The 144,179-nt window shown below is 33.1% G+C and overlaps 2 protein-coding genes, 3 long non-coding RNA genes and 3 other non-coding genes across 8 annotated transcripts; all 8 read right to left on the reverse strand.

The window, feature by feature from the left end:
- Positions 1 to 716: 716 nt before the first annotated feature.
- LOC144837951 (uncharacterized) lies at positions 717 to 27,456 on the reverse strand. Its single transcript, XR_013611584.1, has 4 exons — positions 27,358 to 27,456; positions 17,830 to 17,911; positions 17,372 to 17,465; positions 717 to 750 (listed from the first exon to the last, which is right to left on the reverse strand). It is a non-coding gene; the product is annotated as an uncharacterized LOC144837951 (long non-coding RNA).
- A 7,704-nt stretch (positions 27,457 to 35,160) lies between these two features.
- Positions 35,161 to 38,444, reverse strand: LOC144838017 (uncharacterized). The gene is made up of 4 exons (XM_078693351.1): positions 38,371 to 38,444; positions 37,661 to 38,179; positions 37,429 to 37,486; positions 35,161 to 36,787 (listed from the first exon to the last, which is right to left on the reverse strand). The coding sequence occupies exons 1-3, from the start codon at positions 38,432 to 38,434 to the stop codon at positions 37,467 to 37,469; spliced, it is 603 nt and encodes a 200-aa protein (XP_078549477.1). The 5' UTR covers positions 38,435 to 38,444; the 3' UTR covers positions 35,161 to 36,787; positions 37,429 to 37,466.
- Positions 38,445 to 38,975: 531 nt separating this feature from the next.
- LOC144838173 (uncharacterized) lies at positions 38,976 to 45,565 on the reverse strand. The gene is made up of 10 exons (XM_078693533.1): positions 45,512 to 45,565; positions 44,439 to 44,528; positions 44,125 to 44,304; positions 43,649 to 43,900; positions 42,192 to 42,386; positions 41,781 to 41,975; positions 41,293 to 41,595; positions 41,129 to 41,200; positions 39,455 to 39,671; positions 38,976 to 39,040 (listed from the first exon to the last, which is right to left on the reverse strand). The coding sequence occupies exons 1-10, from the start codon at positions 45,563 to 45,565 to the stop codon at positions 38,976 to 38,978; spliced, it is 1,623 nt and encodes a 540-aa protein (XP_078549659.1).
- Positions 45,566 to 70,117: 24,552 nt separating this feature from the next.
- On the reverse strand, positions 70,118 to 70,932 carry LOC144837455 (uncharacterized). Its single transcript, XR_013611497.1, has 3 exons — positions 70,878 to 70,932; positions 70,512 to 70,699; positions 70,118 to 70,220 (listed from the first exon to the last, which is right to left on the reverse strand). It is a non-coding gene; the product is annotated as an uncharacterized LOC144837455 (long non-coding RNA).
- Positions 70,933 to 75,371: 4,439 nt separating this feature from the next.
- Positions 75,372 to 75,443, reverse strand: Trnad-auc (transfer RNA aspartic acid (anticodon AUC)). The gene has a single exon. It is a non-coding gene; the product is annotated as a tRNA-Asp (tRNA).
- Positions 75,444 to 75,735: 292 nt separating this feature from the next.
- On the reverse strand, positions 75,736 to 75,807 carry Trnad-auc (transfer RNA aspartic acid (anticodon AUC)). The gene has a single exon. It is a non-coding gene; the product is annotated as a tRNA-Asp (tRNA).
- A 292-nt stretch (positions 75,808 to 76,099) lies between these two features.
- On the reverse strand, positions 76,100 to 76,171 carry Trnad-auc (transfer RNA aspartic acid (anticodon AUC)). Its single transcript has one exon. It is a non-coding gene; the product is annotated as a tRNA-Asp (tRNA).
- Positions 76,172 to 112,995: 36,824 nt separating this feature from the next.
- On the reverse strand, positions 112,996 to 122,948 carry LOC144837962 (uncharacterized). The gene is made up of 2 exons (XR_013611592.1): positions 122,868 to 122,948; positions 112,996 to 113,046 (listed from the first exon to the last, which is right to left on the reverse strand). It is a non-coding gene; the product is annotated as an uncharacterized LOC144837962 (long non-coding RNA).
- Between the last annotated feature and the right edge of the window lie 21,231 nt (positions 122,949 to 144,179).

The following is a 144,179-nucleotide window of genomic DNA, read 5'->3' on the forward strand; positions in this document are numbered from 1 at the left end:
TACAGTAAAAATTACTGCTAAATAATGTGGTAAACCAGAACAAAATAGAATGGTTTACCACATCAGATCTATAGAATATTAGCCTATTACACTAGCAAATCCCTGTACATTACCTTATTTTGCAATGCTACTGGTGCCCCATGCTGAATGAGACACATCACTATTTCTAAGGTAGGTGCAGAATATATACTCCTCAGATATGAATGTAATAGAGTGTCACCATCCTGGAAACAAATAGTTTTACTATAAACTTTCAAAGCAAATAATATTTGGATACTATCCTGATACAAATGAAATATTAAAACAACAACAACACATTACAGTTATAGTTGACTTATAAATGAATATCTAAATCAAAACAAACTTGTTAGAATGTGCTATGTGTAAAAAGAGAAAAAGGTGAAAACATTCAAACATTTTTTACTTGAGAATACTATATCTGTACGTAGGGTAAGAGAGGGAGCAGTTTATAAACAATTAATAATTATTTTTTATTGAAATCAGATTCTAATAATTTTTTTTATTTGGTTTGTTTTAATCAAATTTGATTTTTGTTAATGTGCTTACTTTTTTCTCTCATTAAATGGTTTACCACAGCATACTATATAATGTTAGCCGACACACTAGCAAATCCCTGTACATTACCTTATTTTGCAATGCTACTGGTGCCCCATGCTGAATGAGACACGTCACTAATTCTAAGGTAGGGTCTCTACGCCACAGATATTCATGTAATGGCGTGTTCCCATTCTGGAAAGGAATCGTAAGTTTATAAATACTGACAACAGACATTATGTGAAATTGTTTTTTTTTTGTTAATACAAACAACAACAATTACTGCTAAATAATGTGATAAAATCCTAATTATCATTATCGATAAATGAAAACAAAATATAATATATTACCATGGATCAGATCTAGTGATTGTTAGCCTATTACTTTATGTAAGTAATCATTAAAATCTACTTACTGTACAATATCAATCACAAAATTTGAACATTAATAAAATACATATTTCATAAAATTGTACAAACAAATGTTTAGATGTTAACAATATGAGGCCAATAAGCAGTTTAATGAATTTACATATAAATTTAGGTAATGGGAAATTTCAGTAAATTAAGTGCAACTTCTAGAATTTTTACTCAATGGTAGAGAAAGTTGGTACATACTTTCAGTACTGATTTTTAACACCCAATAACCAATATCATAATTAAGTTGAGATAAATATTAAATAATAACGATTAGAAAAATTTAGGTTAAACAATTTGCCTTGGTGAAGATCATATCATATCATGAAGCCTTATACCATCCCATCATCAAATGTACCAAGACAGGAATTTGGTGAACAATACCATGCAATAAATAAAATTAAGGTAATTCTCAGGATGACAATTAATTATAATTGACTACATAAATTCCATAATTTATTTATTTATTTGTTTTGTGTACTTAGACAATTTAAATAAAAAAGATAAGAGACGGAACTTTTCTTAAAAACATTCAGTTTGAAAAGAATAATTTCATATTACCTTTCTTTTTGAAATTGCATTGCTAAAACAGTTTTAGATTTGGAAACTAAACATTATTTACATTTCTCTTCAAAAGTTTTGCACAAAAAGATCCTAGGTTGGAAAAGTACGTTTTTAAGGCCATGTTGATAATTAGCTGGATAGACTGACAGAAGAATTTTTTTATAAGGTGAGGGAAGGAGCAGATTATTAACAATTAATAATTCTTTTTAACTGAAATCCAATTCTATTAATTTTTTAAACATAAACATTTTTTTATTTGTTATTTTATTATTATTACAAATAAATGTTGAGATATTAAAAATATGAGGCCAATATAATAGGCAGTTTAATGAATTCATATATAAATTTAGGTAATGGGAAATTTCACTAAATAAAGTGCAACTTCTAGACTTTTTACCCAATGATAGAAAAATTGGTACATACTTTTGGTACTGATCTTGACCACCTAATGAAAACCAGTATACTAAGTTGAGTTAGATATTATATATTGATGATTAAAACAAATTTATTTATTTGCCACAATGAAGATCATATCATATCATGAACCCTGATACCATCCCATCATCAAATGTACCAAGACAGGAATTTGGCAAACAATACCATGTAGTAAACAAAATTAAGGTAATTCTTTGGGTGTCATTTATAGTTGACTACATAAATTCAATCATATCTGTATTTATTTGCTTACAGTGCGAGTTTTAGTTATTTAGGTGTAAGTTGTGTTCATAATTAGCTGGATAGACGGACAGATGCGTTTCTTTGTAGGGTAAGAGAGGGAGCAGTTTATAAACAATTAATAATTATTTTTTATTGAAATCAGATTCTAATAATTTTTGCAACATAACATTTTTTATTTTATTATTGGTCAATGTAGATGTCTGAATTTATTTCATATTTACAATTAATTAGACCATTGTCAATCATTATCTTTACAGTACATATGACCAAATTTATAGTTGTTTTACGGTCAAAAATACGTAAAAAAAATTATACTGATTCACCTGAACATATAAAAAAAGTATATTTTTTTGTTCATTAAGAAAATTAAAGATGTATGTTATGTGATAGGTAACTGTACACTTTAAATCAGTTATCAAAAATCATATATAACTATTTAGTTACTATTTTTATTTGGTTTGTTACTTCAAATTTGATTTTTGTTAATGTGCTTACTTTTTTCTCTCATTGAATGGTTTACTTCAGCAGATCAATATAATGTTAGCCTATTACACTAGCAAATCCCTGTACATTTACCTTATTTTGCAATGCTACTGGTGCCCCATGCTGAATGAGACACGTCACTATTTCTAAGGTAGGTGTACCTACACTCCCCAGTAGATATGAATGTAATAGAGTGTCACCATACTGGAAAGGAATCATAATGAAGTTTATAAATACTGACAACAGACATTATGTGAAATTGGTTTTTTTGTTAATACAAACAACAACAATTACTGCTAAATAATGTGATATATATCCAAATTATCATTATCGATAAATGAAAACAAAATATAATATATTACCATGGATCAGATCTAGTGATTGTTAGCCTATTACTTAATGTAAGTAATCATCAAAATCTAATTACTGTACAATATCAATCACAAAATTTGAACGTTATAAAATACATATTTCATAAAATTGTACAAACAAATGTTCAGATATTAAAAATATAAGGCCAATAAGCAGTTTAATGAATTTATATATAAATTTACGTAATGGGAAATTTCAGTAAATTAAGTGCACCTTCTAGAATTTTTACCCAATGGTAGAGAAAGTTGGTACATACTTTCGGTACTGATTTTTAACACCTAATGAAAACCAGTGTACTATATTGACGATCAAAACAAATTTATCATTTGCCTCGATGAAGATCATATCATATCATGAAGCCTTATACCATCCCATCATCAAATGTACCAAGACAGGAATTTGGTGAACAATACCATATTTAATTGGATCTACCAATTAGGTCAGCTGCTGTTGATTCCTTGTTTTTAAAATGTACGCAGCTCTCACAACATACAGAAATTAAAAGAGTAAAAATTGATGTTTAAAGTACTTCCTTTAATATGCACCATCCACAATAATATCCACTTTTGCAAAGTAATTCCAAAACAAAGTAAAATCCCAGAAATATACAATAGAAATAAAGTGTAAATAATAAAACTGTAGAGCTAGAGCTGGTAAAAGAAAAATAATGGCTGCTTATGCACTTGCACAGACCTGTACCCTTGCACAGGCAAACAACAACTGAGCAGAACAAAAGAAATCAGGACAAAAGGAAACAAAGGAGAAACAGCACACTGTGCACACTTGGCAAATAATATGTAAATGAGAATGCAAATAAGAAAGTAACAGAATAAATGAATATTCATAGGGCAGAAACTTCTAGAATAATAGGAACTAAAGTAATATAAAAATAAATACATGCACTCTGCAGTAACATGGCTCCCTCAAGGACGTAAAGTAATTAAATTAACATTGAAGTCCTTGTAAATTATACATAAAAGTTCTTGTTGAAACATTATAACATAAGTTCTTCTCAACAAACAAAGTTCATTGTTTACAAAATACTCAAAAGTTCTAATGCATATCCAAGTAAAACGTTCATAAAAAAAATAAACAAAGTTCTTGATTCCATTTTCTCAGTACGCATCAAACGGTTGGCTCCCTGACTGGGATTGGACCACTTCAAGAATCACTAGCCACTAACAATATCAACTTGTGAATAGGTCGTTCGTAATGACCACTCTGATGACGAAGTTTGACCTTCCTTACGAGATCATCCTTGCTCTTCATCACTTCCACAATTCGACCAAGCTTCCAATCATTGCGTGGTGCATTTTCATCCTTGATGATAACTATGTCACCTACACAAAAATTTCTTCTAGTGACGTTCCATGTTTGTCTGGTTTGAAGAGTGGTGAGATACTCGTTACGCCACCGATGCCAAAACTGATTGGCCATAAACTGGACCCGCCGCCATCTCCTTCGGCAATATATATCACTTGCCTGGAATTCGCCTGGTGGTGGTAACAGAATATTTGACTTCATTGTCAATAAGTGATTCGGTGTGAGTGCTTCTGGAGCTGTAGGATCTGAAAGATTGTTTACAGTTAATGGACGTGAATTTACAATATTCTGTACCTCACACAAAAATGTGCGAAAAGTTTCATCACACAGATGATCTCCACAGCTATTCAATAACGGTGTCAACGCACTGCGCACAGTCCTTATTTGACGCTCCCATACGCCTCCCATGTGACTTGCTGAGGGAACATTAAGTATCCATCTGCATTGCCGGTCACGTAGAAAGTTTTGCACTTTAGAGAACTCGTTGATCGCCCCAACAAAATTTGTTCCCTGGTCCGATCGCATCTGGTAAACTGGACCTCTTATGCTTAAGAAACGGGAATTCTTGAGTGCAAATTTCTTGCTTTTAGCCACATCTCGGTCCGGTAAGTCATCTTTAAAGTTTTGCAAAACATTAAATTCAGGTAAGTAATGTTCACATTGTACAGAACGAATGATTATTGTCTCTGCTACCTGCAAATCGTCAACAGTCGGTATGAAGTCTCCTGATAACTTGTTCATGATGCCATTGGTTTTAAGTTTGATTTTTGCTGCAGTCATTAATCTTGTCTTAAGGTTTAAAAGTCGAGCAATCACTATCTTTACCATTTTCCATTTGGAGAACTTCTTAATTACTCTACCAATCACATCATTCTGACTTGTAATTACAGCTGTGACAGCAAACGAGCGTTTAAATTCTGTGGAAACAAGTTTTGTTGCTTCCTCATCGACGGCATTTTGTCCCAAACATTTTAATTCACCATCCTGCTTCAGAAAATCCGGTCCACTGATCCACTTTGAAGTTGTGAGTAATTTGAGAGTTGTCAGCCCTCGGCTTGCCTCATCACTTGGGTTATCTAAAGAATTGATGTAGTGCCAATCATCAACATTAGTTTGGTCATGAATTTGTTGCACTCGATTACCAACAAACATTTGATACCGTGTAGCTACATTCTGTATGTACCCTAGTACAACTTTACTATCGGTCCAAAAGTAATCCTTTATTGGTACTTTAACATCCATCTCATTCTTCAGGATATGACTGACTCGAGCTGATACCACTGCTGCATTCAGCTCAAGGCGAGGTATCGTAATCTTCTTATTAGCAGGAGTTACCCTGGCCTTGCCAAGCAAAAAGGAGACAACTGCCTTCCCATCTCTATCAATTAATCGCAAGTACGAGCATTGACCGTACGCAGCTTCACTTGCATCTGAAAAATGATGACATTCTGCGGTCATTGCTTTAAAATTGGTTGGTTTATAACAACGTGGTATGCTTAGTGTATTTAAGTTCTTTATGTCTTCGCACCATCTCTCCCATTTGCTCTGCTCTTCGGGACCCAAAGGATCGTCCCAATCGAGATTCTGTGCACAGACACTTTGCAGAACCATCTTCGCAACAATGAGGACAGGAGCGATAAATCCTAACGGATCGTAAATGGAGCATACGGTCTTGAGAACATTTCGTCTGGTAGGGAGATAATCATTTAGTTGCACCCTAAATTGGAACTCATCACTTTCGATGCACCACGATACGCCTAACACTCTTTCAATAGGTAGAGTGTCAGACTTCACATTGATGTTATATAATGACTTGCCTCGTTGTCCTTCTGGAATACAGCTGAGAACTTTCCTATCATTTGAGATCCATTTATGCAGTCTCAAACCGGCTTTAGCACATATACCTGTACTATTTTGTATTAAGCTTATTGCTTCATCAGCTGTAGACAGGGACTTTAAACCATCATCTACGTAGAAGTCATTCTTTATGAAGTTTGCTGCTTCTTTTCCATAGAATTTTTCGCCATCTTCAGCTGCTCTCTTCAAACCAAAATTAGAGCAACCTGGTGAGCTAGTTGCTCCGAACAGATGAACCATCATTCTATATTCAATTACTTCATTGTTTGGATTATTGTCTTTAAACCACAGGAACCGCAGCAGATCTCTATCCGCATTAGCAACAAAGAATTGATGAAACATCCCCTTAATGTCAGCCATTATTGCGACGTTCTCCTGTCTAAACCTCAGCAAAATTCCAAGTAGACTGTTAATTTGGTTCGGACCGGGCAACAAACGTTCATTCAATGATGTACCTTGATACATGGCAGAACAATCAAATACCACTCTAATTTGACCAGGTTTTTTTGGGTGATATATTCCCGTGTGTGGTACATAGTTTATTCTTCCGATAACAGGCTTTGTGTCTTTAGGAACTTCTTCAGCTACATCCGTCAGTACATCCTTCATGAAACCAAAATAATCTCTCATGAATTCTGGTTGCTTTGTAAATCGTTTCCTCAGACCGTTGAAGCGTTTAACAGCCAATGGTTTATTATCAGGAAGATTTACATTTGGTGAACGGAGTGGTAATGGCATCTCGTAATGTCCGTCTCTTCTCTGACGAATATTATCACTCAGGATGTTCAGAAACCGTCTTTCGTCAACTGACATGGAAACGCCAACACCTCTATCTGAAAAATCAACTTCCATCATTTCTTTAATGTGAATTGGTGATATTATTTCTTTATGTTTAACAGTGTTAGTAATGTAGGAAACCAAACGATGAGACGTAACATCCTCCGGTTTACAAATGGTGCCAATTATTCCCCAGCCAAGTATAGATTGTTGAGCATATGGATGGTTTTCTTCACCAGCAATTATGTTCCGAGGTCGTAGTACACAGGGCACATTATTTCCTATTAACAAGGCAACTGGAACATCTTGCATATGAGGCACAATTTTATCAGCAATTTGTTTTAGGTGATCCCACTTGCTCGCTACTTCCGGTGTCGGTATCTGCGACCTTTTAGCTGGTATGCTGTCTCTCGTGTAGACGGCTGGTAGAGGTATTACTTCTTTCCTGTCAAAGCTTACTATTTCGAGATCAGCTACCCTCATACAATCTATTAAGGAACATGAAGCATGCATGGTAGAAAGTTTAAGTTGTGCAGGATGAGATTTTACACCCAGTTTACCAACCATATCTTCTTTAATAAAGCAGGTATTGCTTTGTGAGTCTAAGATACAGTAAACCAGTCTTTCGGATATACTACCTCTACCTCTAACCCATACCGGTAAAATCATAGAGTTGTCATTGCATACGGTTTCATCTCCGCATACCACAGTGCATTTGCCATCCACACTTGCTAGCTTGTCGAAGTGAAGACAGGATATATGTCCTTTGCTATTACAGTGATGGCATTTCACCTCAGTCTTGCAGTGCGCTGCAAAATGACCACCAGTACCACACCTAAAGCATAATTTTGATGCAAAGATAAATTTCTTCTTTGTATGCACTGGCTGAACTTTAAAGGAATCACATTTGTCTAATGAATGCGAGGACTTACAAAAGGGACATGTAGTACTAGTAGGTGCCTCACTCTTCTTTTGGTCTGTTTTGATGTTCTCAGTTTCCGTCGATACATCTGTCTTCAAAGTCAAATGGCTGGATTTTCTTGGTTTGTGGTCCTCCTTTGCATAACGAGAAGAATCCTTCATCTGTCTCGTAGCTTCCAGCATAGGAAGATTAGCTTCTTCTGCCTTATTTGTCAAAAAGACAGCAAATTGCGCAAAGGATGGACTTATTTGATTTTTTTGACATGAAGCTACTATCCCTCTCCATTTGGTCTCAATGTAAACTGGCAACTTATTAAGAATCTTACAATTCTCCGCAGAATAGTTAAGTATGCCTAAATCTGGGATTGTGGCCTGAGCAGTTACAATTTCATTTATGTAGTCAGAAAAGTCGCGTAATCCTATGTGATCTCTTCCATTAATCTTGGGCCAGGAATCCAACTTCTTCAGGAACGCCTGTGCTAAAACGGAGCTGTGACCATACCTATTGCGCAACTCTTGCCTAGCCTTCAAGTACGCATTTTCCGTTCCAAGTAACAAGTAGTTCTCCACCAAACTCTTTGGTTTACCATCCAGATGTTGTCTCAGCAGATACAATTTTTCATTAACTGAGACCGCCTTACATTCTATCAAGGAAGAGAATGCTGCTTCCCACGTAGGAAACTTCAGTGGGTTTCCATCAAATTTCTCCACTACAACAGGCGGTAGCTTAAATGAATCGGTAAGTTGACGTAAAATGTTAGTGTCATAAATGGATACTAGATCTGGTCGCACATCAGCTGCAGGCACACCTGCAGTAGACGACTGAATAGATACTACAGGTACACTCTTAGATGATGATATAGAAGTTGTGTTAATTGATGAAGTATATAGATGCGTCGAAGGTGTACTGCCAGATGACACACACACCGGAACAGGTAGGTAAGTCATTGGTACATTCACTGGTGCTGCACTAAATGGCACGTAAGTACTAGGTACTCCTGACGACGCACAGATTGGAACGTAATTTGATGTGGGCTGTATACTCACTGATTCTGTACAAACTGGTAAGTAATTCACAGGTACACCAACTGACGACGCACTAGTAACGTAAGTTGATGTCGCACACACAGGCACGTAGGTAGAGGTGTAAACTGGAACGTACAGTGATGGTACATTAGTATAAATTGAAGTTGCAGGAACTGTGTACGTCTGAGAAGCTGTACAATTAATATTAAAGTTAGTTGCAGGCATTGCATTAGAAGCACTAATATTTGGGACCCTGGTAACAGTAGTGTTGCGTACATCTGCAAATGATAATGGTTGATTAATGTTAGTGGAAATAATATGGGTGGAAGTGTCTATTGCCGACTTTGCAATATAAGTAGAAGTGGCAGAGGTACGTACAGTCACACTCGTGGTTGTAGATACATTTGAGGAAGGAATAGTAAATTGAGCTGATTCTGCAACAGATTTAGATCTTGCCACAACTGCCGTTGGTTCACCAACCGCCTTTGGTAGATCATCAAGGAATTTCTGCAACCCAAGAGGAATGTAATCATCGTCATCGCCACTTAGCAATGCCTGTGAGTCATCACTCACTACATCATCCTCACGCAAGACATCTATTCTAGCTTCCATCTTTGCTAACTCCTTCTGTTGCTCAATCAAAGTAGTCTCAAACTCAATTTCTAACATCTTCTCCTCCATCTTAAATTTATGTTCTGCCGCTTCACGTTCAACCTTAAGTTTATGTTCCTTAAGTTTGTGTTCCATTCCACTAAATTCTAATTCAGCTTTCAATTCTGCCCTTTTGGCTTCTTCGAGAACTCTTAAGTGTTCCCTTTTTGCACTAGACGAAGACCTCCGGGAAGTAGAAGAAGAATTAGATGAATGTTTCGACTTCCGAGACGAATGTCTTGATGAATTAGAGTGATGTGAAGAATGTTGTGTTGAGTGCCTAGAGGAATTACTTTTCACTGAACGACATGGTTTCACACTAGCTTGTACATTACCAGATGTATCTACACCTAGATTCTCAGCTTCGGCAACTTGACCTCGTCGATGCAGATCTTTTGTCACTTCATTATGCGACAACTGCAACATCTTAGTGTATTCTTCTCTTTCAACAACATTCAAAAGTGGACAAAGCTCTGAGTATACTTCACGCAGTATTATCTCCTGGTCTACCATGTCACTTAGGACACCCTCATTTGGTTCCACGGCATCACTCACGGCGTCTATGAGTCTGTGCAGCCGCTTTCTTTCTCTAGTAAATGCCTTAATTTTCACCTCACGGTTATATTCTAGACCTTTCTCGGTCAATGTTCTTCCTCTTTTCTCCATAATTATTACTATATAATTATTTTTCTTTTACTTTAATTGGATCTACCAATTAGGTCAGCTGCTGTTGATTCCTTGTTTTTAAAATGTACGCAGCTCTCACAACATACAGAAATTAAAAGAGTAAAAATTGATGTTTAAAGTACTTCCTTTAATATGCACCATCCACAATAATATCCACTTTTGCAAAGTAATTCCAAAACAAAGTAAAATCCCAGAAATATACAATAGAAATAAAGTGTAAATAATAAAACTGTAGAGCTAGAGCTGGTAAAAGAAAAATAATGGCTGCTTATGCACTTGCACAGACCTGTACCCTTGCACAGGCAAACAACAACTGAGCAGAACAAAAGAAATCAGGACAAAAGGAAACAAAGGAGAAACAGCACACTGTGCACACTTGGCAAATAATATGTAAATGAGAATGCAAATAAGAAAGTAACAGAATAAATGAATATTCATAGGGCAGAAACTTCTAGAATAATAGGAACTAAAGTAATATAAAAATAAATACATGCACTCTGCAGTAACACCATATAATAAACAAAATTAAGGTAATTCTCAGGATGACAATTATATTTGACTACATAAATTCCATCATATCTGTATTTATTTGCCTTGTGTACAGTGCAATTTTCAGTTATTTACCAAAGTTCATGTATTCGAGAAGCATCTGTGAGCACTTACTAGTATATTATATTTTAACGAGAAATCATTTTTCCAAAAAAGTCATAAGATAAGAGACGGAACTTTTCTTAAAAGCATTCAGTTTGAAAAGAATAATTTCATATTACCTTTCTTTTTTAAATTGCCTTACTCAAACAATTTAGATTTTGAAAACTAACAAAACATTGTTTACATTTCTCTTCCTTTTGTGGCAAAATGTTTGCACAAAAAGATCCTAGGTTGGAAAAGGATTTCTTTAAGGCCATGTTCATAATTAGCTGGATAGACTGACAGAAGCATTTTGTGTAAGGTTAAGGGAGGGAGAAGGTTTTTAATTAACAAGGCCAACAGCCATTAAGTCGCGTGCTACAATGCATAGTGACACCGGACCGACAGACAGACCGACAGACAGACCGACAGACCGACATAGTGAACTATAGAGTCGCGTCCACGCGACCAATAATTATTTTTTATTAAAATCAGATTCTATTAATTTTTTTAACATAAACATTTTTTAGTTGTTTAGTAGTTTTCGCATTTTATTTCATATTTACAATTAATTAGACCATGGTCAATAATTGTTAATTAATAACTGAATATATAAAAAAATAGATTTTTTTGTTCATTAAGAAAATTAAAGATTTATGTTATATGATAGGTAACTGTACACTTTAAATCAGTTATCATAAATCATATATAACTATTTAGTTATTTTTTTATTTGGTTTGTTTTAATCAAATTTGATTTGTGTTAATGTGCTTACTTTTTTCTCTCATTAAATGGTTTACTTCAGCAGATCTATATAATGTTAGCTTATTACACTAGCAAATCCCTGTACATTTACCTTATTTTGCAATGCTACTGGTGCCCCATGCTGAATGAGACACGTCACTATTTCTAAGCTATGTGCATATCCACTCCCCAGATATGAATGTAATAGAGTGTCACTGTCACAATGTTCAATACAAGTTGGGTAACAATGGGTAGAATATTGTGTATGCTTTCATTTGATACCATACAGTTTGTCCATTGGCATTTTAAAGAATAATTTTACCCGAAAATTTGTTTTTTGGTCATTTTTGGGTCAATTTCAATGTGAAATTGGGTTTTTTTGTTAATACAAACAACAACAATTACTGCTAAATAATGTGATAAAATCCAAATTATCATTATCGATAAATGAAAACAAAATATAATATATTACCATGGTTCAGATCTAGTGACTGTTAGTCTATTACTTAATGTAAGTAATCATTAAAATCTACTTACTGTACAATATCAATCACAACATTTGAACATTAATAAAATACATATTTTAAAAAATTGTACAAACAAATGTTGATGTGGTAAAAATATGAGGCCAATAAGCAGTTTAATGAATTTACATATCAATTTAGGTAATGGGAAATTTCAGTAAATTAAGTGCAACTTCTAGAATTTTTACTCAATGGTAAAGAAAGTTGGTACATCCTTTTAGTACTGATTTTTAACAACCAATGAAACCAATGTCATAATTAAGCTAATTTAGATATTAACGATAACAAATTTAGTTTAAACCATATTGCCTCAATGAAAATCATATCATATAATGAAGCCTAATACCATCCCATCATCAAATGTACCAGGACAGAAATTTGGTGAACAATACCATGCAATAAACAAAATTAAGGTAATTCTCAGGATGACAATTATATTTGACTACATAAATTCCATCATATCTGTATTTATTTGCCTTGTGTACAGTGCAATTTTCAGTTATTTACCAAAGTTCATGTATTCGAGAAGCATCTGTGAGCACTTACTAGTATATTATATTTTAACAAGAAATCATTTTTCCAAAAAAGTCATAAGATAAGAGACGGAACTTTTCTTAAAAGCATTCAGTTTGAAAAGAATAATTTCATATTACCTTTCTTTTTTAAATTGCATTACTCAAACAATTTAGATTTTACATTTCTCTTCCTTTTGTGACAAAATGTTTGCACAAAAAGATCCTAGGTTGGAAAAGGATTTCTTTAAGGCCATGTTCATAATTAGCTGGATAGACTGACAGAAGCATTTTGTGTAAGGTAAGGGAGGGAGAAGGTTTTTAATTAACAAGGCCAAGAGCCATTAAGTCGCGTACTACAATGCATAGTGATACCGGACCGACAGACAGACCGACAGACAGACCGACATAGTGAACTATAGAGTCGCGTCCACGCGACCAATAATTATTTTTTATTAAAATCAGATTCTATTAATTTTTTTAACATAAACATTTTTTAGTTGTTTAGTAGTTGTACTGAATATATAAAAAAAATAGATTTTTTTGTTCATTAAGAAAATTAAAGATTTATGTTATATGATTAAAATCTACTTACTGTACAATATCAATCACAACATTTGAACATTAATAAAATACATATTTTAAAAAATTGTACAAACAAATGTTGATGTGGTAAAAATATGAGGCCAATAAGCAGTTTAATGAATTTACATAAATTTAGGTAATAGGAAAATTTCAGTAAATTAAGTGCAACTTCTAGAATTTTTACTCAATGGCAAAGAAAGTTGGTACATCCTTTTAGTACTGATTTTTAACACCCAATGAAACCAATGTCATAATTAAGCTAATTTAGATATTAACGATAACAAATTTAGTTTAAACCATTTGCCTTGATGAAAATCATATCATATCATGAAGCCTAATACCATCCCATCATCAAATGTACCAGGACAATGCATAGTGATACCGGACCGACAGACAGACCGACAGACCGACAAACCGACCGACCGACATAGTGAACTATAGAGTCGCGTCCACGCGACCAATAATTATTTTTTATTAAAATCAGATTCTATTAATTTTTTTAACATAAACATTTTTTAGTTGTTTAGCAGTTTAATGAATTTACATATAAATTTAGGTAATGGGAAATTTCAGTAAATTAAGTGCAACTTCTAGAATTTTTACTCAATGGTAGAGAAAGTTGGTACATCCTTTTAGTACTGATTTTTAACACCCAATGAAACCAATATCATAATTAAGCTAATTTAGATATTAACGATAACAAATTTAGTTTAAACCATTTGCCTCAATGAAAATCATATCATATCATGAAGACTAATACCATCCCATCATCAAATGTACCAGGACAGAAATTTGGTGAACAATACCATGCAATAAACAAAATTAAGGTAATTCTCAGGATGACAATTATATTTGACTACATAAATTCCATCATATCTGTATTTATTTGCCTTGTGTACAGTGCAATTTTCAGTTATTTACCAAAGTTCATGTATTCGAGAAGCATCTGTGAGCACTTACTAGTATATTATATTTTAACAAGAAATCATTTTTCCAAAAAAGTCATAAGATAAGAGACGGAACTTTTCTTAAAAGCATTCAGTTTGAAAAGAATAATTTCATATAACCTTTCTATTTTAAATTGCATTACTCAAACAACTTAGATTTTGAAAACTAACAAAACATTAATTAATAACTGAATATATAAAAAAAATTGATTTTTTTGTTCATTCAGAAAATTAAAGATTTATGTTATATGATAGGTAACTGTACACTTTAAATCACTTATCATAAATCATATATAACTATTTAGTTATTTTTTTATTTGGTTTGTTTTAATCAAATTTGATTTTTGTTAATGTGCTTACTTTTTTCTCTCATTAAATGGTTTACCACAGCATATCTATATAATGTTAGCCGACACACTAGCAAATCCCTGTACATTACCTTATTTTGCAATGCTACTGGTGCCCCATGCTGAATGAGACACGTCACTATTTCTAAGGTAGGTGTACGTACACTCCTCAGATATGAATGTAATGGAGTGTTCCCATTCTGGAAAGGAATCGTAATGAAGTTTATAAATACAGACATTATGTGAAATTAGTTTATTTTTGTTAATACAAACAACAACAATTACTGCTAAATAATGTGATAAAATCCTAATTATCATTATCGATAAATGAAAACGAAATATAATATATTACCATGGATCAGATCTAGTGATTGTTAGCCTATTACTTAATGTAAGTAATCATCAAAATCTAATTACTGTACAATATCAATCACAAAATTGATAATAAATAATAATAAATTAAAGGCAACTTCTAGAATTTATACTCAATGGTAGAGAAAGTTGGTACATATTTACTGTATTTACTTTACGGTACTGATTTTTAACACCCAATGAAACCAATATCATAATTAAGTTAAGTTAGATATTAACGATAACAAATTTAGTTTAAACCATTTGCCTTGATGAAAATCATATCATATCATGAAGCCTGATACCATCCTATCATCAAATGTACCAAGACAGGAATTTGGTGAACAATACCATTACCATACAATAAACAAAATAAAGGTAATTCTCAGGATGACAATTATATTTGACTACATAAATTCCATCATATCTGTATTTATTTGCTTTGTGTACAGTGCGACTTAGACAATTTTCAGTTATTTACCAAAGTTTGTGTATTCGAGAACCATCTGTGGCCACTTAATTACCAGTATATCAAATTTTAACTGGCAACTTTAATAGTCATAAGATAAGATACGGCACTGTTTGAAAAGAATAATTTCATATTAAATTTCTTTTTGAAATTGCATTGCTCAAACATTTTTACTAAACTAAACATTATTTACATTTCTCTTCCTTTTGTGCAAAATGATTGTTTGGAAAAGGATCTCTTTAAGGCCATATTCATACTGTATGTGATAAGACTGACAGAAGTATTTTATTGTAAAGTAAGTAAAGGGCGGGAGCAGGTTATTAACAATTAATAATTCTTTTTTATTAAAATCAGATTCTATTGTTTTAACATAAACATTTTTTTATTTGTTATTTTATTATTAGTCAATGTAGTTGTCCCATTTTATTTCATATTTACAATTAATTAGACCATTGTCAATCGTTATCTTTAAAGTACATACAGTAATAATGAGCAATTTATATTTGTTTTACGGTCATAAAAGTGTAAACAACATTGTAGGTTACTATTAGGAAGATTTTTCATTGAGAAAAATAAAGATTTATGTTATTTGATAGGTAACTGTACACTTTAAATCAGTTCATAAATCAAATGAACTATTTAGTTTTTTATTTGGTTTGTTGTAATCAAGTCTTTACTTTTTCTCTCATTTTAACATTTTTCACAAAATCATGTCTTTTATGCTTCATTTAGATTCTGCTAAGCTTTGATTTATTTATATTATTATTTTTAGCCTAATGTGGTTAATCAGTACATGCAGGTTATACCCCCATCATCAGTGTGTATTTATATTATTATTTTTAGCCTAATGTGGTTAATCAGTACATGCAGGTTATACCCCTATCATCAGTGTGTATTTATATTATTATTTTTAGCCTAATGTGGTTAATCAGTACATGCAGGTTATACCTCCATCATCAGTGTGTATTTATATGATTATTTTTAGCCTAATGTGGTTAATTAGTTCATGCAGGTTATACCTCCATCATCAATGTGTATTTATATTATTATTTTTAGCCTAATCTGGTTAATCAGTACATGCAGGTTATACCTCCATCATCAGTGTGTATTTATATTATTATTTTTAGCCTAATCTGGTTAATCAGTACATGCAGGTTATACCTCCATCATCAGTGTGTATTTATATTATTATTTTTAGCCTAATCTGGTTAATCAGTACATGCAGGTTATACCTCCATCATCAGTGTGTATTTATATTATTATTTTTAGCCTAATGTGGTTAATCAGTGCATGCAGGTTATACCCCCATCATCAGTGTGTATTTATATTATTATTTTTAGCCTAATGTGGTTAATCAGTGCATGCAGGTTATACCTCCATCATTAGTGTGTATTTATATTATTATTTTTAGCCTAATCTGGTTAATCAGTACATGCAGGTTATACCCCCATCATTAGTGTGTATTTATATTATTGTTTTTAGCCTAATCTGGTTAATCAGTGCATGCAGGTTATACCCCCATCATCAGTGTGTATTTATATTATTATTTTTAGCCTAATCTGGTTAATCAGTACATGCAGGTTATACCCCCATCATTAGTGTGTATTTATATTATTATTTTTAGCCTAATGTGGTTAATCAGTGCATGCAGGTTATACCCCATCATTAGTGTGTATTTATATTATTATTTTTAGCCTAATGTGGTTAATCAGTGCATGCAGGTTATACCTTCATCATCAGTGTGTATTTATATTATTATTTTTAGCCTAAAGTGGTTAATCAGTGCATGCAGGTTATACCCCCATCATCAGTGTGATAATGCAAAAGAATTGTAATTCAGTATGTAAAAAAGCCTTAAACTATTAAAGAAAATTACATCCTCTATAATTTTAAACTTTAATGAAAAGAATTTCTTCTTTGATAATATTATAAAAATATATCTGTTTTTATACCTCAATGATAGATTTCAGAAGACCTGGTTGGTTCTTACAAATTTGTTTAATTGTTTTCAAATCATTCTTGTACAAAGCAAGTACCAAACGGTGCCTGTCAAAATGTAAGAAATAATGCATTATTACCTGTGTATTTAATAAGAATGATGACTGATGGAAACAATATTATTATTAATATTATTATTATTATATTTGATGAGAATAAGCCCTTTAATTGTAATATTTATTATTTCATAATTTTTAAAGAAAGTTTGAAGTATTTTTGTCAAAAGAATATCTTAATCAAAGTGTTTTCTTTTTGTTTGAACTATAAATTATGATTATAAAGTACAGTATGTTTATTTATTCAATATAACTATTGAAACATTTTAATTTGTTTTTAATAGTTACATATTTCAATAATATCAAAACATATTGGATCTGGTTATTTTTGTTTGAAATAATTGTTAAAAATGTACCTTTCCATTGCAAAAATACAGTGTCTTCATTTAACAATTATTAATGCCAATATCTTCTAGTGTAAAAGTAAGCCTACACATTCTTTTCTGAAAATAGGAAAGGTAAAACATAATTCCATCAGACAGAAACCTTTGCATTAAAAAAGGCTAATGACAATTAAATTGCACCTGTATGCTGGCATTACTGAATGAAGATTATTTATTTTATTTAATAAACTTGATCACTGCGCACAACAAAAAGGCAGCAATGAACAGGTGACAAGCACCTCTATCTACATCTCCCTTAAAATACACATTAACACAACACAACAGTAACAATAGTAACTAGAAAGCCACTCCGAGAGTGCATACCTCCGCCTACTGTAAAATTCTCCTACATAAGATTTCTCCAGGAAAAAAATATATATATATATATTTGTCTGTGTCTTAATGCTGTTTGTGATTTAGGCTAATTTCACTACAAGCATGTGTATGCGAGTTTGGTGTATGGTTATGTAACAAGCCTTTCAATTAAGAATAGCTTCAGTTAACTAACAATAGAACAGCAACGCGAAAATCACGAGTGAATTTGAAAAGAAATAGGTTTTTTAAACTACTCGCATCAAAAAACGTGCACATTAAATAAAGTTATGTTTTAAAATTACAAATCACAAATTATAACTCTTGCCTCCTGTACGAAAATGAGAAAATGCAATTTTAGTTTACTTGTTACTTTAAGACTGCTCGCCGGCTTTTGAAAAATTCTGTCCTATCTTTTAATACTAGCAGGTCTGAAAAGTATACTAACAAGGCCAACAGCCATTAAGTCGCGTGCTACAATGCATAGTGATACCGGACCGACAGACAGACCGACCGACAGACAGACCGACCAACCGACCGACATAGTGAACTATAGAGTCGCGTCCACGCGACTACTAAGTGGTCCAGATTTGGGACCATGGTCCCAAAATTTAATGGAATGGTCCTTGACCACATATCTATCTGTATATTCATTTTGGTAAAGATCTTGTAATTACTTTTTGAGTAATCCTGCTAACAAACAAACAAACACACACGATCGATTACATATTCCTCCTTGGCGGAGGTCCCAAAATTTAATGGAATGGTCCTTGACCACATATCTATCTGTATATTCATTTTGGTAAAGATCTTGTAATTACTTTTTGAGTAATCCTGCTAACAAACAAACAAACACACACGATCGATTACATATTCCTCCTTGGCGGAGGTCCCAAAATTTAATGGAATGGTCCTTGACCACATATCTATCTGTATATTCATTTTGGTAAAGATCTTGTAATTACTTTTTGAGTAATCCTGCTAACAAACAAACAAACACACACGATCGATTACATATACCTCCTTGGCGGAGGTAAAATATAAATGCACAAAAGGGTAAATATAAAAATAGCTAAACATATGACTTACTTTTAAATATTTACCATACTGAAAAAAATTTAAGAAATAAATAAATAAAATACAGTATGACGTTAAAACTTATGAACGGTATGACGTTAAAACTTATACGGTATGACATTAAAACTTTACGGATGACCTGTATGCTGGCGTTACTGAATGAAGAAGACCTGTATGCTGGTGTTACTGAATGAAGATGACCTGTATGCTGGTGTTACTGAATGAAGATGACCTGTATGCTGGTGTTACTGAATGAAGATGACCTGTATGCTGGTGTTACTGAATGAAGATGACCTGTATGCTGGTGTTACTGAATGAAGATGACCTGTATGCTGGTGTTACTGAATGAAGATGACCTGTATGCTGGCATTACTGAATGAAGATGATCTGTATGCTGGTGTTACTGAATGAAGAAGACCTGTATGCTGGTGTTACTGAATGAAGATGACCTGTATGCTGGTGTTACTGAATGAAGATGACCTGTATGCTGGTGTTACTGAATGAAGATGACCTGTATGCTGGCGTTACTGCATGAAGATGACCTGTATGTTGGCATTACTGAATGAAGAAGACCTGTATGCTGGTGTTACTGAATGAAGATGACCTGTATGCTGGTGTTACTGCATGAAGATGACCTGTATGCTGGCATGGTGTTACTGCATGAAGAAGACCTGTATGCTGGTGTTACTGAATGAAGATGACCTGTATGCTGGTGTTACTGAATGAAGATGACCTGTATGCTGGTGTTACTGCATGAAGATGACCTGTATGATGGTGTTACTGAATGAAGATGACCTGTATGCTGGTGTTACTGAATGAAGAGACCTGTATGCTGGTGTTACTGAATGAAGATGACCTGTATGCTGGTGTTACTGAATGAAGATGACCTGTATGCTGGTGTTACTGAATGAAGATGACCTGTATGCTGGTGTTACTGCATGAAGATGACCTGTATGATGGTGTTACTGAATGAAGATGACCTGTATGCTGGTGTTACTGAATGAAGATGACCTGTATGCTGGTGTTACTGAATGAAGATGACCTGTATGCTGGTGTTACTGAATGAAGATGACCTGTATGCTGGTGTTACTGAATGAAGATGACCTGTATGCTGGTGTTACTGAATGAAGATGACCTGTATGCTGGTGTTACTGCATGAAGATGACCTGTATGCTGATGTTACTGAATGAAGATGACTCCTGTGCTAGCATTACAACATATTGTACTTTAGATTTTTAAACAAATAAAGCCTATTGTGTACATTGTGCGATTGTAAAATCTAAGTTTATCACCAAGTTAATATTAAACTGGCCATGGCCTCATCTTTAAATATTAAAAAAATTATTTTGTTCATAATAATTGATTGACATATCTTATTTTGTGGATTCATTTTCCCAAATGGCAATTATGACTTTTCTTTAATTAATACACAACAAATGGCTGCCATTCAGTTTGGCCGCTATACTTTACACCCCAAAAAAACCCAGCAAAAACATCCCTCTAGGCAATTGTGAGTATCAGAAAAACGTATCAGTTATTTGGTCAACAATTTTGTTAATATTCTACATACTACATAATCTATGAACCATCTGTTGATAACACATTTTGAAATGAGCTTTGCCTGAATATCTTGTTGCTAGGGGTAACAGACCCACATAAACACAGCAAATCATTATTATTAATCAATACCCTGGATTTTTCAAATTACAAATTTAGGTTTACCAGTCATCTGTCTTATAATTATAAAGTACAATGGCTATAATATTTATGGGTAAATTTGTGGAGTAACCGTTCAACTTAAAGGCCAGATGCGGGCAAAAAAATTCTATTGATCATACATTCCAATAATTATCGATCTATAGTTTCCCCTATGTTTCATAATTTTTGGGATTTTATTTGTGTTACACGAGCTTGTTGAAAATAAGCACTTTCGTATCAGTGGGGGGATAGTTCAAATTACACAGTAAAATCTCTATTCTTTTGTACACAAATTGTGTAAATAGAGAGGCATTTTAAAAAGCTATGAAAAATAAATGGTGTGGTAAAAAATGTTACCAGATGACTAAATATAGGTAATATAACTTGAATATTACATTTCTGGTATTTTTATTCAACTTCAGATTTTTATTTTCATGCTATAGCAAAAATTATCCACTGTATATCCACCATCTTTTTTCACCTTCTAGGGAGTCACCAGACATGTTATTACATTAGGTTAACTACCTAACTACTGAAAAAAAGTCTTCCTGGTTTTTATGGAAGAATTTTGCCAAATTTTGTATTTGACCATATTAAGGGAAATTCATGTTTTTTCATCTTGATTTCTGTTCCAACTATTTGATTTTGTACAATTAACCAAATATTATATTTAAAATTCATGCCTGTACCTGAGCTTTAAATAAGGTTTATCACAAATAGCTTGATATCACGGCATCGCACAATGCATGGTGGGAAGGAATCTGGTGTTCAATTATTTGCATTAACCTTACTACACAAAATATCTATCCTAATATTGCAGCAAACTTAAAAAATAGAGCTGTTAAGTCCCGGAAAATGCACTTATTGTACTTCGAAATATGAAATGAAATTACCTATGACTAGCTTTATGGTTGGGGCTGAGCTAAGAAAATTTTGAAAACTAGAGCTGCAAGTCTTCAACAATTGCATCTTATAATTTGATAACATCAGGCCTAGAGGCTTAAAAAAGTAGTCCGTTTTGGCCTAATTTGGGGGGGGGGGGGGGGGGATGGAAGGCGTGCGTCCACAAGCATAGACCATTTTCAGTCGAGAAAATCAGTATACCTTGCAAGGACTTCCGAGTACGGTGAGAAGTTCATGACATACAGGACATTCTATAGCTATAATAAGATGTTGTTGGCTAAGCGAAAATGGCATGTTTTTTGCTTAGTAATGTATGAAATATTTATTTTAGGTGCCCCACGGTACAGAGGGTTAATCGTAAATTAAAAAATTGGTGAACATACGAACAATTAACATAATTTGTTTTTGCTGTAGTGTACGTCGATACACAGTACACAAAGTAACGTGTCGGTAAACTTCACCTGGAAAGTAACTACACTACACATTTTGGTCCCTGGATGGAACATGATATCACGCGAAAACCACAATGGGCCCAATGTTGAACGATTCGTACAAAGGGACACCGGCAGAGCGTACCTATTGTAGTAGTTAGATCGCTGGCAATAATGAATGCATATAAAGTGCATAATAACCCTCTGACATACTAACGGTTAATAGAATGTCGCGGTTTTCTAGGTGCTGAAGCTACGAAGTGAACGTGAACGATTTGTACTGTATATTATATTTCCCGACGACCGGGGAGGGGGGCTAGCCTCCCCGGCAAGGGGGCTAGAGCCCCGTAGCTCGAATTAGCATTTTTTTAAGTCGAAGTTCGAACTACAACTAAAGTCAGGTTTAAGAATACAGACGTATCACTGTACTATCAGGCTAATACACCTTTTTTTATTTTCACGTCAGACATGTTTTGTTCAATATATACTTAGTACAAGATATTCAGCAGCCTAACTTCTGTGACCTTTGTACTCTCCAACAACAGACATTTAGTGTAGGCTGGTATGTCGTTTATATGAATGTCGTGTATATTTTTTGTTAAAAGCAAACTTTGACTTTATTTCATATCTTGATAATATAAGGAATGAAAAAAAATATGTTGCCATTTTTTCAAAAGACATTTAAAGGACCAAATTCAAGATGGCCGCCAACATTCAAATAACCCTATTAAAAATCAGAATATCACCAATAATACAAATTATGAATGTGGAACAAGTCCGTTTTGATGGTATTACTGTACCCATTATACAATCTTAACTATGTAAAGCGATAATCTGTCGGCCATCTTGGATTTCAAAATGGCCGCCACTAAAAATGTAATTCTTTAAATAATTTTTTTTAAATATGTGTGCATAAATTGTTGTTTGTACACAATGTTCAAAAATTGTCACTTCTCATAGGATTGTCTAAATATAAGGCTGTCTAAAGTTGTCAATGTTCTCTATATAACAGATATATAATACCCCACTATGAATTAACTAATCGTTCAAAGTTGGAGTTGCAAAAGTATGGAACAACTTACCAATTTATATCAAATATTCAACAACAATTACGTCTAATAATTCGCTCGCTCCCCTCTAGGAAGTGTAAACGATGGTTCTCGGAATGATAATGACTCGGGTAAAAAGGTTTTAGAAGGACGTTCTCCTTACGTTTTCTGTCGGTTACCATTATTGAAAATGCTTGACATTCGAAAAACTAAACCTACTCTGTTTCACAGTGTCTTAGATGATTAATAACATTTTAAAATATAGTGTTTATTGTTTGGTAGGGCCCTTATAGGGCGGAGGTGGGGAGGCAGAGTTCATTTGAGGGAGATGCTTATTCGAGGGATTTTTTAGGTTTAATAATATCGTAACATTTATAATCAAATAAAATCCTCTAATAGATATGAAAAGTGGTAAGAAAATAATAACAAATGCTTGGTAAATTGTAGTTAACAGTGTGATAAATTCTATTACAAATAGTATAATTGTGTTATTATAAATATAATACAATATTGTGTGTATAAATGTGGATGGGCGTTTATTAGATAGGTGGGTGTAATCGATTATTATTCAAAGTGATGTTTTATTGGGGAGGCGTTTATTCAAATAAATACAATCATAATACATTATTTAATTTAAACATCTTTTGAAACTAACTTCCGCGACAGTGTAGGCCGTTTCGGCCCAAGAAGGAAGATGTTTTAGATGGCTTGCAATATAGGCCCTAATGGGACACAGATAGCCTACAGTTATTCCTGCCAGCTTACTCAATAAAACTCGGCTATCAGGATTTTATTTTTTAACTACTGTACCTTCACAGGTCCGAAAATAAACAAAAAACTAAAATGGCTATAGCCACTAACGACCAACTTAACTGAAACCAGGTAGTTGCAAGGTGAACCTGTGAACTCATCGTGAACCCGGAAATTACTTTGACCGCGTACAATTGAAATTGAGTTGAAATTTTGTTTTAAAACTCTTTATAATATATTCCTAAGATAGAAATATGGAACAATATCGTAATAGTGAAAACTGTTATCAAATTTACATTTCGCGGTAAATCTGAGATAGTTCAGGTAGGTATCCAAGGCAGAGATTTGTTCCAAAGTTTTTCCATTGTGCTCGCCTATGTCAGAATTAACCATAATTTATATATAGATTCTAAATTACAGATCTCATTTCTTTTCATGAAACTGAAACTTGACAAGAGGCAGGACGACAATATAAAACAAGTGCATTTATACCTTATTGTGAAATCCTGTATAAATATGATGTTAAAAAATAAATGCGTTATTGCTATGTAATTCAATGTCTGAACCTTAAGGACCATAGTCACCAGTATGGTTGGTAAGTTTTCAACCTGTCAACTTTTGGCAGAAGCTTGAAGGAAATAAAGATACAGCTTATTCACAAGATTATTCATAGGCAGCATTAACTCCTACTTCTCATCTTCTACAATCTCAACCGATTTCATTAGATATGTACCCCCTACAGATAGACCACCAATATACACTGGTTTGATGAGTGCACATGGTTATGGTATAAAAACTCATGTACTAGGGAAAGACAAGAATGCCTGGTGATGACTCTTGTCCGAGATGAGTGGAGGTGGACAGAGATGGACGACAATATAAAACAAGTGCATTTATACCTTATTGTGAAATCCTGTATAAATATGATGTTAAAAAATAAATGCGTTATTGCTATGTAATTCAATGTCTGAACCTTAAGGGCCATAGTCACCAGTATGGTTGGTAAGTTTTCAACCTGTCAACTTTTGGCAGAAGCTTGAAGGAAATAAAGATACAGCTCATTCACAAGATTATTCATAGGCAGCATTAACTCCTACTTCTCATCTTCTACAATCTCAACCGATTTCATTAGATATGTACACCCTACAGATAGACCACCATTATACACTGGTTTGATGAGTGCACATGGTTATGGTATAAAAACTCATGTACTAGGGAAAGACAAGAATGCCTGGTGATGACTCTTGCCCAAGATGAGTGGAGGTGGACAGAGATGACATCAAGAAGCGATTATTATGTCGACCTGGTGAACTATATGGCTTTTGGACATGTAGCATTGTGAAAATAGTGTTGAGGCCAGTGCTTTTGTTGAAACTGAACTTGTATTACCTATACAACCAGTGACACAAATATCTTAAATGGAAAACATCTCTAAAGGACACAAGCACACTAATTCTGCTTTCTCTCTACAACTTGCTTCTACAAATGCAGATAGAGAAAGAGATTCTAAGTGAAGTATCATTTTGTTTGAAAGAGGCTGATCATAAAGATATTAACTTGAATACAGAGAGTCGACGAAATCTAAATGATGTGGTTAAACTTATATCCCTATATATGTCCGAGACACAAGAAAACGATATCTGCACACATGGAAAGTACACATGCACACATATTTCTTCGCTCATGACCACCTGAACTACGACTGGTTACTTCCGCTGTATCAATTTCAACAGATTACTGAAACAAATTACAGATATTGGAGTTTATGAGAGGACATGTATGTGTGGGACTTGCTGGATTTAAATCAATTGATCAAGATCATTGAGCGTGGTATCATTGGAATAACACAAATTAATGATTTCATCAGAGCTTGCAAATCTAGTTGATGAGTTTGAAAGCCAACATTTAAAGAGAGATGATATCCCGATTAATGAAGAATGCTGCAATTCGCACAAAGGTGTTTGTTGGTCATGGCATGATGAAATTGGACAGAAAATGTTTGAGGCATTGGTAAAAGTCTTGTAGAAGGCAAACAGTCTATATGGGATCCTAAGAAAAATACGAATATTGGCAAAAAATATATATGACGGTGAATACAGGTGACAAACTTATCAAAGTAAAAGAGGACTCCTATAGAGATTATTTGGCGGTGAAATGAGGTATTGCAGTACTTTTGCCAATTTGTTTTTGAACAAGCTTGTTGGGATCGCAGATCAGTCTGTGGAAGTTTGATGGATACACTAGTAAAAAACGAAGGAAGGCTAACTCACTGTATCGCATTCAAGATTAGAAATATTTCATTGAAGGACTTTGGCAGAGTTAGTTGTTTATGAGATGTTTTAATATGAAGAAGTGTACTGTCAGTACTATAGACCTCCTGATGGTCAACATTTTGTGTTAATCACCATGTTGTTGTCATAAGCATATCATTTTGTGTATTTCAATCTAATTTTATTTAACTTACATACGTTTTAATAAGAAATTTAACACATTTTTAAAAAATGGCGGCCATTTTGAAATTCAAAATGGCCACCATTTTGTGTTAATCACCAATGTTGTTGTCATAGGCATATCATGTTATGTGATTTCAATCAACGTCATAACTTGCACATGTTTTAATAAGAAAATTTAATCCATTTTTAAAAAATGGCGACCATTTTGAAATTCAAAATGGCAGAAGACTAATGAATATAGGTTTATAATAATTCTTATATAGCAGAGAACCCATATGGACTTAAAATATTATTCATAATGGGTGTTACTTTGTCCAATATGGTACATTTATTGGATATTTTACGTATTGGCGGCCATCTTGGATTTGACACCTTTAAGCTTTTTTAAAAAAATGGCAACATATTTTTTTCATTACTTTGCATCCTAAAGACACTAAATCAGCTGGAATTTTGCTTTTAACAAAAAAATGACACGAAATTACATAGTGGCCTACATTATATATTAGTAAGTTTGATAGTAACATTTTAACACAAGTTTATTGAACAATTCATGTGCTATTAAACGAAAGGCCTGAAAGGTAAGTGATAACATAGGCAGAATTTGAGCAAAAGATAGTGTCACCCTTGTTTTGTAGGGTTCACCAAGATTACCTTTTAAGCCTTTGAATTTCGAATTAAAATCTGTAATTTTATTTTATTGCTGTAAAAATAAAATACTTGAGAAACACACAATGGATGCGACTGGTTGCCATAAACCAACATTTTCAAACAAAGTATTGCTATTCGTGTAAGTCAAATGAAATATTAAATAAATAATAATATAAAAACTCACACTACAACTGAATCTGAACAACAGAATTGTTGGTACCCTACATTGGAAACAATCCTCCATCCACTGGTAAATCAGTCCGACTGAACAGCTCTACATCAACAGACGCTACTTGACTATAAGGTGTTTATAATTGTCACTGCTTCTGTGCGTCACATGACTTCCTAATCAGTCTTGCAAACTTCATTTAAACAAGGATAGTGTTAATAGGAAGATATCATAATTCCTATTTGACCAATGTAAACGAACGAATTATGAGCGGAGCCAGAGCCATATATATAAAGAGTTACAATATTGGGTTAAACTTAAAAGTCATGTGATATACAGATCAAATTTTTTCAAAATTATCTCCATTAACCCATGTAAAGTATAGATTAGGAGCAACAAAATAATGTTTTCTTATATTTTTAAAAATGTAATTGCATATTTGACGGTGAATTATTGATGTGCAAAGTGTACAGAAGTACTTGCTTGCGCTAGTACACTATAAGATTTATTTATTTTGGAACAAAACATCACATAACTATGTATATTTTTAATTCATAATGGATGCTTTGCTGATTAAATAAAATAATAAAGTGTCGTGGATATATTTGTTAATAATATTTTGTGCTTTAGGATAATATATGTGTATTTTGATTACCAGGAATTGTTTAGGTATAAAAAAAAATTTTCACTAAAGGCTAATTAGGAGGCTCTGGTTGTTTAGTAGGGGCCTACTATGTCATTTTATGTTGTGATAATAGTATTTATTGGCCTATATAGTGGTTAATTATTGATAAGGTATATCAAGAAGGAAAAAAGATATCCATGGGAAGGCCAATCCTACTTCACATCACATTAATTTTATTTATTTTTGTATCATAAATTGGTATGGAGAATGCACTAGAAGCTATATTAAATGTATCACCTAATTATAAATTGTTAATTTAAAAAAAATCATATTTTGCATAATGAAACAAAAACTACTGTCTGTATTTTATTGTGAGCAGTCTACTAGCTTTATACAAAATATTTTAAAATAACAATTATGGATTAAAAAAAATGGATATTACAATAGAAACAGAACTTTATTTTAAATTAAATATATTTATTATGAGATAGACAATTCTTTATTTAATAATTATATCATTTATTGTTCATTTATTATTAAAAACCAAAAGTGTTATTTCGCACTGCCATTTTAGTATGTGGAGGTCCAAAATCGGAAAAATTAAATGGTGGGAGACTTTATAAAAGCCTGGGCGAAAAAGGACATTTTAAAATTTTGATTAGAACCATGGGGCCTAGGCTTCTTTCCCCAGTCTATTATTAGCCCTCGTCCCCTCTAAATCCTGGATCTACTCCTGGTGTATTTCTACCAAAATGAGTGTGACATTATGTTTATGCAGTTATTAGACAAACTTACTGATTCAACAGATTTTTACAATCTTCTGTCATGTGAAATATAAAGCATTATAACTACAGAACTAAACTACCGTATTATACTCCACACAATACCCTGACTAACACTCAACAGCCCTGGGGAAGCAGTGCATTTTAGTCTATTAATAAATGGATCATAAAGTAAGGTAGTACAATACCCCACACAAATACCCTGACTAACAGCCCTGGGGAAGCAGTGTATTTTAGTCTATTAATAAATGGATCATAAAGTAAGGTAGGCCTAGTACAATACCCCACACAAATACCCTGACTAACAGCCCTAGGGAAGCAGTGCATTTTAGTCTATTAATAAATGGATCATAAAGTAAGGTAGTACAATACCCCACACAAATACCCTGTCTAACAGCCCTGGGGAAGCAGTGCATTTTAGTCTATTAATAAATGGATCATAAAGTAAGGTAGTACAATACCCCACACAAATACCCTGACTAACAGCCCTGGGGAAGCAGTGCATTTTAGTCTATTAATAAATGGATCATAAAGTAAGGTAGTACAATACCCCACACAAATACCCTGACTAACAGCCCTGAGGAAGCAGTGCATTTTAGTCTATTAATAAATGGATCATAAAGTAAGGTAGTACAATACCCCACACAAATACCCTGACTAACAGCCCTGGGGAAGCAGTGCATTTTAGTCTATTAATAAATGGATCATAAAGTAAGGTAGTACAATACCCCACACAAATACCCTGACTAACAGCCCTGGGGAAGCAGTGCATTTTAGTCTATTAATAAATGGATCATAAAGTAATAACCAAACATTTCTATAACCTTTGTACATGTTTCAAACAATCAGATGATTTTTACTTTATCTTTTGTTTAAATACAAAGTTAATATTAAACTGACGATAATGATTTTGATAGGATTTGTTTGGCTGTATCTAGGGGCAACAGGCAAACAGTAAAACACAAACACATTAACGGTCATTAACAATAATCAGGCCCCTTTTTTTCCTCAAAGTACAAAAACAATCCTGGCTAAAAAGATTCTGAGATAAAACACAATTCCTGATCAACTCCTACTGAACAATTACAGTACTTTTTTTCATAAGAAAAATCTCTGACAAAAATTGTTTTAGCTATGAAATTGTCAAAAATTGAGTATGTTATATACAGAAAAATTATTAAAACATAATTTATCCTCTTTTAGTTCTCTAGTTTCACATTTTTCTATTTTCTATTTCTTACTCAAAATGGGTTTGTTTCTACAATGAAGAAATTAAATTTCTTTAAAGAAAATGTCATGAGGATTTTTTTCGACGTAGCCTCAGTGGCAAAGCCTTTGCACTTTATTTTCTTCTAAACTTGTGTAGTTTGCTTGGTTTACTTTCTAATTCCCCAAAAGTATTTAGGCTATAAAGATTTCCTATACAAATTTTGTTTTTTTTTTAGTGTCCAAACATAGTACTACACACTGTATTCTAAAACAGACCTAATCTTTTACTTTGCTGTTGACTAGCTAGTTCTAATTTGAAAGTCATGTCATTAATTAATTGGTTTTAATGACATTTTATGCATTTGCTGCAATTGTGTCATCCATTCTGATACAAGTCCTCACACGCTAAGTGGGCGTTAAAACAGGTATTCCCAATACCTTAATTTAGTCTTATGTGGTATCCCATGTTAGATCTGGTTGATTGAGCTCTCTTCTTTCGGTTTCATGGGTCACTATATTTGTCAAAATTGGTCTTATTTGAAATTTTATTTTTGGTTAATCTTCTTTTGGGCTACAGGGACCTCTAATAAGTAATTTGTTATCTCACATTTGATCTGGTCTGGTTTAGGGGCTATATACAGTCATAAGACTTCAGCAAGCATTTATTATCTTTTTTATTTTTTGTACATATTGCTCTGGTCGAACAGTTTATATGATAAAAAGTTAATTATAACATTTATACAGAAAACCAGGGTAGAAATTGTTATTATTAATGATTTGTTTGTTTTGTTTATTGAGTTCCTGTTATACAATTTGTTCTTATGATAAAAAGTTCATTATAACACATATACAGAACAGGGGCGGTCGCAGGACTATTTTAAGGGGGTTGCCCAAGAGTCCAGGGCCATAATAGAAACCAAGTATTTGCGCCATGGGGCCTGTGACGAAGCGAATTTTGTTAAATGACACCTCTAGGTGGCCGGAAATGGTACACTCGCACATAAAATTCACGAGAAAATGGCACCTCTAGTTTTCGCCGGAAATGACACTCTAATATCTATCAGCAGTATTTATCCCGCCTATTTTTTCCGCCGGTAAAACACATGCGACTAAGGATAACATTTTTTTTGCGTTCAATACGAACGTCAGAGGAAGTCCCCTCCGGTAAGGTAATATTATTCTAGCAATTATGATCAATTAATACAAATTAATTACTAGGCCTATAAATTAATAATTTAAACAAGTTAGATAAAAAATGTGAAGCTGCTACTATAAATATATTGAGCAAAACGTTGAATTGTATTATTTTGAAATAAATGCTAAGTAAGTCAGTAAAACCACAATTTCCAAATTCATTTTCATTTATCCACTATACTGTACAAATGTTATTTCAAAGTTCGGAACGTTCATAATTACTACAGAAATGCGGCCTAATTTTACGGACGTAGAGAAACGAAAAAAAAAAATCCACTGACCGCCGTTAAATTGTGCGCGCACGGTTAATTTTACTCTGCAGTCAATCAATTTACATATAGACTCTTCCAAACCTGGACTTCTATAACAACATTAATGGTTAATATATGCATCATTGAAATGGGATCTAAATTTTAATTTAGTGGCAGAAAAAAACATTTAGTATGAAATTAAGTGTGTTGCCCGGGCAACTGGGGCAACACCCCTGCGTCCGCCCCTGCAGAAAACCAGGGTAGAAATGTATTTATGATTTGTTTGTTTTGGTTATTGAGTTCCTGTTATACAATTTGTTATAGATAATCTTAAACCATAGATTTAATATTAACATTGTATTCTAATGTTCAACAAAGATAATAAATAAACACACAGCTGTTTACTTGGTACTACTGTATTACCATTTTGGTTATTTACACAGAGTGATAATAAAATGAAATATGTCAATACTCTGTCATTGTACACTACTATTACTAGTGATAATCAATAGGATGAACTACAGTGAGTGGGTTAACAATGGCACTGCCTAGCCCTAGTTCAAAATTATCAAAAGCATGGCATAGCAGATAGATTGTGGAGCGCCATACGAATACCAAAATTAAAGGTGACTGATATCCACTTAAACCAATATAAGTGAATGTACACTAGTTTGTTATTAAATATGTTTTATTAAATGTTTTATTTATTTATTTTTATTTCAAAAATATTTTATGAGGGTGGTCCATCCAGCTCAAGCTGATCACTAGGGACCCTCACAAAAATACAATATGACGATGTAGCAATATAAATTAAATTAAAAGAAATCAAATTTATATATATTAATATTATCATAATTCTATTTAATATGACAAATCAAGTCTTCTTTAGTCTGTATACATCCGCGGGCATCCATGCTCTGTTACAAATTTCTAATGCAAAAATCGCAGATTACTCATTCTTGTGATATATATATTCACCGTTTTTACGCTCAGCTGGTCACGACTGTTTGTCTGCAAGATGGCTTCGGTAGCACAAAAATTGTTTATTGATTTGAGTTGTAAGAGTCATTTAGACCATACATTTTTATTTTGTGCCCGATCGTCTCTTGTCCCAATCGTCTTACAACATTATTGGGCTCTCCGATCGCCTGGGCCTGATCGTCTGTGGTCCCGATCAACCGTCTATTGCACCCCTAACTAGTCTAGCCTAGTACAAGAGACTAGAGAGATTAGTAGGCCTAGATAGAAGGTTAGGCCTGACCCTAGCTGGCCTCTAGGGCCTAGGCCGGCGTTAGTTCCGTTTCGCACCTGTTTTATTTCGACTAAAAATTTATTAAGTAACTTATTGTGAATACCACACCTTAGAATTGGGCCTCATAAGTACTTTTATGAAGAAGAATCACATAAAAAGTGACAAATAAATCTTTTGTTTTTTTCTTTTTTTTTAATGATTTTACGTGTTTCTCGCACACCGTTCACGAATTTCGCACACAAAGAACGGTTTTCAAAGAACATTAACCGACCCTACATCTAATTAGTCCATGCCCGGGACTATGACTAAGAGGGATATTATTTAGATCATTGAGGTATATAAACCTACGCCGTGGCTAAAGATACGGTACCGTATCCTAACTTCTCTTTACTAAAGGTGCGGTAAAATTGCATTACGTCATAATCAGCCAATGGGGTGCTGGTACTTGTGTGACGTCATTGTATAAGGACTTTTTTTCATATAGCGTCTGTAGAGAATGTCTATCGGCGGCGCCAGGCTGCATGGATGTGTGCACCGATTATGTGACTCAGCCCCGGGGCTAGACCTAGTAATGTTGAATCCAGACGTTTAATAACGGGCGACAACGTCAATGATGTAGTAATAGAGCAAGTTCATGTGGTTGGTGGACGTTTCATAAAGCGTTTAAAACATGCACTCAATCTCAAATATTATTTCATTATACAACATACAGTAGTAGTATTATAATCCGATATGTTGATTAGAAGTAAAGGAATTATAATTCAATGTTGGAAATTGTGTTGCGTCTAGTTCATTCGTCCTTAGTTACTATGAGAGTTTTATTTTTATTCCAAATGGCCTACAGTATTTAGGCCTATATTTTTTATTAACCTTTGTTTACAGATGATGACCATAAACAACAAGCAAATGCGGACAATAAAGGGGCTCTCAAATAATATGATTTAGACAGTAGCCCAGGGCTGAGTCACAGAAATCAGCGCACACATGCAGCTTCCATGGCACCGCTTTCCTTACACAAACTCACATAATGAGGTTATAGTAAATAGGCCTAGGCCTCTTTTGAAACAGTTTTCTGTATCCTAGAATTAAAATCAACATGTTTTGGCTTTTCAATAATAATAACAGACGTAGGCTACATTTAGTTTTTGTCATCACACGACGGCGATAATAGCAGGAAAATGCGGTTGATCACTGTTTTCGCGATATGAACAAAAATTCAAAGTCCTTATACAATGACGTCACACACCAGCACCCCATTGGCTGATTATGACGTAATGTAATTTTACCGTACCTTTAGCAAACGGAAGTTAGGATACGGTACCATATTTTTAGCCACGGCGATAAACCTACAGTACATCTTATGATGATGAAATTGTCGATTTTTATTCTTAAAAGTCAACGAAAACCATGTACAGTTTCAACAGTAACAATAACATTTTAGTTGTATTGACATTGACAAAATATATTGAAATTGAACGTAATTTTCACCAATAAATGCATTAAATATGCGCATTCCACTGCCTTTTTAGCCCTCTATTATAGTTGCTCTTTTGGCGCTCCATAGAAACGTCAATATTGAACATGGAGTAGGCCTAGGCCCTATGATGTGAAATTCACAAACCGCCCATGTGCAAGAAACACATCTAAATTAAAAGGATTTATTTGTTACTTTTTCTGTGATTCTCCATTGTAAAACTAAAAGTACGTAAGTAAGTCTAATTCTAAGGTGTGATATTGAGGATAAAGTTCCTTAACACACTTGGAGTCGAAATAAAAGACAGGTGCGAAACGGAACTAGCGCCCCTAGCTAGGCTAGTAGTAGGCCCCTAGTAGTAGTGTAGTCAGTACGTAGATGGCTAAGCCTAGGCCTAGCTAGAATAGTTTGTTAGCTAGCTAGGCTAGGTAGGGCCTATATCCTAGGATACGAATATAAGATCCAAATAAAGACCTGCTATTAAAACAATACAGTATAAAGAATTCCGTATATGATATGGTATGATAATAATGAAACAAAACTTACTTCTTGTTTTTGTCATTCTTCTGTATATATATAAAAACGTGTGGTGGGCATGGGGTGGTGATAAACTTTATTTTTTATAGAGGGCGCAATCACAATTTGTCTACATTTTATCGCTGCAACAATATTATCGAAGAACTTTATTACTCGATCTCCGGCGGCGGGTTGGTGAAATGAATAATATTATTCCTATAATAAACAATACATTTTTAACAATAGCTAGCACGTACAATTTGATATAATGATCTCCTCGATGTTAAAATCTCCCTCTTCAAAAAACACTATCCTTACAAATAAACAAATATGTTTTTCATTCATAATTTAGTATTTATTAAAAAATATGAATAACAATAAAACATAGCAGCATAAATACTGAATTGAGTTTAATTTACAAAATTGAATTGAAAGTAAAAAAATATCAAAATATAAAACATTTCATTTACCAAAGAGACATTATAAAATGTATTCATAAAAAATATAATTACTGTACAAAAAAATTGAACACTATAAACAATTCATTTATCAAACATTAATTTAGATTTAAGCATTGTTTGTTTAATAATCGGATCAAATATGGAACAGGGTTAGAGAAGTGGCGTTTAGTAGCAACGTGGGATTCAACAAAGTTGTGTCTATGTCTAGTATGGTAAGGGAAGGATTAGAGGGCGCAAGGATTTAATTCTGTTCAGAGCCATATATATAGTTATGACTTTATATATATGGCTCTGATTCTGTTCTTCCGTTTACCTGGTCTCATTTGCATATATTTTTGTCCTGTTTTGTTTTTGCAGTTCTGCATATAAAAAAAATAAATTAACAAACTATATAATTAACTGGTTCTCTGAAGTTAAACAAAAAATTGGAAGACATTTCAACTACTTCCAGTTCCTAGGTGTTTTTTCCTCTTTATTTTTAATATTTAAACTCTGTCCATTTACTGTACTGTACTATAATGTTGTCGTTTCATTTGACAAGCAAGGTTGAATTTCTTTAGGGGAACATTTTTGTTTTTAATAAAAAGGGGAATCAAGAGTGGACTTTGACCTTTGGATTATTTTTTAAAACAGAAGAAACATTTCAAACAAAATTGGATCTCTTAATTGGATAGAATGTAATCAATGAAGTAGATAAAGGCTTGTTTGATAAATTTCTTTCATGGAAAAATAATATTCATATTTATTAAAATGTAAGAAAAAAAATAGGCATATTATTTAATTTGAGATATTTTGTTCCTCAAGACATCCTAATTATAATCTACAACTCATTTATTAATCCATTATTCTTTTATGGCATTGAGGTCTGAGGTAGCACATATTCTTCTTACCTAACTCAATTCTTATTCAAAAAATGTATGTTTGCCGTTTGATTTGCCTGTAATCTCAACCTAGAGACTCTAATATAAATGCACAACAAAATATAAAAACAGTTAAAATGGTCTTATCTCTAAATATAGCAATATGTAATGCCTGCAGGAACAGTAGCAATGTTCTATACCCACATGCTTGTAGGCCTACTGTTATTTTTTGTAATATTCCAGTATTGTTATTTTGTTTTGTCATCTTATTTTTGTTACTAACATTCATGTACCGTTTAGTACACTGAAATCTTATAATAAATCTTTCAACAGTAGAACGCCTCCTCTTTACTACTGGAGTAAACCCCTTCTTTAGGACACCCCTATTCAGGGGACACTTTCTCATAAAACGAGGGGAAATATATGTTTCAACACTACAGCCAACTCCTAATCAGGGGACAACCCTATTAAAGGGACACGTTTGAGAGTGCCAAATGGTTGATTTAATCCTATTATAAGGGGACAGCAATTTGTTTTTGGAAAGAAAACACCACAGACAATAACTAGTGTGTTTGAAGTCTGGGATACCAGGGAATCTACAGTATGCTTTTGTACATTGAGGTATGACACGCTAACATTACATTGCAACCAAATCACTACTCAATTGGCAGATAAAAGAGTTCACAGGTAGATTGTACTGGTACCAGTTTTCAACACTTTAACGCCATCTAACATTTGTATGAATAGAATGTCCATGTTTATTGCATCATTGGGCTAAGTCTGTGACTTAAGTCTTCATCATCATCCTCTGAGAGATCTATACGAATGAAAAACAGTATCAATAAATTTAGTATAACAGTTATCATAATTATTGTGGAAATTGTAATTGTTTTTTTAAGAATATGAATAATAAATATAAATTCATAAAACACCACAATATTTTCCAATGTAATAAATTCAATAGATTAGCATCATAATCATTGTTGAAATCATAATCATTATTTGAATATGATTGCAGTATAATTCATGAAACACCACAAAATCATTTCCAATTTCAGGAAATAAATTAAGTAGATAAGATTTATGAATAAAAATTCACGAAAAAACACAAAATCATTTCCAATTTTAAGTAACAAATTCAGCATTTTAATAATTATTGTTTAATAATCATAATCATTGTTTGAATATGATGATATAACATAATAATTATAATTCAATAATTTTCTATCTATAATCAGCTTTTAGAAACAACTACAGTATAAAACAAAACTACTCACTCTTATTTTTTTATTCCTATATTAATATTCTACATAATATATTCTTTGTGTTTTAAATCATAAATTTCATAGTAAATCCTCATTACTACTTGGTCATTATCATCTTGTCAATAATCATACTAAAATCATGTAATTTTTATGTTTATCTCCCAATCTTGCATAATATTTATGAATAATTTACCTTCACTTGGTTCACATTGGTGACTTGATGATGCTGTCTTATTTCTTCTCATTATTGCCTGTAAATAATCAGTTAATGACATTACTAATTTTAATGATTAAAATTTAACCAAATTTAATTTTGGTTAAATTATAATGTAAACTGGTTAAAGAATGAACGAGTCAATAACAATATATTTTATTACAGTTCTTAAAGAAGAGTAAAGTTAGTAATGTTATTAACATAGCATTACCAAGTAGTATGTCTCTTGCTTTTTGGTTTAGATGACGAGCAAAACTTTTTATTTTGTCTGGATCATCTGCTAATTCTGCCTCAATCTCCAGATGGAGAACTGCATCCCAAACATTGGAGAAGTTATGTTTTCTCAATCCATAGTTTGAAATAATTCTTTTGAATGCATCTAAGTGAATATCTAACATAGCTGTAAACAGTCGCTTTCTGTAAGATGACAACTTTGTTTCAGGCCTGTCCTGAACATTGTTGTCTTTCATGTACTGTTTCACAATATCTTCAGCAGGTTTGATTTCTGATAGCTTTGTAATCTCCAACAGCAAATTAACATTGGTTGGTGAGATTAAACCTTTGTGTTCAAGTGCATTGAGTAAGTCGTTCCCAATAAAATGTGGATTTGTAAGGTCACCAACATTTAAAACATCAAATAGTAGGAATCTTAGCCAACAGTATCTTTCACCGTCAAAGCATCTACTGACATCAGCTTTTAGATCTTGAAAATGGTTACAAGATTTAGAATCTGCAAATAAAATTACAGGAAATTAATTTCATGAAGATAATCATTGTTTCAGTTTCACTTTTATGCTGGTTTGTGAAATAAACAAGTTAAATGAAATTAAAGACCCATTCCCTACAATTGTTGACGTTTTGTGAAAATAATGCATTTATATTACTTTTAATTATGATAAAGAGAGAGAAACAATGCACTACCTAAGTAGCTCGCGGTGAATATCCTCTCATGGACGGTCTTTAGGCCTAGCCTAAAGATATCCATCTTTAAAATATTGTGAGTATACCAGGCTGCAGCCAGAGTTAAAACAACACCAATAATAATGGTAATTCCTGCTGGTAGTATATCACAACCTATCAAGATTGCAAAAACTGCAACTAAAACTGCTGCCACCGGTGCTGCAACTTTCTGCCAGTGATTTGATTCTGAAATAACAAAGAAAACTCTTTACTTATTCAATAGAAATACAACTTTACTTTTAAAAATCTGATTCAACTTTGTTAAAACTCAAGAAAAATAAAAAAATTTAACCTTTTAACAATTTCTGTATCATTTCTTCCAGATGTGTATACATCAATGATTTTGTTTTGGATTTTTTTAGCTTTGAGTCAAAATCGTAGAAAAAAACCATTTTCCAAAACAAATCATAAATAATGATTATTCGGAAATTTTTGTGCATGTTACGATAAACATGATATTGCCCTATTAGCTAAAATACAACTTTCCAAGGTCGAAATGACTAAACATGTGATAGAGGGTGCAAGTTACAACAAATTTCAAGACGATATTAACAAATATAGAGGACTTATCTTGTAAATAGTTTTAATGAATTGCAAATATCTTCAAAATTATCGAAAACTACAGAGGGTGCTACAAATTATAGGCAAATACGATTAAATAATTGTTTTTCCTATATACATGGTAACGACGGGTATACACAGTCTAAGTTCAACAACATTTGTTTATAGGCCTACCTGGTACACGCAGTAAAAGGGTCAACATATCAAATAGCTACTGTTGCTGATTTAGATGGTGTCTCCCAGATCTTATATTTTCTACTGACTTCCACATGTATTTTATACTTAATTTTATTTATTTAATATTTAGGTTTTTCTCCACATTTTATCTGTTAATTCTTTACATACATTTAATTATTTATACTTATTTTTCTGCTGACTCATATAATTACAGATTAACAGTCTGTACCTTTGACTTTATCTTTGTTTATTGGTCAAACAATTAATAAAATAAAATCAAACTTGCTGTCTCTGTTATTACTCTTACCTCCAAATAGCCGCTTGTAACGTGCAACATCCATCCTCAAATACTTTCCAGTTTTGGTGCATGGTAACTTCTCGTCCTGGAAATCACCAAGATTTTGAATGTGCTTCTTTTCTGATCCATCACTACATACATCACAAAGTATGCATCTCTCATATTGAATCCCTCTTCTACCACCATCTTTAGAAGGTTCAAATGACTTCTGGATCGTTAACAAAACCTAAAGATACAAATTGAAGGTTAATTTCCAAAAAACATGCAATAAACACATAAACAATGTAGCACACGTTTTTAAAATGTTTACTAAACATTTACAATACAAAAGGAAAAAGTAAAACAATAATATTAAATAAATCAATGTTAACTTTTTGGTTAAACCACAAATTTTAGATTGTGAGTGGCGAGCGCTCCTGGTTCTTGTCCCTACCGTATTTTTTTCCACGTCTGTTTTGTGTTCTATTATTCTTGTTTTTAATGCTCTGCCTGTTTCCCCTATGTATACCTTCTTGCAGTTGTGGCAACCTACTTGGTAGACTATACCACACTGTTGATCTTTGTCAATCTTGTCTTTAGGATGTAAATAAATATATCACTCCCAAAAACAAATTAAGAGAAAGTCTCGTTCATCCTAAAAACAAGATTGAGCGCTCGCCACTCACAATCTAAAATTCTACACAAATCAGCAATCACAGATCACGCCACCATAGAAAATCACATACCGGATTTTGAAAATACAAAAATATTAGACAAAGAACAACACTACTTATCAAGAAAAATAAAAGAAGCCATTTGGATAAGAAAAACAAATATGAACATCAACAGAGACCAGGGAGGACATGAACTGAGCCACATCTACGATGACTTAATAAAAAGGGACACCCGAGCATCCAAAGGGGGACACCAGCAGAAAGCTGAACATCAGACGAAAGATGGCGCAATTCACCGAACTATGACGAATGACAGAACATCATGTCAACGTCATTTGCGTGATCAAGGCTACTGAAAGTAGCTGAAACGTAGCAAGTAAGTACTTGTCAACTGGTTTAACCAAAAAGTTAACATTGATTTATTTAATATATATTTGAAACCAGATGAAATTTTTTGAGAAGAAAACAATAATAATTAAAATAAATCTTAAAGTTAAGGTAAATTATCACTACTATCCACATTTTACATAGTTTGTCACAAATGTAACAAAATCTTTACCATAAGATCTGTCACCATTAACAATAAACCTCATTATTGTTTATAAAGTTTTAATTTCAGGCATTGAGGTCAAGATTCATGACCATATAAAAATTAAAAATAATAAAAATTCAGAGTGTGTAGGCATGCTACTGAATTGCATCTACATTTCAGTGAAAATCACTTATAAACTAGTTTTGATAACTGTACTTTAAGTTTTTATTTTAAATTTATATAATATTAAGATTATATCATTAATTTGTTAAAGATGTAATGTTTTTATAAATCAATTGTCAATAATCAATTTCATATTCAATTAAAAATGTATATCAATAAAAATTACAAATTATATTACACATCAAGTAAACTACACAAACATGATTTTAAATATTTAAGTTATTTTAAACTATGTCATAATTATAAAAAACCAAATAAACAAAATAAATAACAAATAAATAAAAAATTTAAAAACTGATATATGAAATAACATACTTCTTTACATGCTTCAGAAGAAGGTTCTTCATTACTTGCTTCATTAGCATCATTTGTTCTTTTAATAGTCACCTGAAAAAAAGAAGAAAAGTAATGTTCTGATATCTGAATTTGAGTTTATGCTTAGATTAAATTATGACACAAGAAATTATATGATACAGTACCTTTAACAAGAACTTTCTTTCATTCTCCGTAGTCACAAATTTGACAAGAGATAAGGTCAGATGATGATCTTGGTCGAAGTAAAGTTCAGCATGATTATACAAGAGTATTGGGTCAACGCCTATCTTTTGAAATTTGTTGAGGAAATCAATAATCATGTATGGAAACAATACATCTGGCAGATATCCCTTAAAGTCGTAATAGATACTGATAGCTGGAAATTCATCAGGCGCTGCTTTCACTTCAGTTGATGTCTTAAAAGCAAGGCGTAGTGGCACAAAATATGATTGTTTTACAACAGATCTCTGAAATTGTAAAATACCATTTAGATATCTTTTAATAAGAAAATTAAGATAATTTCCTGTGCATGTTAAAAACATCTTTCAGCACCAAAATATTTGAAATTTTGAAATGTATCATACCAAAAATCATTTTTTATACATAATTTGACTACTTGCAAAACATGTAGAAAAGATTTAACAAAACCTACTGTAGATGTACTTTGCATATCTCGGCTACATGTTGTCTTCCTCTTACAAATGAAACCCAATTGGATCATCAGTGCTACAAGAAAGTCAAAATTCTTTCCTTCGTCAACTTTACGCTCTTTCCATAATTCTCGCAACAAGTCTTCCTCCAGTATGCCATTTTCAAGCTTACCAAAGGCATCAATATACATGGCCGGCTAAAAAAACACACACACACACACATTTATTATAATTTTGTTATCGAATAGCAGATGCAATTACATATGTATATACAATATACCACTCAAATTTAAACTACTGTATAAGGTGGCTGTCAGATATTGCTTTTGATACTACAGTGCCTATAGGAATTCACATGTGCCTATTATTTCCCCAAGGAACACTGAATTAAAATTTTTTATGAACCTACTTACTGGATTTTCTGGTGGAATGACTGTTACAAAAGAAGTGACAATTTCAACCAGCTTCATTGGATCTAATACTGCTTTATCTTTCAATAATTTGTTGTCAGGCATGTAAACAATTTCACCAAGATCATACAGGAAGTTAAGAAGGGTTGATTGTTGGTTTTCATCTGCAATACCATTCTCATATGCCAGCTCTTTGAGCTAAAGAAAAAAAATGAAATCAAAGGTACTGTAGGTATATGTCATTTATAACATTATTTCTGTCATTTACAGCAGTGTTCCGCAAACTTTTTATTTAGTGGCCTAAATCCTGTTCCCAATACCAAGCTGCGGCCTAACTACCCAGCTTAAATTTTAGAAACGTAATATAAAAGAATTTGCCACCTTTAGCCTCACCATGGTTGGGGATGAGGTAAGAACATTTTTGGAATATGGACCTCTAGGTCCCTTGAATTGTTTTGTAATTTTGTTTTTGGAGGATAGAAATTGCACCGATGATGATCCACCAAAAAATTATAAATTCAGCGCAGCCCGGTTGGATTTCTCCTTTATAGCAGACACTAGACATGTCAATGTGTTGCGTTACATTACATCGTGGTCGAAACTTCAACCACACATATAAATAAAAGAGCCCGCCACCTCAGTCCCACATGGTTGGGGGTGAGATAAGAAAATTAGGAATATGGACCTCTAGCTCCTTGGAAATTGCGCTGACATTTTTTTTAGGGTAAAAACTGTGCTGACGACACGGAAAAAAATCAGAGCAGCATCAGGGTTTTCCCTTTATAATGCACACGGCACATATCACTGTGTCATGTCACAGTTCACACAAGATTCCCGATTGAAACTTTAGTCGCACATATCAATTGCATTTGTTGGTATGTTACACATTTTTGGAATATCAAACCACACTCTCATAACCTGCGTAACATCAAATTTACACTGTTTGTTGTAAACTGCGCATTGTTAAAATAAAGGCTCTTACAACACAGCCCATAGTTTGTGAAACATTGCTTTATAACATGAAATGTTTTGAGGTACAATTACCAATATAAAAAAGTTGTGCGCAAAATACTGTCACTTTTTGTCATTTACTTGATACAATTTACTGCATAATGTTGAATCTGAAGGAAAACGTCACTCTCACAGTGTCATGGGGGATATATACAGAAATTGTTCTCACTGAATGGCAACATAGCAATGAATATTTCATGTAATATTACTAGGTCGTTAAATGGTCTGGCTCAAATCTACTAATATTAATTGTTTTTTAATAGTGGGAAAAATATTTTGTTTATGCTTTTTTAGATACTATTAATTACTACTGAAAAGTATATGTTTGTCTTGTGAACAGGATTGCCACCTTTAAGAATAATAGTGAATGAATTCGCTTATGGTTATCTTTGGCAATTTGCCTAAATATATAAAAAAAATAAAAAAACAAAACATTAAATTAAATTTACCTCTTCAACAGGACACAAAGAAAAGTGTTTTTCTCCCCTTAGATTATGTATGCCACATCGAAAACGCATCCACTTCAAAGGAACAAGCCTTTCTAAATCTGTCATAAACTCATCAATAACCTCTTTGAGATCACTAAAGCTCTTATCTGTTGTTTTTTTACTGTTTTCGATGGCAAAATAATGGTTATTATACACATGTACTTTCAGTTTTTCTCCAAGTGCACCTCGAAGTTCTTTAAATACCTTTTTTGCCTAATAATAAAAAATTTATATTCATATCATAACATGGGTCAATTACTGTAATTTATTCTAATAAATATTCAAAAACTTTGTTATGATAGACTCGGTACTACTACTTACTACTATAGTAATCGCAGGTTAGACTTAAGTAATAAAATTACTTGATACACTACTCCAGGACTAAGTTTCTTTACATTTGCTTATAGACTTTGTATTTTTAGTAGTTGAGTATTTACCTCAGTATTTTGTTCTTTTTCAGTCTTACCAAGCTTCCCCTTGTGTGTACCCACAATAAGGATAGTTGGTTTGTGAACTCCCTTTGCTTTGTTTGTCCCCACAACACGACTATGAGAATAAACTGACAGGATGTAAGATAATATGAACTGGAGGTTGGTCCAATGATGTTGACGCCTTTTCTAAAAAAAAAAAAAAAAAATAGAACAAAATTACCTTTTTGATTTAAAAAAAAGTAAATGCTTTTTTTTTTTTATCAAGAAGACTTGTTCCAGCACAACAACTACAATACCTTAATTAGTCTTACAATACTTACGCCATTAGAATCAATAACGATAGCACGATCTTTAAGGTTCACACTGAGATCAAACACTACGATGTAAAGTGCTTCTGATGTTACGAAGATCTGGAAAAAATAATGTGCTTGTTATTATTCAAATATTTTATTAATATTCTTAAAGGCCTATGAACAAGTACCATTATTCTGTAGTGGTCCCTAATATAAATAAAGACTATTATATACACTGACTATTTATACTCTTTTTATCAAAGCATTTCTCTAGTACAAATTCATATAACACTGTGGCTAAAATCAGGTATGATTGAAAACAGAAGGAAAGTGTTAATAAAAATACTCATAGAAAATTTGTAATACCAACATTTCATAATAAGCACTAACCATTGGATTACAATTACTGAATGGGGAAAAAGGCAAACTATACCTTGGCCATACAATTATGTTATTATTACATTATATTAGAAATTTGATATAGCGCTCTTAGAATGAAACCAATTATGTTATCTGTTTAACTGGCTGACATGGAGTTTATTAAAGAAATGTGTAGAAAGTATTTAAACAATAAAATATCAACGTTCAAGGCAAATCCATTTTGTGTAACTTACCCGATATATACCATGGTATATCAATTGTCCACCATGATCCCAGATGTAACCGTGTCTTACATATATATCAAAACTTATCCGATGTATACCATGGTATATCAATTGTCCACCATGATCCTAGATGCTAACTGTGTCTTACATATATATATATCAAAACTTATCCGATGTATACCATGGCATATCAATTGTCCCCCATGATCATAGATGTTATCTGTGTCTTACATATATATATATCAAACATTATCCGATGTATACCATGGCATATCAATTGTCCCCATGATCATAGATGTTAACTGTGTCTTACATATATATATATCAAAACTTATCCAATGTATACCATGGTATATCAATTGTCCCCCATGGTCCCAGATGTTGAATGTGTCTTACATACATATCAAAACTTACCCGAAGTATACCATGGAATATCAATTGTCCCCCATGATCCCAGATGTTGAATGTGTCTTACATATACATATCAAAACTTACCCGAAGTATACCATGGAATATCAATTGTCCACCATGATCCCAGATGTTAACCATGTCTTACATATATATATCAAAACTTATCCGATGTATACCATGGTATATCAATTGTCCACCATGATCCCAGATGCTAACTGTGTCTTGCATATATATATATCAAAACTTATCCGATGTATACCATGGCATATTAATTGTCCCCCATGATCATAGATGTTACCTGTGTCTTACATATATATATATCAAAACTTATCCGATGTATACCATGGCATATCAATTGTCCCCATGATCATAGATGTTAACTGTGTCTTACATATATATATATATCAAAACTTATCCAATGTATACCATGGTATATCAATTGTCCCCCATGATCCCAGATGTTGAATGTGTCTTACATATATATATCAAAACTTTACCCGATGTATACCATGGAATATCAGTTGTCCCCCATGGTCCCAGATGTTGAATGTGTCTTACATATATATATCAAAACTTACCCGATGTATACCATGGTATATCAATTGTCCCCCATGGTCCCAGATGTTGAATGTTTCTTCCAAAACCTCCCCCTTATTTTCCTCAACTTTCTTGATTATGTCTTTATCTAATTGCTGCTCTGTATCAAATGGGATAGTTTCAGTAGCTGTATACGTACCTGTAGTAGAAACAAGTTTTTTGACCAACAGAATAACAAGCATCATTACTTTAGCAGTTTAATTATCACAGTTAATCATCAGTCATTATCATCATTGTTGTAATTTTCATCCTTGTTTAGTTGTATCATTGTTGGTGTCATCATTATAGTTTTAGTTGTCATTGTCAAGATAAATTGCAAACTGATAATTGTAATACTTATAAAATAAAATAGATTAGAAATTAAGGAAAGTTTCATACCATCATTGTTGTAATCATCATTGCTGTCATCATCGTTGCTCTCAAAATTATCATTATCATCATCAAGTGGTTCCATGTCAACCTGACACAAATAAAAACATAAAATCGATATAAAAGATATAATGTTTATCAAATACTGACATTATTATTTTTTGAATAATTTTTATTATAGAAGGATTTCAAAAGAAAAAGATACATTAGAAATAAATAAAATAGCTGCTCATAATGCCTCATTGATTTATAGAAAAGAAGCATTCTGTAAGTGACTGGTTTGCAATAGTATAGATGTCCTGTAGATACTACTTTATTTATTTTATGTTTTTATTATTATTGACATACATTTATGGTTTTCTTTTCTCTCAATTTGTCAGTGACCATTTTTGTAAACTGTTTTGAAGGATTACCTGTAGAAAAAAAAAGACAGTTTGTACATATTATTTCAGGTCATACATTGATATGTGACTATACTTTGGAAATTTTACAACTGTCAAACTTATTGATTTATATATATGTAGTTGTTTTTTCGTTATCAGGACTACTCAAAAAGTTATTGCAACATATTTACCAAAATGAAAGTAAAGATAGATATGTGGTCAATAAATTTTGGAGGCATTTCAAACCAGGGTTCCAATTCTGGACAACTTTGTAATACTATTTTCAGACCTCCCAATGTTAAAACATAGGAGACAATTATCAAAAGCCGGCGAGCAGTCCTAAAGTAACAAGTAAACTGAAATTGCATTTTCTCGAGAACTACTTGTCCAAAAAACTTCAGGCAAGAGTTATAATTTGTGCTTTGCAATTTAAAAACATAATTTGATTTAATTTACAGGTTTTTTGATACGAGTAGTTTTAAAAAACCTAATTCTTTTCAAATTCACGCGTTTGTCTTTGGCATTGCTGTTCTATTGTTAGTCAACTGTGTCATGTAAGACCCTTTTAGAGTAATGAATATTTACATTGTTGATTTACAGACTAAACAAATCAAAATTTGATCAATAAAATCAATAAAACAAAAAAAAAAACAGAATAGTAATATAAATAATAAAAGTTATATTCATGAACACTTTAATACAATGATAGATAATATCTTTTTAATTTATTTCGAAAGGTAAAAGGAGAAGGTAAACTTTTAATAGTGACATCCAACTCGTTCCAGATTCTGGGACTTGAAACGGAAATAAAAAATTGCTAAATTCTAAGTCTTCTAAAAGGAATATTTAACTGGAAGTTACAATGTATGCTACGAAGTTTATAATCATGACAATGTACGACGTTATTAAATAAATTAATTATAGAAGTAGGAAGATTATTGTGAATATATTGAGAAATAAAAGAGGCCACTTAGTCCAGTCAATCTAATGATATACCCACCACAAATTGCAATAGTAACAAAGCAAGTATTTTTGAATTCCATATAAAGTGTAGAGCAACATACTAAAAGTCACCGAAAATCCAAGCATTGGGTCAAGGGGTCAGAGGTCAATAAAGGTCATTTTAAGTCAAAATTAATATGCCCCATTAATTACATATATTTAACCATTTGAAATACATGATATACAAGTTTGATTTATGTCATCCAAAAGCTTATTAAATTTCCTATTCAGTGATATCAAACTTATAGTTTTTCATAGTCGGAAAAACACAACATAATGTGTCAATTTTGGCAAAAAATGTTGTTTTAGCTGTAATCAACAATGGTATACACACAGGGATACCCTGGGGTGAACATTTCAGTCCAAAGCGATACACTAATGACCAGCTCAAGATGCAGATGAGTGACATCTCCGTTCCTGTTGCTTCTGGATGATCTACATTCCATTTTTTCCAGATGGCATTTGTGTTGCCATGGTTACAGTATTTATATTGGGATGTATAAGTATTTTAACAATTTTTTAACCAGTAGAAATACAAAGATGTTCAACAGCAGTTTGACAATGACCTCCATGTTGTATGACGTTCGGACCATCTGGACTGGATTGAAAGGGTTTCTATGAGAAGCCTCAAAGAAAACCAGAGGTTTGGCAAGAGATATAGGAATGAGTACATCCAGACCAAATCTGCGCTGAAATGTATGTAATGCCTTGCAATAGTATCAGGGCGTTACTCCAGCAGCGGCCAACATAAGACCTTATGGCCACACGTCAGGGACACAATGGCAATTGAAAAATACATTTGGTTACGACTCAGAGACTTCATACCATTGATACGGGAGTTACTGCAGGTGATTCGGAATATAAGCAATGTGGTATTAAGCATTGAATATTTTGGCCAGAAAGTCTTGCAATGTATTCAAGATCCTGGCAATAAAGTTATATGTACATACAGGCAAATATGTGTGCATTGATCCTACAGTTCCAGAGGAGACTCGAGGTGACAACATGAACATGAAGTTTGTTATCCACCAGCACTTTTTGAAACTACCAACTTACAATACTTTCAGCTAATAAACCAACATGATGCTATGTGGAAACAACTTCTTCTGAATAGTCTAACACATCCAAATCACTGAATGATGTCCAGTAGGCCTACATTCTAGATGGTAGTGCTCTACTGCACAGCATTCCATGGAATAGTGTAGAGATCTGTAAAAAATATTGCTCTGCCATCATAGTCTTTGATGATTATGAAAGCGGTTCATATACACCAAAGACGGCGCACATGGTAAGGCGTGTCAGGTGGTAGTGTCCCTGTACATTTTACCAGTGACATGTTCCACAAAATTAGATCACTTTCTGTAACAAACAACAATTTATAAATCTTCGTAACTAGTATTTGAACAACATGGCAATGAGTGAATGCAACTGCTGATGCAGATGTTCTTTCGGATAGTACAAAAAACCATTGAATCAGCAAACAGGAAAACATCTGTCATTATCCGATGACACGGATCTACTAGTGCTCCTCTGCAGTCAAGCATTTAAAACATATTGTGATATTCTTTAGACTGGAACTGAGATGCTGGACTATCAAACTGGTTCAAACAGTACTTTTGAGAGACATCTGTGATAACCTTCTGTTTGCTCATGCGATACTGGTGACACAACATCCAGAGTTTTCAGAATTGGCTCTAAAAAAAGCTTGTCATTGCACTTATTTCTTACATTATGCTGTAGTCTTCAGATGCAAACAAGCTACAAAGGATGACATTGTGATTGCTAGAGAAAATGATTTAGTGTGTCTGTACAATGGACGACCTGGAAAACGTGGAATGCCTTTGACTCCATCCCATCTACAAGTACAACCTCGCATATCGCCAACTTCATAATCGTACCACAACCAAGGTACTTAACATCATGTTCAAGTTCAAGTTATCTTTTAGCAATGGAGTGGGGTTGATATGTGTACCGAGGATTGGGGATGGAAGATCAGATGATGGAAACATGGTTCCTCTACACACAGACTTAAAGCCAGCACCTGAGTATCTCCTTGAAGCATTCAGGGGTAACTAGAACTACATGTGGTGAATGCAATGGCATTTCACTGTACTAATACCCGAACAAGAAAGTGATACTGATGACATATAAGTTGTGAGTCCTTTTCTATTTGAAGGGTTTAACAATATCATCCCACACGGAGCAATTCAAATAAAAAGGTCTGGATTAAAATGATCCTACAAAATATACAAAAATATCACAATACACAGTACAATATAACAAGAGTCAAAGTTGAAGAAGAGTCGGATGGCAACTGGCAAAAACGAATTTCTTTTCCGGTTTGTTCTACATGCATCGAAAGCGACACCCATGAGGCATGAGCTCGAAATCACTGAACAAGGCATGGTTAACATTTTTTAGAATAGCTCTACTTTTTTCTAGAGTTTGCATGTCACAGAAGGAAGATAAGCTACAAAGTTGACAACCTATTAATTTAGAACTTAAGTTAACAATTCTTTGTAGTGAGTTTCTCTCTTTGACCCTAAGACTAAAAAACCAGCATATAAAGGAAAAAAGTTAAAACGTTCTTAATAAAGGAATTATAAAAAAAAACCTGAGAATTACTTTATCTATCGACATTAAAATGGTTCAGCTTCCTTAACAGATAAAGTCTCTGGTGTCCTTTCTTTACTATTCATGCCTCTGTATTTAATTCCCAGCTGAGATTGTCCTCAAATATAGTACCTAGGTATTTAAAGGAATGGACAATATCGCTGGTTCGTCATTTATGATGGATACCAGAGGGCTGCGTCCTTTCTCCTTCCTAAAATCTACAATCATGTCCTTGGTTTTGGTCACATTGGGTTCCAAGTAGAAGTTTCCACAAAATTGGATAAAACAATCTAATGCGGAACCATGACCGTCCTGTGAATTTTGAAGGAGAGACAGCAAGACAGTGTCGTCAGCAAATTTGACAAGATGACTATTGTCCTGTTCTCTGCGACAGTCATCATTCTTCTAGCTAGCATTATTTTTCCTATTTCATGATGATACAATAGGTACAGGAAAAACATTATTTGCACCAAATACTACCAAAATATAAATAAAATATATATAACCATAATTTAGTTTTACGTAAAAGGTCAATGATCTCTATAGTTACATAAAACTGTTGTATCAATTAGTTTTTAGAGTAAGCAATACATATTATACACATTTGTAGTTATTTAGATGTTATTGGCAGGCATAAAATAATGTTACCTACTACTACACTACCTGTTGTTGATAACAATTTATCATTATTATAGGATTATTTTTATTATTGTTATTATTATTTATTTATTTATTATAAGTGCATAATTAATTCAAAATACTTAACATCATTTTTCCTAATTCATATGACGATAGGTACAGAAAAAACACAAGTTACATCAAATGCATCGACAATTATGGAATAAGACATTGCATGTTAATAATTTTGTTAGGAAAAATTTGAGTTTTTGTAAAAGGTCAATAACCTTTTGACCTCTAGTTACGTATAACTGTTGTATTAATTGTTTTTTTAATGTATATTAGTAGGATATATATACTCTACACATTGGTACTAAAGCTATTTAGATATGATTATAAAATAATAGATTATAGGCATAAACGCTACCCCCTACCCCAAAATTGTATTACATTTGATCAAGAATCAATTTCAATAAGAATAGTACATCATTACTTTTAAAATTCTTCTAGTTAACATCATGTTTCCTATTTTATATATCGATAGGTACAGAAAAAAACACAATTTTGATTAAAATGCATCCACAATTATGGCATACGATATTGCAGTTAATCATTTTTTTAAGGAAAAAATGATTTTTTGTAAAAGGTCAATAACCTTTTGACCTCTAGTTATATAAATAAGTGTTGTATTTTGTTTTTTTAAATTGCATTTTAGAAAGAAATATATATTCTACACATTGATATCAAGATTATTGAGATTGGATTATAAACCCACAAGTTATGGGCATAAATGTTACCCCTACCCCAAAAATATTTACGGAATAAAATCACTATATAGTTGTTGAGATTACGTAAAAAATAATGTGTTCCAATGCTTCAATTTTCGGTGACTTTTAATATGTCATTCTAAACTACATTTGGAATGAAAAAATCAATGTTTCGTTACTATTGCAATTTGTGGTGGGTTTACCTCTAAATATCACTAGATTGACTGGACTAACTTGGCATTTATGTATGTCAAATAAATTTAGCAACTTAAGTTCTTTGAATAAAGGTTTAGATGGGGTTTCATAAGGGGAAAGTTAAGGCTGGTTACATAACTATTACACCAAATTCGCATACGCATGGTTGTAGTGAAATTAGCCTAAATCACACACAGCATTAAGACACAAAAATAAAAAAAACATTTTTTTTTCGTTGAAATTTCATGTAGGAGAATTTTACAGTAGGTGGAGGTACTGTATGTGTTTAATCCATTTCTAGATACTCGGAAGCAAATAAGGCTAGGAAATGACTTGCTTAAAGGGTCTTTCACACATGTTCCGGCGCGAAAAAGAAACATTGACGTTCGATTGGATTTTTCGGCGTCAGACCGGAACCGTGCCGGAACAGGTGTGAAGGGTTTTTAAACATGCAGTAATATCTTTATTGAGTCGAAATACAGTAGAGTTGTTCACTAAAGTGTATCAGGATAACAAGTGAAATTCACACCCGTTAAAATACATAGTTGTATGATGATGTTGTAACATTATATGTATTAATATAATTAAAATTAATTACTGTAATTAAATACTGTAATATAGTTTGCATGTTAAGAGATTATAGGGTAAAAATTGTATATCGTAATCAATGTGAAAATAAGACTGTTGACACCATGTTACATTTATTGAATTCCATTCCATGTCTCTACCTGTAATTCCATTTCATTGTGCGACTGTTTTTGTCTGTGATGATGAGATTAATGATAATAATGTTACATGATAATTGGAAGAGTAACAACATTTATTTATGTTTACCACTATCAGCTTTAGCCTCATTCCATGTTGTACTTGCTGTTCTAATCACTGCTATGCCATCTGTAATGTTATGGCCTTTCTCAAATCTGAAATAAGTAAGTACAATAATTATTAACTTAGGTCATTTTTAAGTCCATGTAAAATGCAATTTCCTCCTTTTAATTTAAAACCATACTAATAATGCAACAATTCTGAGGATCGTTTTTAAAAGTACAATGTTAAATTAAATTTAAAATCTATAAACAATTTGATGGTGTTATGATTATTGTAGTAACAGATTTATATATTTATAAAAGGTTTTATTCAACTATTGTTAGATCTATTAGTGCAATATTTAGAAAGTAGTAGTTTATCAAAAACAAATCAATAAAAGTTGGCTGGTTTGTAATTCTTAGTTGGCTCACAATTATTTTGTAATGTCAATTTCACTGTCCAACTACTTACTCTTTTCCAAGACAGGCATTGATGAGGCAAGTTTTACCCACTCCTTCCTGTCCAATAACCTTAAGCATTCCAAGATTGACTTTGACAGAGCCTCCTTTCAAAGCTTCATTGTAGGCATCCTGAAAATCTAATTCACGAGAAGCAGTAGCAGTTGGAATATCTGAAATTGAATAACCATTATTATTATTAACAAGTTTGTGAGTTCCCTAAATAAATTACACTATATGAGTTTTAAAAAAATACTTAAACTCCATACAACAAGAAAAAAGCATTTTCTTGAAAAATTTCATCTGGTTTCAAATTTATATTTTTTAAATAAATTGTTAACTTTTCGGTAAACCAATTGTCAAGTACTTACTTGATACGTTTCGGCTGGTTTATCGGAAAGTTAAAAATGTATTTATAAAAAAAAAGTTAAGAAAAAAGTATTAATTAAAATTCTATTGTAATGAATACTGTAATATTAAGATGTATTGTCCCCCAAAAACATGAAAAATGAAGATTAATTAAATCAGACTTTGAATATGTTATTTTGTAGTTTTAATCAAGTTAATCACTTCCATAGAAAAAAAAACGAAAAAAAAAAAAATGTTTTCACTTATAAAATGGCAAAATAAATGGTAAATTCAGCCAAAAATCCATTGGCTGGCAGCCAATTTGACCATTTTTTGCTTTAAATTACATTTTTCTCAGGTAAATACATTTTTTTTCGATCCAATTTTTGGTCAAATTGGATAGCTATTATGTTACATTAAAATGGAATATTAAAAAAAAATTGTTTTAAGAATTATTTTTTCAGGGGGACAATACATCTTTAACAAAAAACAGGATAAAAAATGAGAGCAACACTAAGCAATTAAGACCAATTCAATAATTAAAAAAATGGAGAAAAAAAGTGGTAATATTTAGCAAGTATACTATGATATAGGTCCATGAGAATACTGTTTCATTCATAAATATTGAGTGCTGTTTAATATTTAACAAGTAGAAAATAAACCATTCCATTATCTATACATGTACATACCGTATCCGGATATTCACCCCCTGGACATTTACCCCCCGGAAAACTACCCCCCGGACAACCACCACCTGGACAACTACCCCCTTAGGACAACTACCCCCTTAGGACAACTACCCCCTTAGGACAACTACCCCTTTAGGACAACTACCCCCCGGACAAATAGCCCCCGGACAACTACCCCCTTAGGACAACAACCCCCTTAGGACAACTACCCCCTGGACAACTACCCCCCGGACAATTACCCCCTAGGAACAACCTGACTCTGCAACAGTGTATAATAGGTAGTTGACCGGGGGGTAGTTATCCTAAGGGGGTAGTTGTCCTAAGAGGGTAGTTGTCCGGGGGGTAGTTGTCCGGGGGGTTGTTATCCTAAGGGGGTAGTTGTCCTAAGGGGGTAGTTGTCCGGGGAGTAGTTGTCCTAAGGGGGTAGTTGTCCGGGTGGTAAACATCCGGGGGGTAACTGTCTAGGGGGTAGGTGTCCTAGAACCGTACATACAAAGAAACTTTTATCAGTTATGTTAGTACACTTTTCAAAATTAACAAGAGCAACGAAAGAGTTTCAAAGTAAAAAGTTAAAATTGACATTACGCACATTGATAATTCATGAAAAACAAATACTTAAAATGGTCTGAAAAATGCTTTAATTTAGTTTTAATTAAATTTAATTCTGTTAATTTTTAACATTTTAAGCACACATTTCTTGTATGTTTGTTTAGTAAGCCTCTTTTAGTAAGGGCGTGTGGCACAGGGTGTTGGACGTTGGACTACTGATCGTGAGACCAAGGTTCGAATCCAACTCTCGCCGTATTGCTTGTATCCTTAGGCAAGATACTTTACTTATGTTTGCCTCTCTCCACCCAGGTGTATAAATGGTTACCCGGTTAGATCAAGACACAACTTTGCGCTGATTACTAGCTGCATTATGGGAGTATGTTTCCATCGTGTTTGATCCAAAAAATGACTGGGGTAATAATGTTCAGCGCATTGAGAGCTTGCTTTTATGCGCTATATAAGAATGAACTATTATTATTTTAGGCTAAAAATCAGAGCCCGTACATATTATTATTTTAGGCTAAAAATCAGAGCCCGTACATGTTTTTTAACTGTTTTAACAAATTGTGTCTAATTATAGTTGACTGCATGCATAATGAAATTGTTCAATTTATGCCTACATTCAACTACCAATTGCAAGTGAAGGCCATATTATAGCACAATATAGTTGTTTTCAGTTTCTGTGCTGCGGATGGGTGAAAAGTAGTGGTACTTTTAAAATTTTAACATCCACTTAATCTAGCCATAATAAAACATAACTGGATTTGAACTTGATGTTCCAACACTACCTCTTTTAAGAACCTCCTTAACTTCTTCTATTTTGTCTTCACTCAGCAACCCTCGAAAAACAAAATCCAAAATCATACTCCACCTGTCAGGGTACTTCGTAAGGATAGGGAAGTTGTATCGTTCATCAAGAGTTTTTAACTCTGAATCACTAAGAGATTTTCCCAGATTATAAATCTTTCTTGTGTGTGGTGAAAATGATGCTACCTTTCGTTTCTTGATATTATTGAAAGCAGAAAGCTTTTCTTTAATGACCGACTGAAAACCAAATTGTTCAGTTACTTTTATTGCATCATACAGGACAGAAAGATTTGTTTGACTCAATACTCCATTTGCAGTTAACAGAGCTAACAGTTCAGTTGTACTGGTAACCCTTTTCAAATTTTCAATGTCATCTACCATTTCTATGAATAGAACTTGTAGCCTGTTAAGGAGTCCACTTTCATCAAACCATTGTGCAAACTCTGTAATCAACTGTTTAAACTCATCGTCCGAGAGATCTATACGATAAAGAAAAGCAGGTTTCCAATATAAAAATATATGCATAAAAACAAGTTTTAATTTTTCAAAAAAGTTGACATACATCCCTTGAGGAAACCATGAGCCAATGGCCAAACACAGAAGTGGGAACCTCTTATATAATTAGCATAGTTTTCATAATTATTGTTAAAATCATGCATTGTTTAAGAGCTTTAGAAAACAACTACAGTACAACAAAACTACCCACTTCCTTTATTTTTGTCTTAATAATCAATTTATACTTTTGTTGAAATATTTTGATTATTAATGTTAGAGTAATATCATTCTCATTAACGCCAACTTCTTTATCATTATATCTTTATATCATCTTGTCCATATCTTTATTTTTAATGTTTATAATTCTTTGTTTTTGTTTGCTGTTTTGTCTTGTTGATGGCCCAAATCAGCTCACGCTGGCTGGGTCCCACTCTTGAAATATGGTGTTTAAAAATTAATAATAAATAAATAAATCATCATCACAATTATCTCATTTTCATAATATTCAGGCTTATTTTGTTATCCCTATCATTCTCTAATCTACTTTATAAGTAATTTTACCTTCATTTGGTTGCCATTGTTGACTTGAAGATATAGTCCGATTCTTGTCCTTCTCACTGTTGCCTATAACAAATCAGTTAATATATTCTCAGCTTTAAATTAAATTATTATTTTATTGAAATTAAATTACCATTACATACATTTGTTGTTAAATTGGACATAACATCAACAATTAACTTTAGGATATAGTTCTATAACATACCTTTACCAAGTAGTGTGTTACTTGCTATTCCTCCAAGACGATCTGCAAACCTCTGTATTTTGTCTGGATCATCTGCTAATTCTCCCTCAATCTCCAGATAGAGAACTGCATCCCAGATATTGAAGAAGCTATAACTTCTTAACTCGTAGAAAGATATAACATTAAGTAAAGCACGTGGGTCAACTTGATTCAGGGCCTTGAACAGTCGCTTTCTGTAAGGTGACAACTTGGTTCTATCAGTATGTCTATTCAGAATGTTGTTGTCTGTCATATACTTTGATACAAGATCTTTAGCTCTCTTGATTTCAGATAGATTTGTAATCTCTAACAACAAGTCAACATCCATTAGTGAGATTAAACCTTTTTCTTCAAGATTATTGAATAAGTCATGTCCATTGAAATCTGGATTTCTAAGGTCCCCTACATCCAATTTATCAAATATTAGGAATCTCAGCCAATGGTATCTTTCACCATCAAAGCACCTACTGAGACTAGCTTTTAGGTCTTGGAAACTGTTCAAAGATTCAGAACCAGCCATTGTGTTTCCTGAAAATAAAATTATAGGACAGTAGTTTATATATCATATATCATACCATTTATTTCAATAGAAACAGTAGAAACAGCAAAAGAAAACAGAATTGTGAAACGAATCTGTCAAAGGCAACAAAAATATTACGGACACATATTTAAAAACATTTACGTCATATAACTTATGGTAACAAATTTGACAGAGATAATTAATGCAATTGCCGATAGAAATATGATTAAGTCGCTCTAAATGTCCAGAGATCTGCTTTGTACAATCTGTTCTTTTTCATTATTAGACCTAGAAATTCTTTGGTTTATCCACATCTGTTTAGGTTGCCATTTGGTCAGATGACAATAAATATGAGGGACGTAGTAGGCATAGTCTAGTTTCGCAACTTCTTATTATTCAGAAATACAAATAACTATGACGTGACTGATTGTTTGTATAAGGATAGTGTCATAGTATAAAGAAAAGATACATTTGGGACGTTATTATGCAACAAGTTCCTCTAAAACCAGGCCTAGGCCTGTGGTAGGCTACTGCTCTAGGCCTAATGACAGTCAGTCATAACATGTCTAGTCTAGGCCATCGGTGTCTGCAACATGCACTAGCCTCGAGGCCTACAAGCACCTATTTTCCATAAACACCGCTCATAAATTCCGCTTACCTCTACCGCTAACTGTTACCGCTCATCTGTGTAAATTGGCCTTTAAGGGCACAACATCATTTAAAAGAATGTATATCATATCGCTGGAGTTAGCTTTTAACGCGAAATACAAAACATTCATTATTTGTTTTATAACAGTACTTTTATTCAATTTAATCATTGACAATTGCTAGGCCGGGAAGCAGCCCATTAACAAATTGCGAGAATACAATCAGGTATGTTATAATATTCACTAAAGATTGTTTTCCACTTTCATTGTGGGCACATTTGCAGACTGTTTTATAACAAATTCTTACTAAAAATAAGTAACATTATGATTCCCTAAATGTTCATATTCATATTCATTTATTATCCAGAAAAATAATAACAATAATACAAAAAGCATAAATTACATTAACAAAAACAAGCATAGAAAAACGCAGAAACTATCCTGGCGGATTGTCAAAAAGCAAAAAATATCGCTATAAAAGACTCTCCTGACTCTCCTGGTGGCAAAATAACAGAAACAAGGTTAAACATTTAACAATCCGGTAACATAGAATTTATATAAAACAGAATAAAAATTGCAATCATTATAAATAAACATGTCTGTAATAAATACCGGAATCTCATCCCACATCCGTGGAAATGAAATAAAAACAGAATTAAAAAAAGCATTTGTACGAGACTTCTCATGTCTAAAAACAAGTTTCTCACTTCTACGTTCAACAGGTTTAGGTAGCAAAACACCATCAATTAGGAAATCTGTACAGAGGCACTTCACAACAAATTTAACACGGATGAATTTAAGTCTATTATAAATCGTGGGTAATTTTAGAGTCTGTAACCTTTGTTCGTATGACGGCCGCATGTCATATTCCATGTGAAAAAAACGTAGGAAGCATGATCATGTAAAGCGTCTCTGAACAGATTCAATCTGATTGATGGTGCTTTGCAGAAATGGAAACCAGACAGGTGAAGCGTATTCAAATATAGGCCTAATGATAGACTTAAATAATTTAGGAAAAACGGTCTGATCATTGGTTCTAACACACCTCTTAATAAATCCAACAAGTTTATTGCATTTACCAGTAGTCAGAGAGATGCGTTTATTCCACTTCAAATCTGAAGACAAGGTAACACCAAGATACTTATATTCTGTTACACTTTCTAGTATTTTATTATCAATTCTATAATGAAAATACTGTTTTACTTTCGATCTAGAGATCGACATAACCTTACATTTACTGTTATTTAGAGACATATAATTATCAGTGCCCCATAGGGCTATGGCAGTTAGATCGTCTTGAAGATTCAAACAATCATCTTGATTATTTATTACTCTGAACAAGACAGTATCATCTGCATATAATGCAATATTTGAATTAACTACTGATGGGAGCTCACATGTATACAAATTAAAAAGAATAGGTCCCAACACGGAACCTTGGGGTACCCCCGATAATACATCTTTCCAATCTGAAAGTGAACCTTTGAATAACACTGCTTGGCTACGGTTAATCAGAAAAGATTGCAAACAGCTCATGAGCTTACCGGCAAAGCCATATTTTTGTAGCTTATTAATGAGAACTGAATGACAAACCTTGTCAAAAGCCTTTGACCAATCTAAAAACACAGCATCAACTCTTGGTGGTTTGTTTACATCCAAAAATTTAGCCCATTGGTGGTAAATTGTGGCAAGCTGTGTTACACACGATCTTTTGTTACAAAAACCATGTTGTGTGGAAGGCAAAAGGCCAAGTTTATCAGCATGAGAAACCATGTGCTTTCCAATAAAGCGCTCAAGCATTTTCCCAACCACTGACGTCAGGGAGATGGGGCGATAGTTTACAACATTGTCACTAGGGCCTGATTTATGTATAGGTACTACATGGGCTACTTTCCAGTCAGCTGGGACTTTACCGGTTTTAATTGAGATATTAAATATCTCAGTCAAAACACCAATGATTGTGTAAGATGACAGTTTAAGCATTTTAGGGGAGATACCGTCAGGCCCTGGGGATTTATTCCCATCTAAAGAAGTAATCAGACTTTTAACATCTGCTTCATTAATCAGCAGATCAGAAAGAGGAGGATCAACCAGTGAAGCTATCATCTGGTTATCATTGGGTACAGGTTTGATTGATTGATTGATTTTATTTGATATTCATACATAAAAGTTAAAATATACAATGTATAAAAAGAATATCTGGATAACCCATTAAGTCGACAAAAAAGTAAACTTATTTCCAATGGGGTCCAATCCGTAATGACTGAAAAGTGAGTGGTTGGGCCTAGTACAATTATCGTTAAGTATGACTCAGTAAAAATGAAAAAACAAGAAAATACATACAAGACAAGAAAACATCAAAAAAACAATATTAAAAATAGCTTAATTAAACTGAAATACCAAGCTGTTCATTATTAAAATATTCTTTAAGTTTTATTTTGAAGGTTGCATTATTTTGTATTGATTTGAGTGAATTGGGGAGCCTGTTCCAGTCACGGATACCTAAGAAATAAAAAGTCGTATCATTAACGCCAGTAGCCTTAGGAGTGACAAAATTAAATGTTGTACCCCTGGTAAAATGGTTGTGATGATCAGAAATTAACAAAAAGTTATCCTTAAGGAAAGAAGGCGTATTAAAGTTATAACGAATTTTGTGAACATAATTTAATCTTAAAAACTTATTTCTGAGGCTGACATTAAGAAACCCAAGATCGGAAAGCTCTTTGGCACCTATGTGAGACCTCGGACCAACATTTAAAATGAAACGTGCCATCTTGTTTTGGGCAGTTTGTAATTTATGTTTAAGATTCTTATTGACACCGCCGTACCATGCCGAGGCAGAATAGTCAAATGTACATTGTATTAAAGCAGTGCTTAATAGTTTACGACATTTTTTATTCAAGCACGAACTTTGCCTATGTAAAAACTTCAACCTTGACTTAACTTTACTGATAACACTAGTTGCAATGATATCGCATGATACATATTGGTCTAAATCAATACCCAAATATTTAACTTGCTTAGTACTTTTGATTCTACGGCCCATTAATTCTACAGAAAACTCTTTTACTTTGTTAAGCTTCGCTCTGCTACCAAAGATAATACTTTCGGTTTTGCCAACATGTAAAGATAATTTGTTTTCAGTTAACCAGTCCTGGCACTTAGCTAGGGCAGTACTTAATTTATGAGCGATTTTGGTGGCATCGTGATGAGAATACAGAATCGTAGAATCATCAGCATAAAGCAATAATTGAACATCAGAATCAATACAAGAAGCAATATCATTTAAATAACATAGAAAAAGAATAGGGCCCAAGATGCTACCTTGCGGTACACCATGAGTAACTATAAGAGGTTCAGAGCAGGTACCATTCACACTGACAACTTGTGTGCGGTTAGCGAGATAAGATTGAAACCAGTCAGTACACTTAAAACCCATGCATTTTAGCTTGTTAATTAAAATCACATGATCGACGGTATCGAAAGCTTTTTGTAAGTCAATTAGAACCATTCCAGTAAGAAGGCCTTTGGACTTATTGTTTTTTAAACCGTCGATGAGATTTATGAGGTTGCTTTCAGTTGAATGGGCCTGCCGAAAACCGGATTGATAGGCATAAAGTATATTATTTTTGGAAAGATACCTTTCAACTTGTATAGCTACAGATTTTTCAAGAATCTTAGATACCGTAGGCAGAATACTAATCGGCCGATAATTCTCAACATTTGTTCTAGTATTTTTCTTAAATAGAGGGGTAACTTTAGCAGTTTTAAGATCATGAGGAAAACAATTAGTTTTAAACGAAAGGTTAATGATATGAGCTATCGGTTCAGCCAAGATTATCGCACCGTCACGTAAGAATCTTGAGGGAATATTATCTAGACCGACGCTTTTGTTTACATTTAGGCTTTCGAGTTGAGTTTTAACAAATTCTATGGTAACAGGCTCTAGCTTAAACATTTTTCCTTTTAATTTAACGTAGTATTTAAGAAGATCGTTAGTGGACATGGTGAAAAAACCTATGCATTTTGGGAGTTTTTTGACGAGTGTTGGCGCAACATTCGTGAAAAACTCATTAAAACGAGAGGCAACGCCTTTTGGACAGAAAGTTTGTTTACCATTGTCATCGAGAACGATTTTAGTGTTTGTTTTACATTTCTTCTCGTATCCGAGCTGTTTGAGGGTTTTCCATAATTTTTTAGGGTTGTCTTTATTTTCATCAATCTTATTGAGAAAATAATTAGATTTAGCTTTTTTGATCAGCCGCTGAGCTTTGTTCCTAGAGGCACAATAATATTTGTATATATCTAGATTAGATTTATCTTTCTTGAATTGTTTTAAAAGTGTGTCTCTTACTTTGATTTCATCGGCAATTTCGGAGGTAAACCAGGGTGCTATGTTTTGTTTAAGTCTAACTTTTTTTATTGGCGCTATTGAGTCGATCACCTTAATGATGATATCTTTAAGAGTTAACCACGCGATATTTACATCGACATTATTAGTGACAACAGACCAATCGATATCGTTAAGTGTTTCAAGATAGTTATTTACATTATAGTTTTTTAAAGATCGTAATTTTGCGGAGTTGTGTTCATTTTTATGAACATGAGACTTAGGTATTTTTCTAGTGCAATAAATAAGAAAATGGTCACTAAGGCCAATGTTAATTACTCCAGATTGCTTCACATTATTTTGTACATTAGTAACAATGTGGTCCAAACATGAGCTTTTTTCTTTTCCTATTCTAGTTATATCCTTAATAACATTACTAAAACCATTTCTTATAAGGCAATCATTATATCTTTGCGATACTGGATTAATATTTAAAGTACATATGTTAAAGTCACCAAGAATATAAATTTCACTACTCTCTTTGATTTTTGATACAGTTTCTTCAAAGTTGTTCTGAAATAAAGTTACATTCTGTTTTGGTGGGCGGTAGCATGTACCAATCACAATTTCCTTTGAACGAGGCAGATATATATTTATCCAAATTGCTTCAAAATCGTCGATATCCAGATCATTTCTACGTGTGAAGGCGCGTTCATTTTTTACGTAGATACAAACTCCACCACCAGACCGGTTTCTGTCCTTCCTGAGCGCTGTATATCCATCAATTTTGATCTCGTTATCGGTGATGGATTCGTCCAGCCACGACTCGCTGATGGATATAACAGTAGCTTTGGTCTTCGATGCGATGTGCCTTAGTTCAGACATTTTATTAACTAATGACCGCGCATTAAGGTGAATAAAATGTAGGCCTTTGTTAAACACGTTGAATTCCTCGCTTAAATGCTCGTAAATGTCTTCTGTACATGTATGTCCATCTTGTTGGGTTTCATTCACATTATTTGTGTCGGCAATAAATTCGTCATGAATATTAATGTCACTGATGCATTCATCATTCGGAAGCTGATTGAAGAGGCATTCTTGACATAACCAATTATCTTTCGAGTTCCGTTGCTTATCATATACAATTTTATTTATTCTTCCGCACTTGATATGGTAGTTACATTTACATTCAGTGCATTTCATTGCCCTGTGCGTTTTCGCAATCGGTTTTTTACAAATTGAACATGGGTTTCTGATTGGTCCTGGGTTCGGAGAAACGTCTCCAGCGATAATAATAAGTACCATCAGGAAACTTGGGTTTTTTAAGTTTAAGCGGCAAACTGGATACGGTTTAGAAGATCCGTACAATGTCCATAAGGGAGACATTATATTCAGGTTATCCGTATGTATCTTCGGTTGAATTGCCCAGCTATCATATATGCTGGAGTTTAACGTAGAAAAAATGTCCGAGTTTAACGTTGGGCGGCAGGTAAAGTTAATTCTCACTAGAAGGCATAAAATAATAAGAACATTTGTAGTAATCGCTGCCATTATTAAGAGTGATTTAATTACCTTATCAGTGGTTGAATGTCATCCAGGAGCTTAGCAAAGTCAATCAAACAGGTAAACAAGTGTTGGTCAGCTGATTAAAACTTCCCGCCAAGCGCAACGAAGCAAATCAAAAGTAAACAGGATAAAAACGGAATAAAAAAACACCAAAATACATCAAAAAACTGTACATATCCATATAAAACTTCTTTAAAAAGTATTTATGATGTCGTTGATACTAAGATCGAGGTGATCAATATTGCACTTAGGCTTAAAAACAGCAAAAAGTCGAGCTAGGCTTAGGCTGAAATCACCGCCCAGACCGGGCACCTCTCCTTTGATTTTAGAAAAGTTACTATGAAAAAATGTATTAAATTTATTAGCAATTAACCTAGGATCATCTGTTGTGATGTATATCCATCAATTTTGATCTCGTTATCGGTGATGGATTCGTCCAGCCACGACTCGCTGATGGATATAACAGTAGCTTTGGTCTTCGATGCGATGTGCCTTAGTTCAGACATTTTATTAACTAATGACCGCGCATTAAGGTGAATAAAATGTAGGCCTTTGTTAAACACGTTGAATTCCTCGCTTAAATGCTCGTAAATGTCTTCTGTACATGTATGTCCATCTTGTTGGGTTTCATTCACATTATTTGTGTCGGCAATAAATTCGTCATGAATATTAATGTCACTGATGCATTCATCATTCGGAAGCTGATTGAAGAGGCATTCTTGACATAACCAATTATCTTTCGAGTTCCGTTGCTTATCATATACAATTTTATTTATTCTTCCGCACTTGATATGGTAGTTACATTTACATTCAGTGCATTTCATTGCCCTGTGCGTTTTCGCAATCGGTTTTTTACAAATTGAACATGGGTTTCTGATTGGTCCTGGGTTCGGAGAAACGTCTCCAGCGATAATAATAAGTACCATCAGGAAACTTGGGTTTTTTAAGTTTAAGCGGCAAACTGGATACGGTTTAGAAGATCCGTACAATGTCCATAAGGGAGACATTATATTCAGGTTATCCGTATGTATCTTCGGTTGAATTGCCCAGCTATCATATATGCTGGAGTTTAACGTAGAAAAAATGTCCGAGTTTAACGTTGGGCGGCAGGTAAAGTTAATTCTCACTAGAAGGCATAAAATAATAAGAACATTTGTAGTAATCGCTGCCATTATTAAGAGTGATTTAATTACCTTATCAGTGGTTGAATGTCATCCAGGAGCTTAGCAAAGTCAATCAAACAGGTAAACAAGTGTTGGTCAGCTGATTAAAACTTCCCGCCAAGCGCAACGAAGCAAATCAAAAGTAAACAGGATAAAAACGGAATAAAAAAACACCAAAATACATCAAAAAACTGTACATATCCATATAAAACTTCTTTAAAAAGTATTTATGATGTCGTTGATACTAAGATCGAGGTGATCAATATTGCACTTAGGCTTAAAAACAGCAAAAAGTCGAGCTAGGCTTAGGCTGAAATCACCGCCCAGACCGGGCACCTCTCCTTTGATTTTAGAAAAGTTACTATGAAAAAATGTATTAAATTTATTAGCAATTAACCTAGGATCATCTGTTGTGATGTTATCAAACTTAAAACTTGTTGGAAAGCATTTATGTCGTTTAGCATTAACAAACGCCCAAAAAGGTTTTTGGTCTTTTGAGTTTGTTGCTAATTGTTTTACATATTCATAGTAACTCTTTTTACACATATATTTTACATTATTTCTAATTACCTTATACCTGTCCCATAGATTAACATTTTCTGGTTTTGCTTTAGCCTTTTTATAGGCTCTTTTCTTTTTTCGACTTAACCTGACAACCTCTTGGGATATCCACGGAGGTCTTTTTTTAACACTACCTTTGCCCTTAGGTACGATCTTATTAAACACTTTCAAAAGCATATCCCTAAAATATTATTTACAACTAGACACGAATTCCAATCTGCAGATTCTAATTCTTCGTGTAATAGGTTAGGGTTAAGTTTTGAGTACAGAAATTTTGATCTATTTGGTAGTTTTCGAAAACCAGTTAACTTTACATTCATATTAAATTTCACACCCACATGATCACTTTTACCCAGACCTTCAGTTTGTTCAATATTGAACAACTCAGGCCTATTGCTAAAAATTAAGTCCAAGGTGTTGCCTTCAACAGTATTGTTAGCTATTCTTGTATGAAAATTAACCATTTGTACAAAATCAAGCGAGTCCATGGAGTCAAAAATAAGATGTTCAAAGTTATTTACAAGATATTGTCTTTGGTGACGAATATTAAAATCCCCTAAAAGAATCATGGCTTTGTAGTGATGACTATTATCTAGTACTTCTTCCATGGCATTTAAAAAGTTTTGTGTGTACAGCATGGGTGCATTGGGTGGGCGATAGAAGCATCCGATCAAGATCTTACCAAGCTTACATGTAATCTCAGCCCATACAATTTCCAGGTTGTTGTGAATAAACGCAGTTGTTGTTGGTTTACACGCATCACTGATGACCAGCATCACTCCACCACCATGCCTATTTCGATCGTTCCTGAATATCTGGTAACCACTCTCTATAATTATTTCTGCATCATTGATTTCATTGCCAAGCCATGTTTCTGTAATCGCAAGGATGTGAGGTTTTTCTGTATCCACAACAAGCTGCAACTCTGTTAATTTATTGCAGACACTTCTGGCGTTATACAGCAGTCCAGTAAGTTGATGTGTACTAGGAAGAACCACACTGTTAGAAGACTCACTGCTGCAAGAACCAGCTGATCCATCAAAAAACGAAGCATTATGTGGAAGCATTATATTTCAGACAAATCCATTCTTTTCTTGATGAAATAATATCATTAAAGTCAATATCTGTCACTCCCTGGCAACGCTGATGATATTCATTGAGACAGATGGAACATAAAATAAGCGGGGTGTTCTCAATATATTTGTAACAATAACTACATCCTACATCCATCGTAGTATTCATGCACGTCAACTGGCTAGGCCCAGAGGAGGGCAATGAGAAGTATGGGTATGAGGCTTCTATTCCCTGGTGTATATCATGGATCGACACCGTTGCCACAAAGGCTATGCCTAGAGTAGGTTCAGGGACGATTCGGCCCTGAGACGATTCGGCCCGGGACTATTCGGCCCACTTTTGGTGAGACGATTCGGCCCACTTTTGGGCCGAATCGTCTCACTTTGTGGGCCGAAACGTCTCACTTTAGACCAAATTCATATTCATTTTTTTTGGTATTTATCAAGTTTTTAAAGGTGTTTAACAATCCGTATTTATTGATATTGACAATCTTGATATAATATATATAATAAATTACTAAAAAAACGTAATTTTATATTCAATTTATTACTTCGAAAACCTTGTTTATTTCGTGCATTCGCCAAGCGACCAACAGAGGGCGTAACTTGTTTACATCGTTCGCGTGACTAAAAAATGATCATTTTCGACAATGTTTTCAAAATGTTTGCTTTATTGCATCTTTATCCCTAGTAGTACTACCCCATAGTCTGTGTGAAAATAAAGTTTGGGGAAAAAAGCTTATTTTATGCTTATAAATGCTTATCAAAGCCGATAAATTTAAGTGTGCCGAATCGTCCCGGGCCGAATCGTCCCGGGCCGAATAGTCCCGGGCCGAATCGTCCCAGGGCCGAATCGTCCCGGGCCGAATCGTCTCAGGGCCGAATCGTCCCGTTACCAGCCTAGGCATAGTCCAGAAAAATAATATAAAAAGCTGGAAATATCCACAGATATCCATCAAACTGTCCTCTTCTCTTAATTCTCTCTTATCAATAGTATTGTAAACTTAATCATTTAGTTCAGGATTTGTGAGATTTTTTGAGATTTTAAGAATTGTAATCAAGACGATTTTTAATAACCTACCGGACTCACGAACACCGCCCTCATCATGTACACCAAAACATTTTATAGTTCAAAATGTAGAAAGTTAAAAAAACAACATTTAATTTCACACCAACCTTACATTAGTACAACCCACAATTCATAATAATGATTTTGCCTCTAAGATTATCAGACAATATTAGTACCATTATTAATTTTGGAGGCCAGCCCTTGGTGTGGGGGTTTGTGATCTCTGATTGCTCTTGTTTACACTGATATTATATTTATAAAGCTTCTAATGTTGTGAAACCTCTAAGCGCTGTACATATTATTACCCCAGTTAATTTTGGAAACATACTCTTATAATGCAGCTAGTCATCAGACTTGACCTTAGAAGGTACACCTGGGTGGGGAGTGGCAAACTTTGCCTAAGGATACAAGCAATGCGACGAGCATTGGATTCGTTAGTCCAACGTTCAACACACTACATCACATGCCCTTACAAGCTCGGTTTTTAAATTTCTATTGTTTAAAAACGGCTCAAAAATGGGTATTTGGAAACTTGGACTGGGCATGCTCAAACCTCAAAGCACATCTGGGAGAAAAGAGTCTATGACTGGTAGTCTAGTCTGTAAGAAATATTTCTTGTTTTATTGCTGGACCCAAATACCCACAGCGGAACGTTTTATCTTGCACATGGTTCTCTCCTAGACTGATCCTGGGCCAGATCCAAAGGGCAGATAGGGATGGAGATTGGCATAGCCGCACAACTTTAATAACTATCTACTTAACCGCGTACAGCATTTAATTGTAGTAAATGTTTTAAATTACCAATTGGTTGAGTGAATCTATATATAGGCTATACGGTATGCAAACCACTGATGATCAACAATCAAATCGGCGGTTCCAATAGAACCATTATACATCAGCAAGTTTTTAACATGTAAATCTGAACTTTAACGGATGATGCCATCATCCAGGGGCGGTCGCAGGACTATTTTAAGGGGGTTGCCCAAAGAGTCCAGGGCTGGATCAATATGGATCAATGACCTTTGACCTAATCTACAATTTGCCACCCTAGTTCCGCGAACTTTTTTGCATCTACGCCCTCTACGGCGAATAAGTAACTGCCTTTACGAACGTTATAACACTTGAACTACTTATTTTTTTCAAAATATTTTGGTATGTATCAATCACCCTTGACCTACTTTACCATTTGCCACCCTAGTTCCACGAACTTATTTGCATCTACGCAGTAAAGTGGTGCTCATCACAGTTAAATGGTGCCTCAGTTAACTTTTATTTAATAAACACAGTAAAGTGGTACTCATCACAGTTAAATGGTGCCTCAGGTTCCTTTTATTTAAATAAAATTTAACTGAGGCACCATTTTAGAGAGGATATTTAGATGATATATTGTAGCACACAATGGTACGTTGTATAATAGTACAGTAATACAGTGGAATCTCAATGTTTGTGCAGACATTCTCATAATACGGACACTTCCCATAACCACACAGTTCCTGGGGTCATCCTATTTTTAAATACATTTACTGTGGCGTATACTACTACACGCAATTATATTATTATTTATTTTATTTATTTTGCCCTTTTAAGACTCTTGTATATTGTACACATACGGGAGATTCAAGTAGATGCACTCTGGGGCCTTGTCATTATTTGTGATTTCCAGTGCAACACTATTATATATTATATTATATAGAGACTTCTTGTAAATAGAATACAGAATTACTGGTGTTGAAAACAAAGTTCATCGCCCTACAGGTAGTACTGCTGCTAATCTAAAGCAAATACAAAGCTTTAGTAGTCATAGTCATAGTCATAGCCATATATACTTTATTGTCCATTTAAAAAACAGAAATGTGATTTGAAAACTGGCAAAATACAAAAATATAAAATACAATTTACAAAAACACACACAAAAAGTTAAGAGGCTAAAAATTGTTAAAATTAGATAAAAATTATTATTATTTAATTATATTATTATTATATGATTTATTATTATATTGCACTAACGATGATTTAAAGTTATAAAAGCATTAAAAATACATGCGTGAGCTATAAAAATAAACAAAAGCGGTTACATTTTATCTTTGTACTCTGGAGTTATATAAGTGTATAGCATTAGGTACAAACGAGCACCTAAACCGTTTTGTTTTGGTATTAAGTGCACGTAGTCTTATGCCAGAATTCATGAGATCAAATTGTTTGTGAAGAGGATGTGTTTCATCATCAATGATACTTTTTTTAACACATTTTCTTTATTTTCTTTTAGTATAACCTATTGTTCCACCTGATCTTTCAAAATGATTTATTACTGACCTGGATTTCCGAGAGATGAAAGCGATTCAGGGGGCGGTAGGTGAGCTGGTATTGGTTTGTTTTTCTGTGGATCCTGTCAAATGAAAAATGGTTTATCCGGTTATTCAGGCCTATAATGAATTATATCTAGATATATTAGAGTTATGGGATTTATAAATTAAACAATTATGAGTATAAATTTAAATCAACATTCATTTTAAATCATTTACATTTTTACTTTTTTTTTAATAAAAATATATTTAGGGTATTTTATTACTGTTAGATTATTAAAAGACTTAAGTTTATTTTAAATTTTATCTTTAAATTTTAACGAATGGACTATAGGGCCTATACAATATACAACACTAATGAAATGTCAACTTACTAAATCTGGGTATAAGTTTTGTAGTCTTACAAGCAATTCTTGAAACTTGGCTTCAAAACATTCTATATTTGAAAAATTAATGTACAACTGTCCTCCAAATATTCCCTGAACCCAATCGTTTCGTGTATAACCCTTCTCCACTATTAGTGGAATACACTCTTTCTTATAATCTCCGATGCAATTTCCCTCTAAATAAAATAAAAATGATAGACTTAGGCCTAATAGTATTATTTTTTAAAAGATGAATAAATTATATCATAGTAATAATATGGTAAAAAAAGATTGGAATGACTCTCCATCTCCATTTCTAGTACGTATGATATCTCGACTATTTGTTTTTTTTCTATTTTAAATTCTATAGCTTACCACGTTTACAATTGTCACTTTTCTCGTATGCTTTAGATAAACATCCTATCACGACTCTGGCGTCTTTTACAGCATTAGCCATGTCACTGTATATAAAGCTCATTCCATCCTTCCCATCAATGTTCATCCACACCCTGTAACCTTCTTGCCATAAACGATACCTTATATTTCTAACGATTCTAATGAAGAGACAATCATTCTGAATGCTTTGAATATATTATGGTAATTATTTTAAAAACATTAAAATCGTCAAAATTACAAACGTTTTCATCATAGCCCTATAATGTATTATTATTATTATTGTTTCAAATTGATTATTGAACTTGAAGTAATATCACCACTTATGAGTACTAATGTGTAACGAAAGCAATCATAAGATTAAGCCTAAATCGATGAAAATTCAATTTAAAATTACTGGGTGTTAAAGTAGTGTGTTATTTTTGTAAAAGCAATTTACTCAGTAACATACACAACATAAAATATAAATCCCTTAGATCAGAAAGGCTTGGTATAGATAGATATTATCGTAAAAATGGAACTTACACTTGGTGATCCCATTGATAACTAAGCATAACATATTTTCTTTCCTGAAAGGAAATTATTAATCCATCATCAATAATTTAAATGAATTGAGTTGATAATGACCATTTACTGTTTATTAGACTATCGTGTGTTACTTTTTGATAAGATGATTATGCTGTGATCTTAACGCCCGTATTCTTAAACCGGACTTTAGTCGTAGTTTGAGCTAAAACTTTAAAAATGATGTCATTTTAATTCATAAATTGAACTTCAACTAAATCGGCGAATAAATCAGGCACACCTCGACTAAATCGAGACGGATTTTGATCGATTTTTTTAGTCCTCGAGGGGGCAGGCTATTTTTATATTAGCTTAATTAAATATACATTGGTATATGTTATAATAATGCAAATCATGTTTATTTACAACCGTATACAAATTACATTATTTTCTTCACGCAAGCCTGACTTGAACTATGTCACGCCATAGCGATAATGGGAGATGCGGAAATGCACCACGCAATGGAATGTTTACGTTTAGTTTAGTTACCATACCGCCATGTTTCCTAAACATATTTTGAAGATTTTGTTTGTTGTTAATCAAAAGTACTTCACTGTTAAATTAATACTGATCTTGTTCTAATAATTAACGATTAAAATTATTTTTCATGTATAGTCCTGTGCGTAAAAAGTTTTGTAAGAAAATAGAAAATAATATCAATGCGCAAAATTTCATCTGCTCCTCAATGGCCAATGTATAGCCTTTGTTACCCAGACGTGTGAAACTCGACTAAACGCTTGACTTCATTAAGTCGAACTGCAAACTTCAACTACTTCTTTTATGAATCAAATTTTAAGTAATAGCATGAACTAGGACTATTTCATGTCGAACTTCAAACTACGACTAAAGTTTGGTTTAAAGACCCCTTCCCTGCAATTTTGGACGTTTTTTGGAAAATAATACATATATATCACTTTAAAAACATTAAACCATGTCATTCCTTGTCTTAAATGTACGTTTTATGGTAAATTATGATAAAAAGTGAGAAACAATGCACTACCTAAGTAGCTCGCGGCGATCGACCGCTCGTGGACGGTCTTAGGCCTAGCCTAGCTAGGCTTAGTTTTGTAGGCCTAGCTGGTAAACATCGGTAACGTACGAACATCGTACGCTAGCTATATACCTAGCCTGACGTTGTATAGTTGCTGCCTTAATTGTCTTTCTATTTTTGCCAGACTCCGTTGATACAAATTGGGGAAAACCCGGTATTTTCGCTGAAAAGTTAGGAGTCTTCCATTTGTTTTGGCCTCACGATCGATCGAAAAGTGGGCGAATTACAGGTGAAAAACAAAAATATCAATCCGCGCGCAATGCATTTTGGGATTTATAGCGGGCCGCTATAATTATTAGAATCGACTTATTTTTCACATTTTTAACCGTTTAAAGACGAAAAAAGTTATCGCAATAGGACCATATAGTATTATTTTTACATTAAATATAGTTTGTGATCTTAAATTAGGTCTAAAAAACGTAGGGAAGGGGGCTTTAAGAATACGGGCGCAAGTGTTAAAAAAACACTGCAAAAAAGTACTGCATCTGATCCGCGTGTGAATAAAAGTACAGGGGCGGATTGCAATATAAAGACTTTGTCTTAGGCTTAGATCTAAGCCCTTCGCGAAAGTCTTAGTTAAGCCTCTCAACAAAGTCGATTGCAATATAGCGGTCTTAACCGAGACTTTATTAGTAAAGAATTTCAAACAATCAAACCAGCCTATAGTTACCGACAAATGAGGGCGCTATACCAACAAGTGCAAAATAGAGTAATTTAACAATAAGGAGTAGCGACAAGCTCCTCAGTAGGACATATTGAGGCCATTTTAATGCATGAATGGACACACTTCCTATTCAATAGCGTTAGGATTACGTAAATACTAGGAGATTTTAGCAAATAATTAAAAATATTGGCATGTAATTTGATGGTAAAAAATATTGGTTAATTAATACATGCTTGAAGTTTACAAACAAATATTTAAAAAAAATAAATTTTAAATATGCTACTATATGTAGTCTATTCTTGGTCAAAATAGTGTAGCGCTAGGCCACGTATGGAGAATATGCGTACAGCTTGTTGGTGCTGTTGTGGACCGCTAATAGTAATTGATCGTCAGGTAGGTGTGGGCCTACAGGTATATAGATGTTATCTATTGAAACAATTGGTAGATAAAAATAATAATACACATGTCTTATAGTTCAATACACCTTTTCTACACTAGTATCATAAAATCAATTCACAGCAGTATTTAAAGAAGTTAATTTCGCCATAAAATTACTAGCTAGCCTAGGAGCGCTCACGTCGCGCGGTTAGGGTTAAGGGTTTCATCTTGGGCTTAAGTCTAAGACCGCGGTTAAGACCTTTATTGCAATCGGCCCCAGGGTAGGCTTCCAATGGCGGAATTAACTTAGTCAACTATCTAAGTATTTATAGCCTATATAGGCCTATACATTGTTTTAAAAGTATGTATGAGTATAGATTATAAGAAATTTAATTAATTACGGTATATTAACTTACCGACATGTTTTTGATTGAGAAGTTAGAATTATTTCAAATCTATAATTGAAAATATAAAATTTGTTTGTATTACAATATTATTTGAATATAAATTACCGTACATTAAATTGAACAATTCAGAAAAGGAAGATATAAAATATTTAATTAGGTATAATATTATTAATCAATGTATTATATCAAAATCCGATATCCAGCTAAACACGAAAACCTAAATTCCTAGGCTTCATCTCAAAGTGTGGTGACCGCAAAATCAGCTACGGCTACAACCACGAATTTGAGGTTTTGTAAACAGTAAAGCATGATAACTTCACCAAACATCAACACAATATTTAAAAAACTTGGTCTACAATTAGAAATGTACTTCATACTTCTCCCAGCAAAAGTAACAATGTAAAACGTATTAAAAAATATAGGAATTATCTATAGGCTTTCTCACTATATCCCTTTAACAATTTTGCGTTTATTATATTGCTCTCTTATTTTGCCTCACTTAAATTATTGCAATATTGTTTGGGCTAATAATTACAAGACATCTATAGATAGACTTATTATTATACAAAAAAAGGCCATTAGGCTTGTTACCCATTCGAATCGTCTTTCTCATACTTCCCCTATTATTTCCGTACATAAATTTCTTAAATTAGCTGATATCAATCTTTTTCAACAAATGTCTTTTATTTATGACTCTTTGACAGCTGATTCTCCTTCATCTCATCTTTTCAAATTTAATCATGAAGTTCATAATTATAATACTCGTATTGCCCATGAACTACATTTACCCAAACCAAGACTCACTGCCTTCAAACATTCAATCAGATATACTGTTCCCATGAATTGGAATAAAATTCCTTTACAAATTAAACATTTGGCTACTAAATTTTTATTTAACAAATCATTCAAATCTTTCCTCATCTCTAAATATTAATGTTTTCCCCTGGTGATGTGTTCGTGTGTGTTTGTGCATGTTCTGTTTGTTGATGTCTGTTTGTGTTGTGATTCGTGTCCTGTAAGTTTGTTCTGTACCTGTGTGTTTGTTGTTCTGTCTAACTTATTTATTACTTCATTGTGTGGGCTTCCACATCTCAGGCTTGCCTTTCGTCGATTGCCATCTTTCTTTCTACATGTTGCTGTTCTTTTTATAAAAGGATTATCTGATGTTTTTAATATATTAAAAAAAAAAAAAAATTATTTATTTATTTATAATTATATATAATTTTCACAGTGCTACGCAACACAATTGATTTGTATATATATATATATATATATATGTGTATATGTGTGTATGTTTGTTTAAACACAAGAGGCAAAGAACATTAATTCTAAACCGCCCGGTGATATACTGAAATTTAATTAATTAATTTGAAACGATAAAGATGAGGAAATCTGTGAGAATGAGAAAAAGTCGCCCCAACCGAGACTCGAACTCGGACCGCCTGCTTGATATGCAGATGTCCTAACCATTAGACCACTGGGGCTTTCATGGTATTGTTCAAACTCGATTGGATAGCGACTCTTTAACATTCTCGGCGTGGTACGGCGGAACAGCACTAGTCCTCAGTTGTACGCACGCGCAACAGAGATCAAATTGATACGCCCTCATCTTTCAGTATTTTTATTCACGAGGCGGGATCTCCGAAGAGATACTTTTATATATATAAACACAAGAGGCAAAGAACATTAATTCTAAACCGCCCGGTGATATACTGAAATTTAATTAATTAATTTGAAACGATAAAGATGAGGAAATCTGTGAGAATGAGAAAAAGTCGCCCCAACCGAGACTCGAACTCGGACCGCCTGCTTGATATGCAGATGTCCTAACCATTAGACCACTGGGGCTTTCATGGTATTGTTCAAACTCGATTGGATAGCGACTCTTTAACATTCTCGGCGTGGTACGGCGGAACAGCACTAGTCCTCAGTTGTACGCACGCGCAACAGAGATCAAATTGATACGCCCTCATCTTTCAGTATTTTTATTCACGAGGCGGGATCTCCGAAGAGATACTTTTATATATATAAACACAAGAGGCAAAGAACATTAATTCTAAACCGCCCGGTGATATACTGAAATTTAATTAATTAATTTGAAACGATAAAGATGAGGAAATCTGTGAGAATGAGAAAAAGTCGCCCCAACCGAGACTCGAACTCGGACCGCCTGCTTGATATGCAGATGTCCTAACCATTAGACCACTGGGGCTTTCATGGTATTGTTCAAACTCGATTGTATGTTTGTTTATATATATGTATATATACATATAAAGCTCTGCTAACTTTTCTGGCTGTTTTACTTATCGTTTTGATTTAGCTTTTCGCTATTTTTGTTTGTATCTCCATTGAGATCCAGTAAGTAAAACAGCCAGAAAAGTTAGCAGAGCTTTCGGGCAACACTAGCCCTTCATCAGTGCAAGTGAAGGAATTTGGATAACATCATAGTATAAAAGAGCTGGCAAGTGCAAAATGAAAAGAAGAATATCCGTGAGAATAACTAAAAGAACTAAAGTACATTTTAACGAACACTATCCGACGTATATGGATGAACGTAACCGTGTCATTGTGAAATGTCCAGTAAATAAGAACATTCCAATTAAACAACAGCTTAACGTATGTTGTTCCAACGCACGGTCAGTCAAGAATAAAACTCTATCAATGATTTTATATCAACTAATGATCTCGACATTTTATCTATAACTGAAACTTGGCTGGGAACGTCTATTGATAAAGCCTCTATAGGAGAATTAGTTCCACCAGGTTACGATTTTAAGCATATACCACGTCCCTGTCGACATGCCGGTGGAGTAGCTTTATTGACCAAAACATCAATAAAAACCAAAATTGTACGTTCCAGCAAAGATAGAGGATTTACTCAATTTGAATACATGGACTGTGATGTTGATATAGATGGTGTGATATTGCGCGTTGCCACTGTTTATCGTCCGCCACCATCTACTGTAAACGGCCAAAAGATCAGTGATTTTTTCGATGAATGGTCTACGTTTCTCTCCTCGTATGTAACAATTCCAAAAGACATTCTAATTCTAGGAGATCTTAATTTTCATTTAGATGTCGCGGAAGATCGTAACTCTCAGCGTTTTGTTGATATTCTTGATTGGCATGGTCTAAAACAACTTGTGAAGGACCCGACACAAAACCATGGTCACACATTGGATGTAGTTATTGTTAGAGATACAAGCTGTGTGGTATCTAATATCTCAGTAACCGATCCAGGCCTTTCTGATGAAAGTGGGAAAATGACTTGTGATCACCTTGCCGTTCATTTTAGAACAGCTATAGCGAAACCTAGTCCGATCTATAAGAAGGTTACCTTCCGCAAGTTACGAGCCATCGATGTTGATGCGTTTCGGAAAGATATCCAGTCATTCGTCTCTTCGACATCGTTATTAAATCCTGTCGATGAACTGTTGTCCACATATGATATTTCATTGCGATCATTAATTGACAAACATGCACCTTTACGTACTAAGGTTATCGTGCAGAGACCTAATTGTCCTTGGTACACTGATCAGCTCCACGAAGCCAAGCATCTTCGACGGAAATTAGAGCGCAAATGGCGCAAGACCAAACTCGCAGTCGATCATCAACGCTATCGTGGTCAGTGCTCAATCGTAAATCGACTACTACATAAATCTAGAATCGATTACTATTCTGAAAAGATAGCTGCCTGTGATCGAAATCAAAAATGTTTATTTTATATATGCGCCAAAGAACTCTCCGAGGACTTTATTTCCTTCTTTAATTCTAAAATTGCAGATATTCGTCATGATATATCGGCGAATTTTGACAAAGTTAATGCTCAAGAGAGAGATCCTGGAGAGACCACGTTTGATGCAACACCATTAGTGGAATATACGACGGTTTCTCTAGACGAAGTGCGAACAATCATCCTAAAATCAAAGAGTAAGTCATGTGAATTAGATCCTCTACCGACATGGCTCCTGAAGGAGTGCCTTGAGGAACTTCTGCCTTTGATAACATGCTATCGTCAATGCATCACTACAGACGGGTTACGTTCCACGCGATTTTAAACATGCGCTTCTTAAACCTCTCATAAAGAAACGTAACCTAGATCCGGAGACTCTCAAGAACTATAGACCTGTATCTAACTTACCATTCATGTCCAAAATCCTTGAAAAAGTTGTTGACGCAAGCCTAGAAGAACATATTGTAATTAATGGCGTTCATGAGTGCAATCAGTCGGCATACAGAAAATTTCACTCAACGGAGACTGCCCTTCTGAAGGTCCAAAGTGACATTATCACGTCTCTAGACAAGGGTTACGCTTCTGCGCTTATACTACTTGACCTTTCGGCCGCCTTTGATACGATCGACCATCAGACACTACTTCAACGGCTTTATCATCATTTTGGAGTACGTGGAAATGCCCTAGCATGGATTGCATCTTATCTGAAGGATAGTTATCAATCAGTGTTCATTAATAATGCGCGTTCGAATCCACTTCCCCTTAAATATGGAGTACCGCAAGGATCGGTCCTTGGACCAAAGTTTTATTTGATGTACACAAAGTCCATTGGAGACATCGTTCGGCGACATGGACTCGGCTACCAGTTGTGTATGCGGATGATACGCAAATGTACGTTTCTTTTCGCCCAAATGACAAGTCAGAAATACAATCTGCTCTAATTTCGATGGAAAAATGTGTTTCAGATGTCAAGGTATGGATGACCCAAAACATACTGAAATTAAATGAAGGAAAAACGGAAGTGATACTCTTTTCGTCGCGGTACAATAAGACCAGTATAAATTTGGACGTGAATGTCGGAAACATAGTTCTAAAACCAACGTCGACTGTGAGAGACCTCGGAGTAATATTCGACAAACATCTTACTATGGATTCACATGTACAATCGATCTCGAGGCAGTGTTATATGCACTTACGTAACATCTCTCATATCCGACGTCATCTAACATATGATGCCACGAAATCATTGATACAGTCGCTGGTGATCTCTCGTATGGACTATTGTAACGCCTTACTTTATGGTCTGCCGACTACAACTATTGATAAATTACAAAAAGTCCAGAATACGGCAGCGCGAATAATTACGAAAACCTGTAAATATGAGCACATTACACCTATTTTAAAGGAGCTCCATTGGCTACCGGTGCAGGCACGCATAAAGTATAAGTTACTTGTACACACCTTCAAGGCATTGCATGATCAGGAGCCGACTTACATCAATGATATGCTGAAGGTTTATCAACCAAATAGGCCATTACGATCACAGGATTCTTTTACTTTATGTGTTCCTAGAGTTAAAACCAAATCGTATGGTGAAAGGTGTTTCATGAAGGCCGCGCCGACTCTATGGAATGCTCTTCCATACCAGCTCCGCAGTGCTTCTTCCTTGAACATTTTTAAGGGGGAACTTAAAACACACTTATTTGTGTCATACTACAACAATGATTGATTTCAATTTGAATATAGTATATTGATGCCTATTTTTTGTAATCTTGTATTTTTCTACTGCAATTTGTTTGGTCAATTATTGTGCAATAATATTTTAAATTTTTAATCAATTTAATTAAATTTAAATTTAAAAAAAAAATAAATTAAAAAAAAAATAAATAAATAAATAAATAAATAAATTAAATAATAATTAAAATGTAAATAAATTGTATTTTTGTAATCGTAGTTTTAAATTCCGACCTATTTTGTATATCGTTCATTTTATTTTTCTATTTTATGAGATTTTAATTAATGTACAGTAAGAATATTTATAACTTAGTTTAAGAAATCTTATTTCGTATAATTTGAGGTTATACTTTTGTAATTATTGCTTATGATGTTTGTCTTTATGATGTGAAGCGCCTTTGAGCATGAGTTTTCATGAAAAGGGCGCTATAGAAATCTGGTAAATAAATAAATAAATAAAGTGTTACTCTCCTTTGATTTCCACTAATACACTACAGCGTTGTACGCTAAAATCCTAACTGTTCAGACACAAAATTTGTCATTGTCATATGTAAGTGTGAAAAGGGCCTAACATACTTAGAATCTTTAAGTTTGAGATGCTAAAAATGTTAGGCTTAAAGAAAAAAATGAAGGTCAAAATATTCTAAATCTAAATTGGACATATCAAAGCGAAAGTAAACAAAGATTTCAAACCATGAGTATGCATTATGCATGATGCTAATTAGGATTGTTTACAACTCGTCACGGTTGAGAAGGTGTTTTCAGACAGATCGTGAGAAAGTTTTATGATTATGCATACAGAGTAGCCAAACAAGCACGTTGCATTACGAGATATGTTTTGATCGAAAACTTTGACTGGAAGTCACAGTTATTTTTGAACAAAAAAACGTCTGTATTTCAGTTAAATGATTTTTTCCACCAATTTTTGGTAAAAGTTAATACTATTATGATACTTCAAAATGACCCAATTTTTCAAAATATTTTGTTTTACATTTTTTCTGAATTAGTCAAAGGGACAATACAAACCACATGACATAACTTATGCTTGATACTGTAGATGAACCAAAATACCATGTTTTTGCTACTGTTTATTCAATATACTAAACCAATGTATATTGTTATTGTATTATTGTTTATTCATATCACTAGCTTTTTATTAACTTTCATATTATTACAAAAAGTAAAACTAGCCTAAAATGTAAATTTGCTGTAATGAAATAAAAACAAATGATATAACTCACATTAATGAATTAAAATTACAGAATTATGGTTATGCATGTCTGGAACGAATCATCCATCCTCTGGTAAGCAATGGGATTGTACAGCTCTACATCAATGGACGCCAACAGCCTACAAGGTGTTTATTGTCATGCAAAGTGCCAACACCCTCTTTGCCGCGTTCTCTGTGTCACATGACTTCCTAATCAGTCTTGCATGTCAGCCTATTCAAAGGAAAATAAAAGATTTTATATAACAGAGAGCACACATGGAGTTTCTCACATGGATTTTTTTATGATATGGTCTATTGGAAATTAATAATCACTTGCGTGTCTAAACCTGAAAGACAACAATGACTGAAAATTGCCCTGGGGTTTTACAGCCAAGGTGAAAGTGCACCTTAAACAAAGGCTGGGCAAACACACATCATCACATTACTTTTTCTGTGTAATTTACTCTATATTATATAATAAATTATTTAATTTATTAAAACCACAAAATGTTTGTCAACTGTCAATGCATGTTACCATTTGTTAATCGGATGAAACTTATACATCCAAATCTCAATTAGTATAAAGAGTGCTCTAAAAGTCTAAGTCTAAGCCATGAAAAAATGTTTTACCGACTAATTACAGGGGCGGATCTAGGATTTTGATAAAGAGGGGGCCGATATGGGAAAATAATTGTCTAGGGGGGTCGGGGGCCATGCTCCCCCGGAAACAATTTTTTTCTAGATGCCCCGAGATAGCATCTGAGGCGTTTTGGCCAGTCGATTCTTGTCATTTAATTATCTGAATATAGTGGGTTTTATAGACCATATTTAATATACGGAACTGTTTTTTTTGTTGCGGCAATAGCCTAAAGTCTGTTTTCCCGTCGCAAATTTTACACATTTTTTTCGCGATCGTTAATATTTCTTGATTCTTTCGACGTTGCTGGGACACATGGACGTGAAGTTTTGCAAAGCCAAGGCTGGTCACGCGCAGCCGGGCCCGTTTGATAATAGAAAAAGTTACGGGTTTTGATGCTTCAACCCAGCCGGCCTAGGACATGTTTTCGCTGATATCTTAATCTAGGCTTTACACTAAAGACAAACATTAAATTAAATTGTTTTTATATTAAAATTTAGTTTTACTTACACTTGTTATTTTGAAATATCAGACTTTAAAAGAGTACAACAAACATCGTCGCATTGTAAAAAATCAAGAATTGTCAACGCGTACGTATTTTTTCACACACTATGATGACGTAATTTATGAACTATTTAATTGGTCAGTCAGTTTTACCGATCGTAACGTTGAAGTTGAACTCGGTTCAACTTATAAAAAAATTGAAGATTTTAACAATTTTTAATGTTGATTTGTACAATCTTTTCCTGTAAAATCGTATGTAAATGGGTGCATAATATATATATATTACAAAAGGGGGGGGGGGGGCGACCCCCATAAATCTGCCCCTGAATTAAGATAAAATAATTGCATAATGAAATTAAATTTCTTATCAGTTTTATTTTTGTGAGGTAACAATGCACATGCCTTATGTGCACAATCTAACACACAAAACAACAACACAATCCTTTGTAGTATACTGTAGATTAGAAATACTAATATTCTTTTAAACAAATTAAACTTTTCAGGCACAATAAATTAATGTCAATGAAAAAAAAAAGAAAAAATATTTTTGACGGTGTAACTGGAAACTGAAATAAGATTTACAGTAGCCATAGTACAGCACCTACAATTATCCTACGTGACAAATAAAATGTGTATTTATGTTGTTCACCACTTTATGTTCCTTCCAAAGGATGAGGTAATCATAAGACAACATCTAGTTGACAATTTTACCAGACAATTGATATCTGATAATAGATGACAGATACTTGTCAGTACACATACTATCACAAATCACAAATCTGATAATGTAATAACAGTAATGCACACAATTGTGACAAATACTGTATCATAAATGTATAGTGGCATTCATCCTCTGAGTTGAGGAAATTCAGATATGGCATGTACTGTACTCACGGCAGCCACATTGCATGGTTTACAGTACCAAGTCAATCAACACACTGTGAGATTGTACACAGCAGCCACAGTGCATGGTGTACAGTACCAAGTCAATCAACACACTGTGAGATTGTACACAGCAGCCACAGTGCATGGTGTACAGTACCAAGTCAATCATCACACTGTGAGATTGTACACAGCAGCCACAGTGCATGGTGTACAGTACCAAGTCAATCAACACACTGTGAGATTGTACACAGCAGCCACAGTGCATGGTGTACAGTACCAAGTCAATCAACACACTGTGAGATTGTACACAGCAGCCACATTGCATGGTGTACAGTACCAAGTCAATCAACACACTGTGAGATTGTACACAGCAGCCACAGTGCATGGTGTACAGTACCAAGTCAATCAACACACTGTGAGATTGTACACAGCAGTCACGGTGCATGGTGTACAGTATCAAGGCAATCAACACACTGTGAGATTGTACACAGCAGCCACAGTGCATGGTGTACAGTACCAAGTCAATCAACACACTGTGAGATGATCCCTTATTACACTTTTTAAATAGTGTACCAATTTCTTTATCATATCATGGACCTATAAATTAGATAGGTCCATGATCATACTCTATGTGCATTCCAAGTTCTCAAATTGTTAAAATAAATTTCAGTATTAAATAGAAAAGTTCAGTAGTTTTTTACGCATTACGTCAAACTATGCATTGTAGTTATTTGATGTATCATGAAAACAAAAGACCACCACGCTGTGTTTTCTGAAAATGAAAGACCACAACGCTGTGTTTTCTGAAAATGAAAGACCACAACGCTGTGTTTGAATGCTTGTTGTGAGATCAGGGAAACCCCATGGAAGTACTGTTTGTTATGTGGTGACACAAGTATAGAAACGACGTCAACTCAGTTCTGATTGGTTGGTTAAAAAGCTTGCATATAATATATGTTTTCTCCATTCATATACAAAGTAAAACCCCATTCGACCAACGAGATGGATGGCTTGGTGTATTGATGTGGGTATAGCTCCAGAGGCAGAGGTTGCAGGGTCGACTCTCTGCTTGTCAATTTTTTGTTCTACTTTTTTTGTTAACCCTCCTCAATGAGTCGAGCATGAACGTTTAAACATCCTCGTTCGTCTGAGGACCAATCCAATCCAATGTAGTTGACGTCTGTTGTGGAGACTCCCTCCCTGCCTAGCTAGACTACTACTCCACTAGGCCTACTAGCTAGCTAGTAGGGTTAAAAGCCTAGGCTAGTAGTAGGCATTTGTTAGCTAGAGCATGGCTAGAGGTAGGGCCTGCCCCAGCTAGTCGAATACAGGTCAACCCGTACCCATGCCAACTCGTACCCACCAACTCGTACCCAAATTTGGCTTACTCGTACCCAAAATTTTGGCTCACCCATACCCATCATTGGTTGACCCGTACCCATCATTGGCTGGCCTGTACCCAAGTTTAATGCTATTTAAAGTATATTTATATTACATTTAAACCCAGTTTTATTACATTTTTAGATACCAATCATATGTTCGATATTATAATGGCAAAAACTATTGACCTAAAAAGTATAATAATATGTACAGACTCGTACGAAAAAAGCACAGCTTTCATCGTATTTGGTACGTCGTATTAGGTCAAGTTAATACTTGAGGGCGCTGTTTTACATTGAAGATCAGAGCCATATATGGCTCTGTTGAAGATGTCAGTGGTCGGCTGTGCTGCATTCTATTTTTTTTCATTTATGAATAGTTATTAATCTATTATTTACTACGAATAGTAGTACACGGAAATTGAAATACCCACTAGTCTGTGATGATGAAAACTTGAATTATTAAAAGTAAACATGAATATCTTTTATACATAATTTGTATTTTCATTTTATTTTACAGATAATGAAGTACCTAATGTGCTTTTTGAAAATCGTTTTAAAAATGGTTTTTGTTGTTTTGTTTTGCAAGTTTTATTTTTTATTTATTTTATTTCAACAATATTTTATGAGGGTGGTCCATCCAGCATCAGCTGATCATTAGGGACCCTCAAACAAACAGTAAATACAAAATAAACAATAAAAACACAAAATTAACAAAGATATAAAAAATAAATATATATATATAAATATATAAATATACAGTATGCCAACAATGAAAGAAGGAAAAAAAGAAATAAAATCAGAGAGAGAGAAACCGGTGTTTTTTCAAAAGAGATTTAAAGGAGGAGAAATTGTAAGAGTTACGAATGCTTAAAGGTAGTGAATTAAAGAAAGAAGGAGCATTGAAACTAAAAGAAAGTTTAAAGATTTCAAGGTAAGGACGAGGGATAAGAAGATATCCTTTAGTAATTTGCCTAGTGTTCATACGGCCGTTGGAAGTTACTTTAGTTAAAAGCTGACAGATAGTAAGAGGAGCAGAGTGATGTAGAGCTTTGAAAGATAGACAAGCAAGCTGAAAGAGGTATCGTTCATGGAAGGGGAGAGTCTTAGCACAGGAAAAGTAGTAGACGGATAGCTTTATTCTGAATTTTTTGAAGTTTAGTGGTAGAAGAAGGTTTAGAACCCCAGACAGAGCAGCAGTAGTCAAGTCTAGAAAGGAAAAGTGAATTGTACAGAAGATGAAGAGAAGATTTGTTTGTAAATTTAGAGGTACGTTTGAGTAAGTAGATAATAGAATTGAGTTTTTTACAGAGGGAAGATATGTGAGATTTCCAGGTTAGAATATTAAACTGTTTTAACATTTCGAAAATATTTAATACATTTTCAAGTTGTCACTCGTATTTTAAAATCACGAAACTATTTAAGTGGATACCAGCCTCATTTTTGCTGCTAAGTGAGCATTAGAATAATGAATCTATTCTAAGTAGATTAGGCCTATTGCCGTTTATAAAACAAATCCCCTAGTATACAATGACGGATGTGAGAATAATAATAAAAGGTAACCTCCAATAATTTAACATTTAATTACAAACGACGACATTTGCTGTTATTCCGTTTTCATTTTATAATGATTATTACTGTATTATTATGACTAAAAAACGAAATAAATACTACTAAAACTAAAAAAAAAATCATCTTATCGCTGACAGATACGTAGGCCTAAGTATACTCAGACATGTGTAGGTAGGCCTTCAGAACGTTTATATTATTTTAGTAAATAATACGACATCCATTGCCATGGAAAAACGATTGTAGGTCATTAATTTGTCTTATTTGACACATTATAGAATGCGTATTTTTTTTTAAAAAGGGAATCCCTCGTCCGCAAAAACACGTAGCTGTTATTGAGGAAACATCTACCAAAAATGTTTAATTGCCGTAAACAAACAGATCATTTTACTGAATTATTTAAGAAAAAAAATAAATAGAAAACTATCATACGCCACATTGCGTTGTCTATTTTTTTACACACTACAAATGCGTTTTTTAATATAAAAGAGGAATCCTCAGTCAGCAAAAACACGCAGCTGTTATAGAAGAAAATCTGCCAAAATGTTTAATTGCCTTACAGTACGTGTATATGATCATTTCACTGAATTATTAATAAATAAAATAGATGGAAAACGATCATACGTCATTGCTGAGTCGTCTCTCTTTGACGCCCTATAAATGCGTGTTTTTTTATAATAAAAGGTTAATCCCGGTCAGCAAAAACATGTAACACGAAATCTACGAGTAATTCGACCCCATAGCCCTGTGGGCTTTTTGCTTAAAACAGGGCGTTGTTAATTCAACCAATTTTAAATTACCAATACAATAGAAATAATAATTACTTGATCGAATCTAATCAGGGAAGATAATTAGGTGATAAAAATTGATAAGTATAAAAATTATACGTTGTTGGTAGGCCTACTTTACCTGGGCTTAATTGAGAATTGTAATACTATACAATCAGTTAAAATATTTTTTTATTAATTAATGTTCTCTTACGTAAATAAAAAAGACACAAAACATACGTTTACAAAACTATAATACTATTAAATAAATGTTAACAAATATATGCCTAATTAAACGAAGTTTACAATCAAATCAATGGTCATTTTTATTAGCACACATTTCACCGAGACCTGTAAAATAAAAAAACAATTTAAATATAAAAATGATTCATACGGCAAAAGCATACCACTAGTTTTGCGCCGATCAAATCATTACAAGTAATTATTCAAATTGGGTACGAGTAGGCCAAATAATGGGTACGAGTAGGCCAAATAATGGGTACGAGTAAGCCAAATAACGGGTACGAGTAAGCCAAATACTTGGGTACGAGTAAGCCAAATATTTAGGTACGAGTTGGCATGGGTACGGGTTGGTTTTGGTATGGGTTAGCCAAAGTGGGTACGAGTTGACCAATTATTTGGGTACGGGTTAGCCAAGTTGGGTACGAGTTGGCATGGGTACGGGTTGGTTTGGGTACGGGTTGACCAGAACCCCAGCTAGTCTAGTAGGCTAGGCCTGGCCTAGCAATATAGGCCTATAGGCCTAGCCTAGCTAAGGCCTAGACTAGGATACGAATAGGCCTATAAGATCCGAAAAATTAAAAGAAGAAAGACCTGCCATGAAACAAAAACTTACTTCTTGTGTGTTGATGACATTCTTAGGATAACATGTTGCGAGAGTGGTTTGTTGGGGTGATTAAACTTTATTTTTTATAGAGGGCGCAATCACCAATTGTGTACCAGAGCCATATATATAAAGAGTTACGACATTGGATTATAGTCACGTGATATGCAGATCAATTTGTGTCAAACTTGTCTCCGTTAATGCATGTAAAGTATAGGAGCAAGAAAATACTTTAAACTTTTTCTTATATTTAAAAAAATGTAATTGCACATCTAACGGTGAAATATCGATGTGCACAGCGTACAGAAGTACTTGCGGCAAAGAATATTGCACGCGCGTGCGCTAGTACATTATAAAGTTCGATTGATTGATTTTGGAACGAAACATCCCATAACTACGTCCTATTAATAACAATTATGTAATATTTTCAATTCATAATGCATGCTTTGATGACTAAATAAAATAATAAAGTGTCGTGGATATATTTGTTAATATATTGAATAGGGTATGAACAATATTAAAATAACAAAGGCAAATTATTACAAATGAAATGATGAACGAGTCTCTGAAAGTTTGTGTCAAAAACACACAGAGAGCCATATACTGTATAAAAAGAGGGGTGAATTTGTGTGTTTTTTGTATTGGTTCATGCTTTGATGTATCCTGACTTGCATGTAGGCCCTAGCATTTATTCTTTTGTTATTATAGACACAATATATATATGTTACCAAATTAATACCATTAATAAAATTAATTACTAAAATAAAAACGGAATACAAGCGTTATTTCATAGACAAAAAAATCTAAAAATAATGCATGAACTATAGGAAAACGCTAAACAAAAGAGACGCGCGCGCCCTCAGCGTGCGAATTCTTTGACACAAAAATGGCTTCTAATTTTCAATGTCGTAACTCTTTATATATATGGCTCTGTTGTGTACGTAACACATTATCGCTGTGTAAAATCGAAGAACTTTTATTATTCTCTGGATTGGTGAAATGGATACTCTTCCTATAATATACAATGAATTTTTAACAATAGCTAAGCACGTACATTTTGATATAAAGATCTCCTCGATGTTAAAATCTACCCCTTCAAAAAAACACTATCCTTACAAATAAACAAATAAGTTTTTCATTGATCATTAGTATTTATTTAAAAAAATATATGAATAAACATTAAAATATAGCAGCATACTGAATTGAGCTTTAATTTACAAAATTGAATTAAAAGTGAAAACAAATCAAAATATAAAACATTTTATTTAATAAAATTCATTCATGTTCAAAAATGAAAAATTTAATTTAGTACTGTACACAAAAATGTAACACTATAAACAATTCATTAGATTTAAGCATTGTTTGTTTAAGAACCGGATCAAATATGGAACAGGGCTAGAGATGTGGTGTTTAGTAGCACAGTAGGATTCAACAAAGTTGTGTCTATGTCGATGGTAAGGGGAAGGATTAGAAGGCGCAAGGATTTAATTCTGTTCTTCCGTTTACCTGGTCTCATTTGCATGTGTTTAGTTTTTGTAATTCTGCACATAAAAAACATAATCAATTTACAAACTATATAATTAACTGGTTCTCTCAAGTAAAATAAAATTGGAAGACATTCCAACTACTTCCAGTTCCTAGGTATTTTGCCTCTTTATTTTTACTATTTAAACTCTGTCCATTTACTGTATTTAGAAAAGAAAGACAAATATGTTATGGTGAATTAAATTATTATATTTATTATATTAATTACAGTAGGTCAAACTTTAACCAAAATGCAGCATTAAGAATGAAAACATTGACATTGCAAAATATGAATTAAAAAGACACACAGACTGATAAATGTGCACATTATTAATAGTTATCAACAGCTTTTAGATATTATTCACAATAAATTGTGTTGTTGAGTGGAAAATATTATTGTCTTGGTCACAATATATTTAGATTGTCAAGGGTCTAATTATTACATGATTTCTTGATTTAAAATACAATTTAGCATCATAATCATAACTACCGTAGTTATTAATACAAACAAATAGCAACATTATTATCATCAGTATCATTATATCACCATCAAACACATATTTGCTGCCCTCATACCCCATCCCCTTATCAATTTGAATTTTATTCATTTATCAAATTATCATTTTACTTTAACATGTGTATAGATGCAATATACACTTTGAAAAAACAATACAATCAATATTTGAAAAAAACCCACTTTTTGTTTCTATATCCTACCAATCAAAATGTGTATGCTAATTATGTAACTTCAGATATCTAAACTGTAAATAAACATCTATTTTCAAATAGAAAGAGTAATTGGTTTTCAATATGAAATGACAAATAAATGAGTAGATAATTGACAACTGAGTTACAGCTTCAATATGTTGACAACTGTCTACTACAGCATTGAGTACACAAATGACAACTGAGTTACAGCTTCAATATGTTGACAACTGTCTACTACAGCATTGAGTACACAATTGACAACTGAGTTACAGCTTCAATATGTTTACAACTGTCTACTACAGCATTGAGTACACAAATGACAACTGAGTTACAGCTTCAATATGTTGACAACTGTCTACTACAGCATTGAGTACACAATTGACAACTGAGTTACAGCTTCAATATGTTGACAACTGTCTACTACAGCATTGAGTACACAATTGACAACGGAGTTACAGCTTCAATATGTTGACAACTGTCTACTACAGCATTGAGTACACAATTGACAATTGAGTTACAGCTTCAATATGTTGACAACTGTCTACTACAGCATTGAGTACACAATTGACAACTGAGTTACAGCTTCAATATGTTGACAACTGTCTACTACAGCATTGTGTACACAATTGACAACTGAGTTACAGCTTCAATATGTTGACAACTGTCTACTACAGCATTGAGTACACAATTGACAACTGAGTTACAGCTTCAATATGTTGACAACTGTCTACTACAGCATTGAGTACACAATTGACAACTGAGTTACAGCTTCAATATGTTGACAACTGTCTACTACAGCATTGAGTAGACAATTGACAACTGAGTTACAGCTTCAATATGTTTACAACTGTCTACTACAGCATTGAGTACACAATTGACAACTGAGTTACAGCTTCAATATGTTGACAATTGTCTACTACAGCATTGTGTACACAATTGACAACTGAGTTACAGCTTCAATATGTTGACAACTGTCTACTACAGCATTGAGTACACAATTGACAACTAAGGGCCCGTTTACGGACAGCAAGTATCCGGATAACTTGTCATCTTTTGGGGTCATTAATCATGCCTTAACGACCCTTAATGGCTTTTTTGAGTACTACCACCTGGGTTATCCGGACCAACCTCAGCCCGGCAAATTTGGAGGGTTGGCTTGTCCTCAGGGGAGTTGAAGGCGACCTTGCTGGATTAAACAATGTATTTTATGAGATAATCATGCAAATCAGGCTGAAAATAAGGCCATGAGTAGCCGGATAACTAGAAGTCTGTAAACGGTAGGGAGAATTTTGATTTAGCCTTGTCAGGAGAGACCTCTGGCATATCCAGATACTTTAAATGTTCATAAACACAACCTAAGTTACAGCTTCAATATGTTGACAACTGTCTACTACGGCATTGAGTACACAATTGACAACTGAGTTACAGCTTCAATGGGCCCGTTTACGAACAGCAAGTATCCGGATAACTTGTCATCTTTTGGGGTCATTAATCATGCCATAATGACCCTTAATGGCTTTTTTGAGTACTACCACCTGGGTTATCCGGACCAACATCAGCCCGGCAAATTTGGAGGGTTGGCTTGTCCTCAGGGGAGTTGAAGGCGACCTTGCTGGATTAAACAATGTATTTTATGAGATAATCATGCAAATCAGGCTGAAAATAAGGCCATGAGTAGCCGGATAACTAGAAGTCTGTAAACGGTAGGGAGAATGTTGATTTAGCCTTGTCAGGAAAGACCTCTGGCATATCCAGATACTTTAAATGTTCATAAACACAACCAAAATGTTGACAACTGTCTACTACAGCATTGAGTACACAATTGACAACTGAGTTACAGCTTCAATATGTTGACAACTGTCTACTACAGCATTGAGTACACAATTGACAACTGAGTTACAGCTTCAATATGTTTACAACTGTCTACTACAGCATTGAGTACACAATTGACAACTGAGTTACAGCTTCAATATGTTGACAACTGTCTACTACAGCATTGAGTACACAATTGACAATTGAGTTACAGCTTCAATATGACAACTGTCTACTACAGCATTGAGTACACAATTGACAATTGAGTTACAGCTTCAATATGACAACTGTCTACTACAGCATTGAGTACACAATTTACAACTGAGTTACAGCTTCAATATGTTGACAACTGTCTACTACAGCATTGAGTACACAATTGACAACTGAGTTACAGCTTCAATATGTTGACAACTGTCTACTACAGCATTGAGTACACAATTGACAACTGAGTTACAGCTTCAATATGTTGACAACTGTCTACTACAGCCTTGAGTACCCAATTGACAACTGAGTTACAGCTTCAATATGTTAACAACTGTCTACTACAGCATTGAGTAGACAATTGACAACTGAGTTACAGCTTCAATATGTTTACAACTGTCTACTACAGCATGTAAGCTTAATAAAACTAAATATGAAACATGAGATATTATTTACATACATAATACTGGCATTGCATTACCCACTTTATTAAACTAAAAAGTCTAATTTTAATTTTAATCTTTTCATAAATTAATAATAGAATTTGCAACGTTAAAAAAACTTTAAACTGAAATTTGAGAGTTCTGATTTTAAAAAGTTGATTGTATTTTACAAAAACAAATGTTGCAGTTTCATTTGACAAGCAAGGCTGAATTCCTTGAGCGGAAAATAATTTTGATATTGACCCTTGGATGGCCATCTTTAATTTAGCACCCTCTAAACCTCTAGTCATTCATCATTGTGACAAAACTCCCATTTTGTTTCACATATTTTCCATTTTACATCTATCTTTGATATTCTTTATACAAGGTCTGTTTACAGTATCTTTCCTTGTGATCTATTGTTCTTCTTGGGAAATTTCTGAATAGCGTGCTCTCTGTTCGTCTGCTGTTGTGTATGTTGACTGAGTACGAGACTTGGTGACTTTCTTATGCACATACCAGATACAGCCACCACCAACAGTTACCAACAATCCAATACCATTGCCAATTCTTGCTGTAAGCCATCATATATAATAATTAAGATGACAAAAGTTGCCAATAGAATAAACCAAATTGCAGTACCTATCCACCAGTGAGCTGTAATCAAAGTGAAAATGTTTCATAAATCCTCATCTTTTTAGAAATATTCTTGAGAGCTTTCTATATTTTTTTTTTATTAAAGTTCTGTAATTTACATAATTTAATCTACAAAAAAAAGCATTTTATAGGAAAACAAAGGATTTCTTACATATTGAAACTACAGTAGTCTTTTAATATAAAGACAGTGCATGACTTTAGAAACAAATTCAATTTTTTAAACTGTTATATACACAAGTTAAATACTATACCTTATAACAACTTGCAACCACGTTTGCTACGTTTCTTTTGCTTTTGCCTAGAATTAAAAATGTACAATTAAATAATTAAAATTCTAATCAAGTATTAACATTAAAATTGTTGTTTCTTTCAACCTGATTGCTTTCAAATGATCGTAGTTGAACTTTTAACGATGATGCAGTTCAAGGTGATGATATTGGAAACTTAACAGATTATCTCTGAAAATGTTATTTATAATATTGTATCATAGTAGGGATGAATTATTTCTACAATTGTTCGTACGTGTCGGCGATGACCGGAGTAATTTCTTTTATCTTTTTTATTTTGTTTTTTGTAATTGTATTTTTATAAATTTTATGTGGCAAAATAAATGAAATGAAAAAGTGCCCATTTATTAACAAAATATATTTTAATTTTATCAAATAACAATACATAGGTGGAAAATACTTACCCGCCATGATGCGTACCTGAAATAACAACAAAACAAGCTCATTAAGTAAAAGATATAGTGAGAAATACTTAAACACCCTAACCCCAAAGTGTAAACACAGTTAAACCTAAAACATTTAATAGTATGTTAAAATGTGGATCAAAGCCTTGATTAAATAAAAAATATATAGTTTGAATGACATGTACAGTATACAGTATTATTTAGTTGTTTTAATCAGAAGGCACAGCTATTTCATTTAATTTAATTCATTAAAAATGTTATTATTTGGCAGGGAAACTCTGCTGGCCTTATAAACTGTACATACAAATAATACTATATAATGATATCAAATTTACAAGGAATGATACAACATTTATCTATTTAAAAAACAACTACTATACTAATTTCAAATTGCTGATTAATACACTAATACACATAAGTTTTCATCAAGTCATTTAAAAAAAGATAAATAAAACAAGTATCTATACACATGTTTGTGTTCTTAAAAAAAAAGTTACAGATGGATCATACCTGTTTGGTTGATGAGCGATTCATCTTCATCTTCACCATCTGTAGAAAAAAAAAGTTTTTGGAATGTTGTAAAATCATTACATTACATTTCTAATTAGTACAACTAGCTACAAGATGTTATTTTAAGTATGCTAAACGATAACTACTGACTATTAAAAATCAATATAAACTGTTAAACAACAGTGAAATATTTTTCGAAAGTTCAAATATCTAAGCTGATATTGTATGAACCACACAGTGGAACGAATGTTTAAGCAACAAACAGGATAAATGTATAATGTGTTGTTTCACAGGTCTACGTGAAAAAGAAATGAATGCAATAGCTTTGAAGAAAGTCGAAGAAAAAATTAAACTCAAGTTATTTTAAGGTTGCCTGATAAATACAGATTTTAACTGCATAAATAACTACATTCACTTAACATTGAAAGGTAATAAAGCATTGTTCTAATGCCTTGATGGTTACCTTGATATTCACCTGCACTTGACGGCACAACTGCATCAGAAGACACACCTGAAGATGCGCCTGCACCAGAAGATGCGCCTGCATCAGAAGACACACCTGCACCAGAAGATGCGCCTGCATCAGAAGACACACCTGCACTAGAAGACACACCTGTACTGGAAGGGACACCTGCACCAGAAGACACACCTGCACCAGAAGACACACCTGCATCAGAAGACACACCTGCACCAGAAGACACACCTGCACCAGAAGACCCAGATGTGCCAGTACCAAAATACATGCCTGTACCAGAAGACATATACTTATTTAGAATACATATAATTATGTAGAATATGACTACTGGATGACTTCTGGATTTTTTAATGGATGATGATTAAAAGAAGTGTTTCAGTAAGCTAATTGTCATTGAAACAAACTATTAATTAGGAAATGTAAATAACCTGGGATAGGCAGAAGTCTCTATATTTTTACAACATTTATGCTGCCATATAATCTAAACTTAAGTTTATAATGGTTTAAATTGGCACGGAGGTGGTGATGGGTACGCTGTCAACCTGTGGCTTTCTTATACAACTTAATGATCCTCTCGCAATAGTAAAGGTTTGAACCAGCGTCAGAGTAGATACTAATTTGACCCTCAAATGGTATGCTGAGCCTTATAGGAATTAAGAGGAATTCAAAATTCAAAATGCAGATTATTATTATGTTTCAAATGTTTGGGTCAATATGATTTATAGGGATAATATCATGGAAAACAAACATACTTTTCATTTCAGCTCATTTTCCATTGGACTCATTGAGCATATTATTGTTATTTTACTAACTTGTCATTCAATTCAGCCTAATTGACATTTAACGGAATGTTGGTTGATATCCTTAATCAACTATAATAGCAGACAGGCAGGGACATCATAATAATTTGAATCTGCCTAAAATGTTTAATGTTTAAAGTACTCTTACTTGATTGTAGTGTACTACAGTATGTACTGAATATGTTTTAACAATAAACCATGATGATGAACTAAAACAAATAAACCAACCAACCATCAATGAAAATCTTCCTAGCTTTTGTCATTCCATTTTGTTCTAAAACTTTAAGAAACTCAACCAACTTTGTGAAATCCTTATCAATGATCCCTCTATGTTCAAAGTCCATAATCATACTCCAGCTGTCTTGATATGTCTTTACCAATATATTGTTAAATAACCTGGCAAGTGTTGATACTTCATCCTGTTTAAGTTCTACTCCCAGTTGATAAACCTTCTGTCTGAAAGGTGTCAACATTGATACTACGTGTTTCTTAATATCTTCTGGAGGTTGATTCTCAACGTTTGACTGGAAGCCAAATTGCTTGGTTACTGTTATTGTGTCATATAGAATAGTAAGGTTTGATGGACTCAAACTTCCTGAGGCTCTTAAATCCTGTAGCAGATACCAAACACTTCTAGCTCTTTCCACCTCTACATTCGATTTTGAAAGATGGTCTTTGTATAAAACTTTCAATATTTTGAGATATCCAAGTTCATCAAACCATGCTGCTGTATCAGTTAACAGTTGCCGGAAATCATCCTCTGAGATTTCTGCAAAGGAAAATGAGTATGATATCATCAATATAATTACACACATTCTCTTTTTATCCAAATATTATTTATAGTAAATTTAACATACCTTGATTTGAACCGGATGTCCCAACATCATCCGCTGTAACAAATGAAATGATAAAACAATAATTCATTCAATACTATATGCTAGGATGCAAGCTATGACAGAGCATGTTATCACAAGTGTAACTGTTGTTATATAGGCAACAATTTACTTTTGTGAACACCACATTTAGCTGATATTGTCACTGCCGAGTGACATTATTGCTACAGAACATAACAAAAGGAAATGATTTGGGGATTGTCTCAATCATATTAAAGAGTGTGAGTACGGACTTAGAAGTTCTGGTTTTCGAAGTAATGAAATTTTAGACTTCAACTGAATATTATCCAATAGTAACATTGATCATTTGTACTTCATTTAGTGGGGTGTGATTACATCATGTGATTCTACTAGTACTACTACTGGTAAGAGGAATTAAGATATCACAGCTAATAGCAGCATGTTGTAACAATGTATAGATTATCAATAATGATTCTGATAGTACTACTACTGGTAAGAGGAATGAAGATATCACAGCTAATAGCAGCATGTTGTAACAATGTATAGATTATCAATAATGATTCTGATAGTACTACTACTGGTAAGAGGAATGAAGATATCACAGCTAATAGCAGCATGTTGTAACAATGTATAGATTATCAATAATGATTCTGATAGTAACTACTGGTACAAGGAATAAAGATATAGATTTCTTCAAATTTATAAAATGTTTTTTTCTAATTTTAAGATTTATATAATTTTAATATAATTATTTTGTTCAATCTTACAAAAATTAACATAACAAAAATATAACATTTAATTATATTGTCTACACAATTACCGTATATTATTTTGTTATCATCAAATAACTGACTGCGTTCCTGACAAAATCTTCACTTTTTTTTCTTTTTTTTGTAAAATAAATAAGTGAAATTATATTTAATTCGTCACTATGACGAATTATAGGTTATATGCATTGATTTAAATAAAGATAATTGATTTTTAAAAGATATATTGATTGATTGATCTTTCATTATTTATAAAATATGAAAATAGGATCTTGCTAATGCAAATACAATAGCTGGTATCACAATCCGATCAAATATCCCTCTGCGTATAATGTCATAGACCACATTTGTTACATAATAATAAATATATAAGTTACTTTTTATCTAGATTTCATTATAAATCATGTGTATAATCTATACACTAAGAATTAAAATTGAACAAACAATACAGATAATTAAAAAAAAATCTTATTTCGTTTCATTCCCAAGGTGAAACTCGATCTCGGTACCTTGAATGCCATAGACACGAGCATAGGCCATATACAACTGACTAAAAGTTGTAGAAAGATTCCTCCCTCCGTGTATTTGCTATGCAGGTGCAGATAGATTATTACATACCGCAATGAATTATAATTTTTTATCTTTAAAAATGTAAAACAATTATGCACTGTCAAAGTATATACTTTTAACTTTAATATATGAACATTTTAAGGAAGAAAGTTAATGTTTAGTTTGTTATTTCGGCCCAAGAAAATGTCAGTTTGTTTGATTGTCAAAATTAATTTTTTTTAATTAAATATGCAATTAATGATGACTTAATTTCATAATAAATCATAAATACACTATAAGAAAATGAAATGCAAAATAGGTATTCCCGAGCATTGGGACGACATATATTAATTATAAAACTTGGCATATTTTCACCATTTTGGTAACTTACACGTGCGTAGCCTGTCCTTTTTTACGTGCTTGTATTACACAATTTCGAGTTGAATAAAATATGATGAAATTATTAAATAAAGGCTTGTGAAACGTGCACAAATCTGCACACTCATAGCAATTTTTTAAACACTTAAAATTGCCTGAAACATACTCTAATTTCATCCAAAATCAATTTTGACAATTTTGAAAATTTTAAGCGCTATATGCGCTACGCACGTAATTGTATTGCCATATGATGAAATATGAGTTAGGTGAAATGCTGCTGTTAGCTGTGATATCTTCATTCCTCTTACTAGTAGTAGTACTATCTCATATTTAGGTTTTTCCCCACATTTTACCTGTTAATTGCTTACATAAATTTTATTCACCTCCGCCAAGGAGGTATATGTAGTCGATCGTGTGTGTCTGTTTGTTTTTTAGTAGGATTACTCAAAAAGTAATTACAAGATCTTTCCCAAAATGAAAATATAGATAGATATGTGGTCAAGGACCACTCCATTAAATATTGGAGGCAATCTGGACCACGGTCCCAATTCTGGACAACTTTTTAGAATTATTTTCAGACCTGCTAGTGTTAAAAGATAGGACAGAATTTTCAAAAAGCCGGCTAGCAGTCTTAAAGTAATGAGTAAACTGAAATTGCATTTTCTCGAGAACTACTTGTCCAAAAAACTTCATTTTTGTACAAGAGGCAACAGTTATAATATGTGATTTGTAATTTTAAAACATAATTAGATTTATGTACAAGTTTGTTGATGCGAGTAGTTTTTAAAAACGTATTTCTTTTCAAATTCACCCGTTTGTTTTTGGCGTTGCTGTTCTATTGTTAGTCAACTATTGTTAGTTGAAAGGCTGATTACATAACCATTACACCAAATTCACATACACATGGCTGTAGTAGTAAATATATCAGTGAAATAAAATCGAACTTGTCGGTCTCTGTTATTACTCTTACCTCCAAATAGCCGCTTGTAACGTTTAACATCCATACTCTTATAAGTGCCAGTTTTGGAGCATGGCAACTTCTCGTCCTGAAAATCACCAAGACTTTGAATGTGTTTCTTTTCTGATGTATCACTACATACATCACAAAGTATGCATCTCTCATATTGAATCCCTCTTCTACCACCATCTTTAGAAGGTTCAAATGACTTCTGGATCGTTAACAAAACCTAACGATATAAATTGAATTGGTTAATTTCCAAAAACATGCAATTTAACACATAAACAATGTAGCACACATTTTTAAAATGTTCACTAAACATTTACAATACAAAATAGTTATAAAGGAAAAAGTAAAACAATAATAATTGAAATAATTCCTAAAGTTAAGGTGAATTATCACTACTATCCACATTTCACATAGTTGGTCACAAATGTAACAAAATCTTTACCATAAGATCTGTCACCATTACAATAAACCTCATTATTTTTATAAAGTTTAATTGCAGGCATTGAGGCCAAGATTCATGACCATATACAAATTAAAAATAATAAAAATTCAAAGTGTGTTATTGATTGGCAACTACATTTCAGTGAAAATCACTTATAAACTAGTTTTTAATAACTGTACTTTAAGTTGTTTGTATTTTAAAATTTATATAATATTAAGATTATATCATTAATTTGTTAAAGATGTATTGTTTTTATAAATCAGTTATCAATAATCAATTTAATATTCAATTAATAATGTATATCAATAAAAATTAAAAATTATATTACACATCAAGTAAACTGCACAAACATGATTTTAAATATTTAAGTTATTTTAAACTATGTCATAATTACAAAAAACCAAATCAACAAAAATATCTATAAAAAATAATATAGTTTTTAAAACTGATATTACTCTAGTAGCTAGATCAACTTTCGTATGCACTTTGAGGTCCAGAAAATATGACTTCAGAAATTGGTTAAGGATGGTCAAACAATCATTATTAGCTTGGTTACACATTTTGAAAATGTGGCAAAAGGTCAGGGTGAAAGGTTATAAAACTAAACACCAATAGGTCCTTAAATCTTGACAACCACTGGTCACAGCGAGGTAATTTTGGTCTTAAATTGATCAGAAGGTATACATTTATATTCAGTCTAATGGGACATTTTAGTCAAAAATGACCGGAAATGCCATTTCTGACCTTTGACCCACACTCCAGGGCATGTATGTATCTCCGTAACTACTGGTCGTAGACACTTGAATTTGGTCTTAAATTGTTCGAAATAAACATTTTGTTATTTTTTGCACATTTTTTAAAATGTTGCAAAAGGTCAAAGGGTCAAGGGTTATATGAACAAATACAAATAGATACTTGTATCTCGGCAACCACTCGTCGTAGCAAGTCAATTTTAGTCTCAAAATGTTCAGAAGGCATGCATTCATATTCAATCTAATGGGACATTTTAGCCAAAAATGATCAGAAATGCCATTTCTGACCTTTGACCCACATATCATGGCATCTTCATATCTCTGTAAGTACTGGTAGTAGAAACTTAAATTTAGTATCAAATTGTTAGAAATACACATATTTACATTCATTCTAACAGAAAATTTGGATAAAAGATGATCAGAAATACTATTAATTACTAATGTTTTAAATGAAAAACATATCTCTACCCAACTTATCATTAGACAGTAATGTTATGCAATAATTGATGCTTAATGATTTCATTATAGGAATTAAAACAAATCCTTTACTGTTTGTAATGATTGTACTTTTGCTTATAATAATGCTAGAAAGTATTGTTGACCCCCGAGAACGTTAACACATTTTGATAGAAACGTCGAGCTCAACAGTTAAGAATGCTAGAAGTAACTTACTGTAGTTACCCAAATAAAAGCCCCGGGCATTTATTTATTCAGGGAAGGCGTTTATTTTGTTTGGGTGTAATAATGGTAACATGTATAATCAAATAAATACACCCCAGATATAACAAAAAAAAAAAAAATTAATATAATAAGAATAATAACTGGATTAAACCTCATTCTATCCTGGTGGAGGTAAAATCATGTAATAAAAGGTATCAGAGACAACTATAATAGACCAATTCATTGTCATTATTCCGTAACACTGTTGCATAATATTTTTGAGTGTCACCGCCAAAACTTATACATATACACGTCTGTTTCCAGTGTAGATAATAAAACAATATATATTTCTGGAGATTTATTATCAATACCACTAGAAACTTTGACATGTTTTAGGTACTGAATGCATTGACAATAAAAGCATCAGAAGTTATCATGATAAAATCATACTACAACACTGTACTAGTGTCGTGCACAAGGGTGTTTTCAGGAAAGCTGGACATATTGTACAATAGTAATGAAACTATGTATTGGCATTTAAAAATATGCAAAAGATTGTTGTCAAATTGTAGTTACAAACAAACAGATGATAGAATGAAGATCCATTATGAGTGCAATCATGTCAGGATAATGATGTGTCATTGTTTTATATACTGGCACCTGGAGGAGAAGATCCATTTAATGGAATCTATCACTTTTATTCTAAAAGACAGAAACATTTCGATAAAAAGCATAAAGAGGAAAACGAATCATGTAAAGTACCTTTTATCAGTTGAGAAACGAAATATAATTATTAAAATTAGAGTATTTATTTGAATAAACACCCGCTTTGAATAAAAGCCTCCCTCAAATAAACGCCATCATTCCCTCCAATAGAACATCATGTGGAATAAACGCCCCGCCACATGCATTTACACAATAATTGTATCACGTCAACACATTTCATTAACAACCATAATCTACAATGTACCAAGCATTTGACATAATTTTATCACTTTTTGATATTAATTGTGCTGTATTTTTTTACATCTAGGTGGTATTTATTTGATTATACATGTTACCATATTATACCCCAAATAAAGATGCCTCCTTTCCCCCTAAAAACCCTTTTGAACAATAAATGCCTGGGGCGTTTAATCGGATACATATGGCAAGTTACTTCTAGCATTTTGAAAAGAACTGTTGAGCTTAACGTTTCTATCAAAATGTCCTCGGGGACAGCAATAACTAGTACTTGAAATTAAAACAATTTAAAGTATCAGTTATTGCATAAAATTACTGTCTAAGGATAAGTTGTGTAGATATGTTTTTTGTTTGAAACATTAATAATAGTATTTCTGTTCATCTTTTAACCACATTTTCTATTACAATGAATGTAAATATGTATATTTCGAACAATTTGATACCAAATTTAAGTTTCAACGACCAGTACTTACAGAAACATGAAGATGCCCTGGTATGTGGGTCAAAGGTCAGAAATGGCATTTATGATCATTTTTGACTAAAATGCCCCATTAGATGGAATATAAATGCATGCCTTCTGAACATGTTGAGACCAAAATTGATTGCTGCGACCAGTGGTTGCCGAGATACAAGTACCTTTTTTTATTTGTTCATATAACCCTTGACCTTGACCCTTTGAGCTTTTGTAACCTTTTTCAAAATGTGTAACAAATAACAAAATATACATTTCGAACGATTTAAAACCAAATTCAAGTGTCTACGACCAGTAGTTACGGAGACACATACATGCCCTGGGTTGTGGGTCAATGGTCAGAAATGGCATTTTCGGTCATTTTTTACTAAAATGTCCCATTAGACTGAATATAAATGTATACCTTCAGATTAATTTAAGACCAAAATTACCTCGCTGTGACCAGTGGTTGTTAAGATTTAAGGACATATTGATGTTTGGTCATATGACTTTTACCCTGACCTTTTGACCTTTCGCCACATTTTCAAAATGTGTAACCAAGCCAAAAATGATTGTTTGACCACCCTAAACCAATTTCTGAAGTCAAATTCTCTGGACCTCAAAGTGCATACGAAAGTTGATCTAGCTACTAGAGTATATATGAAATAACATACTTCTTTACATGCTTTAGAAGAGGGTTCTTCATTACTTGCTTCATTAGGAACATTTGTTCTTTTAATAGTCACCTGAAAAAAGAAGAAAAGTAATGTTTTGATATCTGAATTTGAGTTTATGTTTAGATTAAATGACTTTTCAGGTAATATATACATTTACTATATGTATAACTTTATTCACAATCTCAGATAATACAAAGTACATGCAAAATTAATTGAAGTTGTGAATGGGGTTAAGCTGTAAGCTAATGCTTTAGACGCAAAGCCCCTTATATATATTATATATATTATTCACAACAAATTATATGATACAGTACCTTTAACAAGAAATTTCTTTCATCCTCTATAGTCACAAGTTTGACAAGAGATAAGGTCAGATGATGATCTTGGTCGAAGTAAAGTTCAGCATGATTATATGACAGTATTGGGTCATCACCTTTCTTTTGAAATTTGTTGAGGAAATCAATAATCATATATGGAAACAATACATCTGGCAGATATCCCTTAAAGTCGTAATAGATACTGATAGCTGGAAATTCATCAGGCACTGCTTTCACTTCAGTTGATGTCTTAAAAGCAAGGCGTAATGGCACAAAATATGATTGTTTTACAACAGATCTCTGAAATTGTAAAATACCATTTAGATATCTTTTAATAAGAAAATTAAGATCATTTCCTGTACATGTTAAAAACATCTTTCAGCACCAAAATATTTGAAATTTTTTTGTATCATACCAAAAATCATTTTTTATACATAATTTGACTACTTGCAAAACATGTAGAAAAGATTTAACAAAACCTACTGTAGATGTACTTTGCCTATCTCGGCTACATGTTGTCTTCCTCTTACAAATGAAACCCAATTGGATCATCAGTGCTACAAGAAACTCAAAATTCTTTCCTTCGTCAACTTTACGCTCTTTCCATAATTCTCGCAACAAGTCTTCCTCCAGTATGCCATTTTCAAGCTTACTAAAGGCATCAATATACATGGCCGGCTAAAAAAACACACACACATTTATTATAATTTTCTTATCGAACAGCAGATACAATTACATATGTATATACAATATACCACTCAAATTTAAACTACTGTATAAGGTGGCTGTCAGATATTGCTTTTGATACTACAACATGTGCCTATTATTTCCCCAAGGAACACTGAATTAAAATTTTTATATGAACCTACTTACTGGATTTTCTGGTGGAATGACTGTTACAAAAGAAGTGACAATTTCAACCAGCTTCATTGGATCTAACACTGCTTTATCTTTCAATAATTTGTTGTCAGGCATGTAAACAATTTCACCAAGATCATACAGGAAGTTAAGAAGGGTTGATTGTTGGTTTTCATCTGCAATACCATTGTCACTTGCCAGCTCTTTGAGCTAAAGAAAAAAAATGAAATCATAGGTACTGTAGGTATATGTCATTTATAACATTATTTCTGTCATTTACAGAAGTGTTCCGCAAACTTTTTATTTAGTGGCCTAAATCCTGTTCCCAATACCAAGCTGCGGCCTAACTACCCAGCTTGAATGTTAGAAACGTAATATAAAAGAATTTGCCACCTTTAGCCTCACCGTGGTTGGGGATGAGGTAAGAACATTTTTGGAATATGGACCTCTAGGTCCCTTGAATTGTTTTTTAATTTTGTTTTTGGAGGATAAAAATTGCACCGATGATGATCCACAAAAAAATTATAAATTCAGCGCAGCCCGGTTGGATTTCTCCTTTATAGCAGACACTAGACATGTCAATGTGTTGCGTTACATTACATCGTGGTCGAAACTTCAACCACACATATAAATAAAAGAGCCCGCCACCTCAGTCCCACATGGTTGGGGGTGAGATAAGAAAATTAGGAATATGGACCATAGCTCCTTGGAAATTGCGCTGACATTTTTTTTAGGGTAAAATTGTGCTGACGACACCGAAAAAAATCAGAGCAGCATCAGGGTTTTCCCTTTATAATGCACACAGCACATATCACTGTGTCATGTCACAGTTCACACAAGATTCCCGATTGAAACTTTAGTCGCACATATCAATTGCATTTGTTGGTATGTTACACATTTTTGGAATATCAAACCACACCCTCATAACCTGCGTAACATCAAATTTACACTGTTTGTTGTAAACTGCGCATTGTTAAAATAAAGGCTCTTACAACACAGCCCATAGTTTGTGAAACATTGCTTTATAACATGAAATGTTTTGAGGTACAATTGCCAATATAAAAAAGTTGTGCGCAAAATACTGTCACTTTTTGTCATTTACTTGATACAATTTACTGCATAATGTTGAATCTGAAGGAAAACGTCACTCTCACAGTGTCATGGGGGATATATACAGAAATTGTTCTCACTGAATGGCAACATAGCAATGAATATTTCATGTAATATTACTAGGTCGTTGAATGGTCTGGCTCACATTTACTAATATTAATTGTTTTTTAATAGTGGGAAAAATATTTTGTTTATGCTTTTTTAGATACTATTAATTACTACTGAAAAGTATATGTTTGTCTTGTGAACAGGATTGCCACCTTTAAGAATAAATAGTGAATGAATTCGCTTATGGTTATCTTTGGCAATTTTCCTAAATATATAAAAAAAATATTTAAAAAATAAAAAAACAAAACATTAAATTAAATTTACCTCTTCAACAGGACACAAAGAAAAGTGTTTTTCTCCCCTTAGATTATGTATGCCACATCGAAAACGCATCCACTTCAAAGGAACAGGCCTTTCTAAATCTGTCATAAACTCATCAATAACCTCTTTGAGATCACTAAAGCTCTTATCTGTTGTTTCTTTACTGTTCTCGATGGCAAAATAATGGTTATTATACACATGTACTTTCAGTTTTTCTCCAAGTGCACCTCGAAGCTCTTTAAATACCTTTTTTGCCTAATAATAAAAAATTTATATTCATATCATAACATGGGTCAATTACTGTAATTTATTCTAATTAATATTCAAAAACTTTTTATAATAGACTCGCGACTACTACTTACTTTTATAGTAATCGCAGGTTAGACTTAAGTAATCAAATTACTTGATACACTACTTTAGGACTAAGTTTCTTTACATTTGCTTATAGATTGTTCTCAGTAGTTGAGTATTTACCTCATCATTTTGTTCTTCTTCAGTCCTGCCAAGCTTCCCCTTGTGTGTACCCACAATAAGGATAGTTGGTTTGTGAACTCCCTTTGCTTTGTTTTTTCCCACAATACGACTATGAGAATAAACTGACAGGATGTAAGATAATATGAACTGGAGGTTGGTCCAATGATGTTGATGCTTTTTCTGAAAAAAAAAAACAAACACAAAAACAAAACAAAATTACTTTTTTGATTTAAAATAAAGTAAATGCTTTTTTTTTTTATCAAGAAGACTTGTTCCAGCACAACAACTACAATACCTTACAATACTTACGCCATTCGAATCAATGACGATAGCACGATCTTTAAGGTTCACACTGAGATCAAACACTACGATGTATAGTGCCTCTGATGTTACGAAGATCTGGAAAAAATAATGTGCTTGTTATTCAAATATTTTATTAATATTCTTAAAGGCCTATGAACAAGTACCATTATTCTGTAGTGGTCCCTAATATAAATAAAGACTATTATATACAAATTCTTTGATAAACTATTTTAATACATTGACTATTGATACTCTTTTTATCAAAGCATTTCTCTAGTACAAATTCATATAACACTGTGGCTAAAATCAGGTATGATTGAAAACAGAAGGAAAGTGTTAATAAAAATACTCATAGAAAATTTGTAATATCAACATTTCATAATAAGCACTAACCATTGGATTACAATTACTGAATGGGGAAAAAGGCAAACTATACCTTGGCCATACAATTGTTATTATTACATTACATTACAAATTTGATATAGCGCTCTTAGAATGAAACCAATTATGTTATCTTTTTAACTGGCTGACATGGAGTTTATTAAGAAATGTGTAGAAAGTATTTAAACAATAAAATATCAACTTACAAGGCAATAACATATTTTGTAACTTACGCGATGTATACCATGGTATATCATTTGTCCCCCATGATCCCAGATGTTGAATGTTTCTTCCAAAGTCGTCTCCTTATTTTCCTCAACTTTCTTGATTACATCTTTATCTAACTGCTGTTCTGTATCAATTGGAATAGCTTTAGTAGCTGTATCAGTACCTGTAGTGGAAACAAGCTTTTTTGGTTATCAAAACATATGTAACAAGAACGTAATATAAAAATATGTAAATGATTTCATTTTTAATGACAAATTTAAGTCCCAGTATATTAATATATATATTATGAGTATTGTTTTAGTTGTCCTCTTTGTTGTAATTTTCATTATCATCATCATCATTGCTAAAGTCACCACCCACTACCACATAGATGCAGGCTTCACCATTATTAATATCTAGCACATCATCATTATCATTATTATTTTCATCCTTGTTTTTCATTTTTAATGTCATCATTATAACTTTAGTTTTCACTGTCTAGAAATGTATGACTGTCAATCATAATTGTTACACAGATAATATTTCGTCTCCAAGTTATAGTTAATTATAGTTGTCATTATCATAGTAGAAAATTATGTCACCATAATTGTTACACAGATAGGTTGCCTCCAAATCTGAGCACATAATTTTAATAATGTTATAGTTATTTAGTTACTTTAAATTAGAAAATCTTATAATATTATCTTAATTATTTCAAATAACTATGAAAAATTGCCAACTCATAATATAAGACTTATTTATTAGTGTTTTTACTACAAAATGTAATAGATAAGAATTTACGGGAAAGTTACATACCATCATTTTTGTAATCATCATTGTTGGCATCAATATTGTAGTTAACAATACCATCATCATCTTCTGTAGATGGTTTCATGTTAACCTGACACATACAAAAAAAAAATAACCCAAAAAACAATAAATGTTATTCATCAAAAATTGAATACTGTCTACCTTTAATAGAAATAAAAAGTAATATTTATTCTCAAAACAATAATTAGAAATTTAAAACATTAAAATAGCTGCTCATAATGTCTCATTGCATTCTGTAAGTGACTGGTTTGCAATAGTAGGAATGTGCTGTAGGTACTTATATTTTATTTATTTTTTGTTTTTATTACACTATTACTGACATACGCTTACAGTTTTCCTTGCTCTCAGTTTGTCAGTGACCATTTTTGTATACTGATTTGAAGGATTACCTGTAGAGAAAAAAAAGACAGTGTGTACATATTATTTTAGCAGATACGTTAATACGTAAATATACTTTAGACTGTCAAACTTATTGATTAATTAATGTAAAATTAATATACATCATCAAACACTGTAACATAGCTTGCGTGCTAAGAGATCATAACAATTGTATTAGTATAATGTATGTTAAAATAAGACCGTTCACACCATACTACGGTTGTATACATTTTTAAATTCCATTCTACATCTCCAATTCATTGTGGGCCTGTTTGTGTCAATGATAATGAGATTAATGATAAATAATAAATAATGTTACATAGCCAGTTATGATAGGAAGAGTAATATGCTAATTTGTATTCATGTTTACCACTATCAGCATCATCCTCTGTCCATGTTGTGCTTGCTGTTCTTATCACCGCTATGCCATCTGTAACTACATGCTTTTCCTCAAATCTGGCAAAAATATTTGAAACCAACTATGAACTTCAGTCATTTTAAGTACAGGTACTGTAAAACATGCACTTTTCTCCTTTTACTTCAAAATCATTTTAATATATTCATTAATTATAATAATAATAATAATATTTATTTGGTCACCAATGTAAAAATAACCAGGAATGAGAATAGGCTAAAGCCCAAACAGATTCTGTACTCACTCCATACAATACAAACAGTTAAGATAAAACCAAATACAAGAAAAATACAAATAAACTATACATAACATGAAATATAGTGTTTTGTTAGAGCAGCCTTAAATATTGAAATTGTTTGTGAATCTTTTATGTCATTTGGTATTTGCTCCCATAGTCTAGGAAAAGAAACAAATACAGAATTATAAAAAATATTGCCTTTCGAATTCCAACGTAAAAGCCTACCCGGACATCTTTCACTAGTTTTAATATACTCATTGAAAGAATGGGGACAGTAACCTTTCAACACCTTAAATCCTAATGAAAGTCTATGTAATTTAAACAATCAATAGATAATAATTCAAGCACTTTCAACCTATGAAAATAAGATGTGTCCCAGGAACCTTCCTTTCTAAACATTATTATCCTTGTTGCTTTCCTTTGTATACTTTCTATTCTATTAATATATGATTTCTCAAATGGTGCCCACATTGAACAACAGTAGGTAACCACTGGAAGTAATAGAGCTTTGTATAAGTTCAACATAGCTAACCAGGACATATTTTTACTACATTTTGAAATGAAATCAAGCAATCTGCTTGCTTTACAACATATAACTTGTGTATGACAAGACAACGAACTATTTACATACACACCTAGAAATTTGAATTCTGTAACTTTAGGAATATTGTCTGATTCTATGGTATTTATCCCGGTTAACTATCTCTTTACATCTTGTAACATGCATTACGGCGCATTTGACAGGATTTAAGGGAAGTTTGTTTACATTTGCCCATTTAGCAATTAAATCTAAATCCTTTTGAAGCAATTTACAATCATTATTGTTATAAATAAGATGTGATAATGTGTGATCATCAGCAAATTGAAAAAGTGAAGAAGAAATATTATTTACAATATCACTTACGTAAATCAAAAATAAAAGAGGGCCCAAAACTGACCCTTGTGGTACCCCTGAAGTAACATTTACCCACTCTGACCTTCTCCTCTGTAAATAACCATAACCTTTTGGCGTCTATTTGAAAGAAAATCTGTAATCCATGCAGGCCCGTAGTCAGGGGGGGTTTTTTTGGTTCGGGCGAACCCGCCTTTACAGTGAATTGTATAATTTGGAATATTAATTCATTTAAAAATGCTAAATAAAGTCAGATGTTAAAACCACAATTTCCAAAAATTCATTTCTATTTATCCACTATAAATTTACAAAAGTGTTGTTTTAAACCACACTCCAAATAAAACAAAGAAAATAATGATAGGACATTTGCAGAAAGAAGCAAACCGGTGTTACCGGTATAACACGGTTCAAATTTCGGAACGTCTATAAATTACTACGGAAATTCGGCCTAATATTTACGAACGTAGGGAAATGAAGATAAATAGGGTACTACACGCATCGGAAATACAGAACTACAGTACAGGACAGAATTATTGCAAAAATCACAACGCATTCAACACGTTGTCGTTGCGTTTTGTTTGCGTTGCGTTGAACAGCTTTCAACATATAGTTGTTTATTCAACGAAAGTCATTATCAGCATGTCAAGTAAACAATGAGTTATTTCAACGCTAGCTGCTGCTACACTAGACTGGCCGATTGCACGCCTGAACGATCAGTAACAACAACAGGCAAAATACCGGCAGTCACTACCAGATATTTTAATATAAATAAAATATATATGAAGCTTAAATATATTTTTAAGTATTGAACGGACAGTTACCAAATAAAACACACAGTGATATTTTCCAGTGTTTAGTAAAGGAAAACATCGAATAATAAGGTCGATGCTAAGCCGAACAGTTAACACTGTACTGTAGGCCTTCCGGGGGAAAACACGATCTCACGTCGTAAAATCAAACAACGTGGTAATTACTGACATCAACACACGGGGCCGCCACCCCGGTTTCCTCAAGAAAAAAACCATGTGTGTTATGACGTATTACGCACAATTATGATTTCCACCAATGCCACAGTTATTAAGTTTCTTAATTAATCTTTTATGAGACACCTTATCAAATGCAGACAAAAATTCAAGAAAAATAATATCAATATTTTTACAGCCTTTAAGTTCTGAGCTCTGTGCCCATGAATGAAAAACCTTTGAAAGTAAAAGTTCAGTACTATACATTTGTCTAAACCCAAACTGATTTTCTGAAAGGATATTATTATATTCTAGATATTCCCTTAAATGATAGCAAAGCAATTTCTCAATAATCTTACAAATTATGGGAGTTAAAGACACTGGACGATAGCTTTTCATTTCGTCTTTGGGTTTTCCATTTCTTTTGAAAATAGGTACAACATTTGCATCCTTCAATTGTTTTGGTAAAATACCTTTTTGTACAGTTAAATTAAAGAATGTACATAAAACATTAGCCAATTGTGCCTTACATGACTTTAAGAATATTGGAAGCAAATTATACATTTAGGAAGTCAAGTTATCCAACAATTCGTATGATTTTTTTTCCTAGAATATAAGATTAAAATTAAATTCTATAATCTATAGAAAATTTGATGGTGTTATGATTAGGTAGTAACTGATTTATATATTTCTAAAAGTTTTTATTTAACTATTGTTAGATCTATTACTGCAATATTTAGAAAGTAGTAGTTTATCAAAAACCAATCAATAAAAGTTGGCTGGTTTGCAATTCTTAGTTTGCTCACAATTATTTTGTAATGTCAATTTCACTGTCCTATTACTACTTACTCTTTTCCAAGTAAGGCATTAATGAGGCATGTTTTACCCACTCCTTCCTGTCCAATTACTTTAAGCATTCCAAGATTGACTAGAACTGATCCATCTTTCAAGGCTTCATTGTATGCGTCTTGAAAATCACGAGCAGCAATATTGGGATATTGGAATGTTGGAAAATTATCTAAAAATATAATAAGATTTTAAAATAGCTTTGAGTAAATTAAGTTCAACAATCAAGCAAAAATGAACAATAGCATGCAAAATAAATCTACAAACTATATAAATACTACATTATTATATAATAAATAAAATTACATTATGAGATTAAAAAAAAAGAATTTAAAATGTTAACTATAGACTCCAATCAACAAGAAAAAAGTATTAATTAAAATGCTATTGTAATGAATACAGTAATAGTAACATTGTATACAAATAATAACACAAAAACTGGACAAATAAGTATAGAGGAACACAAAGCATTTCAGACCCAAAAAATTGGTAAGTATACCATGGACAAGAGATGAGAATACTGTAAAAGTGTGTCATAGTAATAAATATTGAGTGCTGAAAAAAGCTGTTTTCTCCTCTTATTTTAATTATAATATCGAGTTTAATTTAAAAAAGTAGAAATTAAACCATTTCATGATCTATACATATACTACACAGACAAACTTATATCAGTTATTTAGTACATAATACTGAGAATTAACTTAACCTTCTAACTTGTTAGCAGCAGCAACAGTCATCTTATTTTCCTTTAAATGTTCGATAAATGATTGCAATTTATCTTCCCTTAGGATGCCTCTCTGTTCAAGATCTAGTATCACAGTCCACTGGTTGGCGCATTGTTTTATTATTAAATTAAATACTTACCTAAAATATTTCTTGCTCTCATTCCAATACATGCTGCAAACGTATTTAATTTTGATGGTTCATCGTCAAGCTGTAATCCACTTTCCAAGTAAAACACTACGTCCCACATGTTTTGAAAACCAAATCTTTGCAGTCTATAATAAGTAATGACATCTTGTAACTCCTCTTGTCCTACTTCGTTCAATGCCGTAAACAATCGCTTCCGGTAAGAGGATAACTTATCACCAGTACCTTTGACGTTGTTATCTTTCATATACTGCTTTACCAGATCTACAGCAAGCTGCAAACCTGATAATTCAGCAACCTCAAAAAGGATGGTGACGTCATTAGGTTTGATTTTACCGTTGTCATGGAGTATATTGAACAGATCAGTTGCTATGAAATCAGTATGTGTGAGGTCTCCTCTAGGAATAACATCAAATAAGCAACATCTTAGCCAAAGGTATCTTTCCCCATCATAGTGTTTGCCAAGATCATATTTGAGGTCGTTGAACTTTGTTTGTAAGTCTGGCATTTCCCTAGATGTTGGTTTTGTCCGAGAATCTTCAGATGATTCTGTATATAGACAAAATATCAAAGCTAAATAAATAATTACAAAAGTAATAATAGGTAGTAGTAAATTATGAATATTATGATAGAAAAAATAAAAAAACAAAATTACGAGGCAATAATGCAAATAATGTGAAATGGTAAAGATGAGAAACTATTTGAAAAAAAATCTACATAGGCCTACAGTATATCACTACACTGGTGCAAACTTTTAAGATGAAGTTATCTTTGCAGGGCCGTACGCAGAGGGGGAGGGGGTGCGACGGGTGCTTATTCAGTATTTTTTTACCAACCAGGTAGCACAATAAAAATAGTGACAAATATTGTACCGCGTGCCCATACACACTGCATTTGAATGTATGATGGCACGGCACGCACAAACAAGTGAACAACATAAACTTCATCCATCAGCAACCTAACAACAATAGCCAGTCTGTCTAGGCATTGTTTCGTAGGTTAGTCAATACTCAATTATTATCATTTAGAATAAAATGATCACCTATTATTATTGTATGAAATCTTTATTATTTTTTTTTTTATTTGGTTATCCGCAACGAAGTTGCAGGATAACCTCTTGTGATTGTACGAAATCATCATCATTATCATCATCATCTTTTTTAGTTATCCGCATTGAGTGGATAACTCCTTGTAACTGTCCTGGATTAATTTCTATGTTTTTAGTTATCCGCATTCAGCGGATAACTCCTTGTAACTGTCCTGTTTCATCATCTTTTTTTTAGTTATCCGCTTAGTAGCGGATAACTTCTTGTGATTGTAGTGGATCAATATTTTTTTTTGGTTATCCGCAACTTAGTTGCAGGATAACCCATGTGATTGTAAATATCTTTTTTTTTCATCTTCTTTGTTAGTTATCCGCTTAGTAGCGGATAACTCCTTGTTATTGTAGTGGATCATTATTTTTTTTCTATATTATTCATTTAAACATTTTGCCAATCAGATGTAGTGACGTCATCATATGGCCAGTTGAATAAAAAAAGTCGTATTTTCATATTTTGCGTCATAGTTCATCACATTTAAAAGAGCGCGCATCTATATTTTACGTATCCAAATTTCTTCTACACGCTAATATGTTGTTGCTGAGATAATATCCTTCCGAAATTATTATTTTAGTGTTTCATTGTGATACCGTCGCCATGTTAAAAAATGGAATAAATGGCGGGTCCCGTAATTTCACCTATTCTACACTGTATGTAATATGTATACAGATTATACTGTTTATACTGTATATACTATATGACACAAAATTGACAGAATTCAGCACTAACAACATATCATATTCTTCAGATCAGGTCATAATGTCATAATCTTTTTCTGTGTGCAAAATTCCAACGTATGGCGTGCATGTGGCGTTTGTCGTGCGGATAACTAACTCGTCAAAGTGACGAGTTTCATGTCTAGTTAGTTATCCGCTTAGTAGCGGATAACTCCTTGTTATTGTAGTGGATCAATATTTTTTAGTTATCCGCTTAGTAGCGGATAACTCCTTGTGATTGTAGTGGATCAATATTTTTTTTTTTCTGTATTATTAGTTATCCGCTTAGTAGCGGATAACTCCTTGTAATCGTCCTGTTACTTTTTTTGGTTATCCGCAACTTAGTTGCGGATAACCCATGTGATTGTAAATATCTTTTTTTTCATCTTCATCTTCTTTGTTATTCTTCTTTCTTTCCCGGATTTTTGTGCGTCGCATATCCCCTATTGCTTGTGAATATATCTTTTGTATAACTTTGTCATTATATGGACATTTACCTGAAGTTGTGCACCTCCATATTTTTAATGACGTTAGAGTCGCGCAGCGTAAGTTACGCGCGATTTTATGAATTTCAATGATAGATCATAGATTATAAACCAAAAGTCATTTTGTTTTGACACTTAGTGAAAATTTAAGTCATATCAAGGGCAAACTTTCTATGGATTAAAAATGACATGTTTCACAAGAAGTTACGCGCGCACGCGCATTTAAAATTTAAAAATGCGCAAAATTCTAATCAACTTTCTACGCTGATCATGACAATTTAAACATGTCAAAAATTCCCACGCGCGCGAAAAAAATTACGCGTAAGATGAGCACGGAGCATGAAAATCATGTGTTTTTTTCTTGAATTATGATTTTACAGCCTTTCTTAGTCATTTTAAAAAAGATTTACATCATTTCAAATTAAAATGACGTCATACGAACACGTTGATTTAGACAATTTGCGCGCGTTTTAGTTGCAAAAGTGACAACATATTGTCAAAATTAAGCCTATTTTTAATCTATTATAGCTCCTCAGGATCATCCACGACCCCCAATTTTTTTAATTTAATATGTAAGCAGATATGTTGTAGATATGAATTCATGCAGAACCTTTACCGCTCGGATGTTATGACGTCATCGTGTGGCCACACGAATGTAAAATATAGGATGTTTTACTCTTTCGTTATTGCTCATCATATTAAATAGAGCGCATCTCACTTTTACGTGCCCAAAATTCTTCAAATTTGATTTAATGTAATTATTTAGATAATTATCTTCTAAAATTGTTATCTTTATATGTCAATTTGATGACGTCATCGTGTTAATAATTGGATTTAAAAGATGGGTCTCATAATTTTGTCTATGCTACACTGTATATAACATATACAGTTTATTCTGTAAAATACTGTAATATGATGTATGCTACATAATAGGTACAATTCAGCACTGTAAACATATTTATTTCATGTCATAGGATGGCATAATAATTGTCGAGGTTCATATGGTTAAGTATGTGCATGTTGCGTTTGCGCGGATAACCCGAACTCGTCAAAGTGACGAGTTCAAATCTAGTGTATAACTTTGTCATTATATGGACATTTACCTGAAGTTGTGCACCTCCATATTTTGAATGACGTCAGAGTTGCGCAACGTGACTTACGCGCGATTTTATGAATTTCCATGATTGATCATAGGATAAAAAATAAAAGTCATTTTGTATTGACATTTGGTGAATATTTAAGTCATATCAAGGGCAAACTTTCTATGGATTAAAAATGGCATGTTTTACAAGAAGTTACGCGTGCACGCGCATTTAAAGTTTCAAAATACGCAAAATTAATTTCTAATCAATTTTCTGCGCTGATCATGACATTTTGAGCATGTCAAAAATTCCCGCGCGCGCAAAAATGTTTACGCGTAACATGCGCGTGGAGCATGAAAATCATGTTTTTTCTCTTGAATTGTGATTTTCCAGCCTTTCCTAGTCATTTTCAAAAAGATTGACATAATTTCAAATTAAAATGACGTCATACAAACACGTTGATTTAGACCATTTGCGCGCGTTTTAGTTTAAAAAGTTATAAAACTTTGACAACATGTGGGCATTTACGTGAAGTTGTGCACCTCCTATTTTGAATGACGTCAGAGTTGCGCAACGTGACTTACGCGCGATTTTATGATTTTTAATGATTGATCATAGCTTAAAAACCAAGCGTAATTTTTTTTTTACCCTTTATGAAAATTTAAGTCATATCAAGGGCAAACTTTTAGTTAACTAAAAATGGCGTGTTTTACAAGAAGTTACGCGCGCACGCGCATTTAAAATTTTAAAATGCGCAAAATTAATTTCTAATCAACTTTTTACGCCATTCATGACATTTTGCGCATGTCAAAATTTCCCGCGCGCGCGAACAATTTTACGCGTGCAGTGCGCACGCAGCATGAAAATCATGTTTTTTCTATTAAATTGTGATTTTCCAGCCTTTCCTAGTCATTTTTAAAAAGATTGACATCATTTCAAATTAAAATGACGTCATACGTACACGTTGATTTAGACCATTTGCATGCGTTTTAGTTGCAAAAGTTACAAAATATTGTCAAAATTATGCCTATTTTGAATCTATTATAGCTCCTCAGGATCAACCGTTACCCCCGAGTTTTTTAACTTAATATGTAAGCAGATATGTTGTAGATATGAATTCATGCAGAATTTTTTCCTTACGGATGTTGTGACGTCATCGTATGGCCACACAAATGTAAAAAATAGGATTTTTGTCTCTTTCGTTATTGCTCATCACATTCAATAAAGCGCATCACGCTTATCCGTCTTCCATTTTCTCCGAGATTTTAATATTATCTAGGTCAATCAACTATCTTTCGCATGAGTTAAAAATATTTTAATTTTTATAACGTCATCATGCCTAAAAATTTAAATTACGTGGGTCATTAATTTTATCTTTACAGTAAATTTTAATCTGTTATAGCTCGTAAGAATAAAATGTGATAATCACGATTAAAACGTTTTCTGGAAGCTATTGGATTGTAGATGCGAACTTATGTGAACATTTTGTCAATCAGATGTAGTGACGTCATCATATGGCCAGTTGAATAAAAAAAGTCGTATTTTCATATTTTGCGTCATAGTTCATCACATTTAAAAGAGCGCGCATCTATATTTTACGTATCCAAATTTCTTCTACACGGTAATATGTTGTTGCTGAGATAATATCCTTCCGAAATTATTATTTTAGTGTTTCATTTTGATACCGTCGCCATGTTAAAAAATGGAATAAATGGCGGGTCCCGTAATTTCACCTATTCTACACTGTATGTAATATGTATACAGATTATACTGTTTATACTGTATATACTATATGACACAAAATTGACAGAATTCAGCACTAACAACATATCATATTCTTCAGATCAGGTCATAATGCCATAATCTTTTTCTGTGTGCAAAATTCTAACGTATGACGTGCACGTGGCGTTTGTCGTGCGGATAACTAACTCGTCAAAGTGACGAGTTTCATGTCTAGTTGGTTATCCGCACTTGGCGGATAACCCCTTGTTATTGTCAGGATCTTTTTTTTTTTTGGTTATCCGCAACTTAGTTGCGGATAACCCTTGTGATTGTAAATATCTTTTTTTTCATCTTCATCATCTTCTTTGTTATTCTTCTTTCTTTCCCGGAATTTTGTTCGCAGCGTATCTCTAATTATGGTCAACATAAGATTGCATAACTTTGTCATAAGATTGACCTGTAGCTGTAGATGTGCAAGAAATTTCGTTATATGACGTTAGAGTCGCGCAGCGTAAGTTACGTGCGATTTTATGAATTTTAATGATTGATCATAGATTATAAACCAAAAGTCATTTTGTATTGACACTTGGTGAAAATTTAATTCATATCAAGGGCGAACTTTCTATGGATTAAAAATGGCATGTTTCACAAGAAGTTACGCGCGCAAGCGCATTTAAAATTTCAAAATGGGCAAAATTAATTTCTAATCAACTTTCTACGCTGATCATGACATTTTGAGCATGTCAAAAATTCCCACGCGCGCAAAAAAAATTACGCGTAAGGTGCGCACGGAGCATGAAAATCATGTGTTTTTCTCTTGAATTATGATTTTACAGTTTTTCCTAATCATTTTAAAAAAGATTGACATCATTTCAAATTAAAATGACGTCATACGAACACGTTGATTTAGACAATTTGCGCGCGTTTTAGTTACAAAAATGACAAAATATTGTCAAAATTATGCCTATTTTGAATCCATTATAGCTCCTCAGGATCATCCATGACACCCAATTTTTTTAATTTAATATGTAAGCAGATATGTTGTAGATATGAATTCATGCAGAATCTTTACCCCTCGGGTGTTATGACGTCATCGTATGGCCACACGAATCTAAAATATAGGATTTTTTACTCTTTTGTTATTGCTCATCACATTAAATAGAGCGCATCTCGCTAATACGTATTCCATTTCCACAGATATTTTAAAACTCTCTAGGTCAATCAACTGTCTTTCGCATGAGTTAAAAATATTTTAATTTTTATGACGTCATCATGTTTAAAAATGTAAATAACGTGGGTCCCCTATTTTCATCTTTACAGTAAATTTCAATCTGTTATAGCTCGTCAGAATAAAAAGTGGTAATCATGATTAAAACGTTTTCTGGAAGCTATTGGATTGTAGATACGAATTCATGTGAATATTTTGCCAATCAGATGTTGTGACGTCATCATATGGCCAGTTGAATTCAAAAAGTCATATTTTCATCCCTTGCGTAAAAGTTCATTGCGTTTAAACGAGAGCGCATCTTTCTTTTACGTTTTCAAAATTCTTCAAATTTGTATTAATGTAATTATTTAGATAATTATCTTCTAAAATTGTTTTCCTTATATGTCAATTTGATGACATCATCGTGTTAATAATTGGATTTAAAAGACGTAGACAATATTAAAATCTCGGGGGAAATGGAATACGTATAAGCGAGATGCGCTCTGTTGAATATGATGAGCAATAACGAAAGAGACAAAAATCATATATTTTACATTCGTGTGGCCATACGATGACGTCATAACATCCGAGAGGTAAAAATTCTGCATGAATTCATTTCTACAATTTATCTTCTTGCATAATAAGTTAAAAAAATTAGGGGTCACCTTCGATCCTAAAGAGCTATAATAGATTCAAAATAGGCATTATTTTGACAATATTGTATAACTTTTTAAACTAAAACGCGCGCAAATGGTCTAAATCAACGTGTTTGTATGACGTCATTTTAATTTGAAATTATGTCAATCTTTTTGAAAATGACTAGGAAAGGCTGGACAATGACAATTCAAGAGAAAAAACATGATTTTCATGCTCCGTGCGCATCTTACGCGTAAATTTTTTCGCACGCGCTGGAATTTTTGACATGCTCAAAATGTCATGATCAGCGCAGAAATATGATTAGAAATTAATTTTGCGCATTTTGAAACTTTAAATGCGCGTGTGCGCGTAACTTCTTGTAAAACATGCCATTTTTAATCCATAGAAAGTTTGCCTTTGATATGACTTAAATATTCATCAAATTTCAATACAAAATGACTTTTATTTTTTATCCTATAAACAATCATTGAAATTCATGAAATCGCGCGTAAGTCACGTTGCGCAACTCTGACGTCATTCAAAATATGGAGGTGCACAACTTCAGGTAAATGTCCATATAATGACAAAGTTATACAAAAGATATATTCACAAGCAATAGGGGATATGCTGCTCACAAAAATCCGGGAAAGAAAGAAGAACAAAGATGATGAAAAACTAGATTTGAACTCGTCACTTTGACGAGTTCGGGTTATCCGCGCAAACGCAACATGCACATACTTAACCATATGAACCTCGACAATTATTATGCCATCCTATGACATGAAATAAATATGTTTACAGTGCTGAATTGTACCTATTATGTAGCATACATCATATTACAGTATTTTACAGAATAAACTGTATATGTTATATACAGTGTAGCATAGACAAAATTATGAGACCCATCTTTTAAATCCAATTATTAACACGATGACGTCATCAAATTGACATATAAAGATAACAATTTTAGAAGATAATTATCTAAATAATTACATTAAATCAAATTTGAAGAATTTTGGGCACGTAAAAGTGAGATGCGCTCTATTTAATATGATGAGCAATAACGAAAGAGTAAAACATCCTATATTTTACATTCGTGTGGCCATACGATGACGTCATAACATCCGAGAGGTAAAGGTTCTGCATGAATTCATATCTACAACATATCTGCTTACAATTACATATTAAATTAAAAAAATTGGGGGTCGTGGATGATCCTGAGGAGCTATAATAGATTAAAAATAGGCTTAATTTTGACAAAATTTTGTCACTTTTGCAACTAAAACGCGCGCAAATGGTCTAAATCAACGTGTTCGTATGACGTCATTTCAATTTGAAATGATGTAAATCTTTTTTAAAATGACCAAGAAAGGCTGTAAAATCATAATTCAAGAAAAAAACACATGATTTTCATGCTCCGTGCGCACCTTACGCGTAATTTTTTTCGCGCGCGTGGGAATTTTTGACATGTTTAAATTGTCATGATCAGCGTAGAAAGTTGATTAGAAATTAATTTTGCGCATTTTTAAATTTTAAATGCGCGTGCCCGCGTAACTTCTTGTGAAACATGTCATTTTTAATCCATAGAAAGTTTGCCCTTGATATGACTTAAATTTTCACAAAGTGTCAAAACAAAATGACTTTTGGTTTATAATCTATGATCAATCATTGAAATTCATAAAATCGCGCGTAACTTACGCTGCGCGACTCTAACGTCATTAAAAATATGGAGGTGCACAACTTCAGGTAAATGTCCATATAATGACAAAGTTATACAAAAGATATATTCACAAGCAATAGGGGATATGCGACGCACAAAAATCCGGGAAAGAAAGAAGAATAACAAAGAAGAAGACTAGACATGAAACTCGTCACTTTGACAAGTTAGTTATCCGCACCACGGCAAACGCCACGTGCACGTCATACGTTGGAATATTGCACACAGATAAAGATTATGGCATTATGACAAGAACTGAAGAATATGATATGCTGTTAGTGCTGAATTCTGTCAATTTTGTGTCATATAGTATATACAGTGCAAACAGTATAATCTGTATACATATTACATACAGTGTAGAATAGGTGAAATTACGAGACCCGCCATTTATTCCAATTTTTAACATGGCGACGGTATCAAAATGAAACACTTAGATAGCAATTTCAGAAGGAAATTATCTCAGGAACAACATATTAACGTGTAGAAGAAATTTGAATACGTAAAATATAGATGCGCACCCTTTTAAATGTGATGAACTATTACGCAAAATATAAAAATACGACTTTTTTTATTCAACTGGCCATATGATGACGTCACAACATCCGATTGGCGAAACGTTCACATGATTTCGTATCTACAATCCAATAGCTTCCAGAAAACGTTTTAATCGTGATTATCACATTTTATTCTTACGGGCTATTACAGATTAAAATTTACTGTAAAGATGAAATTAATGACCCATGTAATTAAAATTTTTAGGCATGATGACGTCATAAAAATTAAAATATTTTTATCTCATGCTAAAGAAAGTTGATTGACCTACACAATATATAAATGTAGGAGAAAAAGGAAAACAGATAAGCGTGATGCGCTCCATTGAATGTGATGAGCAATAACGAAAGAGACAAAAATCCTATATTTTACATTCGTGTGGCCATACGATGACGTCACAATGTTTTTTTAGCCTTATCGATGCATAATCCGATATCTACAACTCATCAACTTCTAGATTTTGTAATAAAAATAAACGGTTCACGGTTTACTTTAGAAACTATGACTGTTTAAAAAAAGACATTATTTTGACGGTTTTTTAAGCTTTTTCATAAAAAACGCGCACGAATTGTCTAATTCAACGTGTTCGTATAGCGTTATTTAAACTGGAAAAGGTCTAAATTGTTTTCAAAATTACTAGGAAAGGCTTGAAAAATATAATTCAAGAGAAAAAAATATGTTTTTAACGCTACGTGCGCACCGCGTGCGTAAAAAATTGCGCGCCTGTGGGAATTTTTGACATGCTCAAAATGACAAGAAACACATAAAAATTTGATTAGAAATTAATTTTGCGCATTTTGAAATTTTAAATGCGCGTGCGCGCGTAACTTCTTGTGAAACATGCCATTTTTAATCCGTAGAAAGTTTGCTCTTGATATGACTTAAATTTTCACAAAGTGTCAATTAAAAATTACTTTTAGTTTTTAATCTATGATCAATCATAAAAAATCATAAAATTGCGCGTAAGTCACGTTACGCAACTCTGACGTCTTTCAAAAATAGGAGGTGACCAACTTCAGGTAAATGTCCACATGTTGTCAAAGTTATGAAATGTTATGTTTACACATTTTAGAGAAACGCGCTGCACAAAAATAGCGAGAAAGAAAGAAGAATAATACAGAAAAAAATATTGATCCCATACAATAACAAGGAGTTATCCGCCAAGTGCGGATAACTAATGAAAAAAAAGATATTTACAATCACATGGGTTATCCTGCAACTAAGTTGCGGATAACCAAAAAAGATATTTACAATCACATGGGTTATCCTGCAACTAAGTTGCGGATAACCAAAAAATATTGATCCACTACAATCACAAGGAGTTATCCGCTACTAAGCGGATAACTAAAAAAAGATGATGAAACAGGACAGTTACAAGGAGTTATCCGCTGAATGCGGATAACTAAAAAAGATGTTGATTTCGTACAATCACAAAACAAGGAAAACAATAATAAAGACTTCTATTTTATTCTAAATGATCACCTAATAAAGATTTTGTACAATAACAATAGGTGATCATTTTATTCTAAATATCATATTCTTCAGTTCAGGTCATAATGCCAACGTGAACACTTTCTTTTGTCCTCAACCTATCCCTTAATGTTAAAAGGTACGTCGTTACACGTTCATGTTGCACCACTTGTGCGGCGGATAACCAAACTCGTCAAAGTGACGAGTTACATGTCTAGTTGGTTATCCGCAACGAAGTTGCTGATAACCTCTTGTGATTGTACGAAATCATCAACATCAACTTTTTAGTTATCCGCACTTGGCGGATAACTCCTTGTTATTGTATGGGATCAATATTTTTTTTTTGGTTATCCGCAAATAACCCTTGTTATTGTCACGTTTCTTTTTTTATCTTCTTTGTTATTCTTCTTTCTTTCCCAGAATTTTGTGTCACGCATATCTGTCATTCTTTCATAACTTGGTCAACATATGGAAATTTACGTGAAATTGTGCACCTCTTTTGCGTCATAGTTCATTACATTTAAAAGAGCGTGCATCAATATTTTACGTATTCAAATTTCTTCTACACGTTAATATTTTGTTGTTGAGATAATTTTCTTCCAAAATTGCTGCCTTTGCGTTTCATTTTGAATCAGTTAACATGTTAAAAATTGGAATAAATAGCGAGTCCTGTAATTTCACCTATTCTACACTGTATGTGCTATGCATACAGATTATACTGTGTATACGATATGACACAAAATAACAGAATTCAGCAATAAAAACATATCATATTCTTCAGTTCAGGTCATAATGCCATAATCTTTTTCTGTGTGCAATATTCCAACATATGACGTGCACGTGGCGTTTGTGGTGCGGATAACTAACTCGTCAAAGTGACGAGTTTCATGTCTAGTTATTATTTCTCTTCATTCTTTCTGTATGATTTTTGTGTAACGCTTTTCTCTAAAACTTGCAAACATAACATTTTGTTAACTATGTTAACATTTTGGCATTTATGTAACGTCGTCAAGCGAAGCTTTTCATGATGTTTACAATTGCGCAAAGTGACGTACGCGCGATTTAACGATTTTCTCGTATTTAACATAGGTCAAAAACCAAATAACATTTTAAATTGAAACTTTGCACAAGTTTAATTTATATCATGCGCTAACTTTCTGTTGAACAAAAATTGCGTGTTTTACACAAAGTTATGCGTGCACACGCATTTAAAATTTCAAAATGCGCAAAATTCATTTCTAATCAAATTTGTACGCGTTTCATGTCATTTTAAGCATGTCAAAAATTCCCACGCGAGCGCAAATTTTTACGTGTGCGCTGCGCACGTAGCATTAAAAACTTTATTTTTTCACGTGATTTATGTTTTTCCAGCCTTTTCTAGTAATTTTACTAACTTTTAAACAATTTTGACCTAAAGTTACGTCGTACGAGCATGTCGAATTCGACAATTTGTGCGCGTTTTTGATGAAAAAGTTCAAAAATTCGTCAAAATTATGCCTCTTTTAAACAGTCGTAATTTCTAAACTGCACGGTCAACTTTTTGTGGATGACATATTCTGGAAGTTGATGAGTTTTAGATATCGGATCATGTATTAATATGGCCAACCGGACATTGCGAATATAAAATTTAGGATTTTTGTATCTTTCGTCATAGCTCATCACATTTAATAGAGCGCATCTCCACTTATCCGTTTTCCATTTTCACCCCGATTTTGATATTGTCTAGGTCGATCAACTATCTTTCGCATGAGTTAAAAATATTTTAATTTTTATAACGTCATCATGCCTAAAAATTTAAATTACGTGTGGCATTAATTACATCTTTACAGTAAATTTTAATCTGTTATAGCTCGTAAGAATAAAATGTGATAATCACGATTAAAACGTTTTCTGGAAGCTATTGGATTGTAGATACGAAATCATGTGAAAATTTTGCAAATCGGATGTTGTGACGTCATCATATGGCCAGTTAAATAAAAAAAGTCGTATTTTCATCTTTTGCGTCATAATTCATTACATTTAAAAGAGCGTGCATCAATATTTCATGTATTGAAATTTCTTCTACACGTTAATATGTTGTTGCTGAGATAATTTCCTTCCGAAATTGCTACCTTCGCGTTTCATTTTAAAACCGTCAACATGTTAAAAATTGCAATAAATAACGGGTCCCGTAATTTCACCTATTCTACACTGTATGTAATATGTAAACAGATTTTACTGTTTATACCGACTGTAATGGAATAGCCCAAATCGTTTATTTCCTACCTTTTTCTATATGTAGCAGGCCAAATAAGACGTTATTTTTACAGGACAGAGGGAGGCAAACAATATTTTTCCCGTATCAGAGCCGTTCATCGTTGTTAGGTGATTTCTACTGTATTACATTTTCTGGTTTGTTTGTCAGTTGCTTGTCCGGCCTGTAGGTCATAATGCCAACGTGAACACTTCCTTTTGTCCTCAACCTATCCCCTTAATGTTAAAAGGTACGTCGTTAAACGTCCATGTTTCACTACTTGCGCGACGGATAACCAAACTCGTCAAAGTGACGAGTTTCATGTCTAGTTTTTTTTTTATTCTTTCTGTACACTTTTTGTGTAACAAATATCTCAAAAAGTTAAATGTCAATGATTACCAAAATTTCACAATGTCTTTCAAATACTTTAACTTAGTCCTAATAAGCTTTTCAGCGTGATCACTCATCCGTGACATCATTTATACGCCATTTTGTGAAATCACATTATCAATCATATCTCCATAATTCATTATCACATATTAATGAAATTTACTACATGTAAACTTCAGGTAAAGGTAAAAATATTAGCAAATAAAAACTTGCGCGTTTCAAGGTCATTCGCGTGAAATCGTGCGTTAAAAATTTAAAAAACTCAAAATTACGTTTTGATCAATTTAGAGCATGAATTAGGCCATTTGTGTGTTTTAAAAAATGTTTGCATGCGTACATAGAAAGCGTAAAAAATACCAATTTTTTGTACAAATTGCATTCTACTAATCTTCTTTAGTACATTCACTCAATTTGAGTCCATTCCGACTTAAAATAACGCAATACGAGCATGTTAAAAATGACAAAATGCGCACATTAATTGTACAAAATTGCTAAAAATGGTAAAAAATAAGGCCTTTTGAAAATGAATATAACTCTTCAGAATGGAAGATGACCCCCATTTTTTTAAACTTATTATGGAAGTTAATGAGTTGTAGATATAAATGTATATACCCATTAGACGTACAAAATGGTATGACGTCATCATTTGGCCACATGAATTTTTAAAATAGGGTTTTTTCCCATTTTGTCATAGACCACCATATTCAACAGAGCGTAACTCGCTTATCTGGGCTCGATTTTTAAAAAATTTTTTAATATATTCTACCTCAACCAATTATGTTACTCATGAGTTGCCAATATTTTCATTTCGATGACGTCATCACGTCTTAAAATTTGAATAACGGTGGTTACGTAATTTCACCTACAACGTATAGTTGAATACCTTACAGCTCTTCTGAATTAAAGTTGAACTTGATGTTTAAAACTTATTATGAGAGCTGGTGAAATGTAGATATGAATGCATATAAAAATTAAGCCTATCGAATGTTATGAAGTTATCATATGGCCAGTTGAAGTTAAAAAGTAGTTTTTTCATCTCTTTCGTCAAAGTTATACAAATTTTGAAGAGCGCGCACCACGCTTCTACGTGCCAAATTTTCTTCCAATTGTTATATTTTATTGCTCAATTCATTATCTTTCGATATTGTTATCCACAAGTTTATTTTGATAATGTCGTCAGTCCCGTTATGAAGTTATCATATGGCCAGTTGGAGTTAAAAAGTAGTTTTTTCATCTCTTTCGTCAAAGTTATACAAAATTTGAAGAGCGCGCACCGCGCTTCTACGTGCCAAATTTTCTTCCAATTGTTACATTTTATTGCTCAATTCATTATCTTTCGATATTGTTATCCACAAGTTTATTTTGATAATGTCATCAGTGCCAAAAAATTAGAACATGATGTGTGTCCGTAATTTCACCAATGCTACACTGTATATAGATATACAGTATATACTGTACATAATGTATATGGCATATAAATAGGCACAACTCAGCACTATAAGCGTATAATGGGATGGCATACATCAACATTTTCCGATTGTATGTTAACGTACTTGTATGTTTAAAATATATTAATTTCAATAGAATTATAAAAATGATCACCTATAATTTGTCAAGGTGACGAATTAAATTCTAGTTACAATTATTGTTATCATTATGGTGGGTCGAAAAGAACAAAATGAAAGGAAAAGTATCACTGTGCACATCTTTCGACTTCATCGTTACATTCCTTACAATCTTTCATTTTCTATCACATCTCGCTGGAATAACAATCAAACTACAAGGGCGTTCAGTTGATATATTAAGGCATAATATAGTGACGTTGCCGAAGTGGAAAGCATGTACACAATAATTCTAGTACAAAAATACCTTTCATTAAATTTGATTTCAAACTAAAATTGCAAATACAGTAGAAAAACAAAATCATTTTGTTAACATTAATTATAAATACTATAACTTCATTAGTGACTTATTTATACCTTTGAAGAATTATTATCAAACTTTTAAATAGAGATTCTGGGTTTAAAATTGCTTTTTTTTAATATTGTTTATTTACTACATAAAAAATATTATAACAATTTAGACAAGAAATAAAAGAAATGAAATTTCAAATACATTTTAGGATAAATTCATGGAAAGTCTGTTTTTCAGCAGCTTAGGGATTAACTTTGACAGATTCCTCTGTCAAGGCCTTAGTGTACGCCTGCTTAACATTGGTACCAAGAGCAGTAATAGCAGATGGAATATCTTTTTCAACTGATTAAATAAGATTTCAAATTATATTTTTCAGTAACTCAAATGAAACTAGATTTAGTTCTGATTTAGTTCGTCACTATGACGAATTATGGGTTATATGCACTGATTTAAATAAAGATAATTGAAACTGTTTCAATGAGAGGAGGAGCCTACAGTATCTTTTTAAACTTTTGAGTCTTTGTTACTATTTCCTGCCACCCTTTGGCGCTTTGTATTTTTGTTAATTTTACTAACTTGTAAGAATGGTTTACATGATGGTTTTCGAAACGTCGATCTTTTTTGTCATTAAATTATTTAAGTTATATAGTAAACGTTTCTTAATTTGTAAAGATAATTGATTTCATAAAAGATATATTGATTGATTGGTTTTGTCAGAATCTAACTGACAAAATTAATAACTGCCATTGATGATGCTGTCATTGATTTTTGAAATTTTTTTTTTTACAATAATATAATATATAATATATAAATAATGCATAACAATCGCAGGTTTTACATTGACATTCAAATGTCTCTGTTAAAACAGAATTTGTACTACTAGATGATCTAGGTCGTGGCCACAGATGGACGTTCTAAATATAAATATATATAATACATTGTCGTTTACATAAATAAATAAATAGACAAGATGATTTTTACTTAGTCAACTAAAATTAGCACTCTGGGAATTACTTCCGAAAGAGGAAGTTGTCACAAAATGAGTCCAAATTTTTGATTTGGACTCATTTAAACAAACCCAATTTGTGTTTTGTATGTAGCATTAAGGTTGAGGGAAGGTAAAAAGAGGAACAATTTTTTAATATATTCTTTATCCACTCAGTAACGAAATATTGTTTCATGTTTTATAGGCCTATAAATAATATACCACTAAATACAGTAAAACATTTGCAATTTAATACTTTGTTAAAACTGTCACTGTCATATTAATAGGTATTTACAGTATTGTATAGTATTGCAATACTATCTTAAGGTTTTAAGTTTATTCTCTAAGGGCCCATAAATTTACCTACTTGTGTTAAACCATGGAAGTATACCTCCATGGTTAAACCAAATAATTTGGAATGTTCCATTCATCGCAAATCAATACATTTGTATAAACGTATATTAAATCTATCAAAATAGTATTTTTTAAAGAAAATCAACCTAACATTATGATGCTGTACTTGAGCTGTTCAACCGGTTTTCAGCTATTAAAAACAATTATCGTAGGAGGATATAGGAAAATGTGCGGGTATTTTTCAAGATGGACATCCATTAGACAGTGTATACCACAATCGGAAAACACCCATATTTGGGACAAATCGTTGAACCTAAATTCGTTTTAATTGTCAATAACTAATTATCGAACTAAATTTAATTAGTAAACAGGGTTACATCAGGTGGTTAAAATCAGTACCAAAAGTACGAACCAACTTTATATACCATCGTGTAAACATTCTAGAAATAACGCGCGATTTAGCAAATTTTGACCTTACGTAAATTTATATATAATTAGGCTCATATCCAATTCTAATTTCATTGCTATGTTCTTCCATTAAATACTGGGTAAAATTAAATAACATGTGTTACAATGGGATCGATTCATTGGTTATTGATGCCCTTTTAGAGAATAGAAAATTAGACACACAGTACGCATGTCAAAAAAGCTTTACATGGTCCTCTGGAATACGACGTATTCTGGAATCCATCGAGGCAACACATATTTGGCAAAGGCCTTGTAATGTAAACATTAATTTTAACCTAAATATTTTATCGAAAATACAAAAAAAGTATGATAACCAATGGCTTAATATGATACAAAACCATCATCCAAAATTACGATCCTTTTGTACATATAAAAGTCCTTCTGTATAGAGAATTATACGTTATTATATAAAAGAAATAAAAGATGTCAGTTTAGCAAGAATAGAGTAAGTGCGCATGCCCTCGAAATCGAGAGAGGTCGCTACACAATTCCCAAAACAGATGCAAACAATAGATTGTGTACTCTTTGTAAAGGTGGCGATATTGAAGATGAGATCCATTTCATGCTATATTGCCCCATTTGATGACATCAGAACGGCATTATTCTCGGATCTAGATTTTAATCTAAACTTAAAAAATATGTCACAAAATGATAAGTTTATATTTATTATGGGTGCAAATGATCCCGATACCATCAAGCCAGTTATGAAGTATGTATGTTCGGCGTTTGAAAGGCGCTCGACTATTCAGGCCTCCATTCAGCGACCTTTATGCAACATACATGTTCATTGAATGCTTTTATTATTGCTTTTTCTTTTATATCTATGTTCATTTTTGCAAATGTTGGTGCTTAACCATACCTTAATGTTAAGGTAAATGTTAATCAATTTTGAATTTGAATTTGAATATATAGATTATATGGTATGAATCATTGACTTGAAAATGACAATACAAAAACTGCCCTGGTTTAAACCAAAAAGGAAATGCAAAGAAATTGGTGAAACACAAACATTTATGATGAATACAAATCAAGAAAGCTTGCAATGAACAATTCCCTTGAACCACACAATAACAGGGTGAGAAATATGTCATCTATTAATTTACAGCACATGTTTTGCCAACAGTTGCAATTTAAATGTCCTTGTTTGTTTTCATTTTGATTCTATAAGGAATGTTTATAAGTTGAATGGGTCTGAATATTTGAGTGTTATAAGAGTTACTGTTCTATTCAATTAGGCAGAGCCTAGTTAAATAGGTTTCAACAAAAATAACGGCTCTCTAGCACACCACCTAGTTAACAAAAAAGAAAACATTTACGAGTCTAGCACACCACCCAAAATTCTCAAAATGTTAAAAAAAAGTTGTCATTGAAATTGGATAAAATAATGCATGAACACGTTATATGAAATACAGCCAAACAAACTAAAATCAAAATTACTAGAATTTACTTAAAATATGAATAACTTTTCCACCGACAAAAATCCGACCTTCCCCATTTGGAAATAAACCACTAAACCAAAGTTTTACATTGTTACTAGCTGGCTACTGGTGTACTGTAATTCTCATAACAAATGACCATTTTATAACTCAAATTACTGTACGCCTTTTATGAAATATTAAAAAAAAAAATAATATAAAACTCACAATACTATTGAACAACAGAATTCTTGGTAACCAGCAGGATTACGCATCTCTGGAAATGGTCCTCCATCTAATGGTAAATCAGTCTAACTGTACAGCTCTACATCAACAAACGCTACTTGACTATAAGGTGTTTATTGTCATGCAAATTACCAACACACCTTTCACTGCTTTTGTGCGTCGCATGACTTCCCAATCAGTCTTGCATGACCAGCCTATTTAATGGAAAATATAAGTCTTGTTTTATCTATTGTTTGCAAAATTCATAGTGTTAGGAAGATATCATAATTCCTATTCAACCAATGTAAACGAACACGAGACATTATGGGCAGAGCCAGAGCGACAAAATTAAAGAGTTACGACATTGGGTTTAAGTCATGTCATATGCAGATGAAATTATGTCATAATTATCTCCATTAACGCATGAAAAGTATAGGAGCAACAAAATACTTTAAATGTTTTCTTATATTTTTAAAAATGTATTTGCATATTTGACGGTGAATTATTGATGTGCAAAGTGTACAGAAGTACTTGCGGCAAAGAATAATTGCATGCGCGTGCGCTAGTACATTATAAAGTTTGATGTATTGATTTTGGAATAAAACATCCCATAACTAACTATGTGATATTTTTTAATTCATAATCATAATTCAGCGTGCGAATTCTTTGACACAAAAATGGCTTCTAATCATTCAATGTTGTAACTCTTTATATATCTCTGAGCTGAGCCATTTACTCAATTTAAAGGACGCCTTGCACATTGAGTAGGTAAATGTAAAGTAATTCTATAAGAAATAGGATAACATGTAGAACTGTAAAATAAAGATTCACAAATTACCAGTAATAATATAATGTTAGCTTTATAAAAAAAAGTGCAAATTCATAATATTTTGTGCTTTGGGGTAATAATGTGTATTTTGATTACCAGGAATTGTTTAGGTACTGTATAAAACACAATTTATATTAAGGCTAATTAGGAGGCTCTGGTTGTTTAGTAGAGGCTACTATGGCATTTTATGTTGTGATAATAGTATTTATAATATTATTTATAGACCTACTGATACTGGTTAATCATTGAAAAATGATATCTGTGGGGAGGCCTATCTTACTTCACATCACATTAATATAATTTTTTTATTTATCATAAATTGGTATGGAGAATGCACTAAGCTATATTTAATGTATCACATTATTATAAATTATTAATTTAAAAGATCATAAATTGCATAATGAAACAAAAACCACTAAATGTATTTATTGTGAGCAGTCTACCAGTTTTATACAAAATATTTAAAAAATAACAATTATGGATAAAAAATGGATATTACAATAAGAACTGAACTTTAATTTTAAATTGGTAAATTTATTATGAGATAAACAATTCTTTATTTAATAATGATATCATTTATTGTTCATTAATTATAAAAACCAAAAAGTGTCATTTCGCACTGCCGTTTAAGTATGAATCCTCAATATACATAAAAAATATCTCTTTTATGTGGAGGTCCGAAATTGGAAAAATTAAATAGTGGTAGACTTTATAAAAGCATGGCTAAAGAGAACATTTTAAAATTTTGAGTTGGGGCCTAGGCTTCTTTCCCCAGTCTATTATTACCCCTCCCCTCTAAGTCCTAGATCTACTCCTGGTGTATTTCTACTAAAATGAGTGTGACATTATGTTGTGCAGGTATTAGACAAACTTACTGATTCAACAAATTTTTACAATCTGCTGTCATGTGAAATATAAAGCATTATAACTACAGAAATAAATATTAAACAAAAAAATAAATGTTTTGTGAAAATATATGTTGTCTTTGTTCTACTACTGTACAATACCCCACACAAATACCCTGACTAACAGCCCTGGGGAAGCAGTGCATTTTAGTCTATTAATAAATGGATCATAAAGTAAGGTAGTACAATACCCCACACAAATACCCTGTCTAACAGCCCTGGGGAAGCAGTGCATTTTAGTCTATTAATAAATGGATCATAAAGTAAGGTAGTACAATACCCCACACAAATACCCTGACTAACAGCCCTGGGGAAGCAGTGTATTTTAGTCTATTAATAAATGGATCATAAAGTAAGGTAGTACAATACCCCACACAAATACCCTGACTAACAGCCCTAGGGAAGCAGTGCATTTTAGTCTATTAATAAATGGATCATAAAGTAAGGTAGTACAATACCCCACACAAATACCCTGACTAACAGCCCTAGGGAAGCAGTGCATTTTAGTCTATTAATAAATGGATCATAAAGTAAGGTAGTACAATACCCCACACAAATACCCTGACTAACAGCCCTAGGGAAGCAGTGCATTTTAGTCTATTAATAAATGGATCATAAAGTAAGGTAGTACAATACCCCACACAATACCCTGTCTAACAGCCCTGGGGAAGCAGTGCATTTTAGTCTATTATAAATGGATCATAAAGTAAGGTAGTACAATACCCCACACAAATACCCTGACTAACAGCCCTGGGGAAGCAGTGCATTTTAGTCTATTAATAAATGGATCATAAAGTAAGGTAGTACAATACCCCACACAAATACCCTGACTAACAGCCCTGGGGAAGCAGTGCATTTTAGTCTATTATTAAATGGATCATAAAGTAAGGTAGTACAATACCCCACACAAATACCCTGTCTAACAGCCCTGGGGAAGCAGTGCATTTTAGTCTATTAATATATGGATCATAAAGTAATAACCAAACATTTCTATAACCTTTGTACATGTTTCAAACAATCAGATGATTTTTACTTTATCCTTTGTTTAAATACAAAGTTAATATTAAACTGACGTTAATGATTTGTTTGGCTGTATCTAGGGGCAACAGGCAAACAGTAAAACACAAACACACAACGGTCATTAACAATAATCAGGCCCCTTGTTTTTCTCAAAGTACAAAAACAATCCTGGCTAAAGATTCTGAGATAAAACACAATTCCTGATCAACTCCTACTGAACAATTACAGTACTTTTTTTCATTTGAAAAATCTCTGACAAAATTTAGTTATGAAATTGTCAAACATTGAGTATGTTATATACAGAAAAATTATTAAAACATAATTTATCCTCTTTTAGTTCTCTAGTTTCTCATTTTTCTATTTTCTATTTCTTACTCAAAATGGGTTTGTTTCTACAATGAAGAAATTAAATTTCTTTAAATAAAATGTCATGAGGATTTTTTTCGACGTAGCCTCAGTGGCAAAGCCTTTGCACTTTATTTTCTTCTAAACTTGTGTAGTTTGTTTGGTTCACTTTCCCAAAAGTATTTAGGCTATAAAGATTTCCTATACAAATTTTGGTTTTTTTTTAGTGTCCTACACACTGTATTCTAAAACAGACCTAATCTTTTACTTTGCTGTTGACTAGCTAGTTCTAATTTGAAAGTCATGTCATTAATTAATTGGTTTTAATGACATTTTATGCATTTGCTGCAATTGTGTCATCCATTCTGATACAAGTCCTCACACGCTAAGTGGGCGTTAAAACAGGTATTCACAATACCTTAATTTAGTCTTATGTGGTATCCCATGTTAGATCTAGTTGATTGAGCTCTCTTCTTTCTGTTTCATGGGTCACTATATTTGTCAAAATTGGTCTTATTTGAAATTTTATTTTTGGTTAATCTTCTTTTGGGCTACAGGGACCTCTAATAAGTAATTTGTTATCTCACATTTGATCTGGTCTGGTTCAGGGGCTACACACAGTCATATTAAAGACTGAGGTAATTTGTTATCTCACATTTGATCTGGTCTGGTTCAGGGGCTATATACAGTCATAAGACTTCAGCAAGCATTTATTATCTTTTTTATTTTTTGTACATATTGCTCTGGTCGGACAGTTTATATGATAAAAAGTTAATTATAACATTTATACAGAAAACCAGGGTAGAATTTAGAAATTGTTATTAATGATTTGTTTGTTTTGTTTATTGAGTTCCTGTTATACAATTTGTTCTTATGATAAAAAGTTCATTATAACACATATTCAGAACAGGGGCGGTCGCAGGACTATTTTAAGGGGGTTGCCCAAGAGTCCAGGGCCATAATAGAAACGAATTATTTGCGCCATGGGGCCTGTGACGAAGCGAATTTTGTTAAATGACACCTCTAGGTGGCCGGAAATGGTACACTCGCACGTAAAATTCACGAGAAAATGGCACCTCTAGTTTTCGCCGGAAATGACACTCTAATATCTATCAGCAGTATTTATCCCGCCTATTTTTTCCGCCGGTAAAACACATGCGACTAAGGATAACATTTTTTTTGCGTTCAATACGAACGTCAGAGGAAGTCCCCTCCGGTAAGGTAATATTATTCTAGCAATTATGATCAATTAATACAAATTAATTACTAGGCCTATAAATTAATAATTTAAACAAGTTAGATAAAAAATGTGAAGCTGCTACTATAAATATATTGAGCAAAACGTTGAATTGTATTATTTTGAAATAAATGCTAAGTAAGTCAGTAAAACCACAATTTCCAAATTCATTTTCATTTATCCACTATACTGTACAAATGTTATTTCAAAGTTCGGAACGTTCATAATTACTACAGAAATGCGGCCTAATTTTACGGACGTAGAGAAACGAAAAAAAAAAATCCACTGACCGCCGTTAAATTGTGCGCGCACGGTTAATTTTACTCTGCAGTCAATCAATTTACATATAGACTCTTCCAAACCTGGACTTCTATAACGACATTAATGGTTAATATATATGCATCATTGAAATGGGATCTAAATTTTAATTTAGTGGCAGAAAAAAACATTTAGTATGAAATTAAGTGTGTTGCCCGGGCAACTGGGGAAACACCCCTGCGTCCGCCCCTGCAGAAAACCAGGGTAGAAATGTATTAATGATTTGTTTGTTTTGGTTATTGAGTTCCTGTTATACAATTTGTTATAGATAATCTTAAACCATAGATTTAATATTAACATTGTATTCTAATGTTCAACAAAGATTACTAAATAGAACACACAGCTGTTTACTTGGTACTACTGTATTACCATTTTGGTTATTTACACAGAGTGATAATAAAATGAAATATGTCAATACTCTGTCATTGTACACTACTATTACTAGTGATAATCAATGGGATGAACTATAGTGAGTGGGTTAACAATGCCACTACCTAACCCTAGTTCAAAATGATCAAAAGCATGGCATAGCAGATAGATTGTGGAGCGCCATACAAATACCAAAATTAAAGGTGACTGATATCCTCTTAAACCAATATAAGTGAATGTACACTAGTTATTAAATATGTTTTATTAAATGTTTTATTTATTTATTTTTATTTCAAAAATATTTTATGAGGGTGGTCCATCCAGCCCAAGCTGATCACTAGGGACCCTCACAAAAATACAATATGACGATGTAGCAATATAAATTAAATTAAAAGAAATCAAATTTAAATATACAGTAGAACCTCTGTTTTACGTTCCCTGGATTTTATGTACGCTTAAAATGACCGATGACATCATCATTTTCTTACATTGAGGGCGCAATTTAACAACAAGCACAACGCCATGGCTGTGTGAGGAACTCTGCTGTGTGAGAGACAAGCTACACACGTGTATTCCACCTACAGCAGTGTTGTTTTTATTGAAAATACAAGAACATTGATATTTTATTTATAACACTTTATTTAAACATCGCACAGCCTGTATATACTGTACTTTTCTAGTTAGGCCTCACATCTTGCTAGGCCTGCTAGCCTGGCGTAGATTAGTCTAGGCAAGGCCTAGCTAGTGACCACCTGCATTCTGTGCCAAACATGGCAGCCTTTTTAGCTATAATCTACGTATTTGGGGTCAATTTAAGGTCAACCTGGATTTTACGAATCCCATGTTTTACGTATGTCTTTTGGTCACACGTGTACCGTACGTAAAATGAAGGTTCTACTGTATTATCATAATTCTATTTAAAATGACATAATATCTGTCAAATCAAGTCTTCTTTAGTCTGTATACATCCGCTCTCATGAGGGTGGGCATCCATGTTCTTTTACAAATTTCTAATGCAAAAATTGCAGATTACTCATTCTTGTGATATATTCTCCGTTTTTACTCTCAGCCGGTCATCTCTGCAAGATGGCTTCGGGAGCACAAACATTTGTTTGAGTTGTCATTTAGTTGTGAGACCCTACATTTTTATTTTGTGCCCGATCGTCTCTTGTCCCAATCGTCTTACAACATTATTGGGCTCCCCGATCGCCTGGTCCAGGCCTGGTCCTAGCTGTTTTATTTCGACTCCAAACTTATTTTGAATACCACACCTTAGAATTGGGGCCTCATAAGTACTTGTATGAAGAAGAATCACATAAAAAGTAACAAATAAATCCTTTAAATTGATGATTTTACAGACGTGTTTCTTGCACACCGTTAGCGAATTTCGCATACACAAAGTTCATTTTTTTCATCTCTATGGAGCGCCAAAAGAGCAACTATAATAGAGGGTTAAAAATTCAGTGGAATGCGTCTACTTTTAATGCATCTATTTATGAAAATACACGTTTTAATTCACAATTTTGTTGTCAATAAAAATGTTGTTACATGTTACTGCCGATAATGTGCTGTTTTCAAAGAACATTAAACGACCCTAAATCAGCATCAAATGTCTATGCCCAGGACTAAGACTAAGAGGGATATTATTTAGATCATTGAGGTATATAACCTACAGTACATCTTATGATGATGAATTTGTAGATTTGTCGAAAACCATGTACAGTATCAACAGTTTAGTTGTTTTAACATTGATAAAATATATTTAAATTGAACGTAATTTTCACCAATAGATGCATTAAATATGCGCATTCCACTGCCTTTTTAGCCCTCTATTATAGTTGCTCTTTTGGCGCTCCATAGGAATGTCAATATTGAACATGGAGTGGACGAAATTCACAAACCACGTGCAAGAAACATGTCTTTAATTTCATCGATTTAAAGGATATATTTGTTACTTTTTCTGTGATTCTCCATCGTAAAAGTACTTATGAGGTCTAATTCTAAAGTGTGGTATTCAGGATAAAGTTCCTTTAACACATTTGGAGTCGAGATAAAAGACAGGTGCGAAACGGAACTAGCGCCCCTAGGTCTAGTAGTGTAGTACGTAGATGGCTCGGCCTAGCTAGTAGTAGTAGCCTAGTAGAGGCCTAGCTAGGCCCTATCTACTAGGCTACCTAGCCTACTATTTCTAGGGCCTATATAGGCCTAGACCTGGCCTAGTTTGTTAGCTAGCTAGGTAGGGCCTATAGCCTAGCCCTAGGATACGAATATAAGATCCAAAAAAAGACCTGCTATTAAAACAACACAGTATAAAGAATTCCGTATATGAATATGATATGGTATGATAATAATGAAACAAAACTTACTTCTTGTTTCGGACATTCTTTCTGTACGTATAAAACGTGTGTGATGTTTATAAAACTTTATTTTTTATAGAGGGCGCAATCACAATTTGTCTACATATTTTTATCGCTGCAATATCGAAGAACTTTATTACTCGATCTCTGTGGCGGGTTGGTGAAATGGATATTATTATTCCTATAATATACAATACATTTTTAACAATAGCTAGCACGTACAATTTGATATAATGATCTCCTCGATGTTAAAATCTCCCCCTTCAAAAAACACTATCCCTACAAACAAACAAATATGTTTTTCATTCATTAGTATTTATTAAAAAATATGAATAACATTAAAACATAGCAGGCAGCATAAATACTGAATTGAGTTTAATTTACAAAATTGAATTGAAAGGGAAAAAACATCAAAATATAGAACTTCTCATTTAACAAATAGACATTATAAAATTCATTTATAAAAAATATAATTTAGTACTGTACAAAATTTATTCATCAAACATTAAATTAGTTAAGTTGTGTCTTATGTCTAGTATGGTAAGGGGAAGGATTAGAGGGTGCAAGGATTAATTCTGTACTATTCAAACTCTGTCCATTTACTGTATTTAGAAAAGAAAGAAAAGCAAATTATATTAATTACAGTAAGCCAATCTTTACTCAAAATGCAGCATTAAGCATGAAAACATTGACATTAAAAATATAAATTAAAAACATATTTTAAGATGACAGTTCACACAGACTGATAAATTTCTACATCATTAATAGTTATCATTATCAATTGTACCTGTAAACAACTGCAGCTTGCGGTTTAAATTATCCACAATAAATTGTGTTGTTGCGCGGAAAATATGATTGTCTTTAGAAAATACAAACCTACATTAAACTGAATCTTACATGATCCATAGATTGCAAATTATGAATAAAAAAATATTTTAAGATGACAGTTCACACAGACTGATAAATGTGTACAATGTGTTAATAGTTATCATTATCAATTATACCGGTCAACAACTGCAGCTTGTGGGTTAAATTATCCACAACAAATTGTGTTGTTGCGTGGAAAATATTATTGTCTTGGTCACAATACACATAGATTGTCATGGGTCTAATTATTACATGATTTGATTTAAAATATAATCACTGTTATTATCATTGTTGACAATACAATATTACAACAATTTCAACATTATCAGTATCATTTTTAGCACCAACAAAAACATATCAAATACATATTTGACCAAATGTTTTCATTTAACACATTCTTGTCAACATAGCTGCAATATACACTAATGAAAACACAATGAGATTGTAGAGGAATTTAACTAAATACAGTGTTTCAATATTTGAAGAAAAAAACATTTTTAATGTGTGTACTAATTATGTACAACTTTCAGGTATCTAAAGTGTAAATATAACAAAATAGTATGTATGTCTGTCTGTTTGTCCGTCCACTTCAATTTTGAAATAGTAAGAGCAATTGGTTTGTATCAGCACATACAAACCTACATTAAACTGAATCTTACATGATCCATAGATTTCAACTGCCTTATTTCTGTATAATTGACCTACTGCTAAATGATACCGATATTTCATCATTGTATGGACGGGTGTATTTATCGCAACGGCAGAATGAAATAATTGCTAAATTAAATTCAAAATTTAAAAAGCATTTTATCAATTATTGTTAGAATTGATAACTGTAATCTCACCCCTCCCCCCATCCCCGTTAAGCTTGATAGTTGTTTCAGAAGGGGTCCTCAACATAACAATGTAAAAAATAATAATTTACACAGATAAATATTAATTTATACAGTATAACAATATTTATATTTATAATTTAAGATGTATTAAAATTCTTTACAAATATATTTACAATATACAATTAATGTTAATAAAATAAGTATTTAAAAACTATTCATTTACAGAATTTGCAAAGTACTTAAACCATAGGCCTATCATAGCTATATATCGCTCGCTTGGTCTCTCACTATGAAGTTGTTGAATTGAAATTTATACTGGGAAGGATTTGATTGAAGAGGGGTGGAGGTTGGTGAGTATAGAGAGATATGGCCTTCAGGGGTTATGAGGTATCAAATTGATCGGAATTGTACTGAAAAGGTTTTAAACTAAATTTGATAAGAAATACCGTTAACCTGTTTTCTTTAATGATGTTGATATATTAAAGCTGAGAGTATTCTACTAAGAAGGTATCACTTGTTTAATTTTTAAAGATGGCATATTAAAAAGTATGGTTTATTGCGGTATGTAATAATCTATCTGTATCAAAGTGGTTTTGGACCAAGCGACCGGAAGATTTATTCATGTGAAAAGATACAAAAGGTTTGATGATGTAGTTAGGTGCGTATTAGGATGAGATGCAATATTCAACATTGCTGCCGGGTCACAACCTGTACATGGGGCCTGTGGGGATCATAACATAGGGGGGTAAAAATGCATTTATTCATGTGAAGCGATACATGGATAAACTTTTTTGGATATCATTCGCAGTGGGCTACTAATGATTACATCACCAATGACAGTAACTTTATCCTGTACATAAGCTCAGACAGCAACCCTAAAGATCCGCAGTTTCCCCCTATTCGGCTATATACTCGGCGCGTACGTCGTAGGTTCAACTGTCGGACTAGAACTGATAATAGTAAAATGCTGCTACAACAACAACGACTTTTTAAAAAGTTATACTTATTTATGTTGGCACTAAGTATAGGTATTGAGAATGACAAAAACTCGAATGAATGAACTTTTACATACTCAGGATGTGCACATCAGGATGTGCGCATGAACAATATAGATAACAAGGGATTTTTCACTAGTGGGGGGAAATTCTACACCTCAGAACGATTCCGGACAAGTTAAGCCAGTATAGGATCCGACTGTGGCTACTTAAAATGGAGTCGCTGCAATCAATGAGAAATTACAAGGATTCTGATTCCTGAATTCATGGAGATTGTAAACTTTCAACAGAATATTCCCGTAGGCCTATATTCTTGGATATAGAAATTTGTCGAAATCAAGTCTCACATCTGTAGAAAAGCTAAAGCACATCGAACCAGAGGCATTGGATATCCTAAAGGCTGGTGCTTTCTCGACCAGAAGAACCACAAAGACATACTCCAGAAGTGCAATCGATATATCCCTATAGCAAACGGTTAACAGGGACGCCGCATCTTCGGCAAGTGGAATAACCTCTTTTGCTAATTCGGCTAGCGCATTTCGCCGTTGGTGTGTTTGTCTTACTCAACGTAGTATGGCTGTATCTGAGATGAAGGATATGTGTGGAACGGGATAACCGCGATGTAAATAATCTACAAGGCATGCTACACAACACATGTAATCCGTTTGCCGTTGAAGCACCAACCAAATTGGTCAACATTGCCACAGGGAAGTTACCTAATCCGGATACCCGTTCGTATCTACTCGATACACTGCAGCGAGGAGCAAAGCTGAGGCATGTATTTCACAAGGAGTGTGTAGCAGACGACACAAGATTATTGAAGATGGTCAACCGTGTAAAGGTTCGAAATTTTGCTGCTGCAAACATCAAACCATCTAAAGACAAAAAGGCTCTTGTAGCTGCTGAGGGTGTTCGTGACGCATTTGGATATTTACTTTCAATGACTACCATTGATTTACACCAGGTCCTGTGCTTCCCTATCACTGATATACCGCTTTCAATCGCACATACTGATGGTACTCCGACAAAAACAGAGAAGGCAACGCTTACCAAGATTTTAGAGTCGGAAATACCAAATCAAAATGACATCCCAGATCCGGTGATCGACGCAACACTTTTCGATGGTGGACTTGTACTTCATGAAATTTTGGCGCGACACAATTCATCCACATATGGAAAAATAATTACAGATATCATGATCAAGGTATGCTCAGCTGCTGGAAATTCTGTCCATCTACTTCTAGACAAGTATGTTACTCCATCTATGAAAGATGCATAAGAGAGGAGCGGAAGAAACCGGGTCCACGTTCACAATAACCGGGGCGGTGCAACAACAACACAAGAAAGGTACGGAGCTGCTAAAAAATGGGGAATTTAAAGACGCATTTGCCCAGTACATTCTACGTGAGATAACAAACCTGCATTATGCAGAGATTGTTGGGAGAAAGACGTTATATGTATCGTATGGTGGAAAGTGCGTCAGACTTAAGGTAAACTTAGTCGGGAAGACGAACCAACAGCATTTCAAGGGGACCATGAAGAGGCAGACACGCTGCTAGCATTCCACGCTTATCTAACTGACGGGAACTTAAAGATCCGATCATCGGATACAGATGTCCTCGTCGTTCTAATAGGTCTTGCAGCAAAAAGACAAGGTACTATCCTAATGGACTATGGGTCGGCAAACAACCGACGTATGATTAATGTGTCAGCAGTGTCCAGAGATCTCGAAGAGAAGCAGGAGGGATTAAGTGAGGCGCTCATTGCATTTCACGCACTCACTGAGTGTGATTTCACTTCGGCATTTTACCGCAAAGGCAAGTCAATCCCATTTACATATTTAGTGAAGGACAAGAAACATGTTGCTGCATTGCGATGACAGGATGGACAAACCCGCAGTCACTGCCTATGTACATGCAAGATATATGGGTTTAAAAGCATGAACAGTACTAATGAGGCCAGGTACCAATCGTTTCGCAAAATGACAACTGGAAAGAAGAAAGTCAAGAAGATCAACTGTTCGTCATTGCCACCATGTGAAATCACACTCACCCAGCATCTGTTGAGGGCAAATTATGTATCTATTATGTGGAGACACGCTCATACTCCTCAGCCAACACAAAACCTACACCCACTAAACTATGGATGGGTTGATAATGGTGATGGAAGGTATGTACCTAAATGGTTTGATGGAAATGCTCTACCAGATACGTTGACTAGTGATCCACACTCGGAACACATTATGGATAAGTAACGATATTTAATTTGGTCCTGAGTATGTTGCATTTTATCAGATATCACTGTCTAATGTTAGTACAGTAACAATTTTAAATTTGACTTGGGCAGCTATAGTAAAATGATGTGCAATAATCGATACAGTAGTCGATCCATTATGGATAAGTAACGATATTTAATTTGGTCCTGAGTATGTTGCATTTTATCAGATATCACTGTCTAATGTTAGTACAGTAACAATTTTAAATTTGACTTGGGCAGCTATAGTAAAATGATGTGCAGTAATCAATAAAGTAGTCGATCCATTATGGATAAGTAACGATATTTAATTCGATTCAGTTTGTTGCGTTTTATCAGATATCACTTTCTTATGTTAGTTAGTAAAATAATGTGCAATAATCAATTCAGTAGTCGATCCATTGTGGATAAGTAACGATATTTAATTTGGTCCAGTATTATTAATGTTGCCTTTATCAGATATCACTGTCTAATGTTAGTACAGTAACAATTAAAAATTTGACTTTGGTTCAGTTAAAGTAAAACAATGTGCAGTAATCGATACAGTAGTCGATCCATTATGGACAAGTAACGATGTTTAAAATGTTGGCAAATTAAGTTTTTTGTTGGTTTTTATCAGTCTAATTCACATGAAAACGGTTACTTTTTTTTATTTAAATTGAGTTAAAAATACAGTAATAGTGTGCAATCGATAGTCTAATCTATACCTTACCAATTCTCTAAGTGATTATGTTGAATTCGAACTATTATTTACTTTACTATTATGTTATGTTATGTTAAAAAATGTTGCAAATTTAGATTTCGTTGCCTTTTTTCATATAGACATATCACTTGTGTCTAGTGTGTAATTAAAACAATATTTAAATCGAGTTATAATAATAATGTACAAAAATCGGTACCGGTGTCGATCATTATGAGTGTAATTATTTAGTTTATCTGAAAAATATTCTTAAAATTATATTATTTTGATCGAAATAATGATTTTGATATAATATTGATTGTTCAAAATGTTACCCTAAAATACAAATCTGCTGTTGGTTATTTTAAGTGTTTTTGTTGGTGTTATTATTCCAAAATAAAGATATATATTTCAATTATAAAATAAAAGTCACTCATTATCGTGAATGTGTTTGTATTATCAACATTGTTGATCACGAATGGATGATTCATACTTCATGGATAAACCCATTTTGGGCGAGTTCCTAAGAGTTTGATGTTTGATGATTTGGTACAGGAAACAACTGC

Source organism: Antedon bifida, chromosome 3 (genome assembly GCF_963402885.1).
Source record: "Antedon bifida chromosome 3, ecAntBifi1.1, whole genome shotgun sequence".
Lineage (NCBI taxonomy): Eukaryota > Metazoa > Echinodermata > Crinoidea > Comatulida > Antedonidae > Antedon > Antedon bifida.

Excerpts from the sequence above, each read along its gene's own strand:
- LOC144838017 (XM_078693351.1), bottom strand. The coding sequence starts at position 38,434 with ATGGATATCTTTAGGCTAGGCCTAAAGACCGTCCATGAGAGGATATTC. Across the intron at positions 38,180-38,370 it reads ATTCACCGCGAGCTACTTAG|ATTCTAAATCTTGTAACCAT; the intron begins GTAGTGCATTGT and ends TTTTATTTGCAG. Across the intron at positions 37,487-37,660 it reads AGCAAGAGACATACTACTTG|GCAATAATGAGAAGAAATAA; the intron begins GTAATGCTATGT and ends GATTATTTACAG.
- LOC144838173 (XM_078693533.1), bottom strand. The coding sequence starts at position 45,565 with ATGGTTAACATCTGGGATCATGGTGGACAATTGATATTCCATGGTATA. Across the intron at positions 43,901-44,124 it reads AAAAAGAACAAAATACTGAG|GCAAAAAAGGTATTTAAAGA; the intron begins GTAAATACTCAA and ends TTTTATTATTAG. Across the intron at positions 39,041-39,454 it reads TTACAAGCGGCTATTTGGAG|CACCCTCTGTAGTTTTCGAT; the intron begins GTAAGAGTAATA and ends TATAATTTGTAG.